The 106,993-nt window shown below is 38.1% G+C and overlaps 3 protein-coding genes across 10 annotated transcripts in view; 1 reads left to right on the forward strand and 2 right to left on the reverse strand.

Moving 5' to 3' along the window:
- Positions 1–1,294: 1,294 nt before the first annotated feature.
- Positions 1,295–16,992, reverse strand: LOC111873260 (ESF1 homolog; the record flags this gene model as incomplete). Its single annotated transcript, XM_033755025.1, is given in 4 exon segments — positions 1,295–1,411; positions 3,336–3,517; positions 11,101–11,775; positions 16,535–16,992. Coding segments are annotated over 3 exon segments (960 nt in total), but the record flags the coding sequence as incomplete, so codon positions are not given.
- Positions 16,993–17,085: 93 nt separating this feature from the next.
- LOC111873253 (titin) lies at positions 17,086–64,612 on the forward strand. Of its 4 annotated transcripts, none has more exons than XM_023867804.2 (13): positions 17,088–27,004; positions 27,584–28,129; positions 31,884–31,989; positions 32,761–32,972; positions 37,259–37,384; positions 38,609–38,861; positions 38,964–39,107; positions 41,363–41,628; positions 42,828–42,975; positions 46,778–46,919; positions 50,333–50,394; positions 58,420–58,532; positions 61,708–64,612. In XM_023867804.2, the coding sequence occupies exons 1-13, from the start codon at positions 17,644–17,646 to the stop codon at positions 61,836–61,838; spliced, it is 11,610 nt and encodes a 3,869-aa protein (XP_023723572.1). In that variant the 5' UTR covers positions 17,088–17,643; the 3' UTR covers positions 61,839–64,612. The 4 variants fall into 4 exon arrangements, with proteins under 4 accessions (XP_023723573.1, XP_023723572.1, XP_023723570.1 ...); XM_023867802.2 differs by having other exon boundaries at positions 17,089–27,004; positions 41,360–41,628; XM_023867803.2 differs by having other exon boundaries at positions 17,089–27,004; positions 32,764–32,972; positions 41,360–41,628.
- Positions 64,613–84,869: 20,257 nt separating this feature from the next.
- The window catches only part of LOC111873257 (diphthine--ammonia ligase), a 35,802-nt gene continuing 13,678 nt past the window's right edge, over positions 84,870–106,993 (reverse strand). For 3 of the 5 annotated variants that reach the window (XM_023867812.2, XM_023867811.2, XM_033755026.1), the window contains exons 9-13: positions 101,736–102,052; positions 99,546–99,707; positions 95,271–95,436; positions 91,680–91,781; positions 84,870–86,855 (exon numbers count right to left, since the gene is read on the reverse strand). In XM_023867812.2, coding sequence (XP_023723580.1) covers positions 86,548–86,855; positions 91,680–91,781; positions 95,271–95,436; positions 99,546–99,707; positions 101,736–102,052 — 1,055 coding nt within the window. In that variant the 3' untranslated portion in view covers positions 84,870–86,547. Of the gene's footprint in view, positions 86,856–91,679; positions 91,782–92,651; positions 94,140–95,270; positions 95,437–99,545; positions 99,708–101,735; positions 102,053–106,993 lie in introns of those variants that run through there. The other 2 variants (XM_023867813.2, XM_023867815.2) reach the window with 2 other exon arrangements.

Genomic DNA, 106,993 nt, shown 5'->3' on the forward strand with positions numbered 1-106,993 from the left:
TTTTTTTTTGTAGTTTACATATATTGATACTATAAGGGGAATTCCCCCAGAAGAGTATACCACATGACATAACTGCATGAAAATAAGAATAGTAAATCATCCTTAGTGATTCATGGGACACAAAGGGTCTTAAAGATCTAATAGCATAANTTATTCAACTCTTTATTGACCGTCACAATGCAACAAACAGAAATAAAATATATTTATCATTATAACTGATATCTAACTGAATTGTTTGGCTATTAGTGGTTCTAAATTGTATATACTGAGTTTTGTTATAATTTAATGACAACAAATTGATATTAAACCATTCATTCAACTGTCTGAAAGAGGAAATAATATAAAGAAATAAAAACCATAGCAAAACAACTGGTTTAGAGGTGAATGTAAATAAAACTAAAATGCTGATACAATCTAGAAGGAATCCAAGGCAAACTGGAGAAATTAACATGGAAGGGGAAGGGATAGAAAGAGTTGAAGACTTCATATATTTAGGATCAAAATTCCACAAAGCAGGAGAGGAAAATCATGAAATAACAAGAAGAATAAAACTAGCGAATAATGCATATTTCTCATTACTATCAGAGGACATCATCACTCATATGAAATATGAACTGAGAGTGACCAAGAAACATCCTTTGTGCAGTGTTCCAAAGTGAAAAAGGAAATGGGAGTGGTGCATTTCTGCTCAAGGAAATTATTTTGAAGCAGGTAAATGTAACTAAGCTCTGTGTGCTGAAATAAAGTTATTACTGACAAATTCTGGGAACTTTCTGCACGGACATAAAACACTTTAAAAATGTACTTGTTCATATACACATGTGCTTATAACATAGTGACATGACTGAATAGCTTAACGAGAGATGTCAACCATCACTATGCAATAGCACAGTAAACATGCCATTATGTCATCCAGCTAGAAATCCATTGCTATGCAACAAAGAAACACGTTTTATATGCAGTCCAACCCAAAGCTATATGAGGGCCAATGAGCTGGTAATGACATAAGCAGACGACACTGTTGAAATCCATTACCAGGCAACAGCTGGTAAAGACAGAAAATTTAACATGTGCTGCAGTGAGAAGGAGAATGCGCGACTTAGTGCAAGCAATATAAATTACTTGTAGTTATGATTTATAAGTGTTCAATAAATCCAATTACCAATCCAAACCCCGTGTCTAGTCGCTGACATGTGCCAATGTTAAAGCCAATCCAAGTTAACAATGTGAATGAAATAATTTTTAAATACTGTAGCAATAAATAAATAAACATGTAAGAAAATGCATGACACACCTCTTCATCCTCTTCCACTTTTCCATCTTGCACTGAGCTACCATCACCCACTAGTTCTAGTGGTCCTCTAATTTCTTCCTCCTTCATTCTTTTCAGCCCAAACTCTGATGGATAGATCTGCACAGAAGAAGTTCCATGCCAAATAACATCATACATGTTCACAGTATCATATACAGATTGCATGCCAGTGGTGTGAAAAAAATTTAGTATTTTCATTATTTTCTGTAAATATTTTCATTGCATTTTGATCATGTTAAGAACCAGTATTACATCTCCAGCTCATATTTTGGAACAACTATAACAAATCAAAACCTGATTCAGGAGGAAATTAAGAGGAGACTGAACTCAGGTAATGCTTGCTACCATTCAGTCAAGAACCTTTTGTCTTCTCATCTGCTGTCTAGAAACATAAAAATTAGAGTATACAAAACTATAATTTTGCCTATGGTTCTGTATGGGTGTGAAACTTGGTCTCTGACTTTAAGGGAGGAACATAGACTAAGGGCGTTTGAGAACAGGGTGCTGAGGAGAATATTTGGACCGAAGAGAGATGAAGTGATGGGAGACTGGAGAAAGCTGCATAGTAAGGAGCTTCATAACTTGTACTCTTCTCCAAGTATAACTAGAATGATCAAGTCAAGGATGGGATGGGCTGGGTATGTAGCATGAATGGGGCCGAGGAGGAATTAATATAGGCTATTGGTGGGAAAGCTGGAAGGAAGGAGACCACTGGGAAGACCAAGATGTAGGTGGGTGGACAATATTAAAATGGATCTTAGAGAGATAGGATGGGATGGTGTGGATTGGACTGATCTGCTCAGGAGAGGGACTAATGGAGGGCTCTTGAGAAAACAATAATGAACCTTCAGGTTCCATAAAATGCTGGGAACTTCTTAAGTAGCTGCACAACTGCCAGCTTCTCAAGAAGGGCTCAGCTCCATGAGTGAGAGTGCTATGAGTCATGATTGATGGTAGAAGGGGGTCAATTCTAGCAGTTCTTATAAATCAGTAATAAAACTCTGTTCAAGTAAAAGGAGTCAGAGCTCAATGCTGGGGAAATGACTGTGCTGTTTTGTCCAGGGCTAGGTAGTAACTATCACTGCACTATTGGAAGCAGCAACTTTCCATCTCAACTGAATGCTCTACATTATTTATTTGGGTAAACACCATTTTGGTGTTCCTAATATTAGGGTCACTAATCTATTTCCAAACCCTTCAATTGAAATAAGTGTGACTATAGATTATAACAAATGTTTGAGTTGAAATAATCAGGTTACAAATTTAGTCATCTCCAATAAGAGGATCTGGTTGACCTAGATCTGCTTGATTTAATATTCTTCGGTGAACTACCTACTATCTCTTATTATGCTCCAAATGTGAAACACAGAAGTCCATTATTGTTATGGTTTGTTGGAAACAATTATATAATATTCAACACTAAGTCCAAGGGCCGGTCATGGTAGCTGAGCGGTCTAAGGCATGCATTGTCTTCGCTCGCTCGGAAGCCGGGATTGTGGGTTCTAATCCCACTCAGGGCATGGAAGTTTGTGTGCGTTTTTCTGTGTTTGTGTATAGGTAGAGGCCTTGCAACGAGCTGATCACCTACCCAAGGAGTCCTACTGAATGTCTAAGATCTAGTAAACCGAAGTGAAAAGGAGAGATTCATGGAGGTAGGCCTAGGCCCAAATGAGGGCTGTAGCTTCAAATGAAAAAAAAAAAAAGTCCAAGGAGCTCAGCCCATCTCCAAAACTTAGTCAGCTACACAAAAAATATCCCACCCATTATGGAAGACAACAGAACACCACCAAATCCTATCCTGAGCCAGATGAGTCCAGTCTACATTCCCATGCCTTATTTACTATTTAAGATCAGTTTTTAAACATTATCATTCTATCTATGCCTAGGTCTCCTAAGCGGTCTCTTCCCTTCTAGTTTTTCAGCTAGAACTGTATACTTATCCAGCAGTTATTCAATTCATGCTCTTTGACTTGATCACTCTAATGAAAGTAGTCATGGCATAGCTTACAAAATGCATACATACTGTTATAGAATGAATAAGTCCTCCTTGGGGCAGGAAAGAGGAAAAGAGAACCATGAGGTCACTAGCCCTGATTCTGTCCCAATCCATGTGGCATACTGCTAATCGATTTGTCACTTCATTTGTTCGTTCAGCATCATGGTCCAGCTCTCCCCAGCCATGGTCTAACTCTTCAACTTCAGAGCCTGCCAATAACAGAACTCCATGAAAGCAATGTACAAACTCGATATATATAAATACATCCAGATCCTGTAGTATCCCAAGTAATTCCAAGATGTATATCTGTCGTTCATTCATATGCATTCTCTCCCAAAATTCTCAATGATTTTCAACTGGTTGTCAAGCAAATCACTCTACTCGCTACTGATGCAATATATGCCTATTGATCACTTGCCATGGCTTTGCACCAACATAAAACAAAAAACTAAATATTCATGACACAAGGTAAATATATACTGGTGTATGTATATGGACTGGTCAATTAAGAACAAGGATTTGAAATGCATATTAATATTGTAATGTGTTTCGTTACTGAATACACCGTAGAGATTGTTAATTGGTTTATTTAACAACCTCCAAGTAACGGCTACAATTAATTATAAAACTGATACGGGTTTACACACTTTACAAACCCTACACACAAATCTCTTCACACTGTCATGATTCACTTGTTACAACTAAACTCGGTGACTACTACAATTCAATTCAACTCGTAACTCTCTGATGGCTAGATTTCAACTCAACTCGCAGGGTGCTGCCTTGAGAACTGTTGATAACACACTCGCTCGACTACTACTGAACTTGGCGATAGCCGCACTACAACTGGCTCGTAGCTGCTGTGCAGTTCCCTTATATAGCCGCAGTGTTGCCTGTTGCGTGCCANCTTCATTAAAAAAATATATATATATATATTCATAATTAGTAATACAGGGTGTTCTACTCCTGAAATAATATTCCAAGAAAATTATTTTTTCTATAATTTCTGTCTGAAAATTGTGCTGCGGCCTATACATGTGTAAATACGGTAAGTTATAACAAAAAGTATAGGGCCCTGACACTGATATCCTAAAATCTATGCACAAAAACTGAAGACATAAAACATAATGCCAGACTGTATAGGGGCCTGATATGGAATTCGTACAATCCATGCTGCTAAAATTGATGTATACAAATTCACACAAAGCACAAAATATAAAAGTATGACATTCTTCATGAAGAAATTGTCATTCTATGAAAAATGTGGAATACTAAGGGGTTCCCCACAGCATGTACAAACTAGTAATGGTTCCCCACACAAAAAATATCCATAAATATCCATAACGTGTTACCAAGCTGAAGCCATGTGTCCATAACCTTCCACTTCCTGACAGAGCTGGAGGACATTCAAAGTGCATGGATGGTTTTACTGAATTAACTACCATTTGTATCTGTGCAGTCTTCTTACCAGGCAGAAAAAAAAAAGTTGAAGAAGTGCATGGAAATGCCACTGCTTAGAGCCTGATCTGATGGCAAGTCAACATGCATTGCGACACCTCTGGCCTGATGGCCTCAATGATGGGCAGGCCCATATGACTGGGAACCCAGCAAAATACATACAACTTCTCTGCCTTGTGGAGGTGAGCACCTGTTGCAGAATCTTGATAACTACTGGATGTTAGGGTGCATATCCAAGTTAGCTCTGCAAGGCATTTAGTAAGCTCATGCTGAGGATGTGGAATTTTCAAGGCTGTCAATTGAATAGAAGATTTCTGTATATCACATGAAGTTTGGCAGCATACACACTATTAAGGCTGTGGGTGCATTAAGAGAAAATCTGGTTTTCATATACAAAGGTACGTATCGCTGAATCCTGAACAAATGTCACATCAGTACAAACTACTGTGTATTCTAAATACATGGAAAGAAGTTCGGCAAAGTAATATATAAGCACTGACGTTATGCCTTTCCCACACTGGATAAGTCAAAAGTCACAGGTCAGATTTACAAGGTGGTTCAAATATGACCGGGACTGATTTTCTTTTTAAAAACCATAATTGCCAAACACTTACTTGCACATGTCAGTCTTCAACGTACTACCCTCCGGAGTCAACACATTTTTTCCAACGTTCTGGAAGCATCCTGATGCCCTTTTCAAAAAAGGCTTGTGGTTGGCGGCGTATCCACTCCCGAAGTCTGGATGATGGTGTTGTCTACAAACCGCAAGCCTTACAAGTCTGATTTGAGCCTTCCAAACAGGTAGAAATCACTTGGGGCCAAATCGGGACTGTATGGCAGATGTGTCAGAAGGTTCCATTTCAATTTCCGGAGGGTTTCCATTGTTGTTTTGGCCGTATGGGGGCGTGCATTGTCTTGAAGGAAGGCTACCTGCTTTCCACCTGTCTTCTGCTTGGAATGGATCTTTTCCTTCACATCTGTTGCCAGGTCTGAGTAATAAGCTGCATTGACTGTTCTAGCATCTGTCAGAAAGTCTACATGGATAACCCCCTGCCAGCCCCAGAAGAACGTTGCCATCACTTTTCCTGCCGAACGGCTCCTCCGCGCTCTTGGGTTTGGGAGAACTGGTATGCTGCCACTCGCGTGATGACCGCTGGGACTCGGGAATGAAGTAGTGCACCCACGTTTCATCAGTGGTCACTATAGACTTCAAAAATGCATCACCTTCGTCTTCAAACTACTGAGGGTCACGACTGGCAGCTTGCATGCGCACCATTTTGTTCATGTCCATCAAAGTGCGTGGTAACCCCCGTGCATTCACCTTGCGATAGTGCAGGTGGTATTTCATGATGTCTTCTACACCAGTGCTTCTCAACCACCAGGCTGTGGCCCAGTAGTGGGCCCTGGCATCAATTATACTGGGCAGCGAGAGGCTCTTCTGGAATTTGTCACTTTCATTTTCTAAGCATTTTTCGTGAATAAATACATGTATTTTATAGTGGAAATATTCTGAGGAGAATATTTGTGTCGAGAAGCTCAGACACAGAACACCTAAATCTGTGTAGCAAATGTCAGTGACCAACCCGCATATTTTTAAACATGGAAGTATTCATGAATGATTGGGAATTTTCAGACATCCAAATCTTTCAACATATGGGAAAGGCAATACCGAAGTTTATGACCAGTCATAAAAATTGTCTGCAAGCCGATTACAACAATGGGCGGCATATCCTCTGTTCTCAGAACTGAGCGAAATAACATCTGTGTTGCAAATGTTAGTGACCAGTCAGCAAGGAAATATAAAGAAAACGTTTCCACTGAAATTGAAGATCAGATCACGGAAGTCTGTATCCAGTTCTCAAATCTAGTAATACTGAATACTGTTTCTTCGCAAGTTGGCATTGCAGTGTGCAAGTGCTTGTTTCGAAACCTGAGTGATTTAAATTTTAATATGAATAAGAGACAGGGAACTTTAATTTTGGTGTTAAGAAATCTCGTATTGAAGGTGTTTTGACGCAATAAGTAGTGATTCATCCACCTCAAGCTTACATAGCAATCTCCAGGATGTACAAAATGAAGGAAAAACCACCAGCACACAGAAGAAAAAGTCTGCATCCATTCATAAGTACATGGACAGCTACTTAAAATTTGGTTTCATACAATGCCCTAACAGTGACCAATTGCCATGACCTCAATGTGTCATTTGTGCTACTGCTCTGGGAAATGAAGCTATGAAGCCATCGCAACTTATCCGACATCTCAACACAAGACATTCCGATCTAGTCAACAAACCCATGAAATTCTTTACGCGTAAAAGAGATGCACTTAAAGTAGAAAAGAAAATTATTTATCAAGCTTCAACCACTGACACTTCACTTCTGACAGCATCCTATTTAATATCACTACAGACAGCTAAATGGGGGGGGGAATCCATTGGGGAAGAACTCATTAAGTCTTCTTTGACTGCTGCTTGTAATGAAGTATTAGGCCAGTCTGCGGCAAGTAAAATGAAAGACATCCATTGTTGAATGATACAGTTGGTAGGTGGATGACACAGAAACGCAAGTCATTGAAAAAATTAAAAAATCAAAATTGTTTGCATTACTAATTTAATTTGTCTCATTTTGGTCCGTCACACTATTAATTACAGAGTAGATAATGGAAAGTTCAGTCCAGTGTGACATACGCGTGACCGAAGTGTTGTAAACTTGTATGTCACACTGGACTCACCTTTCCATTAGCTACTCTGTTTGCATTACAATTGGACAAATCTACAGATATTCAGAACAGCAGCATTTTACTTATGGATGTACGATATATTGACCATGATGAGAGTGACAAGAAGGAAGACATTTTAAGTGTTTCTGAATTAACTACGCACACTACCAGCAGTGAAATTTTCAAAGTTTTAAATGGTTTCATTGAAGAGAGAGATCTCGAATGGAAAAATTGCGTTGGAGTTTGCACTGACGGTGCTCCTGTCTTACAGGTAGAAATTCAGGTTTGGGCACTAAAATAAAGGATATGGCGGGCAATAACTTAGTGTCAACGCACTGCTACATTCATAGGCAAAACGTGACCTCCAAAAAAATGGCACCTGAGCTTACTGAAGTCCTGTCTCAGTCTGTTAAGATTATTAATTATATAAAAAAACAGTGCTTTAAATACAAGACTGTTAAAAGAATTGTGTGATGAAATGGGCTCTGATCATCAAGATCTTCTTTTCCATTTGGAAATTCATTGGTTGTCGCGCGGTAAAGTTCTCAAGAGGTTATATGAACTCTGAAAGGAAGTTGAGCTCTTTCTAATTGATAAGAAAAGTAACCTGTCCCATTATTTCCAGGATAAGAAATGGGCAGCCAGGCTGGCGTATCTCAATGACATATTTTCTTACATTAACGAGTTGAATTTAAAACTTCAAGGTCCAGATACAACAATATTTAATGCGTTGAACAAGATCGAATCATTCAAAAAGAAACTCAAACTCTGGCTTAATATGACTGCAGAAGGAAACAATGAAATGTTTCAGTCGTACTCAGATTATATTATGGAAGCAGATGATATCTATTCACAGAATTCAGTTTCAGATATTACTTCAGCCCACTTGAAGCTGATCATGTGGTTTGAAAAACATTATCCCAAACATGAGGGTCCCCGGAGGCAAAATATGTGGATTGTGAACCCTTTTTTCCCCATGAAGAAACCCTTCAACTTATTGAATTATCCATGATATGTATGTATTGACCGCCTTCTAGTGCACACAGTCTCACTTGTCACTTCACTACATGTTTCAGCATCAGTGTGCCATCCTCAGGTGTGTTATTTACATTAAACTATTGCACTGCTCACCATCATGTGTCATTTATAAAATTATTTAAAATGTTATATTCCTCATGTACTATAATAANGCAGAAACAGAAGTCTCAGTAGTCTAACTAAAACCTTCCAAACTCAGTTGTGATAAAAGAAACTAAGTTTGACTTTCCAATAACTTATAATTGCTGTGTTAAAGTGCTGCGTCTTTAAAATCAAAATATTAATTAGTGTTGGAAGTAGTGTTTAGAATTAGAGATTCATACAGTTTTATTTATCAAATTACATACTTTACATATATAATTATTTGGCATGTGTATATGATAATAAGTGTTTCGCCGGCAAGTTGACAACCTTCTGTTTCTTCCCCTCCTCAGCTGACTTCTATGGTGAGTTACAATGCATAAACATTTTTCTCACGCCATTTTTTTCAAACCTACATCATTAAAATCAATTTTACTCTGAATAACATAATTTTTGGTGATTAGCATGGGATATGTCAATGAAAATTAGTACAAATTAATTTAATGAAGTTGGTCTGAGGAAACTACAAAATGCTACAAGATTTCATTAGTCCAGTGATTGATAACTAATTTAAATGTAATTTTATGTTTGTCAACATGCCACGCCATATACATAAGTGTACTAATACTCTTTACGATTATGCTATAATTAATTACTAATATTATGATAGCTTAATGCATAAACTTTAACAAAATTGGAAAGGTATTTACGAGTAAATTTGTTGGGACTGGGCTCTCGTCTTATAAAAAAAGAACTTACTGGGCCGCGGTATCATAAAGGTTGAGAACCACTGTTCTACACTACCAACATTGATGGACAGCATTGCTCCAAGTTCCTTGACAGTGATGTGCCTATTCTCATGAAAAAGCGCGTCTGCACGATCAATGTTTGGCTCGGTGACGGATGTTCGCGGCCAACGATCATGCGGTTCATTCTCCACACACACTCTGCCCTCTCTGAAGCACTTACACCACTCAAACACATGGGTCCATGAGAGACATTCTTCCCCATACTGTTGTTGGAGTCTGTGGTGAATTTCAGTGGACGGGATGTTTTTTCCGAGGAATTTGATCACAATGCGTTGTTCCACGCTCCGCGGTACCTTCTGTTCGTTCATCATTCTAGCAACTCCCAGACAGGACTGAACAGGTTCTAACCCAAACAGGAGGGAGGGTGGAGGTTGTGGCTTCACTCTCTCAAGGCCGCACAGCTGCTGCGCAGTGCGGCTTGTTTACACTCAAATCAGTCCCAGTCATATTTGAACCACCATGTATCTGTCATTTTAAACTTAAAAAATATTAAATGTTTATTCACATTTAACACAGAGACATCTCAAGTGAGGTTCCCATGAGAGTTTTCTGTCCAAAAGAAGGCCTGGAATATTAAAGGTTTTGTACTATCACACAACATTTGATTACTGCACAATAAAATGACTGAGATCACATGAAAACGAAAGGTCAGTTTATTATATTAATCACACAAGTTTCAATCTCTTTTGACCATTATGAGGTGTATATGAATAAAAACAATACATACTCGTATACAATGTTTACGCTGAATTATATGATGAAAATGGATCCATTTCCAACTTCAAAAATTAAGAGTTGTGTATATATATGTTCAGTGTGGATCCACTTTCATGATTTAATTCAGCATAAATGCTGCTAACTATTGTTTTTATTCATATACACCTATGGTCAAAAGAGATACAGTGATGTTGAGACGTTTCAACTACAATAACCATCCCCTTGACAGTGCCTGCAAATGCAGTCTTCGTTAAAATCGATCATCATGGTACTCCATCTTCTTGAAGGTATGAGTGGAAAAAGGCAGTGCCAAAGCAAACACAGAAATAAGCCTAGAAAAACTCAAGAGATATTACTGAGTCACTGCCTAATGACAGGGATTTTTATGGAGCTATTACCTAGCAACAACTGGACGATACAAATATAGACAAAGACAGTAATGAACCTTCAGGTTCTGGGAATTTTGTGGCTAACTGTGAATCTATAAGCTTCAGAAGGCAGTCAGATGACATGATTATGATGTCAGTAGCAGGGACCAACAATAACTGTAGAGATGACAGTACACAATAATACCAATAATTATTTTAACTAATGGAATTGTACTGGGTCTAACTGGGATTAGAACTGAGACACTGCATTATGACCTACACCTGTCACAGATGAAGTTCCTGGCTATGACTCCAAGTGAATGGGACAGCATAAAATCTCAAGGTGAGAGCACAAAGTAAAGGATAAACCTAAAAGAATATGAAGGCACTTTCATCACAACAATAAATAAATACATACATAAATAAATGACGACTTACATATATGGACATTAAAACCTCCTTTTTATAGAACGTGATAATTCTGAGGAAAGAAAATTATGCACAGACATACACAAAATAAAACCATATTAGTATCTTTATCAACAGAACAACAATTGTGACAAGTGATACACTGGGACTAGAAAAATAAGACATGACTCAAACCTGATTCTGAGCTTTCCTCATCTGATGAACTGTCAGAGAAAAGTACTCCTTCACCACGAGCATAATCAACCGTTAGATCTCTCAGTTTTTTCTTTACACTATCCGCTAGAATTTCCTTTTCTTCATTTATATCATCTACATTGCTAGAAACTTCATTATTAGGGTTCAACTCTAAACCACATTTCCATTTCTGTTGACCCTTTTTCTCCCCTATTAAGTTGTTATTCAGTCCTTCAAAATTGATATTGTGTTTTTCAATCCTTATTTCATCTTTCTTATCACTGATCTTAATTTTATCTACGCTATCAGCAGCTGAACCACTTCCTCCAGGTTCATCGGGTTTGGATTTAGTCTCAGTATATTTGAAATCTTTATTTATTTCAGTAGAGGTATCACTACTGTTACCACTGGTGCTTTCATATTCTGAATCTCTGTCTTCATCGGATGAGAGGGCATAGTACCTCTTCAGATCTTCATTTGATGTATGAGCTATTGGACGACCTCTTTTATCAACTGTATAATTAAGTTTAAATCTTTCATCACTGAACATGGACTGAAAACGTTTGTCAATTTTTATTTTTTTCTCATGTCTTGAAATTCTTTTAAAACGTGGATCCCGGGCTACATGGGAGAAGCGACTATCTTTCAATATTTCTTCCATTATTATTCAAAGACCTGGAAATAAAATTATATATTTGTACACAGAAATTAAATATCCTGCACATATGACATACTTGAAATTGACTAAATACCATATGCAACTTGGATAAATGAGTTGGATCTTCACAATTCAGTGACGAATGGTGTTAATGTGAGTTCTACTGGAGTAAGTAATTTTAAAATGAAACCCAAATTCAATTTCTTTATTCATGGCCTATTTAATTAAGGCATCTAGCTCAGACTATACAGTGTTTCACGACTTTAGGGCATAACTGCAGGAGGTGATTTTCTAGGTCTCTGTGATCAAAAAAGTTCATATAAACATGTGTCTGATTTTGGATGGTTACGGAGTTATGACCGTTTTTTCATTTCCGAACATGCCCTCTTGTGAACCGCGTCTGTCATCTGGCGGGTCTCTATTTTTAGCCAGCTACAGACAGAGCATTCTCGTTATCTTGACACTTGAGAGGTACCTAAGGTGTGGTGGGTTGGTATGTCCCGTGCGGTTGACAACCGAGCGGCAGCATGTGTTGTGGCCGGTGGTGGCATTTTAGAAAATCAGCTTTAAGCACCAATAAATTCAAATTAAAGGTAATTTCACGAAGTTAGCTTTACATTCATACTTTAAATGTATCATGTATTATGGTGGTTTATTATTTTGTTCCGTTTATTGTCAGTAATCATTACCTTCTATTCTAAGTTTAAAACGGTCATAACTCCATAACCGTCCAAAATCGGACACATGTTTATATGAACTTTTTTGATCACAAAGACCTAGGAAATCACCTCCTGCCCTAAAGTCGTGAAGCACCCTGTATAGTGATGATTAGCAGGGTGATTAATGGTGACTGTGCCGTAAAGGATGTGAAAGGAAGTGGTCATGGCCTAACACGAGATGTATCCCAGCACTGGACTGGAGGGACTGAGGAAATCTATGAAAGGCATCACTCATGATAGTTTCCTGGCCAACACTTGAACCAATTACAGACACAGAAGTTAATTCATGCTTACTGTAAAGCTAACAGAATGCTATTCCCAACGATCTATTCAGCACAGTTATGTCAGCCAGGTCTTCAAATTTGAGCACTGACCCTGTATTTCAATAAATAAAGTACTCTGACCTTTTGATATAAGTATATATATTTTGCATATATAACTGTTATTAAAAACATCTGCAAATATAAAGATGGAATCCCTATAGGATTGGGTTCTGTGAGGTATTTTATAGTAAAGAGTCAATTCGCTTGTAGTGATGAGGCAACTTAAACCAACGTGTTGCTTTTAAATTCTTTACAGCTACAAATTTAGGTAACATAAACTTACTATACTATTATAAAAAATATTTTATTCACATGTCATCAAGATTATTGCTACATACACACTTGAATAAATTTTGGACACAAATCTGGGGAAGTATTTTAAATTGCAAAAAATAATACATCTACTGAGCTGTATATGTTGGGCAGGTCCAGACATGCCTGATTTGCATCATACAGTATTTAGGTGATGGGTATGAATCATTCACTGCCTGCAGTATTGGAAGCTCTCAGCAAAGATTTCATGTGGTCTAGGCTCTCTAACCAGGAAGCTCTGCAGCTCAGTGTTCTTTGGGCACTTGAAATCTTTCCATATTCTAAATGTTCTCTGGTTCTGTGCAAGAGACACCTATTTTGTTGTAAATTCTATTGACTAAGTGTGTTTACACTGGTCACGGTAGCCGAGCGGTCTAAGGCATGCACTGTCTTCGCTCGCTCGGATGCTGGGATCGTGGGTTTGAATCCCACTCAGTGCATGGATGTTTGTGTGCGTTCTTCTGTGTTTGTCTACAGGTAGAGGCCTTGCGACGAGCTGATCACTCACCCAAGGAGTCCTACCATATGTGTAAGATCTAGTAAACCGAATTGAAACGGAGAGTTTCATAGAGGTAGGCCTAGGCCCAAATGAGGGCTGTAGCTCCAATGGAAAAAAAAAAGTGTGTTTACAATAATTATGGCATCTTGTATCACCAGTTCTTTGTCCAATAACACATTTAACACAAATGGACACACAATATAGTTCTGATATTAACAGTTTTAACCACAAAAACAACAAAGTAGACACAACGATATCTGAAACAGCTTAAAAATATACTGCCTCGGATAACTTCCTCAGTCACATAGTGATCACAAAATGAGTGACTAGTATCATAAGATACCAAACATAAAGTGTGAGACATCAATTTTAAAGAAGATGAGAGTAGCAAAGATGAACAGTTTGCCAGCTCACTTCAATGCAATGCTTATGTGAAATTCTGCAATGAACTGGTGAGTCACCCATCAAATATAAAAGACCAGCAAGGGTAAGCACCCTACAAACAAAATGATAAGAATTTAGAATGCTGTGAACATAAAAAAGTTTAACATTCCGGAAAATGTAAATTCAAGTGCAGTGTACTGATTACTTCATGCTGAGTTTTTAAAACAGTTACAAGAATTATTTCAAGATTAAGTGAGTTACAAAAGTTTGAAGGTGATGATCTTAACTAGTCTCCCTACAACTGTGAGCACTCAGCAAATCAAAGTTTTCCCAGGTGCTTTTAACTATAGGATTAGGAGTGCAAAGCAGGTTGTTATGGGCTAAGGCATTATGTCTTCATCTAATCCAAAACAAAGTAAAAGTTTAAACAAAGTTACTGCTGTAATAACAGTGATGAAGTAGGTAGAGCAATCATGTCTCTGTATGTGTGTACACGCGCGCCACACACACAAATGCCAGTCTTCAATGCAAATTCATAGATTATTGGTCAAATCACCATTTACTGCGTAGACTAATCCTGGTCAAGATTATACATCAATTACAGTCAGTGGTGTCAAAACACACGCACAAAATAATTGCACAATCCTCATCTGAGAGTCAAAGTAAGTTTTCTGAAGTCTGTATCCTTGAATCCCAGAAACTGTAGGGGCATGTGTGTATGAATATACAATTCACCAGAAAGTGAAATTCATGTAAAATACCAGAACTAACAAGAAGCAGTGAGCATTACCTTCCTATGAACCAACTTTCTCTCTTAAGTCAGTCGATTACCACCATTCTAACCAGTACATCAAAAAACACATCACAATGGCAACACAATGAAAACTGACCGCATGAAATACACTCATGTATAACAAACCAAAACCATGATGAGACCAGATCTTTGCTTCATTACATACACATTTCTAAACACAGAAACCTATTCAACCAATACTCACAAGGGGGCCATGCAGTGGGTTCTCCTCTACCTATCCATCAATTTTGATAGTTATTGTTGGGAACACCTTATATAATGCAGCACGAATCACATGTGTTATCTGACCACCAGCAGTAAATCTTTTAGCAGATTATGAAAACCATTTAACAGTGGTTGCTTGTAAGCTAATACGGCAAAACATGTAGGAGTACCAATCAATAACCAATACCTGCCCAGACATTTATACTGAACTACTGCTGGTGTCTAGGTTGGGGTACAACATGAGGGTTGTCCTCTGTCCACTGGTAGTGGCTGTGAAAATTTATGATGCCATCTCTACCAAAACCTGCTCCATCTGAAAGGACCACTGACACAAAAGAGAGGCTCAGCACAATGTTGAACAAACCACTGGCACAAGTCTCTCCTGCTGGTCAGTCAGCAGGCTTGAGATCCTGGACTTACTGTAAATGGTACAGCAAATGCTCATGTGGTACTCTCTAGACGGTCATCAGCACATGCAGCTCTGTTACCATTCATCTTGTGTGGACACAGATGCTTTTCAACATGCTCCTCACATCCAAGTGTCCAGACAGATCTGTTTCTTGACTGACAGCATGAGGCTTAAATATTCCAGTCTCACTATGTCAAAGATCAATGAAACCAAATGTTTTATGGTTTGGATGGAGTCAGTGTGGGAATGTTTCCTGGTAGAGGTATGCAACCCCCAGACCACTGTCATTTGCATTGCCATATATACGGTGCATGTCCACCAGTTCGTCAGATGGATACTCATCCAAACTGCATTCCCAGTAACATAGCAAAAAGAAATTAGAATTTTGCACTATGTACCATGCAGTTGTTCTTGTGCGGTCTGACACTACACACAAGCAGAACACATGACCACCACTACCCATTGTCAAAACTGGACTGTAACTGCTAACACTTATAATGGAATTACCAAAGTGTTTTTAAGGACAACCATGGAACTGCAATATCTGCAGGCTTTTGTTGGCCTACATGAAAGATATGACCCAGTTGAGAATATCACTTGAAACCGTCACTAAATTTGCCATGCTGTAACTCAGAAAGAAAGTGTCTGCACACCTGTGTTCATATGAATCTGTTTTCTTGTTTGGTACATGGAGTTCATCTCCAAGGTATGTCTGCAAAATTCACCCTATATCTATTTATTTATTTCATCTCTACAGATCATTCTTACGTGATATAGGCCAGGTCAGCTATATATATATATATCTGAAGGGGACACTGTTCCCAGCGCAGTAGGTTGGCTTCGCTGGCCTAGTAACAAATGAGACTCTGCCATTACTTGTGTTGTCACTTACATATGAACTTTTGGCTCTTAGTGGTTACTTCCAACACATTGTACACAATTGGGAGGCCAATGAATTATAACGAGCAAATTTCAAAATCTTTCGTGTAAGCCACGTGGTGAAATAACTGTCAATCTTAACCAAAAAATCTCGTAACCATTGCCTCCGAATTTCAGCCGAATATATACCAGGATTCAAGACTAGAAGACAAGTGAGAAGGGAAGAGTCTTACTGAATTTTTGGTTCTCAAGGCGGTGACTGTGAAGAGTATGGTCTTTTAGATTCCAACGCCGTGTAGTCTAGAGACATCCCAACGTTTCGAAGAAACATACCGCCTTCTTCTGCAGAACTAACGAGCTCTCTCCAAACTGCACGGTGTCACAATCCAGAAAATCGTACTGTTGCAATATAGCCTCGTCTTTATAGTCTGCTAAAATAGCACGACCTGCGCCACTACATTCTAACACAAAGTTTACTTTAAATAAGTACTAAAATGTTTACCGTCTTGTCATATGCTACAAAATTCCTCAGCACAAATTTACAAGCATTAGAACCATAAGAACGCATTAAAGAACACACAGACCACAACTGCTCTTACCACTCTAACGACGCTAACGACTCAAACGACCCAATGCATTACGTATTTATCGACTACATATCAAAATGTATCGCTTAGCCAAGTATCGACGAAATTGACTAATTTGAAACCACCTCGGATTACCACAGTTGGTCAGAAACGGTCACGCACGTCTAGCACTTGACCGCACTTGACCGCACTAGACGCAGATGAACTAACCTTCAAACATCAATTTTACTGCCATCTCGTAATGTAATTAAGGAACCGAAATGAGTGACATGGTACAGTTTCAGATGTATGAAATTGAAGTTACATTTTCAAAAATATAAAATTGAAATTAATGACAACATGATTTCTGTTATCGCCTTGTAACTTACAGTGTTGGAATGAGAGTAATTCCTTTACGTAACGAGAGAATTCAGTCGTAATATTTTTAGTTCGTTTGCTTATAACCACCACATAACCGAAGCATTTCAAGTCTTAATGGTCTTAATCGAGTTTGTTGTCAATGTTAAATCGTTGTGTTATGGTGGCAGGGACATTATGTAGTGAAAAGAAAAGTAAATTGTATTGTATTACCAGTTGTTGAGTATAAATAGGCTATTGTGTGGAATACTGAAAAAGATTCTTTTTGCTCTATAGTTAAGAAGTACGTGATTTATTTGTGCCACTATATATAGAATAGTGGTGTTTAGAGATTGTTGGTTAACATGAAGTATGTGCGTGTGTCTTGCAAAGGAGATAGCTTACTTTGAACTCCAATAATGGATGTGGCAGAATCAGACGCTGATGGGAATTTAAATAATGAGAAGGAAGGTGAAGTGTCATCAACATGCAGTGATAGTCTTCCAGCCAGTGCTCCTACAACTAGCCTTGCAGAAATTATAGGTGACTGCGATGCTCCCTCTTCTTTAATACAAGAAGAAATTGTTCATTCTGATTCACCTGATACATCAGGAGAGATGCGTGTTAGATCAGAGGCTGAACAGAGTTTGTTGAGTGATGATACAGAACATGTTGCTACAGTACAGAGTCTAAATACTGCTGCTGTAGAACAAGAAAACCTTCAAGGTGTAGATGCAGAAATGTTTCAGCACTTACCAGATGAAAGTATAGAGTTGCTTCATATTAGTGAAGATAGTGAAATTGTCCTACTTGATGAGAATGTTGTAATTTCAACAACATCAGAACCTACAACTTTTATAATGTCATATGAAAACCAAGAAGAAATGCAAGGTGCAGAAATGTCTACCACTAATAATAAGGGGTTCCAGTTGGCGATTCCACAGTCAGTAAATGTTTCGTCTGCAAAAACCTCAGACATTGTTGAAGCAGGTGATGTCGTATGTAATAAAACAAGAATGTACACTTGGAATCCTGACAGCACAACTGTTGAGACTACAGAAGAAAGTAGTGATAAAAATGAAATCATATCTTTTACTGAAGAAGAAGTTTCAACAACAGAAGAGGATGTAGGAAGTGTAATTTCAACAAGCAATGTTGTCACACCTGTGAGTGCATCAGGAGAAAATACACCAGTTCCCAGTATCACAAAGGCAAAATCTGTTTCAGGAGCACGTACTCAAGACATTGTCCAAGACATGGAAACCTCTCAGAGCCACATAGAAGGTTCTGTACTGAATGAAACTGCACCACAGAATTCAGGTATTTCTACTACTAGTATGAAGGATATTTCTCGGCGAAAAAGGAGATGGGACCAGGTTAAGTTTGTTATGGAAACTAGTGCCACTGAACAAGCAGGTTCTGACTTTCAAGCTTCAGGTCCAGAGAGACAGATATTTAATATTTTGTCTCAACCTTCCACCAGCAAACAAGAATCTCATGTTACTGTTCCTGAACAGTCTGTGTGTACTTCCAAAAAACCCAAAGAAAATAATTCTTTGCCAAACCAAATACAAGACTGTGTGTCATCCAGCAAAGATGTAGACATTGTGACTGAACTGTCAGCATCCGCAGATATTTTGACAGGACATCAGGAGAGTGATATAGACACAACAACAAATGTTCATACAGTGCCACAGTTGTATTCTGCTCTTGATTTAATTAAATCAAATTACTGCTCACCTTTTGATGATGAAATTCCTTCTCCAGGCTCTTCCACTCATGAAGACCAGAAACATATTCATGATTCTACAAAAGAAACAGATGAATGTATTACTAGTAATACTTCTTTAAATGATAGTTTAAAAATACTTACTAAAGACCAAAGTAGCAACTCAGCATCTTCAGAAGGTCAAACGAAAAAAGTAATTTCAAGTTCTGTTACAAGAGATGAAAATTTGGAAGGCAAAACTTCTGAAAATAAATTAAAAGGGAATGTTAAAATTTCTGCATCTTCACCTGGTCTCTCTAAAGAAAGCAAAGAAAAAAAGGAAGTAGTGGTGTTGGAAAAGACATCAGCAGCTGCAGGAAGTAACTTGCACCAGCCTACTGCTTCTGTGGGGCAGGCAGACACTGTGTTAAGTACAGTAAGTACCAGAACAACTGTGAAACATTATGCAAGACAGCAGACCTCATTAGCTAAACAGATAGCTACAAGCTGTGGAAAGTCATCTGTAGATTCAAGAACAAATTTAGTAGATGTGAAGGAAATTATCTCCTCAAACAAAAATTCTTCAGTACTAGTAGCAGCAGAAGAACGTGCAGATGTTGGTTGTCTTATGGTTACAGAACCAGTCACAAGGCAGAAAGATTCATCTGCTGTAACAGATGTATCTGCAATAAAACAAGAACCATCTGGTGTCACAGAAGCAAGTGCAGGAATACAATCTTCATATGTTACAAAATTACCAACATCAGGAAAAGAACCTCTTACTGTTATCACAGAAACTCTACTTACCACAGAAGAATCATCAATTGTCACAAAATCAGCATTATCCCAAGAAAAGTCTTCAGTTCTTGTTGAAACATCAACAGGAACAGATTCTGTAGATGACATAAAAGCACCAATATCAGGGCAGCAATGTTTGATTCTTATGGATGTTCTAACAGGAAAAGACAGTGAAAAACAAATGAAAGAGAAAGATCCTGTTGTCACTATTGAAACATCAGTAAAAGGAACGGAAACTGTGGTTTGTATGACAGAAGGGCAGAAAGTAAAAGAAAAACCAGACGATGGTAGGAAAGTTTCAACAGAAGAACAGGAATTTTCAGTTCTTGGTACAAAACTATATGTGATAGGTGAAGAAACTTCAGTTGCTGAACAAATGCCAATGAAGGAGAAAAAGAATGCACATTCTACCACTTTAACACTAGTGAAAGAAGAGGATGCTTCATTTGTTGACACAAAATTAACACCCATGGGGATGGAAGAAGCTTCTGAGAATAAACATCCTTCGGTAAAAGTGAAAGAGTGTCCAGCCAATGATGAAAAGATCTGTGGTATACTGAGAGGAACTTCAGGAATTGACTTGCACAGGCCCAAAACAGAAACTGAAATATCAGTCAGGCAAACAAAAATGAAGGAAAGTGAATCTTCACCCACTCATTTTGAAGTAAAGGAAACTTCAGCTGCATCAAGGTCAGGGGAGGAATCTTTGGTTTCTGATGCACAAGCAACTTTGACAGGTAATAAGCAACTACCAGATAAGGAGGAGCACACTGAAATTATTCATGAATCTTCTAAAAAAATGGGAATTATTTCTTCTGAAACACAAATCTTGATTAAGGAAGAGGGCATTGATGTGACTAAAACAAGAATGTCAACAGAAAATGAAGGTATTTCATATATTGGTCCACAATTTCTGGAAAGAGGCAAAGATATTTCAAGCTTAGAAGAACAAGTAAAGGAGAAAGAAACTTCAACTGAAGCAAGAAAACATATTGCACTTACTGCTGTGCAGATGCCGGTAATAAAAGAGGAAACCAATATTACTGACACTCATACACGGAAAAAAGATATGTCCCTTGGCAGCCCAGAAGCACTAGAGAAAGACTGTGAAAATGTAATGGAGGTTCCAGAAGTAAATACTGTTACAGCTGATCAGATGCTATCAAGAAATAAGGACAAAGAAATTATTAGAAAAAGATTAGCCGAAGTAATAGCTAGGCAGAAAGTTCCAACAGATTCTAATAGCTGTGGGCCAGGGACAACTGCTATGAAGACACAGACTGTAACAGATAAAGAATTTCCAGTTTTAGCTGAAAATCTAGCAGCTGCAATGAAAGAGACAATCAAAAAGGCAATTTCAAGGATGCCAGAAAAGTCGTACTCGGAAACAGTAGCCCCTGAGCACACTTCAGCAGCAGATATGCTCTTACCATTAGAAGCAGACGTTGCAGTAATGCAGGAAGCAGCTTCATCAGCATCAACAATATTATCCACTGAATCAAACAAAGAAACAACAGACATATCTCTTATTGAAGGTTTGGCAAAAATGACAGAATATCCTACTGTTGAAGAAAACCTTACATCAGTTACTAGAAAACCTCCCCTTTCTCTTAATCTTTCAGCAAAGACTGAGGATCCATTGCATAAAATAGGTACATCAACTACAACAGATTCTAACCTGACAGAGATTTCAGTGTATGCAAAAGAGGCAGTATCAAAAGCAGAAACTTCATCAACCAAACAAACAATTTTTAAACATGACAGTACCGTAACTGAAAATTTGATTTTATCAGAAGATGTAGGTAAAGGAGAGAAAATGCCAAGGAAAAATCTTGCAGTTGAAGGTAATACAGGATCATCACGGAAAGAAAGACAGAAGTTGACTGAAAGTTCAGGTGCAGTTACTAATGAAGGACTGAAGCCATCTGTGTCACCTGCAACCAAACAGAGGGTTAAACTGGTCCGTCCTGTCTTATCAAGGCCAAAGGAAGTGAGTAAACCTGAACATTCCTCATCATTGGCACCTACAGAAGTGACAAAACCAGGCCCTTTAAGCTCTCCAACATTTAAAAATACTGTCACAGAGATTGCCATGAGTTCATCCCAAAAGGAATGTAAACAAATTAAAATGCCAGACACTGTCCACAGTGTATCATCAACAGAAAGAATTAAGACTCCTGCAGGGGAACTTAAAGAAGAAAACCTTCCAAGTAAAGCTCTCTTAAAAGAATATGAGCAGTCTGAATTCCCAACAGTTACTGAGTCAAAAGAGATTGAGCATCTGGACATAGCTACTAAAATCCTGACAAAGAAAGTGGATAATCCAGATGGTTCACATACAATGAAAACAACTGAAGTTCTGAAAACTTCAGGTTTGTTAGAAGACAATAAACAATCAGGAAAAGAACAGTCAAGTTCATTTTCTGTGAAAGAATCAATTGCAGTGGCAGCAGATGTTCTGAAGTCAACATATTTCAAGCAGACATCAAAAGAAATTACACAGTTAGAAGTTGAAACTTCATCACCTACAAATGTTCAATGTTCAGAAACATCACAGTCAACACTTCCAGCTTCTCTCACATCAGAAGATATTAAAGATTCAGTAGTTCAGAATGTGACTAAACCAGAAAGGGATAAATGTCTTGAACAACCGGGATTGTTACTACAAAAAGACAGTGGCGTGCCAGAGAAAGATGAATCATCCTCTGTACTTAAATTACAAGATGATTATAAGGATAAAAACAGAGTTAGTGAGTCTCTTAAGAAACCAAAGCTGATACGACACACAACTTCTGGATCTAACATAAATAAGACAAAGTTAACCGTTGAAGAAACCTTTGCAAAAGAAGGCCTAAAGGCGATTATAATTAAACAGCATGCTGAACAAAGCTCATTGTCTGAAAAGAAAGTCCATGAAAAAACGTTTTCTAGCATTAAAACTAAAATACTAGCCAACCCAGATGATAGTACAACACTTATCAGTTCCAGTAATGGTGCAGGAAATCAGGAAAGTAATGTACAAAATATATCAGAAGCACACAGAATGGAAGTAACTGCGGACACAGTTGACCCATCAAGTAGAAGTGACAAGGAAAGATGCCAGTTAAATGTCGGCAGAAAAGAGACAGAAAGGGAACCTGTACATGGAATTGTAGCAACCAACATAGAAACATCTGAAATAGGCATTCCGCATTCAACAAATTTTGGAATCCCTAAAGAAGAATTTATTTCTACAGCACAAATCAGAGAGTCCAAAGAGGATGTGTTTCGCAATGATAAAATTAATACAGATGATGCAAATTCTCCAAATAATAAATCAGAACAAAGAGGAGAATTAGTTACTGTACAATCTCAATTCAAAATAGAATCTGGAAAGATAGACACAGAGAATGTTTCATGTTCTACCAATATAGCAGAAGTCAGTGCAGAGGTCTGTTCTGAACAAACTGAGAATACTAATGGAAGTATGTCTGCCCAATCAGGAACATCATCAGTAATGCTGAAGAAACCAGCATTTGGTATGAAAAGTGTTTTAATACCTGAATGTTCAAGAAGCACAGATAAGATGACACTAAGACTGGATACTGAGGCTCTAAAAGTAGATGATGAAGTATTAAAACCAAAAGTAGTTGAAGTGATACCTGCGGAGGATATTATTTTAGAACAAGAAGCAGAGGCAGAACTAGTTAAAGGTAATCTCCAATTGGAAGAGTCAAAGGACAGATGTGGTCAAGAAGTAAAGTTGGGTAGATTTTCAGCTGAAAAGAAATCAGAAATATCCATTAACATATCAAAACCCAGTGCAACAAAAACATTGGACATAGAAGAAACAAAATCTTCCTCTGAATCAAAATCAGACAAAAATATTAAACAAGACAAAATTATTCTAAAAATTACTAAAGATATGACAGCATCAAAAGAATCAAGTTCAGCTGTGAAAGAATCACAACCAGAATCGAAGTCACAGTATTCTGAAAGTATTTTGAAGGAGGCTACAGCAAATACAGTAGCAGGTAGTAAGCCAGAAACTTCTATAGAATCCAGAGTACTGTCACCAGACTCATCAGTAATTTCTAAAGAACGTGCAAAGGTGGAGAAGTTAACATTAAAACTTAACAAAGACCCTGTTTCAGATTCATTCACCAAAGATGGAACAAGTTCAAAATCATCTTGGACTTCAACAGTTTCATCAAATATAGGACTATCTGAAACACCCATCTCACCAAAACATGAAAATATGAACATGAAATTAAAAAAGGATTCTTCTTCTATGTCATTTAAAGCTACTTCTATTGCAGGTAATACTGAAGTATTGCCCAGAACAGAAAATGCAGATGAAGGAGCCAGAGTTGAAAAACGGACATTAAAATTAAAAAGGGATGTTTCAAAGGTAGAAGATACTCAAAAAGAATGTGTAGAGGAACCAAAGTTAGAGAAAATAACTTTAAAATTTAAGAAAGACCCTGCTCATCCAGATATTATAGTTGCAACCACTTCCATGGTAATGCCAAATCCAGGAGAAGTAATAACAACACGCTCATCTGGAATTGAGCAGGTAGAAACTGTAGCCTCATCTGCATTGCAGGATGAAAGCAAACCTCAGAAGATTACCTTGAAGTTAAAGAAAGATGGAGCAAAGCAAGAAACAGTTACTGTATCTTCGGAAGATGTACCTCAGGACACCTCTGCTATTCCAGTCCAGTCAGCAGAAATTAAATTACCAGAAATTGAAGATGTGTCTGCAGATAAGGTCACTCAAAGATTAAAGAAGGATGGATCTAAGTCAGAGGCACTTGCTCTGCCATCTAAAGAGAGTATCAGCCATGAAACGACTATTATTCCAGTCAAGTTGAAAGATGGAAAAATCCAAGAAAAGCCTATTTCACCTCATTCAAAATATAAACCTGCAATAGAAAAGCTTACTTTAAAATTAAAGAAAGATGATACCACAGCTGCAGCATCTAAGGAAGAGGGTCAGCCTGAAACTACAGTGACCAGAGTTAAGGCATCAGAAGTTAAACAGTCCAATGAAAATACTTCACTAGGCCGCAGAATTGAACCTTTGGTTGAGAAAATAACCTTAAAATTGAAGAAGGACACTACAAAACCTGAAACAGCCATTTATCCAGAAACAAGTGTCACACAGGTAAAGACAGCAGAACAATTAAAACCTGAAGCAGATGCTTCTGTATCACCTAAGGAAGATCCTCTTGTGGAAAAGATAACTTTAAAGTTAAAGAAGGAAGGAGCTAAGCCTGATACTATTATGACTTCTAAGAGACCATCCAGTCATGAAACTACAGTTACGCCAACTAAGATTACTGACATTAAACAGAAGCAGTCAGAAGCAAGTGTTCCATCATTAACCACAGAAAGCACAGTAGTAGAAAAAATAACACTGAAGATAAAAAAGGATCCAACAAAACAAGAAGTAATTCCAGTAACTGCAAAACAGGGACCAACAAAGTTGCCAAAAGGAGGAACTTCAGTTCAACAAGAAGAACCCAAACTTGAAAAGTTAACTTTGAAACTAAAGAAGGATGCTATAAAATCTGTTATGTGTGGGAAAGAAGTGGAACCATCAAAACAACCTGATATAATAACTAAATTGGACTTGGTTGCTAAAGAAGAAAACAAAGTCGAAAAACTTACTCTGAAGCTGAAAAAAGATTCAGGGATTTCAGAAATAATTACTGGAAAGAAAATACCAGAGCAAGGATCAGTCTTAGTAGATGTTCAGAGCCCAGAAGAGTCAGTTGTAGTTTCATCAAAAGAAGAAGGGAAAGTAGAAAAGTTAATGTTAAAACTTAAAAGAACAGACCATCCTGAAGGAGATCTGGAAGTAAGTAGTACACAAACAGAAGAAGAGAAATGTGAGGATTCAGCAGGTACTTCAATCACAAACGAAGGAAAAGTTGAAAAAATTACTTTAAAACTTTGGAAAGATTTAACAAAATCTGAAGAATCAGTTTTTGCAACTCCAAAAGATACTGGTGAGGCTCATGGTGCATCGGATCATCTGATTTCAGGAGATCAGGAAATTAAGTTGTCAGACGAAACATCTTCAGAGGGAGGAAAACCAAAGAAAATAACACTAACTCTTAAAAAAGATGCTGCTTGGTCTGTGAAGAGGAAAATTGGATCAGACTGTTGTGACAATTCTGAGCAAACGAGTAGTGACGAAATTAACAAACTTGCCACTGAAGATCAATTTGCTGAAATTCTTCCAAAACGAGCCAAGATAGAAGAAATAGGTGCTTTTGAAAAATCAGAAAGTTATGTAACCTCATCTGTGGAACCTGTTATTGAAATATCGAAAGTTTCTAAGGAACACTTTTCTGAACTGGAGAAATCTGAAACTATTATGGAAGTGATAAATAAATTAGACATTGAAGAGAAACACCTACAGAGACCTCAGAAGGATTTCAGGAGACAGTCGCTAGAGAGCAGAAGGCCAGAAGAGGAGTGCCCTGATAAAAGAATTAAACTTGAACATGAACTGAAAAGTGATTCAAAATCAGAACATAAAATGCCCAAGTCACAAAATAAAGAATCTATTTTTCAACATGATCAGGGGGTCAGTTCTCAAATTTCACATTCAAAGCTGGAGTATAAAAGGATGAAACAAGGAGAAATATTTGAGCAAACAGCTGTTGAAGGAAAACTAAGAGAAATATTGTCTAAAATAGGTCCAAGAACATCTACTATTATGAGTGGTGATTTGTCAATAAGGTTTGCTCCGATCAAAACACCATCCAGTGGAAAGTTATGTGTAGTGTCTGATGTGTCTGTAACAAGCTCTCACACTGAAATGATGGAAGTAAATGTATCCAATTCAACTGGATCTGAAGATGTGCAGTTTTGTAACTCTAATATCATGCAACAATCAGCAAGCACCAGTAAACATTGTGGTGAAGCGATAGGGGAAGGGTCAAGTTCCCAAGATGTGTTGATCATCAAAGAGGAAAACCAGCCCAATAGTTCAGTACACATGAGTGCTGAAAAAATGGTAGATGTTGGGATGGTTGTACCAGACTACCATACAGAAAATATTATTACAGAGAAATCTCAAGAGGTGAAACCTGCTGAAACTGAAATTGTGAAGACAGAACCAAAGAAGGGACGTGGACGGCCTAGGAAAACGGCTTTGGTCCCTAGCGTTATTCCTGTAATTGAGCCCCCTCCAGAGCAGGTATTAAGACCTAAAAGAATGTGCAGAGGAAGAGAAAGGCCACCAGTTGTAGTCAAAGTGAGGAAACCAAGAACAGGAAAAGGTGAGTACATTAAACACTGGAGCACAGTAACCTGAATTCCTTAATATGCATAACAGAACAGTATGTCACCCATTCAGTTTAGTCTCAGAGCTGGACTTGAAGTGATATTCGTGCTGTTAAGATCGGTCACTGTAAAGTGAAATTCAAACCAGTTACATAAATAACTCCATTCATCAGTAAGCATACTAAAACAGTACTACCACAGGGAAATTAAATATGTGCATTACTTTTCAGAGGGTCACGCCATAGTGTAGTTGGTTGAGGGGTTATGCTACAAGCCAGAAGGTCACAGGTTCAAGTCCCTATGAGGTCACTGAATTTTTTTCAATTGACCTAATCCTTCCAGCTGCACTATGGCCCTGGGGTTGACTCAGCCTCTAACAGAAATGAGTACCATGGATTAATTAAATAATTTTCCTTGGGAGTAAAGCGCGGCTGGCGCGTAAGGCTGACAACCTTACCGCCATCTTTGAGCCGATTGTCTAGATAATGTGGGACCCTTAATGTCTCACAACCCTATGGGCCTTCACGGCCTGTTACAAGGATAGCTTTACTTTTTTACTTTACTTTACTTTTCAGCTCCTGGCCGTAAGAAAAAGATTGTGGAAGAAATAAAACCTGCACCTGAAATGGAACATCCAGCCAAAGTTTCTACATTATCAGAGAAATCTTCTGCGTCAACCAAACTTTCTACTTCAGTAGATACCATTGATCATCTTGTTTCATTCCCTGTCATTGAACAACCTGCTCTAGCAGTTAAAAGTAGGCAGGTATTTCCTGTAATTCCTGCTGATCAGTCTAGATCAATTACTCCTGCTGAGCTTCATGTTCCATCTAGTTTTGATGAGCCACCTATAAAGACTCCTTATGCTCTTGAACATCCCTCTTCTTCTGATTCAGTAAAGGCATCCCCACCAGTATGCATTATAGCTGAGTCATCTGCTGAAGTGAACTCTTTAACAGCTCCAGCTGAAATGCTGTCAACGCCTGAAATTACTCCTAGTCCATCATCACCATGTCATACCACAAGTGTTAGCACTGTTCAGGTATTTGAAGAAGAAACAAGAATGAGTGCAGAAAGTGGCAGCCGCTCACAGACTCCTGCTCACACATTACCCCCTGCAGGTATGGGCTTGTATCTTGTACTTTTTTTTTTAATTTCTCTAAATCTTTACTGGCTACCAAAGCCATCAGGTATAGAACAGGTCACAATGTACATATATTAGTTCTGAGACCAGAAACTAGACCTCTTAACAGCTATATTCATAAACGGAACAATAACCATACAATTCAATAATTTAACCAACATGTACAGTTCATCAACTAGACATTAATATCTTATTAAGCTCATTCCTTAAATATATATATACACACACAAATATCAATTGGAAGTCTTTTATACAATATACCATACAAACAGCTTTATAAAAGGTTTAGTTCATATTGTATTTAAAATACTTGTCCAGTGTATTGTGTTTATTGTTTACAAGAACTAAGCAGTTAAACAGGAAGGGTCAGGTATTTACTTCAATCTTCCTTACATATCTGAAGATCATATTGAATGAGTTTGACATCTGGTACCGAAGCGGCAAAGCAAGGAAAGTGGAACACTTTGTAGAGAGTGTACACATAACCTGCTGTCTGTCAGGAGTGCTCTAGGCAAACTGATTGTAATGAAATATTAATGGAAAATTGTCATTAAAATATGAGCTGCTTAATCCAATTAGGACTTGTGCTTTACATGAAAGTGTAATTATTTTCTGTTGTCTCTTTAAGGACAAGAGTTAGGATTGTTTCAGATAGTGTATTGAGATGTTTTATTATTTATTTCTTTTCATTTGATGGACCGTTTAAAGACTATTCTGAAAGAAATATAAAATGTGTATATATATGTTTAAATATATTTCATAACTTTGAATAGAGATAAATGGATTAATTCTTAACAGTCCAGTTTTTGTTTATAATTTGTAGTCCTAATGCAATAAATACAGCTGATTTTCTGAAACCCTGCATTTTGGACATTTATGGGCATTTAAAACCCAGCCAATTGGCTAGTACACCAGGGTTTTAAACGTTACATGTCAGCCTCAGCATATCATTCAGTAATGTAGGAGTATAGGACTCTGCAGGACAATGAGAAAGCAGGGGAAGTTAAAAAAGGTAAAGTTGATGCTATGCTCAGTTAATTGAGCATCATGCCATGGTGAGATATGGGAGAAGGGGATGTTAATAATGTGAATAGTACAAACAGTAATATGAATTCCCAATTAATGTTACATTGGGTATTGTCTAAAATAAATTGTTTGCACTTTTTCTCATTGTTAGGTATTATTTTTGCCCATTCTTGCATTCAGATACTTTCATGTGACATTGTCTGATTTATTGGGCTTATCTATTGTGTGTATGCATGCGTGCACGTGCACATGTGCAATAATATGTAAGAGGGTGATGCCCCTTCCGCTTTACTTTCTGCTGAGGCCTGCATATCTAATATGATTGTGTAACTTATGATTTTTAGATTTGCTGCACTTCGTAGTTGACATTTCATAGCTCAGATGATAAAACTGGTGTATGTGTTCTTAATTATCCACCTTTCCAGGCTGTCAGTAATAATTTTTGATGACCTGGACTTGTTCTTCCATAGTGTTGAGAGCTTCTCTTGTGCTGCTGTTTCATATGCTTTTCTTTTTAACATGATCTTCCTAAATGAAGAAATGTTTATTGTAAAACATCAGTGTATTATAAATGTGATAAATATGTTATATATTAGATTAGAGACATTGTATTATAAGAGTACCAAACTCATTTCAATAATCATGGCTTTTGAACTTGTTGATATATCCAGTAGACTCTATACCCCCTTGCCACAACATGCACTTGACCTGCAACTGTTGACTCTTTAGGCAAAAAATCTGCCTTTAACGATTGCTAGTATTTGAAGGAATTCCTTTCTGTCTATTTGAACTGTATAGCTATGTGTATTGACCGTTTATTTGTTCATGTTTAATCAGCTGTGTTTTTCTCTGTGGAGGCCTGGTCTTCTATCACCTCCATAGTTTCAGTGGCTTATATATGGCCATACCCTTCTTTACATCACTGTCAGCTGCTGCAATATCAGTTTCTTTGCACTGACTCCCACAGTGCTCTGCAGAATCTATGGACAGACTCCAAACCATCCAGCTGTTATGCAGATTCTATACTAATTGTTTCATCTGTATAAAGACAGGAAGTTGGTTGTTTGTTGCTCAGTACCTGGCCATATGGGCCAGCCTAGCAATAAGGCCACCAGGGCAACAGCCAAGGAGTGGCTCTACATGGGATTATATCATCAGAATGAGCTTTGAGTAGTGATTTACATGCCTGTTGTATTTTTGCTATTTTGTCCATCTGGCGGGATGACTGGACTCTTACAGAAGGCAACAGATTGTGAGCTGTAAAACCATCCATGCAGGTGTGGCATTCTTTTTTTGGTTAATGGTTGTAGAGCTTTGGTTAGGGCACTCTGACTTGTCACATATATTTGTTGCATGGAGAGCTGGTGCCCATCTCTGTACACTGTGAGTACAAGCTTACTGTGTAACATGTTCTTATTGATTGCCCCTCTAATGATCAAGATTGACCTACTTTCACTATTTGTAGGACATTGTGTGACAGTCTTGGAGATGATCATTGTAGCATGTTATATATTTTAATGCTTATGAACAGTATTGTGTTCTTCACATTGATCTAAGGGATATCTTTGCCACTGTTGATCTTCATGCTTTTTTTCATCATTTAATTTTTTACAGATGGACTCTAGGACATGTGTATAAGAGGGCTATGCAGTCATTTGGTGCTAGAGTTTTTATGCAAGGATGTGTATCACACCCCTGTATAGCCTAGCATGATGTGTTGTCTTTGATTAGATTTTTTTGCTTACAGATTTCAGGAGCTGTATGTCAGGCCTTCATATGCTATCCATAATAGAAACAAATATGGAAGTTGTAGGGACAGTAGTGAAATGAAAGGAAATATAGCCAAAACTGTAAACGTGTCAAAAATAAAAAAGAGTAAATGTGTTTTCTGCCAAAAGACAAATGTGCTTGCTCTGCAGTAGAGAGACAAGAGGAACATGTGGATGCTGAGCATCAGACACTTGTCTGATACCAAAAACTATAATGTGTGTCCATAAACATGCAAATAATTTTCAGATTTTAATGCTTTTATCAAATATCTCTTTACAATACAATAATATTTTTATTTCCAGAATTTGCATAAACATATCTTTATTCAGAATTATTCTTTGGCCTGTGGAAAATGATGAAAATACTTCAGATAAAGCAGGTCACAGGGGTTAGACCAGTATTTGTGGTTCAGGTATTGTAAGTATTAGATTAGGTCATAAACACTTCGTGCCACATCCATTCCAACTCATTATATATGATTGTCCAAGCACCTAATGCTATATAATCTGAGTTTGTGGCAGCATCATTAAATTGGCTATAAATAAATAAATAAAATGATAATTGAATGAATCGCAGCGTCATGAGACAGATAAATATGGTCATGAGCCCCACAGCACCTGAATCCAAGAATAACCAATCCCCCCCCCCCAAAAAACAGGCAAGTCAGTCGCGAGTCAGGAGTTGGGAGTTGTAATTGGTAGTTAACCATGAGCAGAGGAATTTCCTTTGTTAGAAGCCACTACCAAGCAATGATGAGTGAAGACGTGGCAGACTGAGAAGACTTAATGTATACCATAGCTCCCTGCAGAGTGTGTGGATTAGTGGAGGGTGTTATAATTGTTCACAGCTGCAAGTCCTAAGTGTTCAGTGAATTCAGTAATCAATTCCAAACCTCGTGCCTGGTTACTAACATGTGACCGTATATGTTCTTGCAGGTGGAGCTGATGGACCAGGTGAAGAATCACAAGGTAGTGCAATTAGCACAGCGACAACTGAAAGTGTGAAAAAGAAGGGGCGTGTGGAAATAGGGGATGGACAAAGGTACTTCTACTTTATAACATAGTTAGTTTTCTTCATGTTATCAAACCCCTAAAACAATGAAGAGGTGCTAAGTATTTTAAAAATGGCATTCAAATTCTCATTTAACATTTCCTTGTTGTTAGTTCATGTGAATGCTAAACTGAGGAAAGCCATACATGGGGGGGGACTTAGCATGGTGATAATGATTTGGAATTATGAAGATCTTGATATAACTTTAGACTTGCTGTGTGTTGTTAAATAATTGCATATCATATGTGCCAGTAGACTGCCTCTGTGGTCTAGTGGTCAGAGTTCCTGACTACAGATCCAGAGGTCCCAGGTTCGATTCCTGGCGCTTCCAGATTTTCTGAGAAGTAGTAGGTCTGGAACGGGGTCCACTCAGCCTTGTGAGGATAATTGAGGAGCTATTTCAAGGAAATAGCGGCTCCGGTCTAGAAAACCGAGATTAATGGCCATGGGGATCCGTTGCACTGACCACATGACACCCTCTATCCACAAAAGTTGGCATTAACTTTGTCGACAAGTGGGTGGCTCGATCAATATAGTTCGCTTGTGGACTACAGACCATGGAGTATGTCCCAATGAATTCTTTAACCATGCAAAATTTTCTTATGAGCAATTTTATTAGTCCTGGTGAGATAAAATTTAGTTGTATTGACATTTACCATTGTCAGACATTTATAATGTCATCATGTCAGACAATTTTGTGTATTTACTGTTGGTTTTAAAAGTATATAGTCTTATGTGATGTTTCCTTTGGTTTATCACCAGTAGGGAATTCACAGTGGAGCAAGTGGTCGAGTACCAGTGGCCACTGGAAAAGGGTGGAGAGAGTCTGATGATACAGGAGCAGATCTCAGAATATTTAGGAGTAAAATCTTTCAAGAGGAAGTATCCTGACTTGAAGCGACGTATAGTGGAAGCAGAAGAGAAGGCATACCTAAGAGAGAAAGGTCTTGTTACAGAATCGTTGTGTGACTTAGGTAATTATATTGTTGGTGCATTATTAGCACTCGGGTAAGAAGGGGTAGCTAGTTCAAGTATCAGCCAGGCAGGCATCTACCCTGATTTAGGACTTTTGCCAGACAATCTTGAGAATTGTTTCCTAACCACCTTATCACTACTTTCTGTTAAATACATAAATGTGTACATGTACAAGATGTTACTGGAAAGTTCCCAGACTAGGTCAAAAAAGAAATGCACACTTAACTTACTCAGTTTTTTCTGCCATCTTTGTAAAAATAGTCTCATGGGGAACGTACACATCAATCCCACACTTCAAAAGCACTGTAGAAGTCATTTTTCTAAATGCTCTTGAGTACCACTTGAGATTCCCTTCGGATCTCTGACGCTGTTTCAAAACGTCCTTTCAGTTTCATTTTCAATTTGGGAAACAAAGGGAAATCACAGGGGGCTAAGTCTGGTGAGTAGGGAGGATGGGGAAGGCATTGCTGCACAGGAGTACTGCCAATCCTGAATGAAAGCATAAGGGGTAGGCCTAGGCTGGCCATTGCACCACAAACTTCAATGATCTGTTGTGCATTCCTCTCTATTTCGGTCCTTCAACAGTCCAACACTTTGAATGAAGTGTAGTATTTTATCTATAGGGGCATCTTGATAGTGACCTGGCTCCATGAGGTAATGGCCCAGGTGGTGAAATCTTAAGTAAGCTATAGCCTTACAGTCACATAGGATATGTGATAATATTTCATTCTTTTTCAGGTATCTTTCACAGATGGCTTTTAGTTAGTTCCAATTTAAAAAGGGTGTCCCTTTAGGTGACAGTCCTGTCATCAGTCTGAGTGTTTCCTATTTTTAATAGTTCCCAAGTTATTTTTTCAGGGGTCCATGTAGGAAACCCTTTGCATGTTTGAGTCCTCTTATGGACTCCCAGTCTTTAACACCCTTCTTAGCAGCTACTGCTGTGATGTTAGATGCTGGTTAAGGCCTGATAAATGGATGTTCAGCTCCCATTCTTGCAGCTTATCAGCAGTTTCATTACTCTCGCTTCCTCTGGGAGCTGGCACCCATATCAATTGAGCTCTTTATGTTGACCAATTTCACAAGGGATTGGTGGTAGTCCCAGACCAGTTGAGAATTCATCTGGTCAATTTTTTAGCATTTTAATTGCAGCCTGAGCATCAGGTAGATTATAAATATTCCCTTTTTCTATGGCCTCTCTGTATTCTCTGCTGCTCCTATATGCTCCACATATGAAGACATAGTATTCTCACACTACCTCCACAGCGTTAATAGTGTGTATACAGCAAGCTTTACGCCACCTACCAAGCTCTCCTGTTGATTCGTCAAAAGCCTCAGTGATATTGCCTCCCTTGCACAGACTTCTAACTGGCTTGCAGGATCTCCAAGGGCACATGCTACCATCTGGTCATTTTTGAGATTCTGCAGCAGTGTTCCATCTCCTCAAGGCTAGGAGTTTTATTGCATTTTGTTGGGTACCTGCCCACAGAAGTGTTTCAGGGAATGAGGCCACTGATGTGCTTGGAGATTTAGTATTACCAGACCACGTCCTAGGTAGTGATGTTTGTTCCTTTCATCATCATCTGGGCCCGGATTTTGATGACCTTAAAATATCTGAAAAATGATCTATGAAATGGCCAAAAATTATTTAAAAAATGACCTAAAATTTAAAAAATGACATAAAAACTAATTTCTAAATTTTCTTAAAATCAGGTAGATGCGGACAGTGTAAATTAGTTTCCAGTTTCTTGATTTTATGACACCCGGACATCTCTTTAAACCTACCCCTCTGAATTTCTCAGGCATAAATTTTATGAGTTTATGACATAGCGGTGGCTTAGAAAGTGGCGCGGGACAGTAACGGCATCTCTGGCGGCTTAGAAACAAACAGATCTATCATATTTAGCGACAGAGGCTAGAGATACAAAACAAAATTTATTTGAAGAACATAGATTTCTACCTCATGAATCAAATATCTTCAGTTTGATCAATGAATGTCAGTTATTAAAAAACGTGAAAGATAACCAAAATTGATGTAAAACGTGAAAAAATGACGAAAAATGATGTAAAAACTTGTAAAAATTACCTAAAACTTAAAAGATACAAAATATGACAAAAATGCACAATAAAATTCACATTTTTATAACCAGAGGTTCATAATCGGGGCTTTAGTACTTAAAAGGAACGTTTACTACATAAAGAAAAAAAGATGACTTGTCATCAAAATCCGGGCCCTGATCCATCATACTGTTTTATTGCTGTTGCAAGATGAATGGCCATGGGGCGTGGGATTATGACCTACAAGTGTTGAAAGTGTCCATGTGGGTGTGTCCAGAGCTGAGGAGGTTATTGTCACCTGGCTTTGGATTGATCACACTTGTCTTGCACACATCCACTTGTTAAGATGTGATCCAGTACCTGTTTGTAACCACTGTAACATGGCCCCTTACCATTCTACATGTCATGCAGAAATGTCCATGCTCTGACAAGTACCAGACACGCCATCTTATTGACACATAGCTCAACATCTTAGTAAATGATTGCCATAATTTATGTAATGGATGGTAAGGGGTATAGTGGTTAACAAGTTTATTTAGCTGACTTTGTTTTATTCTCCCATTTAACCTTTAACGGCCGAATGTCACATATACACATCGCAAGCAGTAACTGGAATTGGCCGAATGACCTGTGTACACGTCGCAGGACACATGCTCTCTTTGGAAGTGCTGGCAGTTTGACCGTGGGTTGGAAACCAAAACAAACCTATGTGAGGTCATGTCAGTGGTTCATTCCTTAGCTCTGAACAAAGAAATTATTTATCAGTGGTACTGGTTTCGATACTATTTATGTTTAGATATGACTGTTTATGACCTGCTCAGCCAAATATAGCCCAGCTTTGTTTCGAGAACTGATGAGGAAATATTTATCGGTGCTTGCATGTGAGTGCTTCCAGAGCCTTGAAGGAAGTCTGACGCATTCAAGGATTGGTTTTCAGTGGCGAATTATCAGTCAGGAAGTCAGTGTCAGACTGTCATATATTTCTTTATATATCATTTTTATTTTGCGTCTTGGAAGAGGTATAAACCAATTGAGCCAGTATTACTTTATGAGTAAAGGCATTTTCGACACTGCAACTTTCAGTATGTGTCGGACTGGCACTCATTTTGACTAGTATTATACTTACTTTGCATCACTATTTTGCGAATATTACCAACAGGTGAGAGTGTCGCTTTGTCAGTCAACATAATTTATTCGATTTTGCTAGAAACCCCCCTCCCCCAAGATGATTCTTCAATCGCACAACCCGAATATCACGGTCAGTGGCGTTTCTCGGGGGAGGGCCAAATTTATCAGGGGGCCCAACTGAGTCGACTGGAGGTGAAACATCCACAACACTGGCCAACCAAAGGGAAACTAAGACATATTTGTTCTCAGAATAAGAAGCGCAGAAGCACGTAAGTGTCATGTTGCGCTGTGTGGGTTCGGCTGCTTCGAGAATGTTGGACTGCTTCGACAAGTAGTACATGCGCGTCGAGTGTGAGTTATCATAAACTGTGAAGTGACGCAGTTCAAACTCGCGTACAGTCTGAACAAAATATTATTGTACGAGTATATAGTATGATTATATTTACGATATCACCATGATTCAAGGCTGAAGAATAAACAACGTGTAAGTCCTTTGGAATTTCATGATATATATAATAAAGATTACATTTTGCAATTCATGACAAAATAATCACAGTTAATTTTCATTTGTAAAAATTGCTCTTCTGTGTACATGTAGAAAAATTTATTGTCTTTCAGGTTGTTTTTAGTTTTTATTTCTATGTTGCATAGAACGGAAAATATGGATTTTTTTCTGATGGTTTGCAAATTTAATTAATCAGGGTGATTTAAATACTGGCCGCAGGGGGCTCCCGGCAATTTAAAAGTCCGTACGTTAAAGGTTAATCCATTTTATCTTCATTCTTTTAAGAGTTCTGTTGTCCAATATGTGGCCGTTCTTATTAGAACTTTTTTAATGAAATATTTGTTGTTTTACTGTACCTTTTTACCAATTGTTAGACCACTTTATGGTCTGACACACATTTGCTTCTAATTAATTTTTTGCTGGATTTAGTAAAAGGTGATCTACTCTGGCTTTTATCCAGGCACATATAGCCATTGATGCTGACCTGTGTCTGAACCCACTCACACACACACACACAGACACACAGTGTTTAACACTATTGACCTGATTATTTGCAAAGTATTTGTAATGTAACATATATTTTGTATGTGTTTTAAGGGCTGACAGCAGTAAACAGTTCTGAAATTCTGGACATCATGTATTCAGATTTCCAAGAAAAATATGAAGAGTATCGTCGCTTCATGAGGGATCGTCAGACCAAGGATTTTACAACCAAGCCGAAAGGTATTAACCTGCATTGATTTTCTAAAAGTTTTTGGCAGTTGATATTTGACTGTACCACATTTGTATAACACAGTTCCCATTATCTGGGCTATACTGAATGTATACTGTGTTACAGGAGTTGGCTCAGGTAAATGAATGTCATTATTTTGACAGAAATGTGTGGTATATACGAGGGGGTACCCAAAAGAAACCGAACTTATTTTTTTTAAAACTTATTTATTCAAATTTTAAGCACAAACCTTCAATCCCCTTCAAAGTACTCTCCACTTACACTAATACACTTGTCTAGTCTTTTATTCCATTTTTCAAAACATTGTCTAAATTCATCTTTTGAGATGCTTGACGGCGCCTCCGTCGTTTTTTCCTTTCATGTCTCTTTTCATTCGAGGAAACAAAAAAAAGTCGCACAGGGCAAGGTCAGGTGAGTATGGAGGGTGAGGAACAGGGGTCATACCATTTTTGGTCAAGAATTGTCGTACAGACAGGGCTGTGTGAGCAGGGGCATTGTCATGATGGAAAAGCCAGTCACCCGACTGCCACAAATCTGGCCGCTGAGCTCCAAGTCACTCCCGACAGCTCCACAATTTCTTCAGTGGTCCGTTGTCGATCTTCCTTATGATTTCACGAATTTTTTCAACATTTTCATGTGTTTGGGCCGTGGAAGGACGACCAGAACGAGGTTTGTCATCAATTGACATTTCACCATTTTTGAAACGGGAAAACCACTCAAACACTTGAGTTTTCCCCATAGCATCGTCCTTGTATGCCGTTTTTAACATTTCAAGAGTTTCTGTTCCACTTTTCCCGAGCAAAAAGAATTTCACCGCCGCATGCTGTTCACGAAAATCAGCCATTGCAAAAATGACGATCACACAAAACAGTTGTCACTATAAACTCTGCCGAAACTAGTCCTTACCTTCTGAAGCAACAGTAGACGGCTTATCGACTCAGGAATGTTAGCTCTATGCGCTCATAGCGGCAAAACGCGGTACTACAAAAGCTCTGCCCACAAAAAAATTAGTTCGGTTTCTTTTGGGTACCCCTTCGTATACACTCTCATCTTATTCCTTTACAATATATTTTAATAACCTCCCTCCCATCTGTCACGAGCTCTCCCAAGTGATCTCTGATGAATGATATGCACATTTCTCACCTCCTCCATGTATGAAAAATGTCAGTTATATTTTCAGTCCTAAATTGTTCTGTTTTCTTATTTCTTTTTAGGTGTCACATCTGCCACAAATGTTGAGAAGAATAAATTGGATTACAAGGATAAAGCTATAAGATCGGCTGCTACATGGAATTCGACTTTTAATCGGTCCCGTAGAGATCAGCGCCGATGCTGTTTTGATCTTCAGAGCTTCACCATTCATTATCCCTACAACAAACGTGTTAAAGCTCTTTCCAAAGAACCAACTAAACCAGGACCATACCCACTGTCACTCATCCCTGGCCAGTATACCGACTACTATAAGAGGTGATAGCAATTGAAACGTTGCTGTAATTTAAAGCTTGCAAGAGTCATACTTGAATTATATCTGTTTTTACCAAGTTTATGATAAGTTGCTATGTATTGCAGCTATACTCCAACAGAGCTGCGGTACTTTCCACTGAGCACAGTTGTGTATGGTCCAATGAAGCCCAACGAAAGGCAAGAACCAGGTGCTTGTTCTGATCTCAGTCAGTCAGACTCTGATGATTCAAGTTCATTTGATGACTCAAGGTAGGAGCTATCTTTCAAGAGAAACTGTTAATATGATACAGGTACGAAGTGTAAAATTAATAAGCTTTGTCCATTGGTGAGGAATATCATGATTAAAGTAATCTATGTTTCTGTTTTAATTAAAAGCAGCAAATTCAGAAAATGAAAATAAATACTGTATTTTACCCACATTCTTATTCATAAATTGCATAACTTGCATCTTAGCATATTGCCTGTCCCATGATTTGTGTATAATTTCAGACAGATTGTGTCTAAGCTTCTTAAGTAATGCACACATTTGTTGGGTTTAGAGTATGATTGCCAACTTTTATGTAAGCATGAAACCATAGCTTGCTATTATGTAGCCCCTAGATTTCTGTGTTTGACCCTACCCCCCTCAGTGACAACAAAGTTGTTGCCATGCATTGCATGTAACACACCACTTTTCAGATATTTCATCATCATGTATATCATCCAGAATTTTTTTTTTATTATTGCTAGTGGGGTGGGACCAAGTCCCTTGTACCGCGGCCACTTCTGGCCTATTGTCCCAGCCCCAGATGATAGGTAAGGGTGATTATGGAGCAGTTGGTGGAATGATGATGGCAGGGGAAACCGAAGTACTCGGAGAGAACCTGCCCCACCATCACTTTGTCCACCACAAACCCCACTTGACCAGACTCGGGATCAAACCCGGGCCACTGTGATGGGAAGCTAGTGACTAACCACTTGAGCTATGGTGCGGCCTCATCCAAAATTCATTGTCATTGTCTTAATATTGCAATTTCTATCACTCCAGCCATACAAACAGAATGACTAGTGTCTTGTAGGACCACCAGTTGATAATTCCTGCATGACAAAGATTGCTGTACGTTATTTGTTATAGTGGTACTACTGTCTTCACTCTTTCTTTCTTTCTTTTCTAAATGTGCAGGGTAGACTAGGAGCACAAATAAAGCTATGTCTTCTTCATCAGTTGTTTCATTAGTCGTAAAGACTATTAGATAAGAGTCAGAATATTGTCACAGGTCAGCTTAACTTCCATATCCCCAAGGTCATGTAGTGTTGGCAAGATTTCATTTCTTCATTGTCATAATTATCTGGTAATAGTCATTTGAATTCCCCTTTCATACTTATTATATATTGTGTCACAGATGCCTAGTATTCAGTAGAGTGGAGTTTATATTATTAAACACTTTGCCATTGAGAAGGGAGGTGGGAGCATTGCATGTGCAGCTGTTTCAAGCAATACTACAGTCCCCCCCCCCTTTTGGAATGTTTGTGGAATCTAATGTTGACTGAGATCCTACTTGAAGGTTTGGGAATACTCTACACTGGAATAAAAGTGTGTGGAATTAGAAAGTTCAGCAAATCTTTGCTTAGAAGTGGTGTGCATCATTTATGTGTAGTAAACTGCACAACAAAAAATAAGCAATGATTTGAGGGCCATCAGTGACAACTCAAGTGCAAGAGAAGAGCACAGTGCTGTTCAGTGACATAGCAGTGAATCAAAATAAACTGACATCAAGACCATGGCAATCTGAAATAATATTCCAAATAAAATAAATGTTACAATGCTAAAATGGGTCTTAAAGGAACACCTTAGGAGTGTGTGGGCTAGATTAATCAGGTTCAGAATATGGAAGTGATGAGAGCTTTGGAACATGGTAATGAACCTGTGGATACAATGAGAAGTGGAGTTTCTTGAGTAGCTAAGCAACTCCTAGCTTTTCAAGGAAGACTTCGCTCTATAGAAGTATTTTGTTAGTATGTGTGCACATCAAACAGATTGTTATTTATAGGTCTTTTCTGCCCCTTTTATCTTTGTGATTCATCCCTCAAACCATTCCATGTATATGGATGAAATGTAAAATGGGAGAGTTAGTAGAAAAATACTTTGGTTTATATTGTATTAAATATAAACCAACCTTTAAAAAACTGATTTTATGTTAATGATAATACAGTCTTATATTTTATGCCATAACTATTTAGTATGAGGAATTTTTTTGAACATCGTTCAGTTTTGTGTTGCCTTAGTGGACACCTGTAAACAATGAAACATTACTATTTCTACTGTAGTTAAATTTTAATGTGTAAAGCAGTTCTTGTTACAGCTGAGCTTTTTCATGAGTGATATTCGTTCCTGTGTACTTTCATTGTATGGAGAGCACATTACTTTTTTTTTTGGTGTGATTGGTGATGATGAATAAAATAACTCCACTTTATTTCACAATTATTAGGTTTTAAACTGACACATCTTTTTCTTCTAACAGTAGCACATCGAGTGAAGAGACTCAGGACACGGAGGAGACGGGTTCAACAACTGGTGATGCAGATCCTGAAAACAGTCAGGATCAGTCGAACCAAGAATCTGGAGATAAGGATGGTGATAAGGACCAGACAACTTCTGTCAAGGTGAAGGAGGAGAAGAAGGATAAGGATCGTGAAGGAGCAATTTGTAAAGTATGCAGTGGAGACCACACCAAGAACAAGGATGGCCATCCAGAGGTTCTTATTCATTGTGCACAGTGCACATCCAGTGGTGAGTCAGACATTTCTGCTTTGGATGTAAAATTACAGGTCAAAGAAAGAACTAAAGCGCCAGGTGTTAAGAGTTTGGGCTATACTGCAGGCATTGATAGGAAAAGCCCTATTCTTTACATCTGTGTTACAGTTAAAAATAATTAAGTTGAATATACACACCACAGTAGAAGCCTGAAGTGTCCAAATGGTAAATTCCATAATTCATTGTACTTCATTTAGGCTGCATAAGTGAAGTCTTGTATTGTTGCCATTTTCAGTAGAGCCTTCATTACTTTTGCCATCTTAAGTTTCTGTTTCTCTGTTTATGGCAGTGCTGTCACCCTCGGGTGAACCTCTTCCTCTTCCACCCCATTCATTTTCTCTTTTTGGAGGCAGATGGCTCTGTGGAGAATAGTTATCCTTATTATGAAATATGCACTTCAAGAATCTTTTGCAGAGAAATCACATTAACACAGATTTTAGAGCTTCTGGGTTGCATACCAACAGCATAGAGTACAAAATATGAATTAATAGAGTATCAACATCCAGTATTCTTGCAGGGGAAATGAGTTACAGGTGCAAATGAAGTTCCAGTTGAACATAACACTAATGCAAAGTAGTATTCGATGTAAGTTTGATTAAATTACATAACAGCAGGATAGTAACCATTGCTACCTGCAGTAGGCCACAAAGGAAGCAAAGATAATTGGAGTGGCAAGAGAAATGGAAAAGTTCAATGTACTGCAGCTCACCCTCCCCTCCTAAACATATTTGCTGGAGAGGGGAATTATGTATGTTTATTGTGTTCTGGAATGTGTCAAGAAGCCAGTAAACAGGTGAAAACAAACATAAAATCCAACTCATGGAGTAAAGTACTTCTTAAGATGCTAATAGTCACTCAGCAAGCAACACATTTTCAGTCTTATATGAAATTTGAAGTGTCATACTGTATTGAAAAGGGCTTCCTGCTAGACCCTGTCCTGAGACAGAGGAATCCACTCCACATCCTTGTACCTTAAATTCATTCTGATGTTATCCTCCCATCTACTTCTGGGTCTTCCAGATGGTTTCATCGCTTCTACCTTTCTGTTTTGTGTGCATTCCTCATCTTCTCCGTATATGCTATAGTCCCTGACCATTTCATCTTAAGTGATTTGTTCACCCCTAATAATATCAGATTGTAACTACAGTCTTCGTCTTCCCTTGTCGCTTGTGTAGGTCATCCAAGCTGTTTGGACCTCACCCTGGACATGGTCCCTCATATCAGACGGTATGATTGGCAGTGTACAGACTGCAAGACCTGCATCCAGTGTAAAGACCCAGCTGATGAAGATAAGATGCTGTTCTGTGACATGTGTGATAGAGGGTATGCTTTCATTACTGTTACTTATGGAGCTAAGCCCTTCTTAGAAGCTGCCAATTGTGCAGCCACTCAAGAATTTCCCAGCATTTTATGGAACCCGAAGGTTCATTACCATATTCACAAGAACCTTCCACTGGTATCTATCCTGAGCCAGATCAATCCAATCCATACCATCCCATCCTGTCTCTCTAAGATCCATTTTAATATTGTCCACCCACCTCCGCCTTGGTCTTCCCAGTGGTCTTTTTACTTATGGCTTTCCCACCAATATCCCATATGCATTCCTCGCCTCTCCTATTTGTGCTACATGCCCTGCCCACCTCATCCTCCTTGACTTGATCATTCTCTTTCATTACTGTTGGTATTTAAAAATGTATATGTATATATACAAGTGTTCCATGCTATGTTATCCAAACTTTAGGAGCATGTAAGATTTGAAGTTTTCACAGCAGTGACTATGAAGAATGCCATCTGCAGTCACCTGCTCATGCTGTTTCCTCACTCGTGGATTTTTATACCCTGAAGATGGAGGCAACACGTTCCTATGAAACGTCATTCTACACAATATCTACATGGCACCACATCCCAGAAGACAGCATTCTTCAGGAGTATGTTTTGCAGGTCATGTGGAGCAAAAAATCTAACAAGCTGTAGGTTGGTTCGACAGTATTATTGAGTTAAGCATAACACTGGTGAAAGAAAGGTCTTTTCAGCTCACCTTTATTACCATCATTTTAAACACAACTGTTGAGTTTAAATGTTATTACAACATGTGTTCTAAATGCCCACCATTGGACTGCCTTCATGCTTCCAATTGTTACGTTATTGAATGTTCCCACTGCATGCATCCCATTTCATTTCTGATGGCAGTTGTGGCCTGATACCTTGCTTCTTGTGTATCACTATAATGCACTCTTGACCTCATGCAACCCCACAGAAAGCAATCTAATAAATTAAAATCTAGAGGCTAAATGGGCCAATCCATTGGTCCACCTCTTCCTGTCCATCTTCTTTCATACTTTTAATTCAAGAAATCTGATACCATTCTGACAAAATGCAGAAGTGCTGCCTCATGTTGCAGCCAGCTGCATTTGTTTTCATGTTGCAAGAGGCACAGCCTGTAAATGCAGTGGTAGTTCATTTTCCAGAAAGTTCCTGTGATATGGAGCTGTTAAACGTCCTCCAGTAACATTTGGTGCATTAGGTTATTGCCTAATACTCCACATCACACATTAATTGAAAAATTAATGTTGAAAAAGACATTCTGATACTGCATGTGGATTTTTGTGTTCTAAGATAGTGAATTCCTTGTGTTGGTAAAACTGTCCTGGGTAAAGTGGGCCTCATCCATGAAGAGAATATCTCACAATGTGTAGTCATGGTTGCAGCCATTCACAAAATCATATGTAGCATGATCTCCTGGTAAGAGATGTTGTACTCTTTGGAGATGATGTGAATAGGATCCATAATAGTACAAAATCCTCTGTACTTGTGTCCCTGCTATATCGGTCATTTTGGAAATTCTGTGTATACTCACACTTGGGCTTCGTTGCACTGCTGCCAGAACATCATAATCTCCATTCTGTCATTGATCACTTTATGTATTCGCTTGGTGGAAGGAACGACTCTCCCTCAAAGTTCTATGTGCATTCCCAATTGTTTTGCAATGTGGAATTCTGCAAAGTGGATATTGTTGTCTGGTATTCCACTACAGCATCTGTATCACTTCCATTGCAGAAACCATGTACAGAATGCATGTCAGCACTTGTAAATGTATTGGGCATTTTGACTGTGACCACCATGCAGCACAGTACAGCAACACTAGCCTAGACAGTGTACCCACAAGGACTCCATCAAGTTACAGCAGTTCCATCTCACCTCAGTAACACTTAACTCAATAATGGCATCGAATCAACCTATAGTTTATTGGCCAATTTGTGCTCAAAATGACATGTAGAACACACTCCAGAAGTTTGGCCAATATACTGTGTATATTTGTATATAAAGGTGATCAGATTTGTTGGTGTCAACTAGAAATATAACAAAGCAAATTTAAGATACAATTATGCAGAGTTTAACCTTTAAACTACTAAAGACCCCATATGGGGTCGCAAAAAATAAGTCAGCGGTACGAATGACCCCATATGGGGTTGCAAAGTCCGCGCGTGCGAACGTTATATAAAATCCAATTTTAACGTAGAAAATGATGTTCTACTTACATAATTTTTGCCCACCATCTGCATGGAGGGTCTGTCTTCCCACCTGCGTCATCTGCCGGAATGTTGCCTTCGTGTGGAATTCTCAAAAAAATCCGGAAATGCAGAGTCCGATTTCGCACTTCACGCACTTTGTCCGGACGGTCTTTCGTTTCCCACGCGAAAAGCACACACGACACCTCAATTGCGAAGTAGAGGAAGTCGGCCAGTGATGTGGTTTGGCCTTCTATAATCGAGATATCTCCCATAAAACGGCAGGGGTTCGACCCCTGGCCGTTGATGGCGAGGTGGACCCCTTCCAGCATGTTCTGCACAAGAGCGAGACGAAATTCTCTGTGTGACAACAGGATGTAACTGTTCAGATCAAGGAGATGGAAAAATAGCTTATTTGTCCATTTCCAGGCTCGACAAGAGATGCTATAACTGTTTGCCACAGTTTGCCCACAGCTCCACCTGAATAATTATTCACACTCCTCGTGCCACGCTGGTGTGGTGGTCCCCAGGTTGCCGACGAAGATGATGGGTCTTCTTCAAAATCATTTTATGATTCGCTACCTTCAACGTCACTCTCAGAATTGTCAGTACAGCAATCTGAATCGGAGTCATTGATGAGCTGAAATATGTCAGAATATTCCAAACGACACGACCACATGGTACGATCGAACTTTGAAATTACACTCGACTGAACGCTTCTGGCCACGATGCTATTATGCTGTGTGTCGGTACAGCAACGCATGCATAAAGAATGCTAGCCTTGAACTGTATAAGAACAGTAAAACATATTGTGTAGCAGAGCTCGAATATACAACACTGAGTTTATATCACTCGCCCACTGTCCTCAGTCTAAAAGAACTACGTCATTTAGACTCCGATAAACTCTATAGACACAACATCCGCTGTGTTGCCAACTTGCACAAGTGGTCATGCATCTGCCTGCATTCAAGCGTTCCGAGAACCTATGAATTCTTGTAGAGAAACTAACAAAACTGGGGAATTTCTTATTTGGAGCCAGTGTAAAAATCTTAACATGTTTTATGCAATCTGTAAATTACAATATCTGATTCTATATTCTTTCGAGAAAAAAACAGCGTTTATTTTGTTTGTTTATCACAGAAATTGCAGAAATAGGAGTAAATTTAGTAAATGATTCCAGTTTTATGGCTTTATAATCGCGGGTATTTAAATTTATTCCGTACCACTGCCCTTACCGGAATTTAAATGCCCGTAGGATAAAAGTTAAATTTGCTAACTTAGAAAAACTTTGTTTATAAAAATAAAGATTTTTGTTTGTCTAAAAAATTTCTTTCTTTGAAAATTTGCGGTACACAACAACAGTAAGTAAGAGTTTATTAACTTTATGAATAAACAAATTTAATAATATAGGTAGGACTTACCTATTTTGTAGGTTGTGGTCTTTTGAACTGTCACACCATGTTGTCTGGTAAGAGGTTTTGGAGGAACATGCTGCATCCCTCTTCAGATAGTCAAAGGCTATGTGGTATCGTATCCAAAGAGACCATCTAGATATTTATCACCATGAAAAACTTAAATCTCATATAAGACATATCATACAATGTTAATTGATTCAGGTATCATATATACTGTGTCGGACTGCGTCGAGTTCCAAGTGGTCGATGGCATTGTAAGGAGTGTGCGGTGTGTGGTTCATGTGGGACACAGGAGCCAGCAGGAAACAATCCAGACACACCCAATGCCCAATGGCAGCATGAGGTAATAGATTGTGCTCTATTTCTGTTAGTAAATATAAAGAGTGGGAATGTAAAATGCCTATTTATTCTACAAAAATATTTCTATGAGCTTTCATAGGCTTTTTTTTTTGTTTAAGGCAAAATTCCAGATATATCAGAAAGTGACAGAACTGAACAGATCAATGGCCTACAGAGAAAACAATGATATTGTAATACTATGAACTGTAATCATTGATATTGTGCAGGACTGAAATTGTGTCTACATACTGGACACTCCTTGTAATCACAGTTTCATTAACTATTTATACCATGATTCCAGTTACAGTTAAATTTGGAGAACATGAATATTATTTCTTGCAAATTATGCAGTCGTAATATGTCATACATATTGTACTTATGTGAAAATAAGGCACAGTAACATGTCAGTGACTAAAAGCAAGAGTATTGGTCTGTGGCAAATTAACATGATGAAGTGTGTTTTCAACCTTACCTTATGTGATTTCAGTCATATTTGATGTACATGCCAGTTACACATCAGAAATGAATATATGCAAATTGCCAGATATGTATTTAAATATTTCTGCAAGTATTGCCATTTAAACTCTTAAAATAACTTCGGTTCTACATAACATACAGAGATGAATTTGGGCTCACTTTGAAGCTCATTAAATAACCTTCATGGTGACCCACTGTACTACTATGTTACTTACTTACTCATGGAGCTGAGCCCTTCTGGAAGAGCTGCAAATTCTGCAGCTACTCAAGAATTTCCCAGCATTTTATGGAGCCCGAAGGTTCATTATCATGTTCACAAGAGCCCTCCGCTGGTCCCTATCCTGAGCCGGATCAATCCAATCCATGCCATCCCATCCTGTCTCTCTAAGATCCATTTTAATATTGCCCACCCATCTACGCCTTGGTCTTGCCTGTGGTCTCTTTCTTCTGGCTTTCCCACAAATATCCTGTACGCATTCCTCGTTCCCCCATTTGTGCTACATGCCCTTCCCACCTCATCTTCCTTGACTTGATCTTCTAATTATACTTGGATAAGAGTACAAGTTATGAAGCTCCTCATTGTGCAGTTTTCTCCAACCTCCTGTCACTTCATCACTCTTCGGTCCAAATATTCTCCTCAACATCCTGTTCTCAAACACCCTCAGTCTATGTTCCTCCCTTAATGTCAGAGACTAAGTTTCACACCCATACAGAACTGCAGTTTTGTATGTTTTTATGTTTTTGGACAGCTGAGGAGAAGAAAAAAGTTTCTGGACGGAATGGTAGCAAGCATTACACGAGTTCAATCTCCTCTTAATTTCCTCTTGAATCAGGTTTCGATCTGTTATCATTGTTCTCAAATATCTGAACTGTGCCACATTTTAAAAACATCTGTTTCCTATCTTTATGTCACGATTTTGGCCTGCATTTTGGTAACGAGACAGCAACATATACTTAGTTTTCTCTGTGTTTATTTCTAGACCAACCTCTTTACTTGCGTCAATTAAAGTTTGTGTGTTTTTCTTTATGGTATCTACATTATCACCCAATAGATTCACATCATCAACATTGGCCAACAGCTGATGTGTCCCATTTAATTTCAGTCCTGCCTGGTTTCCCTGGACCTTCCTAATGGCATATTCTAAATCAAAGTTGAAAAGGAATGGCAATAAAGCATCTCCTTGTTTTAGAACATTCTGGATAGGAAATTTATCAGACAAATATTTACCTCCACGGACTTCACTATACGTTTTGTTTAAACACATTTTAATCAACCTAACTAGTTTCATGGTATCCCAAACTCTATCAGAATATTGTACAATACTTCCCTCATAACTGACTCATAGGCTTTCTTGAAGTCAATGAATAGCTGATGTACTGTCTCATCGTACTCCAATTTTTTCTCCAATATCTGATGAATGTAAAAGATCTGCTCTGTATTTGATCTGTTATGTTGAAACCCACACTGATGATCCAAATAATTTCATCTATATATGGACTTAACCTTGAGAGAAGAATATTGGATAAAATTTTGTATGAAGTTGATAGCAGTGATATCCCCCTATAATTACTACAATCGGTCTTATCACCCTACTAGTGAACTGGTACAATAATAGACTCCTTCCATTGATCAGGCAATTTTTCCTTATGGCACTACTATGTTAGCATAAAAAATACTTTTCAAGGTCATTAAATATTGTCTTTGAGTTTGACTTCAAAAAAAAATTACATAACTAAATTTTAGGAGTGGAACTGTCGATACATTGGGAACTATTAAATGTTTTCTTACATATGATGCTAGTATGTATAGAATTTGTAGAGTTTGGTTCTTTATATAACCTTAACCATTTATTGTAGTTAGTATTTTAGATGATAATACATATAGTTAAGTGGTCAGACACAAACCTTATCTGCTTATGAAAGAAAACATGCGTCTTTTTGAATTTGTTATTCTCCTCAGCCCTGAGAGTATAAGTTGTTCTTACAGGAATGCACAAGTCATCTGTTATTGAAAGATCTTGCCTAAGAACTTTTAGGATGTCCAGTCTTGGAGGGTAGGATATGCCCATAATGGTGATGGCCCATGAGTGCTTGTGTCCGTTTTTTATTCTTTACTTCCCACACACCCAACCCACGATTTACAGTCATAATCACATAAAAATATTCTGTAATATTCTCATAATCGATCATAGTGTACTGATATATATGACTTCTCAACATCGTGTATGTTATTTGGTTAGCTGGTTAGTTAGCTGTTTGGTTGGTTGCTTATTACATTAAAATTGTGTGAGGGAAAGAACAGGTTTTCACATATATTTTAGATGTTTGAAAGTCATTTGAGGAAAGCATTCTGTATTTTACGAGCAACTACTTTTACTCTCAAGAGACCATAACATTTCTGGCCAAGAGTTCTGTGTTGGGGTTTGGCTCTCGAAGGGTTAAGGTGACTGGCCTGTAATTTATCTGGAGGGACTGAAGAAAGCCATGAAGAACCTGTCAGGATAGTGGGTGCCCTGGCTGATACATGAATTTAACATTGCTGTTCTACTCTGTTAGGTTCTGTTACTCTGTTATCTTCATAGACAGTACTGTTTTGTAGCGTCCTGTTGTACATCACTTCTTTATTCCTGTTAATTAGCCATCTCACGTGCAACTTGCTTTTGACAATCTTTAAAAGTTTTAAACATTAAAATTGAATTTACAGACAGAAGCACAGCAGTTTCATCAACAGTTTTAAAGACACCTGAAGATGACCAATGTTGGTCAAAACATGTAGTGTGCATAAACCAGTGATGTAGAAGAGATTTTGATGTTGAAACCTCTTAAAAGTTTTAAAAGGCAAGTTGCATGTGAGATGGCTAGCTAACAGGAATAAATTAATAAGCAATAGTAATAGAGTAAGCTCTATAATTTATAAATTTTTGTTTTTTCGTTTACTAGTACAAGAAAGGCGAAAAAGGAACTCGTGTTTATGCCCAGACTCTCTGCGTCCCTTGCTCAAAGTAAGTATTGCAAATACATCTATGTGTAATTAATTTTATGTATTTTTGTGCTAACTAGAAACAGATGCATGTTAAGTCAAGAAATTGCTGTATGATTTGTTAGAGAAGTTTTTGAATAATGTTCTCACCTTCCAAACATTGTACCATCCAAAATATATATACATATATAGTGTTATTTCAGTATTCTAAAAGTATGTACCATTTGATATTTGAGGTTTTCAGCATGATGAATATTCATATTGTGATCTTAACTGGTTAGGATACCATGTAGTATGGTAGGTGGTTACCATTCTTTCAGAGGCACATGCTGCCTCCAAGGAAGAAATGTTTCTTTCAGTATTACACGCCGAAGATGGCTGTATATTTCTGCAGAATGCTGGTAACCACTTACCAGAGTACATTTTACCTTAAAACAGAAGATCGTATTATGTGTGGTTACTTGTACCATTTCATATTCTGCATTTCCACACAGATTTAAATCATTATCTGAAATGTTAGACAAGGAAGGAATGATCACATGGCTCGCAACAGATTTGGGGTGTTCATCGATTTAATGTGTCACCTACCCATCATTCTGACCTTCACAAACTAAATCATGTCCTCACAGAAGATTTCCATAACCTGTTCCTACCATCAGAATTTAATTCTAAGTTCTCTGACAATTTCCAGCTGTGGCATTTTAACTGACATTCATTTTTTGCTTCTACCATAATCAGCTGCATCCAACTAACATGTAAGATCAGTCTCTTCTAATTTTGTTGCATTTACATGAACCCATCCCCATAAATCTTGTGACCATGTTTGCCTGACAATGAATTATTATTGACAAAAATTATGCAGGTATTCCAGTACACAGAGAAATATTCAAAGTTTATTTTGTTAAGTATGTGCTGTATTCACTCATGTACCACGTGCACCATTATCATGAGATAAGTGTTAAAAACAACAGGATGCACATCTTACAGGGGTTTTTTCATTTTTAAAAATATATTTGAATGTTGATAATTTGTTGCAGTATTATTTGTTCACATAGTAACACACACCCTAACCTCTTTTTAGTTTTACTCCTTCTGGTAGTAGAAAGAAATTTGACTTTCATAGTCATACTGGTGTAGCCATGGGAGCCAGTTGAGTTGGCATCAGTATTCATAAGGAGTAGACATTTGTTATCCAAGTTGAAATTGTTGTACATTTCTGAGATGAATAAGAGATTGAGATCATTTTTAGTGGGTGAGAAACTAAAAATAATGTGTGATATAGTTCTGCTTTCTCATTTTGCACATGCCATGCATTGTACATTATGATTCTTCTCTGTTTTATTGAGTTTACCAAGAAGTAATGGCAACTTACAACTACTGATGCTGATCATTTTGAAGTCACTTTGCAGACTTCACTGGATGACACCATTATAAACAGTATTAGAGTAATATACTCTATGTCTTCATTCTTGTTACTTCTACTTACTTACTCATGGAGCTGAGCCATTCTGGAGGAACTGCCAATTCTGCAGCTACTAAAGAATTTCCCAGCATTTTATGGAGCCCGAAGGTTCATTACCATGTTCACAAGAGCACTCCACTGGTCCCTATCCTAAGCCAGATCAATCCAATCCATGCCACCCCATCCTGTCTCTCTAAGATTCATTTTAATATTGCCCACCCGCCTACGCCTTGGTCTTCCCTGTGGTCTCTTTCCTTCTGGCTTTCCCACAAATATCATTTACACATTCCTCATCTCCCCCATTCATGCTACATGCCCTGCCCACCTCATCCTCCTTGACTTGATCATTCTAGTTATTCTTGGATAAGAGTACAAGTTATGAAGCTCCTCATTGTGCAGTTTTCTCCAACCTCTTGTCACTTCATCCCACTTCGGTCAAAATATTCTCCTCAACACCCTGTTCTCAAACACACTCAGTCTATGTTCCTCCCTTAATGTCAGAGACCAAGTTTCACACCCATACAGAACCACAGGCAAACTTAGAGTTTTGTATATTCTAATTTTTGTTTTTGAACAGCAGACGAGAAGACAAAAGGTTCTGGACTGAATGGTAGCAAGCATTACCCGAGTTCAATTGCCTCTTAATTTCCTCCTGAATCAGGTTTCGATCTATTATCGTTATTCCCAAATATCTGAACTGTGCCTTGATACTTCTATAATTAATTAAACTATTTCTACAAGAAATGTCTACTCGAAAATTTCTTTACAGCATTTTTTATTTTTCTGAATTATGGCCCAGAAATAGGGGCCCACATCATACATGAGGATGATTGGTATGCAAGTAAATATTGTGACTGAAATATTCATGTAAGAATATTATGTAATAAATTCAGAAATTGTACAGATAAATTGGCACATTTCAGAAACTGAATGTAACACACACACACACACACATTCATTGCAGTCTTTTGCTCTTCATAAGATGTAGAAGAAATACAGTGCAACCTTGATGCAATAAGAATTCACAAAATTAAGAAAATTGTGATAACACATACTTATAATATCAAAAAATGGTTGAATAACATACTCTTCAAGCTCAGCTTCTGATTATATAATTATAATATAATGGCATGAAGATAAAAAAAATGCAGGCACCAAACTATATATTCTTTGTGGCACTTTTACAATGGAAACTTATGAAAATGCCCATATTAGCTTTGTAATGTTTGCCCAGCCATCTGTCTGCATGTAATGAATTGAGAAATGCTGAGCCAGAGATGACACTGAAATGGGAACGAGACAATCTTGGGATAGCCACCACCAGAGACAGTTGAGATGCAACCACGGTCAAGGATAGTTGAGACGTTGCATTTGAGTATTGGGCCAGAAGTCAAGTGATATTGCAAGTGATAATAATTGTAAGGTGTGTAAGAGTGAGTGTCCAATAAAGATTCGCTAAATCCGAAACCCACATGAAGTTATTTGTTGCGGAACATACCCAACACGTGACAATATTATCAGGTACCTGTCCATACTCAGTGAAAATGCAGAAATTTATAAGAGAATTGATAATTTTTTGTAACGCAAAAATTATGTATGAGTGGTATTGCCAAATTTAAAGTTGATACACAGAAGAAAAAGTGTCACATGAGTTTAGTAACAGTAGATGTGCTTGCTTTGAATGCCAAGATGTTGGTAGAGGGAATCATTGTCCATACATTCTTACTGTCAAACAGGTGGTGTGATTGTATGGTTTAATGCTAAATTATGAGTGTGTTTAGGACTTAACTTATGAATATTTATGCTTGGATTTCTTTTTTTCATTGATGTGCAGTTTCTTGATCACTTCATACTATATACACAGTGTCATGTCTCTTACTACTGCTGAATCACGGAACCTACAGGAACACATCACCTAACCACAGTACTGACTTTTCATTCACCAGGAGATACTGTGACTATGAATTTGCTGCTACGATTCCCATGAAACAATGAAATGATACACACAATGTGACGTGCCACTTCTTTGTTTGTTGTACAAGTAATTAGTGGTTGGTAGGCATGATCGAATAAGTGATTGTGTCTGAATATTAAGTTCTTATTTACTCAAAGACTTTTGATGAGGTACATTAAATTTAAGCAAATTTCTTGTGCATTCAATTTTTCCTTAGAAGATTACAAAGTAATGGGTAGGATTCATGATGGGGGCTCTGCCCTGAGCTAGTGAGTACCTTTTGTAGAGACTGTGTTTAAACTGAACCATTCTTCTGCTTCCAGCCCACTTGGTTTTGTTTACACACCAAGTAAGATAGTAATCTGTTGCTCAGTTCTCTACAGGACCTTCAATGAAACTCGTTCTGCCCAAACTCTGAGACTACTTTGTTTGAACTAAATCATTCCTCTGCTTCTGGTCTGCTTGATTTGTTTGCACACAAGTATGATAGTCATCCATCCCTCAACTCTCTTCAGGACTCTTACCAGTATGTTCTTTGCCCAAACTCTGAGACTTTCCTCATGAAAAGGATTTTATAAATAGGGAGTAGGGAAAGGAAGGAAAGAGGGAAACAGTATTATGGTGGTGGTAACTAATTGTGCAAGAAATATGATTTCCATACTGGAAACACCAGTGAAACTCTTATGAGACAGTTTGCTCTGCACCATGCCATTCATCAAACTGACCTGCTTGCCTCACTGTGCATCATCTGACCAAATGGGCTCACCTGTTTGCCTGATTCCGCCCACAATAACAGAATATAGTTTTTTAGTCTAATGGGGGATGGAATGACTTGAGCCAGCCCTACAGGGTGGTAACTGGTGTGACTGCACCAGGCTACACACTTCTGTGGAGAACAGATAAAAATATTTTGAATGTATTCTTTATTTACAGTCTGCAGAAGATATAGTCTTCATACCTCTAATGAGTCAAGACATGAGATCACTGTATTGCCAGTAGTACTCATTTGGCTCATGAAGAATAGAAATTAGGCATTGAATCATGTTGTGAGACATTTTTATGCAAATTCCAAAAGGAGAGAAAAAAAAACTCACTACATGCAAAAAGTCTGAAAAATACTCCTGTTAAAATTGGGTAATATTACTATTCATAACATGATTAAATAGATGTTGCATAAGAAAATGCTCATAAAATGGACTTCCCATTACAGGCCATACATGTCACATCAGACTGTAGTGACATTTTTCTACCATTATAAGGTAGTTTACCTTTCATACTTGTTTATCCTAATCTGTATTATCAGTTTATATCTTAAAATACCTGTGCCTTCATGTGAAGCAGTAATGTTCACATGTAACATCTGAAATGTGCCTATAAATTTTAAATAAGAAGTTATGCTAGCCCACATGATGACATACTTATAATTGTAATATTTTTTTGTTCATTCTCTTCCTTTCCAAGAATAATATTTGAATTCAGTCGAATTATTACACAGTGTATAAATAATCCCAGACATCATTTTCACATTTCATTGCTTCATCATCTGCTGTCCTAACAGTAATTGTGTAGCACAAAAAAGAGTATGACTTTATGAAAGTAAAATGTATATTTTGCATCCAGTTATGTGTTACAGTTATTAATTTATTAATAAAACAGTGTGTCGAATCATAAATGAGTAGATATAGGGTGAGTTGTAATTACATACCATAAATATAAGCATTATGTTCTACGCTTATAGGCAGGCTAAAACAGCTATATAAATATATGGTCACAACTGCTTTGTTATCAAAGTATGGCAGCAGGAAGCACAAGAAGAGAAAAGGAGACAGGTGATGTAGTTGTGGATAAAGAGTACATTATTTGTGAGCAGAATGTTATGTGTCCAGTCGTTAATGGTTTACATATACATTGAAATGATCCACCAATACAGTCGGTGCATAACTGAGCCCTGCTGCGCCAAGAACTCTTGGTTCCCTGAAAGACATCAGGTACGTTGCATATTGTTGTCCCAGCTGCTTCAAGGCCATTCCAGAGATCATCCCATGAGTTACATCATTGGGTGTAAATAATGTTCTTCAAATGGTCCCACAAGTAGAAGTCAGCAGGTGTGAGATCAGGTGGTCATGGAGGCCACACAACTGGTTCATTTCATCATATCCATTCACCTGGGTGGTGGCTGTCTAGATACTGCATGACATTGTGAGAAGAATGGGCCCCATTATGCAGTACCCACATTGTCTGTGGCATTGACAATTTTACATCATCCATTAGTCGTAGCTGTTCAGATAGAAACTGTAAATAAGAAGCCCTGATAGTCTAGGTGGTAGCTCATAAGAACCTAAGAGGATAACGCCAGTTATTCCTGCTGAAACATTTATCGAAAACTGCTATTGGAGTTGTGTGTCTTGAAAGGAATGAGGTTTTATCAGCCCATGTGTGCTGGTTACAAGTAATCAAAATCCCAGTCCATGTGAAGCACACTTCTTCCATCAGCAATGCTCAGCTGAGAAAGTTTGGAGATGTCATATCTCAATACAGTAGTTAGCAGAAAGCTTTTTGATTCTTGTAGAATGTTGAACTTGCTATTATATGGAATGTGTAACAGCTGATCATGCTGCACCCTCACCACCATTCACTGGGAAATGTGGTGATGATGGCCTAGCTGTCTGGTACCAGTACCAGGGACCAGTCTTCAGCATTGGTGCTCCTGCAGCTTCATGGTCTGCCAACATTTATCAGATTCAGCCACATACAACCTGTTGCTCACAGACAGTATTCCAGAGGGGTAAATGTCCTGTGATTTGAATGCGTTTATTGTGGATCACTCTGCTTCTCCATTTAGTAATGTCACTTCATCAAATGAATACTGTGCATTCTGTGCCATTCTTTGATAGGTAACATGGCTGCTGTAGTGAACACCACAACTCCAGAACATTAATCGTGATGACTGTATGTGAATCTGTAGGCTGAATGAATGCGTTATCCATTTTGCAGTGCTACCTTGTAGTTCCCATATGCATTGTTGCCATATCTCGCTAACAAACCAGTTGCGACCATATTTTTATACAAATATTTCCTCTTGCCTTTACGTGTAGAACATGATGCTTCTGTTATAGGCATATAATTAACACTTCGCGAACTGGCGATATAAATATTTAAAATCACCCTGGGGACCACCATTTTTAAACCCACTACCCTAACTTGTCCACTGTTCACTTTAAAAATTAATATGAAATCTCCTAATTAATATAGGAACTAAAATTTTTGGAGAACACTTACCAATGCTCCTAGAAGTGCTTGAGAGTGTGATATTTCTGGAAACATTCCCCTTTGTGAAGTGGCATTACACAGAACTTGCACATGTAGACAGTCATACTCCTTTTGTTGTGTACTGCGCAAACATGGCATTGCCTAGAAGGCTGCTTCCCCTTGGCATGTTCACTCTTCACAATTTTCGGGAGGATATGTTTCTGCATATCACCTGAGAGTTGCCCAGGGGGCTCCACATGAGGCCTGCGTGGGGTGGGAGTTGATGGACCTGGTCACACTAAGTTTGTGTCTGCCGCCACCATCTGGTCTGTAGCCCAGGCTTTTGCCACATTCAGCAGAAATGCCTTGTATTTCAGTTTTGAATGAGGGTTTAGATTTTTGAAAACCAAAAATGAATTGAAAATGGTACAATTTATAAGCCACAAAGCAACTTTCTTTGTCCACTTTACTGTTTTCTGAGGAAGAGAATAATAGACCAAGTACTGATCAGCTCTATCAAATCCCTTCATGAACATATTATACTCGGACAAACAGGCTTCTTTACCTGTCCATGTCTCCTTTGAACATCAACCATGCTTGAATTGTGAATTGTGGATTTGGGTCAGATGGAATTTGCTTCACCCCTGGATTTCCAGTAAACTTTCCCAAAACAGGCATTTTGTCTACTTTTCCCCATGTGACTGTCCCTGCAATGTTGCTACCTGCACTTTCGGCGGAGCTACTGTCACTTTCACTGTCTGTGGCCACAATTTTTTGTTCGCCCCTGCCACACTCACTATCAGATTGTGAGTCGCTGTCACTAGCAGACTCACAAGGGATGTCAGATAGCTCATCGGAGAACAAGTCAGATATTTCTTGTTTTCCGAGAAAACGCTTGGACCTCAACCTCTTCCAACCTTGATCCATTTTGCACTAGTAACTTCCTGCCTGGTGCATGCAGCTGGAAGATGAACAAAGGCATTTTCTTTTGGAGTGAGAGAGGAAAACAGTTGGGTCATGTTACTGACTACGAAGCAAACATTCAAGAGGTCTGTCACGCACCAGTCATGCGTCTGCCTGGCACCAGTGCAAGGTATAGCGTGTTTCAACATAACGTGTCCTAAAATCATAATAATATGCCACCGGTCCACCACGTTTAAAAGTGCTAGGCATAAAAATATGCCACTGGTCCGCAAAGTGTTAAGACACCCTGTAGTGTGGATCGTGTATCTCTGGCCTCCTGACAACAGCCAGAAACCATATTAGTTACAGACAGTGAGTAAGTGAGTAGAAATGCTGTTCATAATGTGTCTTAACCTTGTGGAAATGCATGCATGGTGTGGCTGGGTTTTTCATTGTTTGCTGCTGCTTTCGCCCGGCAGGCTGTGGCGTAAAGGTCGCTACTGTCAACTGTGTTGGCGTTGCTATGGAAACAAGCCTGATGAGGAAGATGGGCTTATCAACTGCAGTGTCTGCGACAAATGGATGCACGCAGGTACTAACCTTGGCTACTGTAACCTTATTTTATATAAAATTTTAAAAGCTTTTTAAATAGTTTTGACAGAAACACTAAAACCACTAACCAGTGTGAAAATGATATGCAGTAAATTAAAATAGTAAACAGTGACCCCAAGAGTGGGCTGACCAGTGTCACAGTATTACAAAATTAAATGTTTAGTTAATGTACAGTATCTTTTAATAGTTGAAAGAAGGCATATAAGTACTACGGGACTGATTTTAAAATGTACCATCATTCAGTGTTTTCTAAATCTAAAAGTAGATTTTCATTTATGTAATAGAAGAAATAAATACTTCACAAAAATATCAACTACAATTTATCTACCATATCATATGGAACTTGAAAGATTACTTGAATAATAAATTTGAAATGTTTTATATATTACTCCCTGAGGTGGACCACAAAGGATATATTGGTCCAGCCCTTTTCATAAGTGACTTCACAATAGGCCAAGCAGCTTGAGGTGTGACCTCACATTTCTCTACTTTATTCCCATCATTCGAGTGCCTCTCTATGGGTCATTCGTCTGATAGTTTTGGCAACCCAATTAATTGCCATTTTACTTGCTGGATCATGGATTTGCTTAGTGGGGGGGGGGGGGCAGTCCAACTGGGTCCACTCAGCACGGCGGCCACTGATTGGCCTATTGTACCTGCTCTGGATGATTATGATGATGGAGAATTCGGTGGAATGAAGATTGGCAGGGGAACCAAAGTACTTGGAGAAAATCCTCCCCAGCGCCACTTTGTACACCACAAATCCCACTTGACCAGACCCGGGATCGAACCCAGGCCGCTGTGGTGGGAAGCCAGCGACTAACCACTTGAGCTATGGTGCGGCCTACTGGATCTTGGGTTACTTGCAACATGTTCGTTGGCCTCTGTTTATGTTTTAGAAGATTCTCCAGACTAAGTAGATTGTTAATAAGTTCCAAGAGTGTACTTCTGCTTGTTGATAGCCTATATGCCAAAGCTATAGAGGCAGTAAAATTGCGGGCTGCTTGATTGGTTTCTTCTCCCAAGTTAATTTGGATTCTAGGTGAAATTAATTCAGAGGCCAGGTTTTGAAACTGTTACCAATCTGTGAACTTGTCATCTGGTCCCAGAAGATACCTAGATCTGACATGATCCAGTAAGTGGAAAATGATTGGTAGGTGATCTGACTCCAGAATGTCAGACAGTCAGGCATTCTTGTGCACAACAGTATCCATCACATCATTTCCGGTAGGAGAGTACTGAATGGTTCATTATGGTACTGAAATTTCAAACTTATTTATATGCAATAAATTCGGTAGTTTCAAGCCTAATGTTAGCATGGACTGCATAGAAGCATTGTTTTTAACAATCTCCCCAAATGTTGTAGTGGCCTTTGCTTAGAAATGGGCTAGGCATCGTTACGTGTTTACCAAGCTGTTATTACACAGTGGACAGTGATTTGGTACTTATGTCACAATATGTTATTTGTGGATATATTAAGTTCAGTTTTTGAGGAACTGGAAATATTATGGTGTATTTGCCCAAAGCAAGAACTGTGGAGCCGGAGAAACAGCCATTGCTAGGTAATGCCCACTTGCAACAATAGAGGAGCTGTGTTTTCTGTGCAGTCTGTGCCTGGGGGTTATGAAAAGGGCAAAGAAGATCATTTGAGTCTGTTGAGTTTCAAGATGCCAGCCTGCCATGATATGAGCTTGGGAGCATAGGAGTTGAATTGGAGAATTGAGAGAGTCTCTGGAGATGGCAAGAAAGGAATTAGGCTGTGAAAAGAAGACTTCATTTATGCTATAATGACACTGAGACTGTTATAAATCTCTTGCCAGGATATGACTAGTGAAGACAGAGCACTAGTGTGTGTGTGTATGTAATGGTGAACTGTAAAGTGTGTAGATAGTGATAGTGCTGTAATTGTCTGTAGTTCTGAGTGGTGTGTATAAAGTGTTAATGAATCCAATCAGCCAATCCAAAACGTGTCAATAGTCACGCAACCCCAAATGCGTGACAGTATTTTTGTTGTTGACACTGATTAAATACTTTTAGTCGTTATCTTTCTTGCTTGAGACTGTATTAATTACCTTATAATCCAAGATAGTGGTTGACCTAGGTAACAGAGAAGTGAAGGATGATCTTTTTCTTTAATAAGAAATTAAGAAATGTGTAGAAAATGGTGTGTGCTTCATAGGTATTGTATTAGATACTGAATATTTTACTGGTTTAAATCTTTAGCAAACATCTTCTGAGTGAAGAGTTCAGAGTTTGTTGATAAGAAGAAGTTTCATTTTTTATATGTCATATGAACTGCTATGTAATGCCCAGAAAGAAAGAACAAATTAATATTAGAAAGCCTTAAGCCTGTACATAACTATTCACAGTTTTTTAAGGTAAGATGTTGTTTCTCTTTCAAAGAGCATGCAGATTGAGAAGAAAGCAGTCTTCTGGGATGTGTCAGTGTGTAGATATTGTGTTAACCAATGTTTTGAAAGAATGTATCACCTCCATCTTAAGGGTAGAAGAAAAGAAGATGTCTATTGCACTTGCTCACGTTGGTTCGCTTGAGAATTTCTTCTTTTCTTCTACCCTGAAGATGGAGGCGATACGTTCCTCCGAAACGTATGTTAACACAATATCTACACAGCGCCACATCCCAGAAGACTGCTTTCTTCATAGTCACCACCGTGAAAACCTCAAATCTTACAACATGCAGATTGGGACCCAAACTCGAGTTTGATGTATTTATTTGTTAACATTTTTCTATTTCTTACATTCAATTCATTTTCTAAAATTCTTTTTTATAAAAAAATGTGTGGAGAAAATACTGTGAAAGTTTTTTTTAAACCTGATTTTTCAAAGGCCCCTGTAACAACACTTTAAAATGTTTGTTTCTTGATTTTTACTTTGGAGTTTCAGTACTCTTCTACAATCTAATTAATCAAAATTGTAGCCTGCAAGTAATTCCAGGGTTTTTGAGGTTGGAAGTGATAAAGTTGATATTGATTTATATCTGAATTGATATGAGACCTTTAAGAGTCTTTGTGATTTCATAATTATTTACCAAATCTGAATTTGTCTGTTCCCTCCAGCATATTTATGATATGCCCTTTCCAGTGAAATAGACAGCTGTTCATGGTATTGATTGCATATTGTTTCTTCTTTTACAGAGTGCTGTAGTGCAATTGGAGGTAGTGAAGTGGATAGAACATCAAATTTCTTGTGTGAGATTTGCCAGGAGAAAGGACAAGCTAGGTCTCCTGCTATAAAGATGACTCCAAGGTCAATACTGAAAGTATGAAAGTACACTGGATATGCAGCTTGGTGGAGATGAGTTTGTAATAAAAAGGACATCATTATTTGTTCAAATGGCACATACTTATAGCTTAGGTGAAGAAGTCAAGAGATAATATACAATGTCTCAGTAGAAAATTAGCAAAGAACTGTGTATTAGTGAAACTTTGCATTTACATCATGTACAGAACCGAGAAGTTTGTGTGTTCTCCATTTTTTAATTAAGGTGTTTGGACTGTTACTAGAGTAGTACACTACATGAATGTGAGCACTGTCTACAAATAAATTACACCAAGATCTTTTTTAATGAAGCTTTCTTTTTTTTTAATGTTGGAGGATGTGATTTATGCCACAACAATTTGAGCTGAAATTTTTTCAGCTAAGGAGTTTGAACTATGACTGTTATGACCTTTGGCTTAACACTTGCTTCTTGATATATTGAACAGACATGGTTTATTGCTAGGTGTCTTCCTGAAACAGAAAGAGCACACTTGAAAAGTTTACCAGTCTCATAGACCTGTGTCAGTATAAGTGTGTTTTTTCATTTGTTTTACACTGTTGCAAGGCTTACAACAAATGCCTGCACTGAGTCACAAGTTACTTATCATTATGTAATTTCTCCAATAAAAATAGACTGCAAGAACATGCAAAATATATGGGGTATTCTTAACAGTCACAACACAACTCAACTCACCAGTAGAATTGTTGTCACTTATCATAATTGTATTTTAATTGTGATGTAATTTTGCCATTTCGATGGAAGTCTGAATGAATAGAACATCATTTATCAATTATTGTATAGCTTATTACAAAAACTGATACACAGTTATTTGCATTTTTCAAATAAATTGGCTAATAAGATATTAATTGTAAAATTGAAGTTAAAGCTGATATTCTTTTTTTCTAATTTTGTAAAACTCTGTATCTTAGCATCATACTGTGTTTGTGAAATATCTTTATTTTAGTTTATCACAGGTGATGTATGTTTTATGAGTTGTTTGTTGGCAGAAGTGCTGTCTGGTGGTAATAAGTTGATTTTTCAAATATTGGATTGTTAACAATATTGGCATCATTCATATGAGAGTTTTTATGTGAAATAGAGTTGATATTCCTATTAATTGTATAGATTTTTTCCTGTATTTGCCACTTTTATAATTTTCATGGTTTTGTTTATGTTGTCATTTGTATGTACTGTATCTTATGCTTGGTGGGAATACCCTCCCATAAAACACATCAGAAACTCTTGCACACTTCCTGTCCAGCTCCATACAGATAACACATCACTATACACATGTGTCAATTATAAGTAAACACAAGATCTGTGGAAACATTAATAACCAATTGTAATAACTAATAACTACATACCTACTAACAAAAATCATGAGAAGATAAAGGAAACATTAAGAGTTTTATAAAATCAATAAAAATAATTATAATATCAATTAGTTCTAACTAATATATTCAGTTTAGCAAGAGGGACGTGCAGTATAACACAACAGGCAGAACAACCCGCTACTTCAAATATACATGTGCATATAAGGGACTGCACAGTAACGACCAAAAACCATAATACAGCAGTTTCCTCATTTATAACTAATTTAAAACACCTTATGATGACTTTATAGGTTGAAACATGTTTTGAATAGCTTTTAATAAGTTAAAAGCGATACAACATGTAAAAGTTTTAAAGTTAATAACTTTTAGTAAGTTTTATAGGAAAACGTGCTGCACATGAGACTGTGAAACCATCTGATACTAAATGAAATGCAGCAAGATGCTACAATTATAATATTATGAGTCTGTGAAACCATTTGGTATTAAATAATAGAATTCAATTCTTAATTGGATTCATCAAGTTGAAGAATGGAACTTCAATGATTCTGGAACAGTTAAAGGACAATGCATCTATGAATCTAAAGGAGCAAGATCCAGTGGACACCTGAAGTTATGCTGAAGGATCAGCGCATCTTCTAGGGGAACCTTGATATTAATGATGATGATGATATCAGTTTTAATTTCAATTTTACAATTTTTATTTTACTCATCAATTTGTTCATACATAAAATGCAAATAGTCACCATTCATCATAAACTGTATAATACATGGGAAACTTAAGATGACTATTTGGTAGTAAAAATATGTTGATCTATTTTTTATTTACAGTGTAATGGCAAAATGACATCATAATTAATAAACGGTTGTGACACATGACAGCAGTGTCATTTGCTGGATGGACCATGTATATTTCATACAATGAAACAACAGGATGCCACAAAGTAGAAATATAAAATATATATCATTTTCATTCTTTCAAGTATTATGCCTGTTAAAGCCTCCCAGAAAATCCTTCCATAGTTTCAAAAGTCTTCCCAAATTTCTTTCTCATTCTGGTTGACTTTTAAAATCTTTTCTGGAACCCAGGCAGTTCATGTTATCAATGCGTTTTTTTTCTGATTTCTTCTGTAGTCCATAAATTATGTTATTTGTGGTTATAACTCTCCAATTTCTTTTACAGTCTGAAAGAGTGTGTTCCATAGTACTCCTCATGAAACACATTTCTGCGATATTAATCTTCTCTCATCAATTCTTTTTTCCTTTAGAGAAATTTGTATTCTTGTGTGCCTTAAAAATTACAAATGATTTAAATATCTAATTCATAATTCCTAGTATTTCAACAGGATTTACAATTTTTACATTCAAATCTATCTCTCCTTCAGAGGATGTATATATTTTTTTTTTTTTGCTTTGGTGCTGCAGCCCCAATTTGGGCCTTGGCCTACCTCCGTGAAACTGTCAGTTTCACTTCGGGTTACTAGATCTTAGACATTTGGTAGGACTCCTTGGGCTAGCGATCAGCTTGTCACAAGGCCTCTACACAAACACAGAAAAATGCACACACACACACACACACACACACAAACTAAACATTATTTCCCTGAGTGGAAATTGAACCCATGATCCCAGTTTCCAAGTGGGCGAAGACAGTGCATGCCTTAGAGTGCTCGGCTGCCATGACCGGCCCTTCACAGGATATAGTATATTTAAAATAATTGAAAGTATTTATAATGAAGTAATAAGAACCATCAAGTATATAACATGTAGTAGTCAGAAATTCTACTTGTTTTGTAAAATATGCCTTGTTACAACCCCAAAGGGCCATCATCAGAGGCTTTCATGTTAAAAACAGATTTCTTAGTATACAATTAATTTCTAGCCGTAACATTTACATTTAATGTAATGTTAATATTTTGCAGATGTCACTGCTAGAAATTAAGACGTCTCCTCTATTGCATGGAAACCAATCATGTGGCCTTATAGAACATATTTTATTCAACAAACAAACTTTCAAATTACTGTATATTTTACTTGATGGGTTTTGTTTCTTTATCAGCACAGAGTATAACAGCTGAATGTTGCATATAAAATTAAAAGTACTAATTTGCTTCAGTATCCTGTCATTAAAGCAAATCTTTCTTTTAGTTTGTTCTCTTCCTCAAAAGGCTCTATTTTTAGTTCATTCTACAAAATATGTATAAGGTATAATTTTTATTGTGCATGATGAGAAGTAGTGACATGCAGACAGTTGTATGATAGGATTTGAGGTTTTCGCAGCGGTGCCTATGAAGAATGCCATTTTCTGGGATGTGGCTTCATGGTAGAAAAATCTGCGAGTGAGGAAACTGCGTGAGCAGGTGGCGGATTTTTCTACCCTGAAGATGAAGGTTTACACAAGATATATATGGCACCACATCCCAGAAGATGCCATTCTTCAGTTGTATGTTAGTTTAAGTTAAATAAAATTCTCTTGAAGAAAAATGGAAAGTCACACATCCTCAAATGATTGTCTCTCCTGCCTCAGTCCTATGGTAATAGTAGCATGATACTGTATTAAAAGGAATTTTTTATTATTATTATTTCTTGCAATTTACAATCTACTATACAAGGGAGCAATAAGTAAATATGTTGTAAGAAATCACCTAAAAGGAAATGGAAATGATAAATTCTGTCATAGACATGCACACAGTAATATCTCAATATAATGAAAATGTATAAAATTCGTAAAGATACTTGTAACAAGTGCTTTTAATATCAGAAAATGGTTAAAATACGTAGTCTTAAAACCCAGCTTTTAATTATATATGTTATTATATGACACTAAAGTTTAAAAATAGTGCAGTCATCACTCATGGAGCTGAGCCCTTTTTGAGAAGTCGCCAATTGTGCAGCTACTCAAGAATTTCCCAGTATTTTATGGAAGGTTCATTACCGTGTTCACAAGTGCCCTCCACTGGTCCCTATCCTGAGCCAGATCAATCCAATCCATACCATCCCATACTGTCTATCTAAGATCCATGTTAATATTGTCTACCCACCTACACCTTTGTCTTCCTAGTGGTCTCTTTCCTTCTGACTTTCCCACCAATATCCTATATGCATTCCTCTTCTCCCCCATTCGGGCTACATGCCTCATCCTCCTTGATTTGATCATTCTAATTATACTTGGAGAAGAGTACAAGTTATGAAGCTAATAGTTCAGTCATGGCAGTATTTATTCTTCCTGGTACATTGACAACAGAAAGTTGGGAAAATGTGTGTATTAGCTTCACCATATTTCTTTGTCAGAGTATAATAATTGAAGAACCACTGAAGAGATCTTAATTAAACTTTATATTCAAAAGTTTTACTACAGTTTGTTAAAACATGTAATTTTTAATTAAAATTTAACAGCAGTGTTAGGCACTTTGAAGACTAAAATTCATTTCAGAGTACACCTTATGCATACCTCACTAAATATTTTTCAGAACAAAAATTATTTTGAATAGAAGTTGCAGATAAGAGCAAATTCACATTTTATACCTAGTACAGTTTTGCTTTAAGTCTACAGTTACGGTACAGAGGTAATTAAATAAAATTAATTTTATGCTGTCTGCCTACAATAACAGAGTGAATGCACCAGAATTGTTGCACTATGCAAACATTCTAAGTGTCTTTAGCGTTATCTGAACTAAGATTTACTCATGCTTACATAACCTCTTGTGCCTTCAACCATTGGCCAATGTGTTTTTCAGTCATGAATTAGAATGCCTCTGTGCATGTGTCTTCATCAGTTCTGCCTTAGAGTCATGAAATTTCTCTATTCAGACATACATTTTTCAGATTCTAGACATACCTATCACAAAAAAGGTAAAGGCAGCACTTTTACAGACCACCAGCTGTAAATACCTTAGGAAGCAAATATTTAATGACAGCTCGTGCAAAAATTGTCAGAAGAGAAGGAATCACTTGTTATGATGAATGTGCAGGAAAGTGGTCTTGTTTTATACAAGATTTTTCCATATATGAGTACTATGTAACATTAACAAATTGGTGGTACCAGTGTTTTTTTTTTCATTACAAACCATAATTGTTCTGTTATGAGTCCACTGTGTGGTGTGTGTTCATGTGTGGGTATGCTGTATAGAGCCATATAACTCATTTTCACTACCTAAGGATTGCATTACTTGTAAGCAAGTTCTGATACATACATACATCAGCGTTTCAGAGTATTCACAAGTGTGCAACTGGCACTGAATATAAAACTTGTCAAACAACAGTCACAAGACAATCACAGATAAAATCGCAGAAACATCAATTCAGCCATAGTTAAAATCTAAACTGAATACCTCAAATAAATCGATACAATGTTACACATACAATTATACCAACAAGATAATTAGCAATACATAATAATTCTCCTTCCTTAACTTACACTTACACTTAATGTCTATATTGATGCCTACTGTGGGACATCCATCAGTCAGCATGCACTCCCCTTCTATTCCTTAGCTGTTGATCCCGACAGAAGAGCAAAATTCATAAACAATATATGACGGATTATGTATTAGGACATCTCTTATTTCATTTATAAACTGTTTTTTATCATGTACTAAATTAGATAAATATCCAGGCAGACTGTTAAATATTTTTATACTCATGCAATGGACCCCTTTCTGCCTCATTGCGAGATGTGATTGTAGGACATGTAAATTTCTTTTGTGTTTGTTGGTCTCTCATAAATTGAATAATTAAAAGTAAAATATTCCAAGTTATTTATCATAAAAGTCATCAAAGATGAAATATATTGAGAGACCAATGTTAATATATTTAACTTTATATATGCTGGCCTACATGACTCTCTATGTTTCATCCCCATTATTATTATAATAGTCTTCTTTTGTAAGAGTAATATCATCTGGCCTCTGACGAATTACCCCAAAAAACTATTCCATATCTCATGAGTGAATGAAAGTATCCATGATATATCATTTTAAGTGTTGTAACATTGCTATATGTTTTCATAATTCATATTGCATAACATGCCTTTCCCAATCTGGGTAACAATGATTCAACCTGTGTCTTCCAATTGAAGCACTTATCAATTTCAGTGCCCAAAAATTTAATATGAGTTTCCTCTTGTAATAAGTCATCGTTAAACTATAAATGCACAGGCATATTGTCACGATTGATTGTTTCAAATTTTAACACTTTAGTTTTCCTCAAGTTCAGGGATAAGCCATTGTATTTAAACCACTGACTTAAGGAATTTAACGTAAGTTTAGACCTTTCTTGAATTTCATTGATATTAATACCTGACACTAATATAGTTGTATCATCGGCATACAACAGTGACTTGTTGTCAGTACTTAATGCTGACGGCAGGTCATTAATATATAAGAGGAACAACAAAGGACCCAAAATCGAGCCCTGTGGCACTCCATATTTGACAGTTCCCCAGTGTGAACAGCATTTACCATTTTAATTATTATAGAGTTCAACTCTTTGTCTTCTCTTTTCCAGATAGGACTTCAACCATATTTTTGTTTTACCACCAATGCCGTATGTTGCTAATTTACTCAAAAGAATATCATGACACACAGTCAAATGCTTTTGTCAAATCACAAAAAATTCCCAATGAATGATTGTGTCTTTCCAACGTTTCTAAAATATCATTAGTCAATGTATTATATTGCCATTTCTGTGTTACTGCCTTCTCTAAATCCAAACTGTGCAAAAGACATTAAATTGTTTGTATATATGTGTTGCTTTATCCTATTGTACACCACTCTTTCAAAAATCTTAGAAAAACTTATTAGCAATGATATTGGTCTATAGTTTGCCATAATTGCCTTCTCACCTGTTTTATATATAGGTCTTAATGAGGCGAATTTCATTCTATCAGGATATATTCCATGCTCAAAGGATGCATTAAATATGTGACACAATGGTTTACTTATCTCAGTTATACAGTATTTCAATATCTTACTAGAAATGCCATCATATCCTGTAGAATCTTTTGATTTTTGCAACATAAGTGTGCTCTTTATTTCCACCTCCGTTGTAGGTATTAACCTCATTTCAGGGAATTTATCAAATTTCAAAGTGTCTAAGAATTTAATAGCTTCATTTTTATTGGCACTTTTCGTTTCCAGATTCTCAACTACAGTTATAAAGTATTTATTGAATGCTTCTACTGCTTCCTTAGTATTAGTTACTTTGCTTTTCCCAACTTTCAATTCGGTTATATTATCTGGGCCCCTCCTTTTCCCAGTTTCCTTATTAATAATCTTCCAGGTTAATTGTATTTTGTTTTCCGAGTTATTTATAAGTTTTTGGTAGTACAATTTCTTAGCTTCTTTTATTACTTTCATTAATGTCATACAGTACCTTTTATAGTATGATTCCAATCTTTCATCCTTTGATTTTTTAACTAAGTTGTATAAAGCTCTTTTATGATTACAAGATGTTTGTATACCTTTGGTTATCCATTTAGTGGTGTCTTTCCTTTTTTTATACACCAGGGGAAAACTGTTTTCTAAAACTGTTAAGAAGGTATTATGAAATTTAGTAAATTTCATATTAACGTTCTCTTGATAATAAACTGCTTCCCAATTTTCATTTTGTAATGCCCGTTGGAAATGTGCTATGTACTCATCATTGATATCCCTAAATGCTCTTACATGGTCCCTTTTCTTTATCACCTGTAAATTTTCAGGTACCAAGATTTGTCCATCATGGTCTGAAAACCCATTTATTGCGGAATGGGTTTGAAATTTATTGAAGACATTCTTATCTAAGAAGAAATGACCTATAAGTGTGACAGAAGTGGGACCTATTCTGGTCGGACAGTCAATTATTTGAGCTAGATTATAAGTATCTAATAAGGATTGAAACTGTATTTTTTTATGGTTTTCATTAAGGTAATTTATATTTGTATCACCACAAATTATCAGTTCCAATTTAAGGCGTACTAAATATGAAAGTGTAGCATCTAGCTGCTCAATAAATTGGCTGATGTCCCCATCTGGTACTCTGTAGAGACATAAAATACATAATTTCTTATTACTTATAATTATCTTCACCGCACAGGCTTCGAAAACCCTCTCCCTACTTAACTTATTGAGATCTAGTTTTTGATATGTTATATTATTATTAACTAATATACAGACTCCTCCATTCTTAGACATATTACATGAAAAACCTGTTGCCATTTTATATTTTGTCATGAAGAACATGGATAGTTCGTCTGCACTCAAATGATGCTCACTAATGCATAAAATATCAGGATTATTATATACATCATTTAAAAAAATAGCTAATTTTTCTTTTTTATTTCTAATACTTCTTATATTTTGATGATATATGACTAGAGAATTCTGCCGACTGTTGTTTCCATTTTGAGTTATTCCCATAAAAAATCTTTACTTCTTGTATTTGGGATCTTCCGATGTCTTCTAGGGGGAATAGTTTGCAACACTACACTAGCTATTCCCTGATCATCAGCTGAGGTTATTGTTGTGTCCTCCTTCCATATTAGACTAATCGGCATTCCAATTTGTATTTCCTGCAGCTGCATTTCAATTTTTTCCATTAGTAGCATTACTAGCTTGTCTTTACCTGAGTTTCTTATACATAGTCCATGACGCGTAAAATCTTCTCTTTCTAGGTCTATGTGCATCATAGTCATATGCCTATATTTGTTGATAACGTCATTCAACTTTTTATTAAAAACTTTAACCTCATCATTAATTATTGATTATAATGAGGCTGACACAACATAAATATTAATGAATATCACAGAATAGTAATTTATATTCAGGAGACATATTGCAAGTCTCATCCAAAACATAGCTCTTCTGATAGGATTTGTGGTTTTCCTCAAGAAGTATCCTTCTAACATTAGCATTGTGTGCTGTGAAAAGGTGCATAATAATAAGGTTCATGATGTTGATATTTTAATGCTTTCATTCTCTTCCATGCATGAGAACTTATTTGCTAAAAAGTAATAATTTAAGGGAAAAATCAAAATGAAAACTTTTTGTTTGTTCGTCACAGTAGGGGGGAGGGGCATGCAGTGGCATAGTTGGTTGAAGGGCTATGCTACAAGCTGGAAGGTCGCGGGTTCAAGTCCCGATCAGGTCATTGGATTTTTTTCAATTGACCTAATCCTTCCAGGCACTATGGCCCCGGGGTTCACTCAGCCTCTAACAGAAATGAGTACCAGGAATTAATTAAATAATTTTCCTGGGGAGGAAAGTGCGGCTGGTGCGCAAGGCTGACAACCTTTCCGCCATCTTCGAGCCGATTGTGTAGATAATATGGGACCCTCAAAGTCTTGCAACCCTATGGGCCTTCACGGCCTGGTACAAGGATAGCTTTACTTTTTACTTTACATCACAGTAGGACGAAATTCTGTACAATGTTAATTTGCATAGGATACCAGTTTTAGTAGCGAGTTGTGTGCTTTTTTTTTTTATCTTGTAGTTCTAATGCAATAAGATATGTACATAAGAAATGCATACATTCATGTAGTAATATGTCAAGGATTGTGACGGAATAATTTAAGTATTTAAATGTTAAGCAGAAGTGACTAAATTTATTTAGCCATAGAAGTTTTCATGACAGCTTTTGCTACTTCAAAGCATCAGTTTATTAAAGCGGGGTATCAGTCACTGTCTGTGTGATTCAGTATCACAAAAGTGTTGTACTGTGTGTATTGATGTAATGTTCATATTCATATATGTTTTCTTAGTGGAATCAGTCCTTTGGCAAGAGTTGCAATTCTGCTTTGTCAGGTATGTATGTCAGGTCACTGGTGCATTTACTTGTGGATATTGACTGACACCAATTCCAACCTTAATACATACACTGTAACTGTCTTAAATTTTGAACGTGTCCCACATGAATGTATTTGTGTTAGAGTGAAATATTCTACCAAAACTGTGTATGCTTTTCTCTTTTCTTCCATTTCTTCCCTTATTTGATCATTCAAACAATATTCAACAAGCACTATAAATGGTACAACTCCACCATAATTCGGTATTATTTACATTCTTGATACGAGGGTGCATACTGAATGTCATGAGCAACAATTTTTTGTAAAGTAACATCCTTTATTATTGACAAACCAAATACACCGCCTCAATCTACAGACCTTTCTTTATTTTCCCACATAATAGCCACTTCTTTGTACACATTTCTCCCAGCGTTCTGGGAGTTTGAAAATTCCCCTTCTGTAAAATTCCATTCCAGCCATTCAAAGACACTGATGCACTGCTTTCTGAATTGCCTCCCTTGTCTCAAAACGTTGTCCACTCAGCTGATCCTTCACAAATTCGAAAAGATTGTAGTCGGAGGGTGCCAGATCAGGGCTATAGGAGGGATGTGGGAGAACTTCCCACCCCACCTTTGCAATTGCTTCCAATGTGAGGCAAGCGACATGGGGGCGAGCGTTGTCATGCAGGATGATGAGGTTTCGTCCCGGACGTTTATCGCACACTGCACGACGGAGCTTGTGCAGTGTCAGGACATAATGAGCAGCATTGATGGTTTGCCCAGGTTCTAGGAATTCGGCCAGAATAAACCCCTCTGCATACCAGAAGACTGTGCCCATCACCTTCGCAACTGATGGCACTGTCTTTGCCCTCTTTTTTGATGGAGAATGCAAATGGTGCCATTCCATACTCTGCTGTTTCGTTTCAGGCTCGAAATGGTGAAACCAGCTTTCATCTGCTGTCACAATACATAGCAAAAAATCATCGCCTTCATGTCGATATCTCTGCAGTAGTTCTGGGGTGATGGCTTTTCACTGACCTTTGTGGTCTTCGGTCAATAACCGCGGGACCCAACGAGCACAAACTTTCCTATAGCCCAAGCTTTCAATCATCTCCTGTACTGCACTGTGCCCTATTCCAAATTTTCAGGCTATTGTGTCCACAGTCACATGCTTGTCATCTTGAATGATCTCATCCACTGTTTCCTTGTTGCATTCAGCTGAGGCTGTTTGAGGACGACCTCTCCGAGGCTCATCTTCAATGCTGGTGTTCCCGTCTTTAAAATGTTTCACCCATCTTCGAACACTGCTCGCACCCATGCAAATACTTCCATAAGCACGCTGAAGTCTGGTGAATTTCTGCAGCAGGGATTTCCTTTTTTCACAAGAAATTCGATGACAGCACGCTGGCAAAACGACGTATGGTTGTCGGCAGTTTTGTTAGGAGTGATATTGGTCACGTGATGCAAGCTATTGATGTCACAAGACACTCAAGGTTAACACAACAGCTGGTTCTACCTACCACCCTACTCTCTTTCATCTGCTGTTCCCAGGTTGCATGCAAAAGAAAGTTGCTCATGACTTTCGGTATGACTTACGTACATCCTCCCTTGTAGGTACAAGTACAGTAAATTCCCAGTTACCCAGAATTCTCAACCAACCAGCAAAAATTTCAAAATTTACCATTCTTATGCGGTTATTCAAAAACAAACTTGTGTTGCTCCACACACCACATGGTTGTTCTCGCAGCCACCACTAGTAGTGCTACCCATCATTTTGCAATAGCTGAGTTTCTGATCACATTCCTTTATGTATCTGAAATCCTTCAGCCATCAGTCTGCTGTGTCACCTAGGAAGACTCCTATGTAACAGCTGAAGGAAAAATCATGAGTTTTTTCTCATGCAACTGGCAGACTCATTTGATCATTACACCTCATTCTCCATACATACTATATGGATAATGGGGAGTTAACTATATTCTCTTCAGCACCCTGTTCTTGAGCATTCTCAGCCTATGTTATACCTTTAATATATTTTGCCTGCTGTTTCATTTTTTGAACCTAATGGTGAGCTTCATCGTTTGTTTCTCTCAGAAGATACTGTTAGAAAGATCAGATCAAGGAGGATGTGTTAGGTGGTACATATAGCTTATGTGGAAGAGGAGATAAATGAATAAAAATTATGGTTGGAAAACATGAAAGAAAAAAGCATATGTAGCAGATATAATATTAGAATGGATCCAATAAAAGTAGGATTGAACACTGTAGACTGAATTCATGTAGCTCAGGATTGGGACCAGTGACAGTCCACTTTCAAGTTCCCAAAATATAACATTAAATTCTTATGTTCAGATTTCGAATTTTATGTGAAGAGCAAGTCCATGTTGCCCCACTATGGACCAAACTTAATTCTTCAATACTGTGTAGCAAGGGTGAACAGTATTACATTTTGTGAAAATTTGTGCAGGCAAAGCAAAGTCTTTGTGCATTCAAGTTGATAGTGTCAGAGACACTTTCTTTGAAGTCTAAATTTTAACTCAAACTGAAATAAAACCACTTAAATTCTGTAAATAGTTTTAAATATTTATGACAATCCCTGGTTTTAGAACTCCATGCACTTATCTGTTGTTAATAGAAGTCATGTAATAGCATATAAACTCTAGCATTTAGACTCTTTGCATAAAAGAGTAAACTAGGTTGAACCAAAATATACCATTTGGAAAGTGTATTAAAATGTACCTGTGAAAAGGGATTAATGTGTTACATACAATTGAATGACTGTAAGATCACACATTTACTTGAGGAGCTATGGTTGGACCTGGGAACTGATGTGTAACCATTTGTGATTCACTGTTGGCTGGGAGTAAATACAACTGGAAGTGTTCATTCCACTGGCTGTTCATATGTACCAGTTTCACGGTTTACATTTGCGAGGTAATTGCCAAAGGTTAGAACCCATAAAGGACTAATGATCTAGGCACTCTATTAGTGTTTACAAACTGTAAAATTTTATCCATGTTGTATAAATAAGTTTCCTTAGTGTTTGTTAGAAATGCAGTCATTTGGACAAGCAGGCAATGTTCTAAAGACAGATATGTTCACATTTTTAAATATTTTATGTTTCATTATTCACCGATGGTTGCTTATTTGAAAATGACTTTTCATGTGAAACATCATTTTGTCAAACTAACTATTTTACAAAGTTCCTTTCTCTAAATACGTGTATGCAGTCCTCCATTTATCATAATACATGGTTATAAATGTATGTTCATTATAACAGTCAAATCTTGATGAAATATTATTATTACTATTATTATTATTATTATTATTATTATAATTATAATTAGTAATATTGACATCTGTTATTTTTTAAATAAGTTTTTTGAAGTATATATGACAAGACCATATGCACACTGTACCATTTATTTGTAGAAATAAATAAATACATCTCTTGTGTAAGCACTTGTCTCTATTATGTACAGATACAAAAAAAACTTTATAAAACATGAAAAAATCCATAATATGCTAACAGTTTATCACAACCAGTGATTGTTTACATAAAAGATGGTGCTGTACTCTACCTTGCAGGCAAGAAATGTTGAAAACGCCCCTTGTCTTCATATTAAAAAATTTAAAAAATTCACAGTGTGATAATATTGTTGGAATAAAAAAGCAAATAAGATATATTAACACTCCGTTTATCATGCATTATACAAGCATGTAAAAGTATATAAAGAATGCTTGAATTAATAATAAAGTTTATATATAATGTGCGGGTTGCAGTCTCAGTGTAGATATTTTTTTATGGTTGTGGCTGTGGCACAGGCGAAGTGAAAATTAGACTCAGTTTTGGAAAACAATTATATTACTATTTTTATTTGTAATTTTTTCTGAGTACAGCTATCACCCAGGTGAGACGCTTTTGAGACTCAGTTTCCATAAATGAAATATATTTGTTATTTTATCATGCATTGTACAAGCATTTAAAAGCATGCAAAGAACTCTTGAATTCATAATGAAGTGTGTGTGTGTGTGTGTATATATANTATATATATATATAGCCAGACAGACAGACAGAAAATTAAAAATTTTATTAAATCTTTGTCTGGGTCAATATTCCCACTTTGTTCCTTCCATTCGTGTCTATGGGTGAATGACATTATCAAAGCATCCACAAATCCACATATTTTGCAGGGCCAAAGCATGTAAGGGGTGAACCTACAATTTTAAGGAGTGGTGAAGAATAAATTGTTATTGTCACTGATGAAACTCAGGTTGTCTTGGCGATCAAATGTATTTGTGAAAATTCTCATTCACATTCACTTGATGAAACTGGTATCGCACCCAGAGCGGTCCAGCACCAGACGAGCAGTGCTGCTGCAATAGAACATGTGATACCATGTCAATCACTTCAACAGAGGAACTGCGTGTTCTACTGGGCCCGCTCCGATAATATATCACTCGACCGACCGAGTTGAGTTGAGTTGACACCTGTGTGGAGGTGGGACTGATTACACAGGTCTGCAAAAATATTTTTTTTTTTAGCTGCATGGAATATTTTTGATGAAATTTGTGTTTTCTAGAATGCTGAATCCAAAAATGACCTCAATTTCCCCCTATCATGTATGGTTTTTTTGGAAAATAATAGGAGTTTACAATAAAAAATCATAACAGCGATGAAAAAAATACTAATTTTATTACATTGAACTAAACGTATTATTTCTCATAATTAAACAAACAATTCCTTCATGATATATTTAACATTCTGTGTTCAGTCTTTTTGCCTGTGAAACCTTTTCTTCTTCTCTTTGATGCTCCTCCAAACATGCTTTCGCTTTCCATTTTCCCTTTCCCGCTTGATCATCCAGAAGTAGTCAGCTAGCATATTCACATTCCATCTTCTTTGGTAGTGTCTTTTGATATCACGGACATCCTGGTGAAATCGTTCACCCTGCTCTTCACTATAGGCTCCCAAGTTTTCGGGAAAATAGTCGACATGGGAGTGTAAGAAATGAACTTTTAAGCTCATCTTGCAACCTTGAGCTTTATATGCAGCCAACATGCGTTTGTGGGGTATTGTCGTTAATCCTATGACAACCCACTTCTTCAGAAAAGTTTGTAGGTCCTGAATAGGACCGTTGGCTGCTGGGATGTTTGACCGGTGAAGTAGCACTACGTACGCCGGTAGAAAGAGATATTGTTTGCGATGGGTGGACTGGCCACAGTGTGGCCGTTGCTTGATCACAGTGCGGCAGCTGCTGGTGGAAGTTGCTTGTCGCGCGCGGTCGCTGGAGTGGAGAGGCAGTAGCTACGCCAGATGCCCAGTGAGTCGGGCATGACCGCCGGCGAATCGAGGTGGCCAAGTTGCCCAGTGAGTCGGGTGTGACCGCCGGACAGCCGAGGCAGTCGTGCCTGGCGTAGCGAAGTGCCGAAGACCGAGCGCTGGCGACGAAGCGTGCTGTTTGTAGACTGATGTGGAACCGACTACATGCGTCAGAGTCAGAGTCATGTTACAACTGACGGTCAGTAAGTCTGTCTGTCTTGGTGTCAAGCCCCAGCTGGGACTCATGACCAGATATTTCTTTTGAATGAAAGTTACTGTCTTGTCTATGTGGGGTGCCCTCTCTGACGAAAGGTCGGGTCTGTCATTTGTCAGTCAGTCTGTATTAATATGTCCACTGTCTGTATTTACATATATTTACAATACACACTTATTTCTTACTTTTATGTACAATATATACAAGGCCTCTGTCAGTCCAGCAGATTACGCCCTATTTCCAGTATTATTCGCTACCACCGCAGACTAGTCACTTGAACGGTCGTATGCCTGACCGCCGCCAAGTTTAAGCCTCTTATACTTTCCGTGGCGGGCTTCGCCTTGTCCGATGTTGCGGACAATCTCATTATCATGATTTTGTATGACTTCTGCTTGTTGCCTGCATAATTTTGTTATGTAATCACACACATATGGAATTTTGAATGCCATGTGCAATTCGCGGACCGGTGTGCACCTTGGAAAATTGCCAATGGTGCGGAGAACCTTGTTTTGCAGGCGCTGCAATTTCACTAGATGGGTGTCTGCCGCAAACTCCCAGGCGGGCCTAGCATAAGTCATTATGGATCTAATAAGAGCTTTATGGAGGGCCAGTTTAATATTAGCGCTCAATCGCTCACTTTTGAATAGGGAATATACTCTAATGAATGTTCTGAAGGCCTTGGCTTCGATCATTTCTATGTGTAATCTCCATGTCACTCTCTTATCGAAGATTACACCTGACGACTTGCGAGCTTGTGCTCCGCCTTTTATATCATGCGTGATGGAGGAGCGAAATTTGCAGAGCGCTGATTGGCTAGCGCGTGTAATGATCTGGATGTGGGCTAGACAGCAAGTGCTGTACAAATGCGAGCGTTGGAAGCAACGTGATTGGTTAGCACGCGTGATGGTGAAAAGTGAGCTGGAAAGTGGGTGCTGTATAAATATATGTGTGGGATGTAAGTTTTGAGGTTTTCACGGCGATGACTATGAAGAAAGTCGTCTTCTGGGTTTTGGCGCCGTGTATTCATCGTTTTGGCCGACGTTTCGGAGGAACGTATCGCCTCCATCTTCAGAGCAGGTGAATGGCTTGTGAATGCAGAGAGCAGTAGCTGTAATGATTAGGAAGTGAAAGGCGCTGCCTTATATACGAAGTAGGTGGTCAGGGAGAGCGGACCAATAGGAGCAGTGGAGAGCGATTGAGACCATATATGGTGTTGTGTGCTAAGGGAGGGGGGGGGGGGCCGGCCAGTGAATCCAGGAAACTTGAGGTCAATAGCACTAGGAAGTTGCCAAGTCTCGCACACACCAGTTCTTCGTCATGTCATTGACGTCAGTAGCCTGTCCCCAGCCAACCGATTCTTGTCTAACCGCAACCTCCAAGTGCTACTGACCTCAAGTTTCCTGGATTCATTTAACTTAAATGAAATAAATGTAATGATTTTATGTTCAGTAGAAATATATTTATTTTTTGTTTGTTTCTTTTGTCTACAGGACGATGAAAGCTGCATTTGATGGCCTCTTTCCAACAGATGATCCGAAGAAAACAAAATTTGCGTTCAATTTTTTTAGCTCCATAGGTTTGGGAGGACTTGCAACAAGAATGTCACGGTGTACATGAAAGTGGATCAACTTAAAGGAATGCCTGATTGTTGTTTATGTTGTATGTGCATTTACATTTTCCTCCACATGGCATTGACAGGAATGAACGAGTGTCAGTTTTTGGAGATGCTGCAATTTAATATCAATGTTCCCTCCAGCGTATACGCCAAGTACTACTTCGATTTGCGGACTCTTGCTGAAGCCAATGATCTTTCATTTCCTGGGGAGCCTCTCAGCAAAGATGGAGCTCAAAAGCTGGAAGCAGTGTCACGTGTGTGTGTGTGAGGACAAAGTAACAGAACAAGCGCTTCGCAATGGGTATAAGAAATGGTCAGGTATGGACAATGTAAGTACTGGTGGACCACGACGAAGTGTTGCCATTTTGTCCTGAGTCTGTTCTACATGGGAACATGACCAGTGATCAGGGAATTATAAACTGTCAGACATGCAAAACGTCTAAGTGCACCACACCACAGAAGCATAATGAGGTTTTGAGATCAGAGGCATATATTCCAAGAAATGACTTCATATTTCAGTACTGTCATACCTTTATCTGTGGTTCTGTAATTTCAGTTTCATCTGTTGTATGTTGTGACTTCATTATGGCTAAACGGTGGCATTTAGCATTTTTAAGTGGAGTCCTATTATAAGCCTGCCGATACTTTTTGGCCGGTGTCCTTCACTGTCAGCATATGAGAGCGAGTCTATGCTACGAATTTGCTTCATCTGCAGAGAGAACATTCGTAGGCTGGCAACTGGCATGTGGGAAAAGCACACAGTATCTACTAACAACAGCAATCCTACAAGTTCAACATCTACCTTCTTACTGAGGCAACACAGTGTCACTGCGCATGCTCACCAATCTTAGGCTTGCCGACTTGCATCAGACCACTACGCATCAGAGATCCACTGGCCAAAATCGACCGTCCCACCTATACAAAGCCTTCATTGTCCAGCCTAAATTGTTTCAGAGTTTGAGTATCTCAGTGAAGGAACTGAATAATGAGTTGTCTTGTAAGAACTGAAGTGTTACCAAAGTCTGTCAAGTGAGTAAATTTATGTCATTAGAAGTATGCCATACATCTTGAAGACAAATGCAGAGAAACTGTTAGTGAATATGGGTATACAACAGTATAATGCTAAATGCCTTGATTTTCAAACTGTGGGCTTCACTATTAATTCTCCTAGTATTTGTGTATTAACTTGACTCCAAAGAAAGCTGGATATACAGAGAAATACAAATATAATTTTTATCTTGTAATATGTGAAAATCTAGCATTTGTAACATGTCACATGGTGTAATATTATAATTATAAATGCAGAATTCTTGAAATTGGCATTAAATAAGTTCATGATTGGCTGCACACATTTTAAGTATTATTTTATTATTATAATTGATAGTAATGTAAGAGACAGTGTCACCATTACAGATTGTTGGGAATATGATGCTGGGGCATGATCACATTCAACACTCCATACATTTAGTCATGAGATAATGAAGTCACATAGCCAAGAATTGACATTGCATGTTCAGAGTTGGGGGACATGGTGGCACAAAGAGATAACTTGACTTTGAGCTATTTAATTTGGAGTCCAGAAACACTTTGGAAGCCTGTGAGGACTGACAATTTTCCAGACATATTCGTATGTGCAATTGACATCACTGATGATATGACACAAGTTTGGATCACATGACTACATAATTTTGTAGCAAATTTATACAGACAAGAACAAATAGCTTATTATGTGAGTTAAGCAATTTCAGGACAAAAGGGAACAGATGATAAAAGGTCTGGTTATTCAGTAAGTTGAAAAGTGACTGAAATATAACGACTTCTCAGTTGCTGTGATAATGGAGTGGAGAAGTAGAGCAGATAACTGAAACAATGGATAATCCAAAAATCTGGAGATACCTACTGTTCATGTTGCTTTTAACCTTGAAAAATTTTTGCTTGACTGCTAGTCAGTAAACAGGTGAAACATAAATTCTGAATAGCAGAAAGCAACCTTTGTTCATTAGTATGGCAGGCTGATACAAAAAGCAATAACATGAGAAAATATAAATTTTGAAAAGAGTGAGGTGATGCATAGCCTATTGCATACTGCTGTATTACTGAAACAGATGTAATGGGCAGTACTGAAATCATCAGAGGAAGTTGTAATCAGTAACTAAGGTGTTGTAGAAGTCCCCTCATTAATCAACAAAAGAGATGATGACATGCAGATAATTAAAAAGAGTCTACTATCGTATGAAATGGCCAGCACTGTAGAAGGAGTGAAGTAAAAGGTAATATTTTAAAGCTGGCTTATTTATTTTTGTATTTTGATTAAAATTTCAGTAGTCTATGGAAGACCCTCAGACTTTTCCCAGTTGGAGTCAGAAATTATATACTTTATAAATAAGAGTCTTGAATGCCAAATCAAGATAAGTGCCAAGGTCACAAAAAGAGGCATGATGTCTTAGCTCTGAAGCATGCATAGTGCAGTCTTGTGACTTCAAATTACATAGCTTGAACACTCATCTCTGGATATTAATATTTCATTTTGGTTCACAGTGCTGTTCCAAAGCCATGAGAAGTTCATGATATGACCTCACCTCTGATGGCTTTGGACTGGTGAGGTCAGTTGGAACTTTGCGAGTACCCTTTCCTATGATCCTGAACAACCAACATTTCTTTTACACAGAGATATTGGGTTTTTTGACTTTATCCATCCTCCTGATTTTAAGTTAACTAAGAAAACCACGACATTTTGGAAACTGGATCTGTTTCTGTCCTCAGGTGAGGGAAACACCTATTCTGTTGGGTCCCTTAGAAAGAGCTAGCCTCAATCACTGGACAACCGATGTCACAAAACACAAAGGTTATAAACACCTGAGACCAGGCTAAGTCCATGAGAGCTAATAAGAAAAATATACATTACAAATTGTTCCAAACATGTATAAGCATGGAACCAGGATAGATAGAGCTTATATGTGTTTGGACCACGTGACCCTTAATTTCAACAATAAAACGTCTATGGCTGCAGTGTTCTTGGACATCAAAAGAGCCCTTGATACCACGTGGCACTCAGGTTTGCTGTATAAGTTATCAAAATTGGAATTTTCTAACTGTTTGACCAAGCTTATTGGGTCCTTTCTCAGGGTACATTCAGAGTCTCAGTTGAAGGCGAAATATCAACGCCAAGGGAAATGCTAGCAGGGGTGCCACAAGGTTCTGTCCTTTCCCCTACGCTTTACAATTTGTATATAAATGATGCCCCCCAAACACAAGGCGTTCACTTGGCCCTCTTTGCGGATGACACCTGTCTGTATGTGACAGATCGCAAGGAGGGTTTTATTATTAGAAAACTGCAGCACGGTCTCAGCTCAATGGAGACCTGGTGTGAGCGCTGGAATATAAAAATTAATGAAGATAAACACTCAGGGGGTCTACTTCTCTCATGGTCGTCGACCGCCTGAATCTTGTCTTACTCTAAATGGAAGAAGTGTTCCATTTGTAAATAGCGCAAAATATCTAGGTGTAATCATCGATAAGAGTGACATGGAGATTACATATAGAAATGATCGAAGCCAAGGCCTTCAGAACATTCATTAGAGTATATTCCCTATTCAAAAATGAGCGATTGAGCGCTAACATTAAACTGACCCTCCATAAAGCTCTTATTAGATCTGTAATGACTTATGCTAGTCCTGCCTGGGAGTTTGTGGCAGATACCCATCTAGTGAAATTGCAGCTCCTACAAAACAAGGTTCTCCGCACCACTGGCAATTTTCCAAGGCGCACACCGGTCCACGATTTGCACATGGCATTCAAAATCCCTTTGGCCTATTTTACCAGCCCCGGATGATGATAATGATGATGATGAGTGTGGTGCAGTTGGTGGAATGAGAATTGGAAAGGAAAACCAAAGTACCCGGCTTCACTTTGTCCGCCAGAAATCCCACATGACCTGACCTGGGATTGAACCTGGGCTGCTGCAGTGGGAAGTTGGTGACCAATAGCCTGAGCTATGGCACGACCTACAAGCTGCCAGTCACTCAGTTACTGAAGAATTTCTCAGCATTTTATGAAATCCAACTGTTCTTCACCTTGTTAACAAGAACGCTTCTCTGATCCTGATCCTAAGCCACATAAGTCCAATCCATATTACCCCATCATATTTCTCTAAGATTCACCTTAATATTCTCACGTGTTAGTAAGTAGACACAGAGTTAGGGCTGATAATTGGATTTACTGAATGGTCATAACTCCTAACTAGAAGGAACTATAACAGCCTCACTGATTTGCATGCTCCAAAGTTTACAGTAACTACATCACACATAACGTCTTCTATGTCTCCACTGGTCATTGCTTGGTAACAGCTCCTAACAATGGAAATTCTCCAGCTTCCATGCTTACTTCGTGTCTACCATCTCACAACTCTTGCCTGTCTGAACTCAATGGCTTGAAAGTCAAAGTCACATTACAATGGATGGTAAGTCGGCAAGTCAGTCTCGGTGTCAAGCCCCTTCTGGGGCCAAAGACCAGATTTTTGTTACTGTGAGACAGTTGCAGTTCTTTCTATGTGGGATGCCCTCTCTGATGAGAGGACAGGTCTGGCACTTGTCGTAGTCATAGTCAGCAGTACATGTCATCTATATTTACAATTTCATTTGTTTGCATTCTACAAAGTCATTTGTCAATCTTTCTTCTTGCATAGTTTTAATACACCTTTTGTGATGGCCACAATTATGTCTTCCTCTGATCTGGCACCACTGAGCTCTGTCATGATCTGCTGAAATACCACTCATTTCTCCCACTGTGGTGGGGAAGGGCTGTGCAAATGGAGGGCGGATGAGGTTGGTGCTGTTGATGTGTGTTGCTGTGTCTGGGGTAGTGTGGCTCGAAGAGCACATCCCTCCCATGGCAGACTTGAGCGCGCTCTGCAATTTTCTCTTTCTCATCTTCTCTTGCATGACTGCAGCCTCAGTAGTTGGAGGGATGAGGTTCCTCTCCATACATCAACTTATAGTGACTGCATATCGGTATTGATGCTGTATTGTCCTTTACCGGGCACTCCTTGTGCAGGTCACCGCACCCACACTATATGCAATTGGGGGAGTCCTTGCAGTTAGTCCAGACATGATGGATTTTCTGGCAGTTTTAACATTGTGTGAGATCAGTCTGAGCTTCGTATGCTGCTACCCTGATTACAATATGATAAAGGCTTCTCAATTTGAATATATCATGGGATTTTGGCATCCTAAATAAGGTTATGAGGAAGATGGGAAGTTTTACTGTGGACATTCCTATAGTCTATTAGTCTATAACAGTTCCAGTCTCTAACTATGGTGTTGACAAGAATAATTGTGGCATACACTTCAAAGGATGGTCTGTAAGCATGATCTCGCTCTGCCTGGTTAGGGTAAAGGTAGGAATTAACATTTTCTTTTTTTGTGGGGACACCATAAGGGCAGGATTTGCATTTTACACCCAGTGATAACATTACAGTGAAAGTGTGATGATGGTTGCAATAGGGTACCTGTAGCTGAACCATAGCAGGGGATCAGTAGTACCATTCTTTTAACACTGTTATAGGTGAGGGAATGGAAATGAATGCAGGATAATTCAGTCTCGATCTGGCTGTCTTAAATCATGGAAGGCAAGCAATTTACCCTTGTACCAGAAGGCCCAAAACATAAAGTATTACTATGGAAATAGTTGCTTTTATAGGATAACATAACCAAGTCACTTATACTGGATGGCTGTTTGCAGAACCAATATTTATACCTATGAACTACGTTTGTATTCTGAATACTTGTAAATTTAAATATATAAGTACCAATTTCTACTTTTATTTAATGAAAAGATTCTCTGAAAAATCAATCACAACTTTTATCTTACATTACACAGTGAAGCAGCAATGCCAGACTGCCTGAATAAAATTATGTCAGATGTTGTGAAACATCATCAAATAAATCTGACCTCATTTGATAATGCATATTATGGTAAAATTCTAGAGATATGACTACATCATTACCAGTACTAAGAGCTGTAATAAGTATAGCATAAAATTTCATGATCTCTTCAAATAGACAAATAGAAGCAAAAATAACATTTATTCCACCATGAATAATTTGTCATTACCAACTTAAATTATAAGTTATGTGATTGAAACTATGGATATAGTCCATATATATACATAAACATGGTGCCAAGAATGTCAGACTGACATTTCACAGTCACAAGACTCTCACTCATGCTGAATATACTACAATAAAAATAATAAAGACAAAATAAAAGTAAACCTATTGAACAACATGTGACAGCCATCTTGAAAAATAACTTTTGCTTATGTCATGTGGAACAATACACTGACGTTCCATGTAAAGTATTCCACAACAACTGACTTTGATCGTGTGCTGGAACTTGCAACTGATCAGAATGAATCTCACATACAAGGCAGATTTAAGACACAGCTCTAAAATTTTTGAGTTACCTTCATTCAATCCACATACATATATATGTATATAACATTAAGATTTGTTTCAAACTCAAAACTTTTGAGCATTTGGTGCCTCTTGAAATAATGTGTTTAATATAGGCTCGGAAATGACAGATGATGGGGTAGAAACTTTACGGTCCCAATGTAGATCCAGATTTTGTCATTCCAGTTTCTACCCCCATCTTGTGTGACCACACACACATACACGCATGCACGCACATATATTTCAGTTACTTCATGACATAGGTCAAGAATTTTATGAATTTCTAAAAATTTCTCAACTGTTTTGGTCACAATTTCAACCAGCAGGAAGCTACTACATTAGAAAGTAGGCTGGTGTTTCATTAGCATTCATCAGTCTGGAAGTAACTGCCACACCATTAGTTTTCTCAACTGCCATTTCAATGAAAGCCTTGAAAACAACATTTAATTTTCTCACTACCACAAATGTATATGTCTATTCAGTGCGCCCCACTAAGAAGTGGGGTGAAAATAACAATTAAGCATTAGTTCCACTTACATGCACATCTCCATAAGCTGAACATACAATAAAGCCAAAATATCTTTTCACAGAGTATTAAAACTGCCAAGGATCTTTCAAAGAATCATATCAGTGAAAAAATAAAGTAACTGTAGGCACCACCTCTAATGGCCTGCTTGCATGAAATATGCAACCACCAAATGTGCTCCTAAGTACTTAAATACAGCATAAAATGTACTGGTAACCTCACTCACCACCACCTAATTCATGGCTAGGACATTTTAAACACATCTTCAAAAGAAGCACAGATGTATATCAACAATAGGTGCATTCATAAAAGAACTAGAAGAATAAAGCAAAGTCTGCATTCTATGCAGAGCAGAATGGTATTATGCATGTCTTCCACAGGGGCGCACATAAGACAAAATATGATTCACTCTTGATCAAGAATTAACTTCTAATGTGATAGTGTCACTGAATTGAATAATATCCCAGAGTAACTTCCAAGTCACAGTATGAACCACCTCAGTTATGCCTAACACCACATATTGACAGGAAAGTGTGAGCATTATGAAGATGGCATACTGGTATAATGCTGTGAACTATGTTGAAATCTACTGCTTTGCTGAGAACGCTCTGTATCTGGCATGGTGCAGGTGCTTTCCCAACCTTGCAGAAGATGCGCAAATTGCATACAGTTGTAGGTGCTGCTTCATGGAGAAGTTTTGATAAAGTGTAACACAGAACTTCTGACAAGCTCTCATCACTCAGTTGGTTGGGTGAGAAGTATTCTTTCCCTTCTTCTATCATGACTGTACCTGAATTAGAGGTAGCTATGTAACAGATACCAAAACATATGTTAATAGCTTATTATTATGGGCGATACTTAAGTACACTAAAGCGATTAAGATGAAATGATGGCAGGAATCAGCAGGGTACTGAAATTATCCAAATTGCACACACACACACTTTTATATTTGTATTTAACTTTATGTCAAACACTGCTGGTCTGCATTTCATACGAAAACCTCTGCCTTTCTTATACTGCTATATAAACAACAGGTTTTGCAACAGGATAATGGTTTATGTGGCTACGGGCTGGACAACGGAAGGCTTGGAGTCTGAGTCCTGGTAGGGTCAAGAATTTTCTCTTCTCCAAGTCATCTAGACGGACTCTGGGGTCCACCCAACCTCTTGTCCAATGGATATTGGGGTCTCTTTCCTAGGGGTAAAGTGGCCAGGGCATGAAGCTGATCACTCACCTCCAGCTAGTGCCAAGGTCAAGAAAATGTGGATTTATATATCCACTCCCCTACACATCTTCATGGCATAATGCTTAATTAATTAAGCAAAGGGACAACTTTACTCATAATGGTTTATGTTGGCACTTGAATAAGCATTATTTCCAAATTTCAGGGAGATATTTCCTTAGATACAGAGACAATGAATGCAAAACTTTGTATTATATGTACTGTTGATTTACATACCAATTTACAGCATCTTGGTCTTAACTTTAAACAAAAAGTTCTGGGAAGAACTAATCACATTCTCCTTTAATATGACATGGACTGCATAGAAAATGATACCTTCAAAAATACTTTGTTGCTGTGGGAACATCTTTTCCGAGTTCATACCTAGCAATGGTAGGGGGATACACAGACCCACACATACACGTGTCCAACAGTTCTTCCATTGTTGCTTGTATTCCTTGCTATGGGAATGTGTTTATCAAGCCGTTCCCCAGCAAGGAAAGGAGGAATACACTTTACCAAGCCTCTGCCTAACAATGATAGAAGGTATACACATACAGACACACAGACTGATGTGAGAAATTAACGAAGTACACCCTTGAAATTGGCTCAGATGTGATGATATACATACCAAGTTTCATAAAGATTAGTTCAGGTATTCAAAGTTGATGTGGGTGGGGGGGATACACAGACACATGCAAACACCCGGCATGGTCATCTCATAAGCCTACTTTCTTTTTTTTTCAAAATAAGAAAAATAAGCTGAAAATTGACACCTCATTTATTTGGAGGTGTGCAAAATCATATTCTACAAAGGAGATAATTTCAGAATAGGTTTAGTATGTTAAAAACATGTAAAACAAAGCATTTTTGTAAATTTGTATTCGTATTTTCAAAATGACTGAATCAAGTCACAAAGAATGGTAATACGTGGGGCAATCCAAAAGTTTCTGAAATTTGAATTTTGCGCGTGAATGGTTATGAGTACATCAAAATACCGCTAGGTGTCTCCTCACACATCCTTCTTGAATCAGTGTGGCAAGAGGCGTCGAGTTGAGTGGTTGGGTTTATTGTTGGTGAACGTATTTCCATTGTTGTGTTTCCGTGAGTTTGCGGTTTTGCGATGGCTGACCTGAGAGAGCAGCGTGTCTGTATAAAGTTTTGTTTCAAACTTGGGAAAACCGCTGCAGAAATGCACCAAATGTTGAAGCAAACTTTTGGTGAAAACAGTTTAGGCCAGACACACACTTACAACTGGTATAAGCGTTTTAAAAATGGCCGAACATTGACTGATGATGATGATCGTTCGGGACAGCTGTCAACAGGCAAAGCACCAGAAAATGTCACGAAAGTTAGGGATCTAACTCTGCAAGATCGTAGACTGACCATCCAAGACCTCTGTAACACCTTGGGACTAAGTTATGGTACATGTCAATGAATTTTGTCAGAGGAACTGAACGTGAGGAGGTTTGTGGCGAAGTTTGTGCCACGACTGCTGCAAAATGAACAGAAGCAGCATTGCTTGGAAGTCTGCAGGGATCTTCAGCAACAGCTTCAAGAGGATCCAAACTTTCTTTCGAAGGTTGTCACTGGTGACGAAAGTCGGGTTTATGGCTACGACCCTGAAAGCAAGCAGCAATCGTCGCAATGGAAGAGCCCTTCTTCACCTGGGCCAAAAAAAGCTCGACAAGTCAAGAGCAACATTAAGTCCATGTTGATCTGTTTTTTTGATACTGTCAGGATTGTTCATAAGGAGTTTGTCCCTTCTGGTCAGACAGTCAATAAAGAGTTCTATTGCGATGTTCTAAGGTGTTTGAGGGAGAACATGAGGAGAAAACGTCCAGAGAAGTGGCGCACGAACGACTGGGTACTCCACCATGACAACGCACGACCGCATATGGCTTACACTGTACAGGAATTTTTGGCTAAAAACAAGATGGCAGTTGTTCCCCACCCACCGTACTTGCCAGACTTAGCTCCATGCGACTTCTCTCTCTTCCCCAAGATGAAAATCAAGTTGAAGGGGCGAAGATTTGATACAATTGAGGAAATTCAAGTGGAAACACAGACGGTACTAAACACCCTAACAAAGAAAGACTTCCAGGATGCATTTGAAAAGTGGCAGAAACGCTGGGATCGGTGTATGCACTCCCTAGGGGACTACTTTGAAGGTGATGGTGCAGAATAAGATCTAGGTAAGATGTAGTAGTTTTTATTAATATATTTCGGGAACTTTTGGATTGCACCACGTACAAATTGGACTTAAAAACAAAATATCTTTAAGAATTGCTTAGAAAGTATTCATATAATGACTGCAGGACACAACTGGCTGGGACATATTTACCTAAAATTAGACTATTGTTATCTGTGAAAATGACAAAGTAATAGAGAGAAATCACCTTCGAAGATAAAATTGTGGAGTCAACATCTTTAAAGCATACTGGAGTACCAAACAATGAATGATTTAGTTGACAGTGAGAGAGAATACATGAACAGCTACCATATTGAGCATGGGCCACACTTTATATGTTGCTCTTTCTAGTCTGACTACATGGGTGCATAACTTGTGCAAAGAAGTCCTAAAACTAACAAATTGAAGGATATATACCTTCCCTGTTCATTCTTGTAACCCCACTATATATTTAAAGGCATACAGTTCTTTGGTCCACCTAATTATAACAGAAAGACTTTGCACAAATCTTGCAGTATTCACATTGCTCAATAAAGACCAACTGTCGTGTTGCCAATATAACAATACCATACTTATCTGCATAATTTATACCTCTACATAACACATGTATCCTACTCTTAGACAGGAAATTCTAAAGAAAAATAAATTATGTAGGATTTGAAGTTCTCACAGCAGTGGTTATGAGGAATTCCATCTTTTGGGCTATAATGCCAGGTAATCCACTGAAAGTCAGCCAGCACTGTGGAGAAAAATGGCGCCTCCATCTTCAGGTTTGAAGGGCAAGCCAATCAAGAAACCTGAGTGAAGCAAGCAGCAAGTAGAGCACATGTCTTGCAAAAATGTGGGACTATGCAGAAACAGAAGGGACCTCAGAAGCCAGTCTCTTAGTTTCCATTGGCTCTTTCAGAGATCAGGGTGAATTAATTAGGAGACAGGAAACCAGTAAGTAGGTTTGTCACTTGAAAGGGCCAGTTGCAGATGTGCGTAGTTGACAAGTAACAGCAGAGGAAGGTCAGGAAGGAAGAAAAGGCATAGAGTTCATGGGTGTCCATATAAGGGCAATGTGCATGAACCTAAATGGACCACTGGAGAGCCAAACTAGAGAATCCTGTGAGGGAAAGTCCTATTCAGGAAGGAGATGAGATGTTTCCATAACTTGCTGAGGCACAAGCCATCCTCCCTCTTCACATTACTAGGATGGAGCTCCATCACAATTACACCCTGATGATATGGGTTTGGAGGAGAGGATTGTGGTGTCATGGAGCTGAATGTGATGCCCCAAGCTGATCCTGTGCTCCATCATAGCTGATTATACACACAACTTTCCTCCCACCCCTCCTCTGTTCCCTACCTGCCACACACACTTATGGCATTTCCTTCCCGTGCTTCCATATGGGCCAAAGAGCCCTTTCAAGGGACAAACCTAGTCACTCTTCTCCTGTCTCCTACTGGTTCATCCAGCTCGCTGAAAGAGCCAATGGAAACTGATGGGCTGGCATCCTTCTGTCTTTACACAATCCCATGTTTTTTCACAAGCCACATGCTCTGCTTGCTGCCTGCATCATGCTGGCTTCTCGCTTGCCTTACTCTTCAACCCTGAAGATATATTTATTCCTCTGAACTGTAGATTTACTTTCAACATATTGACATGTTGAGCTATGGATGACACCCCTCCCTCCCCACCAGCCATGACGTGCCAAGTGGAGCCGAAGTGAGCTGAGTCCAAGCACGCTGGTCACTATGCAAAGCAAGTAAACAGCGGCTGCTATGCAAAGCCAGTCAACAACCCGTCTCTCGCCATGGTGACGTAACACAGGATGCCACAGTTGCTACGTAGCCATAAACAACTCCCAACAGCGTTGCTAGGCTATCGGCAAACACGGCGACTAGGCAACACGGAAGCGAGGCGTTTCCCGTTGTCCAGCTGAGGGTTTATAAGGGAACTACACAGTTCTCAAGGAGCAGCCTACAAAGCGAGTTGGAGTATAGCAGCAGTCATGGAAAGAAGAACCGGACGCGTGTGTAATTGGGAGTGTGTAATACAGTGTTATAATTAATTGTAGCCGAGACTTGTAGGTTGTTAAATAAACCAATTAACAATCTGAACAGCATCTTCAGTGCCAAAACACGTTACAATATTATACAGCATTATATCCTAGAAAATAAAACTCTTGATAACTACCACTGTGAGAACCTCAAAGTCTACATATTCTCACCTGTCGATACATAACACACTACTGCAGAAACATTGTTCTCATAATTCCAACGCCTACGAATAGATACCCGGAAGCCATTTATACAGCATCCTGTCTCTTCATCTGAAATAAGAAAAAAATACACAAACACAAAGATTCATAAGATACCAGAAATGCTGAAAATTCATGCAGATGTAATAAAATTACATACAAACAATTATATTGTCAGATGTTACGAGACTATACACAAGGTTTTGAATGGTAACTACAGTTAATTATAACACTACAGTGAATTCACTCTCTTTACACCACCTCCCACACCTCCACCAGGGGCATCTGTCACAATAACTTCAGACTTGGACTGATCTGTCAATCAGAGTCAAGAGTTAAATTATGCCAATGGTTTACTGCCAATCAGTTTGTCTTGGTGCCAAGCCCATTGTGGCCCATGACCAGCTTTTTTACTTTTTGCAACTATACCCTTGCAGTCATAGTCCTTAAAGTCCTCTGATGAGAGGATGGTTTTGTCTCATGTGAAGAGGCTTTGCCTTTGTCAAGTGTACATATCACACACACACACAGCATGTTACTGAAAAGTCTTCCTTGTGCACTACTATACAAGTCCTCTGCCAGTCCAGGCATTGCAAAGCAGTTCATGTCTGTCTGTCTGTCCTATCTTATCTTATGCTACAATGGCAGCTTAGTTAGTTGAATGGCTGTAAGCCTGACCACCACTAAGTTTAAGCCTCTTATATCTTCTATGTCTGGCCTCACCTTGTCCTATGCTGCAAACATGTTCATTCTCATGATTTTGTAGAACTTCTACTTGTTGCCAGCACAATTTTGTTATATGTTTTTTGTATAATCATATACATACAGAAGGTTGAAAGCTATTGGTCTGTCAAAGTCAGAGTTACTTTATAACTGGCAGTTTACCACCAATCAGTTCATCTTGGCATCAGGCCCCTTGAGACCCACAACCAGTCCCTTGTGGTAATAGTCCTCATGTAACATCCTCATATCCTCCCTGATGAGAAGATGGGTTTGTCTCTTATGAATATGAATGGCCTTTCATCAAATGTGCGTACCACACATATAGCATGTTATTGAAATTCTGTCCTTTTGCACTCTATGAGGTGCACTGGAAAGTTCCAGGACTGTTACTGCTGTAACTGCCTCAGTGAAAGAAGATGAGAGGAGAGGCCAAGGTCACACTTCTGCAAGTCTATTGCATCAGTCTGCCACGTGACACCATGCTGTGAACACGCAGTGTTTTTACACCTCGTGTTTGATCTATCTGTGAAGGATGGCATAACTGAGCAACGTGTCTGCATCAAGTTTTGCATGAAGCTCGGTAAATCCACTACCAAAACCCTTGAAATGCTTTGTGAGGCTTTGAGAGACCATTTTTAAGCTGAACAGCAGTTCTGAATGGCATTAACGTTTCAAGGCCGCACCCAACAGAAAACAAGGCTTTCAACAGTTCCTCTACTGTCACATTTGTGGTGACCCTGTGATTCGGTTGCCGCAAAAACATGTTTACAGAGCCTTTGCCTACCAACCATTATCTCTCCTGGCTCCACAGTTCTGGCTTCGAGCTCTCGTATCACAATATTAACTTATTATTTGTAAATCTGAAACAAAATTGAGGTTGCAATAGCAGTATTAGTAAGATGACGCTATTATAACCTTTACTAATTAGAATTAAAATTCTCATTTGGTGTTTATCTAGAGGGGCACATGTTCCTTCAGCAAATGCTGCCTTATTATTTATACTCCATGTTCTGTGAAACAGTGATGGCAATGGTGGCCACAAAATAACTTGCTTCCTTATGCAGAAGCCCAATGACCTATGTGTTTTGAGGTATATTTCTTTGAAGAACTTTTATAGATGATCAATCTCTGTACTATAAACACCCTACCTGTTCCAGCATACATTACAATAATGTCAAAATAGAATTTAAGTTCTACATATGGAACTACATTTCTGACTTTTCAAGTATTCACAGAAGAACGGACATTCTACAACACCCATTGTTTTTCAGTAAACTCCCACATATACACTGTTTCTTAAACCTTCAATGCGCAGAACATTTAATTCCTACTCATTCCTGGGGACAGAGAATATTTAAAGCGTAAAAACAGAAAAGTGTGTTGTAAGGACAAATTCTATTATGTCTACTCCCCAAGATGTCTTCATGGCATTGTGCTTAAGTAAATTTACATGCATAAATTAATATTGTGTTATCCCTTAACATAGTGTGACGTATTTGAGCTATGCAGGACGACCCCTCCCCCGCCAGCGGTGGCATGCAGGATGCTTCCTCCCCCGCCAGCGTTGGCATGCAGGATGCTCCCTCCCCCGCCAGCGGTGGCATAACAGTGCTGCCGCTACTACGGTAACAGGCCAGTGAACACTCTGCCCCCTCCTCCGCGGTGATGTGGCAGCGCTTCCCACTGAGACGTAACAGGCGACAACACCTGTAAACACAGCGACTTGGCAACAGGGAAGTGAGGCGTTTTCCATTGTCTGGCTGAGGGTTTATAAGAGAACTACACTGCCTAAGGAGCGAGTTAAACTGTACCAGCTGCGGAAGACAGTTAAAATGTAGCAGCCGCCAAAGTCAGTTGAAACATAGCAGCAGTTGCGGAAAGAACAGGATGCGTGGTTAGAAGATTTTATAGTGCACTATAACTGAGAAGTCAGCCTGTGAAGACTTATTGTGTGACTTTAAGATTTTGTGTCTGCCATAGAACAGTTATACTGGGAGTGTGTAATTCACAGAGACTTGGATCACTCCCGCATTATAAAATACGTGAAGACTACTGAAGACAGAGTGAATAGATTATTGTGTAGGGTTTATAAATTGGGTAAACCCACAACTGTGTTATAATTAATTGTAGTTACAATTTGTAGGTTGGTAAATAAACCAATTAACAATCTGAACGGTGTCTTCAGTGGCGAAAAACGTTACAATATGATGTATGACATACTGACAGAGATTGCACAGTAAAGTTTTACTTATCACCTTTACTGAGTTTGTGTTGAATTCTTTGATTTAAAAATAAGAGCATGTTTATTATACAAACCTATAAATGGCCTTGTGATTTTTCCTTCAAAACCTAAAAATGGTAATCAACTTTCTTTAGCTCAGCCCAACTCTGCCCACATGCTATGTTAGTCATCCATCAGAAATTTCCTGGACAAAGTGCCACTATTAATATTGCTATTCCAGGAAACAGAATTACATGCAGCAAGAAAATAAAATGTAAAGGAATAAAGAAGAATTATATTAAGCATTGGGGAGATACAAAATTCATACAATATTTTCAGTTGGAACACATGAAGGGGAGGAACCACATCAGGTGACCCACATGTAAATTGAAGTATGATATTAAACAAGGTGTGTGTGGAGTGGGTTCAACTTGTTCGGGATACAGTCATGTGACTGGCTCTTATAATGAGTCTACAGGTTCCATAAAAGGGAGAAAATTTCTTGACCAACCAAGAGATTATGTACTTATCAAGGACTCCATTCTATGCAGTCAGTTTATTAAAGTAAACAAATCATGGATTATGCTTGGATCTGAACATGTTCCTTTTTTACTTACACTCAAACCTGTTGTTGTGTCGATGGGCCCAGATATGCCATTCCAACAGTGCTCCTCGAGGTAGTTGAGGAACTACTACATAATCAACAATTGCATTGTTGGTTCTTTTCTCCCATTCACGACAAGCTTCTGGGATATATGATGGATGAGTTACATAACAGACTCCCTTAATAAGACAAAAATTAAAATTTATCAATTTATATTCATATACTTCAGGTTGAAAATAATTTAACTAACTTCACATTATCAACAGCAAGTGAAAATATCAGGTAAAGTACAGGAAGATCAAGTAAGGCAACATAACAGGTAGCTGAGATGTATGATTTGTTACACTGCATTGGTCACGTATCTAATACCAGAATTACTCTAACACCTGCATATGGTTTAACGATTGTTGAACAGCTGAGGTTCAAGAATAATGTGAGGCTTCTGTATAACAGTACCACAAAGGAAAAAATGTGCAACTAGTCTACTTCTCACAGACTGTGCCTGTTACTGTCATGTTGCACCACTGTGTTCCAGCATGTCTTACACTATGTGAGATTATGATGCAGCTTCTAGAATTTCAAGTAATACCACAAAGAAGGCTAACTGCAAAACACAGTGTAACCTGGTAAAAAGTCTGAGGTTTCCTCAGCAGTGAGTGTTCAGGTTGTGGTTTTCTGGATTCAAACATCATATAGTCTTCTAGGCGAATACCAGTGATTTGAAGGAACATGCAGCATCCAAAACATTAGCATCCACCTACAAGACTGTACAGTATCACAGCCCATAAGACCACAATCTGAATGTAACCAGACTTTCCTCCGGCTACCAGTTAAGTGAGGACAGTTAGGCAGGCAAAATACTTCTTGTCTGTGGCTGGTATAGTTCCATGTTCTTCTTATGAATTATGAAGGTTTTTGATTTTATTATTTTAGTCAGAAGAAACAGATTTGGTAAGAAATTAATGTCAGTTTTGTTCTTTAACTTCTTAATTTTAACTGGAATAGCAATAATTTCCTAAAGCAGCAGGAAAAAATTTATGTGCACTGTAAATAACTGTTTACTTCATATTCACTGTAAGCAATGATGGCAGTGCTTTCCCTCAATTTTGCACTTGCTCTCTCAGATTATGTACAAAACAAAAAATACTGATTTAGTAATAGGTGTAAAACATTTTTCACAGTTCACTTTTTACACATCTTAACACTGCCTCATAACAAAATTTTGGAAGAACTTTTCAGCTTTGGTGAGACATAAAATTTCCCCACAATGAATGTTAAGGTGACTTATATGATTATCCTTTGGCATCTGAAAGGAAATACCGTTTCCCATTAATGTAATTTTAGCTGGCTGAATGGGAATACAATGTCATGTTATGTCAAGATGTTTTCAAAAGTTATTTAATTTTCCAAGAACAACCTTTCATGTCTAAAATGCTTTTTAGGCCCCCAAAGATTATCACAATTTTAATTCTGTATTTGAATTATACACTTCTATGGGGTTATTTGTTTGATTACCTCACTCCTGAAGTTGCAAAAGTCTTGAAATATTTATAGTTCTCTACATTCAGACGTTCTCAGTTTCTTGTTTCAAAAAGTGTCAAAATTACACACAAATAACTAAAGATGATCAGAAAAACGTTTTGGCTTGTCTTATCAACCCTTTCATAAAATCTACATCCCCAACTGTTATTTTATCATTACTTTTTTACTGAAAAAATACTGTCACGTGGATTGAGGGAGGGCAGGCCTGGTCACATACCAGCATGCACACACCTCTCAAAGCCTCCAGACCCCTGCCCCCTTCTCATAACTTCCAGAACTAAGTGTGCTTCATCTCTAGTGCTTGCACCAGACTAGGTCAGAAATTTAACCTTGGTTGCAAGGCAATAAGAGAGAGAGAGAGCAGAATTGAGTCGAGGCTTGTTGTGGGCCAGAGGTAGTGTACAGTGTTTGTGTGGTGAACCAGTGTGACAAGACACAAGCTTGTGAGTGCAAGAAGACTAAAGTGTGCTAGTGTACAGTGAAATAGTGGAGGATTAGGCCAATTGACATCAAGATCTTAAGTGGCTTAAAACACACTGTTAATAACTTCAACACACAATATATATTACAAATGGTGTCAGAAGTCTGATTGAACACGGATCCTCCACTGCAAGCACGTATGGAGCAGTTAAAGGAGTTCATAAAGAACATAAATGCCATCCAGGAAGAACTTAAAGAGGACATAAGCACTGGCCAAAATGAACTTCATAAAACAATGGCTCCAGCAAAAATCACCTGACAGCTTGCCAAAGAGTATTGAAAAGCGATATAACTGACATAAGGGTTGCTCAAAATGAATGCCAGAAAACAACAGACATGCAGAGACTGCTGAAGGACATCATGGCAATGGTTCAGCAGCAGGCACAGGGTTTTCACAAGGTCAGTAGGGAGCTGTAGGTGACATGACTCAACATGATCTGGAAGACACATATCGGAAGTCTGAGATGTAGATGGCAGCACTAAGAGCTCAGACCAGGTGTGGAGGCAGTAGAAACACAGGGCCCAGTGCCATCAAGGTGAAGCCATGGAAATTTGATGGATCAACAACTTGGACAGTGTTTAACTGACAGTCTGAGACCACGTCTGGTCACACCAGTTGGCATGCCCAGGAGATTATATATCTACCTACCACAATGTGTAGGTAAGCTGTTGACCACCTGTACAGTGTCCCAGTCAAGAGTAATGTTCAAGGATATTGTGTTAATGGGCCATTAATCAGATCACCAGCAGACAGCAGCTTACTGGTCACAAGTCAAAGCCTGGACCCAGCTAGGCAGTGAGTTGCCACAGTAATTCGCAGCAGCCATCAAGCAGTTCGCTCTCTGGGCCCTTGTTGGATTACCTGAGGACTTCATCCAGATGGAGGGAGCCTAGGCTTTCTTTGATGAAATGAAGGGCTTGGAAGTGAAACATCACGTCCTCGTGAGCAGCAAGAGATCCCTCAATGAGGCCCTTCTGTAAAGGCAGAAGCTGGACCAGCACTGAATCAGCAGCACATAAAGGCCTGAACCCCAACGAGGACACAGTCACCAGTCACTGAGCGCTTCAAGACTGAATGACCCATACACTGGAAGTACAGAAATGTCAGTCACCTCAGAAGAGACTGTCAACAGAGTCATGACAAGGGCTGCCTGATAGGAAGCCAACCTGGATTCAAGAAACAAGTATGGGCCAACATGAAAATGAAGACATTAGTGTCCTCCCTCATTTCACACTCAGTATATTAGCCAGGACGAGTTATGGCTGCTTACTTGTCAATGGTAGCCATGTCATTTGACTATTGACACTGTAGCAAGTTACAACCGACACTAAGGCATCTGTGATCAACACACGACTACCCAAGAGGAAGGCAAGTTGACCATACATTTTAAAGATAGAGTGAGAGGAGACTATTCAGTTTGAAGCAAGTGCTGGTGAGCCAACTAGGGTAGTGTACTACTATCAGGGTATCTAGCAACAAGATCATACACAAATTTATTCTTGGATTGGATGCCCTTTGAGCCTATGACACAACAGTGCATTTGAAGTGCCACACGGTATGATTGAATGAAGATGTGTTGTCATGGTGTCCCAGACCCAAACAAGATCCTCCCTCTTGACACTAGCCAGCCATGAGGTGATACCGGCTCAACATGACAGGGTGGTGACTGCATTGTTAGAAGCTCCCCTGGAGGCAGCAAACTGCCTAGGGGAAACCAGTTTGAAGATATGTCACCAAAAGAACTGTATACAGCCAGGACGTTTGTTTCATCTTTATGACAGGTACCCATCAGTTATGAATGTAAGAAACAGAGACCAGATGTTAGCCAAAGGCATCACCCTGAGCAACTGTGAACCTGTCATGCAGGTGAAGTCTACTGACAGTTCACAATATCAAACTCTATGGACTTGATGACTCAATGAACAGCTGCAAAAGGTGGTGTCCAGCAGACCAGTAGAGTTTACTACCACATCCATACTAGCTACACGAGTCCAATCCATCAGTACACTGATGGCTCCTGCTATCCAAGCTGACTGTCTGAAGAATGCTGTGATGGAATCACTCTTCAAGATATTTTTGTACCAAGACACAGTGCTATCTAGATGCAACGATTTGCTCTTCCTTGATTTAAGTGTCTCCACATTTGAAAATAATCCACTTACTCAAACTTTTTTTTAATATATTTTTCTGTGTGAATTATATTACAACACAGTAAAGTAAAAATTATTCACTTTTTAAGTACTTTAAAATGACAGCAAAACATACCTGCACAACATCCCTGAGCTGGGTATTAGGGTCCATGGCCTTTATGATTCTTCCAACATGGCGCAAGGCCAACTGACACTGCTTCCTCACTCCTCCCTCCACCAACTGCATCGTCCCAGGTACCAAGGCAATTTGGCCAGCTACATATATTATGTCTCCCACCTGAAAGAATTCCATCCCATGTACAAAGCAGTAATAACGATAATTGCCAAGAAAAGCATACTTCTTTACTCTTGTGTCCTGTATTAAACTGAGGGCTGATGCCATTCTCTGTGCTGTAAGACTGCAGACACCTTAAAAAGTTAAAAGAAAATCAGGGTTAACTTCTGAATCTGCAAATTTAGCATGTTACATGAAAGATCTCTACACGGTTTATTATAAGTGATGAGAAATTTTTGTATTTTCAAAATGGTTAGATATAAACATGAAACAACTTGAAAACGGCATGGGAACTCATAAAAAGTTTATCTAGAGATATTTGACACTTGCTGCATTAGTCTGCAAACATTAAGGCGATATGTATATTCTAACCTTGTATGCCACAACTGTGATTCATCAATGGTGGATATCGTCTGTGAACTTTGCTCTTGAAGGTTCTCTGGTATTGGAGGTTTGTATACCTCGTCTTTCACATGTCCCCATAGGAAGGAGTCACATGGAGTAAGGTCTGTGGATCTATGGGGCCAAGAAAAGGTTCTATTCATCCTCTCCGAGCCTCAGGTGCTTTTTGCACTTAAGAGATGCCAATTTCATTTGACAGCAATAGGAGTGCCATTGACAGTTGAGGTTATAATCAATGTTGCAAATAAAAACTGAACAGGTTTTCTTGCTGTTCTTATGTTGTTTTATGTTTACATTTGTACCTGTTTCAAAAACAAACCAATTTCTAATCACCCAAATCGTTTATAATAGTCCCGTATATCATGTTTGAAAGTACAGAGAAACCAGTAGATAATGCAGATCTGCACAAACGTGTGGAGAAGGAAGACAAACAGAAAACAAGGTGTATCACACAAAACTATTATTATAATTGTTATATTATTTTATGTGCACTTAGATTCAACTTCTTCTTCTTCTGCCCCCTCTTCTAGGTGTATCTGCTGTTCAAATAAATATTTTTATACTGTCTGAATTGCACTGTTAAATATCATATTATCTGTGAACTTAACATCGGAGTGTAACTGCTGGCAATCTTCTATCTTATCCAGCACTGTATCAATGGGACATCAAATAAAAACATATCCTTGGTAAGGTAGTTCTTAATAGTGGACGCCTTTACTGAATGTCAGGCTTCTGTTGTGTGTGGAATTGAAGATATTCTCACTGATGTAGAATTCTGAATCAGCCCTCCAGATAGCTTGTACAGTTAGCTGGAAAGAACTTCTTAATTTTTAAAGCAACATTATCTCTTGGATGAGTAGAACAATTATCTATGAGTATGAAGATGTCAACAGCAATCCAGGCTTTTCTGTCAGACAGACTGCTCCATGTTTTCAGGGACACTGGTGATATCCCTGAAAACATGGTGATATGTGGAGCTGTGATTTTATATCCTGTGGTACAGAATTCTGTGATGCACACCATGACTGTGTTGTGACATAGCACATTACAAACTCTAAGATGCCTTGAAAATTGTGCTGCATTACCATAACATATTTACTTTCTGTAAACCACTCTGTGCAAAGGACACATGGTGCTCTACACTCCAGTGACCCATTTTAAAGTCAAGTCTGCTTGTCGACTAATCTCCCAAACCTGTTCTTCAAGGTTATCATGCTCCACCAACTGCAACTATGCAAATGCAGCTATTACTTGAAAATAATTCTTTCAGTTTTTTTTGATGGACCATGTAAAATAATTCTGCAGTACATAGCAAAGCAAAATATTTAGTGCAAATTAATATGAGTTCAGTTTGGCAATTTCTATTACAACTTGTAATCCTCACTCCTCTTTATCATTCAGTAGCGGGAGAAATCAATATTGAGCCAGGGAATGATGACAGCATTATGATTTCTACTGAAGGTTTTACTTCTGTTTGTCTTACAGTATATAAAATGAATAAATAAATAAAAAACATTAGCTCTCACATTAAATACTGAATATCTTAGTGAATCAGCCATAATACACTAGTGTGAGATGCATTTACCCCACCATTAAACATTCTATTTTTATTAATCAGATTAAACTTACCCTCACTGCCTGACTGTAAGGTCCTATGTTTGCTGGGGCCCAATGAGACACCCCTTGGACATGCATAGTATGCCTCTTATGATTCTGACTGCTCTGTTCATCACCTTCTTGGGAAGATGTTCGATAGCCTAGAACCTCCAGCAAAACAGGTGTGCTAGGAGGCAGAGGTGCCTCTACACAGATTCGTACAGGGGGATTGTTCCCACGGAACAGTTTCAGGTACTCTGAGTTGATGGCAGTATAATGACGCATGTCACGAACATACAGTGATACTGCTACCATGTCTCCAATTGTTAACAACTGGTTTGTTGCAACGGCTGGGAGCAAAAAGAATTTACTGATTATTAGAAATGTAACATCTTATTAGAGGATGTTCAACACAAAATCTATATGACATAAAATTGATATCAATGTACACTCATCTGCTTCCATTGAAAGAGGTTTGAAACCTTCAGTCCCCATTTGGTAAGCAATGACACACACACACAAACATACATATGTACAGGATATGCACTTTACATTAAAATGGTATCACAAATCTGCATGAATATGGTAACAGTTTTGTGATTCAACATAACCAATCTTAATAACAGTACAAGGCATCCAAGAAAGAACTCCGGAGTTTTAGTTATTCATATTTATTAATGGCTTCATTAGAGTTGGTACATTAAAAAATTCAGCACAAAATCTGTTCAAGTTTTATCAACATGAATTTTATAGAAATGGCAGCATCAGATAACATGTCGGCTTCTTATCAAATCGGGGGACATTTAGTCATGGCACCACTTAGGTGCAGTATATGCTGTGGAAGAGTAGGGTGAATGACGTTGAGCACAGGAGACTGAAACTACGTGTGTGCAACACATCCAGCCTAGCAAGAAGTCCCAAAGGGTAAACATTTAACATTCATGCTAAAACAGCTCACTGCAGCGACAATTACCTGCGGAAAATTCTATTCTCCAGCAAGGCCATTTTACACACACATGGTCTTGTAAACTGCCACAATTGCAGGGATTGCGACAGTGAGAACCCACTGGACTAATGGGGCATGTTCGCAATAGCATGTCGGACTGAATTCTTGGACCCCTCTTCTTCCACAAGAGCACCATCACAAGTGCAGTTTACCTGGATATACTAGAGAATTTCGCATTCCCAGACAGTAGCTTGAGGTTGACAGCCTCATTTTCAAACAAGATGATGCACCAGCCCAATTTGTGCCACTGCACACAGTTCTCTGGACGAACCATTTCCTGGTCAATGGATCAGCAGTGGAAGGCCGATTAATTGTCCTTCATGGAATCCTGATTTAACAGCCATGGACTTCTTCTGGGAGTACACCAAATACATTTTGTATAGCGGAAGAGTAGTCTCTTTCCAATTTGCCCTGAAGGATTACAGCAGCTATCGCTGCAGTATCAGTGGATGTGCTATCCCAGGTGTGGGGGAAAGTGCAATTTTGTTGAAACACAATAAATGGCAATAAAACTTGGCAAGACTGTTTACTATTTATTTTTAATAAGACATTTTTATGTCAAAGCAGTGAATAAATATTTATAGCCACAACTCAGGAGTTCTTTCTTGGACACCCTGCGTAACACTTCTATATTAAACATTATCCAATAAAATGAATAGTTAACATTTCATACTAGCAACATAATAATGAAGGGGATGGAAGTTTAATTAATCGTGATTCAAGTCATAACATTTAAACTTTTATTATTAACTTTACTACCAGCCTTCTTTCAAAGTACTTTCTAAGCATTCTTATTGCCAGTTAAAAATATAGAACACCATAATTATGTGGTTTGTGTGCCAATTAATGACCAGTTATTAAGAGCACTCTCCATATACATTTTTAATATCATTTTACATGAAAATTCTCATTAAAGGAGACACCTGGATGATATTTTTATGCCAAATTGTAGCTGTAACTACTGTAATTGTAACTTGGAAAAACTTTCCCATTTATCTTGCTAAATAATTAACACAAAAAACAAGGTTTCAGATAAAAACACAGAACTGAATAAGATAACTGATTTATCATACACTTAATTTTGAAATGATCAGACACTGTGAAACATATGAAGTAACATGTATTTGTAGGTACAATAACAAAAGATAATAGTAATACTGTGTTCAAATGCTCTCCCTGTCACTGGGATGTTTTATTTATTTGCCAATGTGTCAGTGTTTCATACGGTAGAAACAAAATGGTAGTCTTCATTTTCAGTAACTCATATACTATCTCGGGTCACATGGTAGCGTTGTTGGTTGGGGCAGTATGCTACAAGCCGGAAGGTTGCAGGTTCGACTCCTAATGAGGTCATTGGATTTCTTTTCAATTTACCTAATCTTTCCAGCCGCACTACGGCCCTGGGGTCGACTCAGCCTCTAACAGAAATGAGTACCAGGAATATTCTTGGGGGTAAAGGGTGGCAGGCGCGTAAGGCTGACAACCTTACCATCTATGAGCCAACTGTCTAGAAAATGTGGGAACCTCAACATCTCAAAACCCTATGGGCCTCCATGGCCTGTCACACAAATACCTTTACTTACTTCCTTTTTTACTATATACTATCAAACACCAGAGCAGAATTTACTTTTAAAGTAGGCAATGCAAGGAATGCACACCTTTCCACCCCTGATAAGTCATAACAGTTTCCATAGCCACTACTTCATCTATTTTGTTTCAATGACAAGAACCAGAAGCCACTACCAGCTGTTATTTCCTTCTCTCTTCTTAAGCTGAACTGAAGAACTGTAGTGAACCTAAAAATATTCAAAGCACTTTCACCCCGCATAACTTATTAGCTAAATTTCAGCTTCTATTGATATAATTTCCATTACATTATTAGTTTCTACAACCAGCTACTCCATTCTGTAATACTAACATTTCAGCATCTTAAGATTTTTGGCAATTATTTCGTTCAATATTCCCCTGGTGATGATTAGATTCCAAAACCTATATCACTTAAATAACACTTCATAATGTTCCAATTTTAAGATCAGATACCTTTATGCCTGTTACACTTTATATGACCATATGTACGAATGACTTACAAATGTATGACTTACAAATACCTACTGGTATTCTGAAATATCCTCCTGAAAAGATTCTTTCAAACCTCTTCTGTGTTCTTACTCATATTTTTAATCTTCCTATGATATAGCAATGATTATTAAAATTTATATTGTAGAAAGACTTGTATAATTTGTCATTTGTAGGCTTGGCTGGCTTCTACATTCAGATAAAAGTATTTAAAGGATAACCCATATTCTGTGTCTGAAGGTTTCTTTTTTGTATGACTGTCAAATTCTTTTGTTTCCTTGCATATTCCACAGTACCTTAATCATCTCACCATGACTTTGCTATAAACCATTTTGGTCAATCAGAGCTGTCACTTAACTTCGGGGTTTAAGTAAACTTCCATGTTCATCAACTTAAAAAATATTTTAAAGATACAGAACTGAAGGAGACAAACAGGATTTTCCTATACAAGTTGTAATAATATGAACAATTTTGTTAGAACTTTATACAACTTTGTGCAATCAATTACTGTTGTGATGGCGGCACCACAGCTCAGGTCAGTAGTCACTGGCTTCCCACCGTGGCAGTCTGGGTTTGGTCATGTCGAATTTGTAGTGGACAAAGTAGAACTGGGGCAGGTTATTCTCCAAGTACTTCGGTTTCCCCTGCCAATCTTCATTCAATCAACTGCTCCACAATAACCATCACCTATCAACTGAGGCTGGTACCCTAGGCCAGTAGTGGTCATAGTACCAAGTTGACTCAGTCTCACCCCACTAAGGATAATAATAGTACTGTGGTGATGTGGCAGATCAGGAAAACAAAGGCATTTTATGTATTGAAATATTTATTATTAGCTCATTAGAGCCATCCAGAGTTGGCATATAGAGATGAGGATACCAATTTGAATACAGAGAACAGAGTAGAATTTGAGGTTCTCACAGCAGTATTTATGTTTATCTTCTGGGATATAATGCTGTGTAGTCCACTGAAAGCCAACCTTAGTCTGTTGAAAGTCAATTGTAATCCACTGAAAGTCAACCACAGTCTGCTGAAAGTCAACCAACATTTTGGAGAAGCAGGCTCCACTTGCTGCCTGCTAACTGGTCACATTACAAAAGATTTTGCTCGTATACTCATCAGCGGGGGAGAACTGGAGCTTATTCTGTCATGCCATCTTCTTCCTTGTCTGTTTTGTAAGAGTTTCCCTCGGTTGCTTCTGAGTCACTGAGTTTGATGTCATCTTTGTTCATCTCTTGAAACTCCTATGTAACATCGTTCTTATACTATCAAAGAAGAGCCAAGAAACTCAAAGTGCATGTTGGAGAATTAAAATAAAATGAGCTGCTTATTTGCTTCCTGTCAGAGCAAACTTAACAGGGTATCACAAATGAATGTTATCTTCCAGTATACCCACTTCTTCTTTTCTTAGAACAGCAAAACCATTGTATAGAAGGGTTGCAGTTATCTTTCTGGTAGTTCTTGTGTCAAAGCAGTAGGCGACCATAACAAAAACGACACACCCACCATTCAACAAGTAGTTGTCATCAACAGTTTGTGGCATATTTCAGAACTAAATATAAAATCAGACTGAAGTGAGTATGTAAAAAATGATGAAACTTATTCTACAGAACATAAACTATGTGCATATAGTATATAGACTGGTCATTTCAAATTTTGAATATAGGTAAATAGATGAATTCTTCACAATCCTGTATTTAAGTGGTATTTACATTTAATCAATATAGTAAATTACAACTCCTTTCCTGAACCACTATATCTTGGATATTTAAGAGCCTTTAAAAACAAAGGTCAACAGATAGCATACTGGGGGGTTTAAATGCTGTCCCATAAAGGTTAAGAGGAGGCTGAATTTGGGTAATGCTTGCTACCATTCAGTTTAGAACCTTTTGTCTTCTTGTCTGCTGTCTACAAACATAAAAATTAAAATATACAAAACAATAATTTTGCTTATAGTTTTGTATGGGTATGAAACTTGGTCTCTTGACATTAAGCAAAGAACATGGATTGGAGGTACACTCAACTCTTGATTATCCGGGGATGGATTAACCGGTTTGCGGCTTAACAGGGGCTTTTTTGAGGCTTATATGTTGTTTAATATTCATTCACTTTTGTTTCACATGGTGAGTTGTAACACTATTTTGGCACTAGTGTGAACCGAGCTCAGCATTTTTTAGTCCCGTTATGCTAACACAATGTTCTAGGGTAG

This window comes from Cryptotermes secundus, unplaced genomic scaffold, assembly GCF_002891405.2.
Source record: "Cryptotermes secundus unplaced genomic scaffold, Csec_1.0 scaffold110, whole genome shotgun sequence".
NCBI lineage: Eukaryota > Metazoa > Arthropoda > Insecta > Blattodea > Kalotermitidae > Cryptotermes > Cryptotermes secundus.

Excerpts from the sequence above, each read along its gene's own strand:
- LOC111873253 (XM_023867802.2), top strand. The coding sequence starts at position 17,644 with ATGGATGTGGCAGAATCAGACGCTGATGGGAATTTAAATAATGAGAAG. Across the intron at positions 28,130-31,883 it reads TCACACATTACCCCCTGCAG|GTGGAGCTGATGGACCAGGT; the intron begins GTATGGGCTTGT and ends ATGTTCTTGCAG. Across the intron at positions 58,533-61,707 it reads CGACAAATGGATGCACGCAG|AGTGCTGTAGTGCAATTGGA; the intron begins GTACTAACCTTG and ends CTTCTTTTACAG.